At 47.6% G+C, this 143,527-nt stretch overlaps 3 protein-coding genes and 1 long non-coding RNA gene across 5 annotated transcripts; 1 reads left to right on the top strand and 3 right to left on the bottom strand.

The window, feature by feature from the left end:
* Positions 1-3,226: 3,226 nt before the first annotated feature.
* LOC138416893 (thyrotropin-releasing hormone receptor-like) lies at positions 3,227-7,591 on the bottom strand. Its single transcript, XM_069546377.1, has 2 exons — positions 6,860-7,591; positions 3,227-3,625 (listed from the first exon to the last, which is right to left on the bottom strand). The coding sequence occupies exons 1-2, from the start codon at positions 7,589-7,591 to the stop codon at positions 3,227-3,229; spliced, it is 1,131 nt and encodes a 376-aa protein (XP_069402478.1).
* An 11,097-nt stretch (positions 7,592-18,688) lies between these two features.
* Positions 18,689-25,782, bottom strand: OCSTAMP (osteoclast stimulatory transmembrane protein). The gene is made up of 3 exons (XM_069546334.1): positions 25,718-25,782; positions 21,812-22,817; positions 18,689-19,953 (listed from the first exon to the last, which is right to left on the bottom strand). The coding sequence occupies exons 1-3, from the start codon at positions 25,759-25,761 to the stop codon at positions 19,588-19,590; spliced, it is 1,416 nt and encodes a 471-aa protein (XP_069402435.1). The 5' UTR covers positions 25,762-25,782; the 3' UTR covers positions 18,689-19,587.
* Positions 25,783-31,348: 5,566 nt separating this feature from the next.
* Positions 31,349-116,470, bottom strand: SLC13A3 (solute carrier family 13 member 3). 2 transcript variants are annotated; one of them, XM_069548696.1, is made up of 13 exons: positions 116,280-116,470; positions 89,727-89,992; positions 86,679-86,842; positions 68,500-68,566; positions 62,392-62,577; positions 59,010-59,135; positions 54,462-54,557; positions 53,424-53,528; positions 51,668-51,765; positions 47,240-47,352; positions 35,753-35,914; positions 34,499-34,636; positions 31,349-33,046 (listed from the first exon to the last, which is right to left on the bottom strand). In XM_069548696.1, the coding sequence occupies exons 1-13, from the start codon at positions 116,388-116,390 to the stop codon at positions 32,870-32,872; spliced, it is 1,809 nt and encodes a 602-aa protein (XP_069404797.1). In that variant the 5' UTR covers positions 116,391-116,470; the 3' UTR covers positions 31,349-32,869. The 2 variants fall into 2 exon arrangements, with proteins under 2 accessions (XP_069404797.1, XP_069404798.1); XM_069548697.1 differs by lacking the exon at positions 59,010-59,135 and having other exon boundaries at positions 116,280-116,433.
* A 53-nt stretch (positions 116,471-116,523) lies between these two features.
* LOC138417785 (uncharacterized) lies at positions 116,524-118,764 on the top strand. The gene is made up of 3 exons (XR_011248280.1): positions 116,524-116,842; positions 118,014-118,219; positions 118,405-118,764. It is a non-coding gene; the product is annotated as an uncharacterized lncRNA (long non-coding RNA).
* The last annotated feature ends 24,763 nt before the right edge of the window (positions 118,765-143,527 follow it).

Raw genomic sequence — 143,527 nt, forward strand, 5'->3', positions numbered from 1 at the left:
AGTAGGAGACGTAAGAGATGCGGGTTCAATCCCTGTATCCGGAAGATCCCCTGGAGGAGGGCATAGCAGCCCACTTCTGTGTTTTTACCTGGAGAATCCCATGGATTCTAGCCTGGTGGGCTAGCTCAATAGGGTCGCACAGTCAGACAGGCAAAAGCGACTTAGCAGCAGCAGAAACACTAGAGGCTGATAGTCCCTTATTCTTCCTGCTGTTGTTCCCACTCAACATCAGAAAATGCACTGGGGAGTATGCCCACTGAGCATTTCACATGTGAGAAAGCCTTCTGCCATAGCCTGGATCTCATAGGGGAGCAATCAGAAAAAATGTGTGTTGCATGGTTGCCTGGTTTAGTGGCTTGGAAAGAGTAGGATTGAAGCATTGAGTGCAGACAAGAATATTAGAGGAAAAAGAGGGAATTTATCAGTTCAGTTCAGTTCAGTCGCTCAGTAGTGTCCAACTCTTTGCGACCCCATGAATTGCAGCACACCAGGCCTCCCTGTCCATACCAACTCCCGGAGTTTACTCAAACTCATGTCTATCAGTTGGTGATGCCATCCAGCCATCTCATCCTCTGTCATTCCCTTCTCCTCCTGCCCTCAATCCCCCCCTGCATCAGGGTCTTTTCCAATGAGTCAACTCTTCGCATGAGGTGGCCAAAGTATTGGAGTTTCAGCTTTAGCATCAGTCCTTCCAATGAACACCCAGGATTGATCTCCTTTAGAATGGACTGGTTGGATCTCCTTGCAGTCCAAGGGACTCTCAAGAGTCTTCTCCAACACCACAGTTCCAAAGCATCAATTCTTCAACGCTCAGCTTTCTTCACAGTCTAGCTCTCACATCCATACATGACCACTGGAAAAACCATAGCCTTGACTAGATGGACCTTTGTTGGCAAAGTAGGGTCTCTGCTTTTGAATATGCTATCTAGGTTGGTCATAACTTTCCTTCCAAGGAGTAAGCATCTTTTAATTTCATGGCTGCAATCACCATCTGCAGTGATTTTGGAGCCCAAAAATATAAAGTCTGCCACTGTTTCCACTGTTTCCCCATCTATTTCCCATGAAGTGATGGGACCAGATGCCATGATCTTCGTGTTCTGAATGTTGAGCTTTAAGCCAACTTTTTCACTCTCCTCTTTCACTTTCATCCGGAGGCTTTTTAGTTCCTCTTCACTTTCTGCCATAAGGATGGTGTCATCTGCACATCTGAGGTGACTGACATTTCTCCCGGCAGTCTATGGCACTGGGCAAAAACTGTGAAGATCTTTTTGTTTGTATTAGTTTTCTATGACTGTGTAGCAAAGTGTTAATGGCCAGGGTTCTTGGTCTCCTTAATCAATAGAAATCGATAAGAAGCCAGACAAGAAATTCAGGCAAGGCTTTACTGGGGCCTCTGCTGCAGCAGTGGGGAGGCAGAGGACACAGGTTAGATTCCTAGTCGGGGAGCCAGAAGGCCACATTCCTGTCAGCCAAAAAGCCAGCCTATAACAACAAGAGAAATATGGTAACAAATTCAATAAAGACTTTTACCATTGTCCACACATAGTATTTTTTAAAGAAATAAAACATAAGACATCTATTAAGCATAATTCTGTTTTTTTTTTACATATACACGTTTAGATAAAGTTATGTACATAAAATACATATGATTGTGTAAATTTAGATAAAATGTAGAAAGATATTGCAAGAATGAGGGGGAAACAGGGAAAGGGGCTGGGGTCTTGAGTTCTATAGCTTCCTAGATCTCCAACTCCACGCCTCAGGCCTGTCATCACAGAGCTCAGGGACTGGTCCTCGGAGGCGATGATTAGTCCGGGAGTCTAGGGGGAGGGGAGGGGAGAAGTAGGGGAGGGGTGGGAGAGGAGGGTAGATGGCTGGAGGGTAGATGGCTGGAGGGCAGATAGGAAAGAGAAGAAAACAATAAAAAGGCAGACGAGCAAGCAGATATTGGATAATGCAGTTGCCACTGTGGCCACTAGGTGGAGGTATTATCGCAGATCAGCGGCCATTGAGGGCAGGTGAACTTCGTTCCCGGGGCAGAAGGCTCCCGCTCCTGTTAATCTGGGTCGACTCCTCTGTGATGGATATCTATTATTGTTAGTTGTTTCGCTCTTTCATGTGTTGGAGAAGGAAATGGCAACCCACTCCAGTATTCTTGCCTGGAGAATCCCAGGGACGGAGGAGCCTAGTGGGCTGCCGTCTATGGGGTCACACGGAGTCGGACACGACTGAAGCGACTTAGCAGATCGCTTTTGTTTGGTCCTCCTGACATCTATACCACTTTTTCCTGATAACAAGCACTTCCATTTTTCTTTGGGGAACAACCCTATTCCCATTAAGGCCTACCATATACACTCACATAGGCTGTGCACTGCACAACTTCATGGAATCTGTCCATTTTAGACTGCCGGGTGGTGCCCACAGGAACCGAGCAGTACTCAGCCCACATAACCATCAGTGTCAGTCATGGAATGATGGTCCAGTAAGCTACCCATCCTACTTCTGGTCTAGGTGGAGTTGATTCATTCTAACATGGATGCCATGAAGTCACTGCCCACTAACTCCTGCCATGTGGATCCCTGGAGTTATCCTGGTTACAATTCTTTCCAGCTCCAACCAATTCCTTTCTGATTTCATTAGCCAGAGATACTTTCTGTTGCCAACAAAGAACTTAACAACAAGTCACAATCTGCACCTCAGCTCTTCCTCAAACTGGAAGCCAGATCTCAGCAACGGGTCTTGAGTATTAGGATTAAAATTTGTTTTTATTCATTATCTATTCATTTGTGGCTCAGCTGGTAAAGAATCCGCCTTCAATTGGGGAGACCTAGGTTCGATCCCAGGGTTGGGAGGATCCCCTGGAGAAAGGGAAAGGCTACCCACCCCAGTATTCTGGCCTGGAGAATCCCATGTACTGTATAGTCCATGGGGTCATAAAGAGTCACACATGACTGAGCAACTTTCATTTTCATTCATTTATTTATTCATATAATAAATATTTGGGAGCATCTCTTAGATTTGTATATTTATTGAATTTGTATATTTATTTAAATATTTGTATATTTATTGAAACTGTTTTACCAAATACACAAATCTAGGCTGTCTGTGATGTAAATAGAGATTCCTAGGGTTGTGCAGTGCACAGCTCATGCACCTCTCCCGAGCAGCCCTGGACACCACTCTCTTCTCCAATCCCATGTCTCTGATGCATGGAGACCCCTTCACCTCAATAGGGGTAAATGGGGGGGGGGTCTCGCCGTGAAGTGGCAGGATCCCCTTCCTGTATGGACATCACACCCCCTGGTTTCTTCCAAGAGCCCAATCTGTCCTGGGAACAGTCTCCGATGACGCTGTCATAAACAGGGCTGGCCTCCTGGGGCGGGGGCTTGGGCCGGGCCAGGTGGCACTGAAACAGTCCATGGAAGGCCTCCCGGAAACGCTGGGACATGAGGGCATAGACGATGGGGTTGACGGCGCTGTTCACATAGATGCAAAGGCGGCAGAAGAGAAGGAAGCCAAGGTTGAGGTAGGGCGGGCTCAGGAAGGAATTCACCACCACCAGGGCGCGGTAGGGCAGCCACAGCAGAGTGAGAAGGACCACCGCCACAGCCAGCATCTTGGTGACCTGCCGGGTGAGACAGGAAAACAAGAAACGCATGGGTGCCAAGGGAGAATCCTGGCTTCCAGGTCTCTCTGTAACACAAGAGTGTCCGGGCCTGGCCAATCTGTGATTGCACGCATGTCCTCACTTCAACTCCATCCTCACCGAGAAAACCGCTCCGCATCCTTCTCTGCTCTGCTCAGGTCTTCAGAAACCTCCCAGCTCCAATCCACCTCCAAAGCCTTTGAATGGGCGGCTCCCACATACTGGACGCAAATTCACTCATCCACTGAGCTTCAGGCCCTTTCTCTATAGGATGGAGACACGGTACTGCTGTCATCATAGGTGGACACGAGGACTGAAGGAGTTCATGCCAGTAAAGAATGTAGAATAGCGCCAGCCATAGGAGAGATGCTTTTGTGGGGTTATTGTGGGTTTACTGCTGCTGCTGCTGCTGCTAACATAACCTCTACTACCACTATTGCAACTGTGTGAGGTTTAGAGCGGCAACAGCTGGGTTAGAATCCTTGCTCCACTGCAAACCAGCTGTTTGGCCTCGGACTGTCCCTCTCTCCAGCTACATCACTTCTCCCCAACAGACCCAGCCACATGCTTCCTTCCTGCTCTTTCACTCACCCTGCCCCCTCCCTTCTGATTCTCCTTCCTGCCTTTGCTCTTGGCCACCTGTTTGCCCCTCCCTGCTCCCTCCTCTTCACTTCCTAACTCTTCAGATCTCCGCAGCACTTCCCTCAAAGCACAGACTAAATGAAGCCTCCAAGAGGAGTGCACGCTGGAAGGCGTTTCAAAAGATGCAGTTTCTAAATTCTGGAATGAAATCGCCACAAGGGGGCGTCTGTCAAGGGAGCCGGGACATCACTAACACTGCGGAGGCTAGCAGCGCCCACGAGCCCCGGACCCTGGAGTCCTCAGTGACCCCTCCAGAGACCAAACATGGTGGCAAACGTTATGAGCTTCAACTGCTCAAATAGTTCTTGATGAGCTTAATGAGCTGCAACTGCTCAAATAGTCCTGTCACCGGTTCTGTGACCAGCAAACCCTGGATACATTCAATCAGCTCTGGGGAACAGGGGAGAGACAACTTTCTCATCAAGGCAGAAGCTAGCCTGGTTTTCCAGAGTACAATTACTTCTTAGAGTCTGTGAGTTTAGTTCCTCTCCTAAGAGGCTTGGCTCTGGCTGAGTCAATAAGTTCATGTTATATAATATTCTCCAGGAACCATGAAAAATCACAGGAATCCCCTAGAAGGTCTTGACTTCTGACTGTACCAAATTCAGATCCTGTTCCATTCTATTTTACGTTCACTTGGGTGAGAAATACCAGCAGTGTGGTGGGCCCTGGAGCCAGGTTTCCTGGGTTCAAATCTTGGTTCTGTCACTTACCAACTCTGTGACCTTGGGCAGCCTTTCTGTGACCCCGTTTCCTCTGAGATGATGACATGATACATCACGGAGTTGGTGTAAAAACTCAACGTTATAAAAATAAAACATAAATGCCCCAACAAAACAATAGCAATAGGTACCATATATTGAACACTTACTATACATTAGATTTATATTTACTACCATCCACTGGGGTAGATAGACACTATAATTATTTTATTTTCCAGTGGAAGAAATCAAGTCTCAGCAAGGTGAAGTGACTTACCCAAAGCCACACAGCAAGACATTAACAAAGCTAAGGGCCAGAACCTAGGTCTAGAATACTCTTTTTACTTCTGGAAGTTTCACCTACAGCATAGGTCAGGCAGGATTTTGATCCCAGTCCTTCCGGGTTGAGCCTGAGAGCAGAAACAGTAGTAAATAAGTGTGAGGACAGGAGTTGCATTTGTCTGGAACCAAAACTTTCTATTTTAGACTTGTTCAGCCCATGTCCTGCCGCCTTCCCTCTAAAAACTACTTTGATCTAAGTTGTCTGCAAGCAGGATGGGCCAAAGGGGCTTTTGGGGCAGTTGGAAGAGCCCCCTCAACAGTGTGCCCATTCCAAGAGGGAGGGAGATGGCACGGATGGTTCTTGCCTGGCTCAGGAGTGATTCAGCCAGGACGAGGTGCCTCCGCCTCCCACACAAGCTGTGGGTCGGGGTGGCAGGCTGAAGATAAAGACCAGCTGGACCCAGAAAGCGGTCCTCCCACCTCTATTCCTGCAAACCCCTGTGGTATGGTGAAACTGCTGGAACAGGGGTGAAGATACAGGGATGGGCAGTTGGGTTCCTGCTCCCAGGTCCCCTGCCATGTCACCTTGGTCCCTCCCTTGTCCCCTCTGCCTGTTGCCTTTTCCGTAAATTCAGGTAGTAAACCTCCCGAACATGAATGATTTCAGGAACCATCAGATAATCAGGCACACAGCAAGCACTCAGTAAATGCTGGATTCCTCCCCAGGATCCTTTCTCCTCTTGTGCTTTCAGACTGTCCACTGAAGCAGCTTTAGCACCAGAGGATGTGGAATTGTCTTGGAAAGTCACTTCACCTCTCTGAGCTTCACTTTCCTCATCAGTAGAAGAAGGGGAATAATGGCTATGGTGGAGGGACTCACTGAGGAAGTATAATAATAAATCAACATGAATTTAGCCTTTAGCGTCCGACTCTTCGCGACCCCATGGACTGTAGCCCGCCAGGCTCCCCTGTCCATGGGATTTTCCGGGCAAGAATACTGGACTGGGTTGCCATTTCCTTCTCCAGGGGATCTTCCCGACCCAGGGATTGAACTTGGGTCTCCTGCACTGCAGGCAGACTCTTCACCACGTGAGCCACGAGGAAAGCCCAAGTTTGTGACATTGGCTCTAAATGAATTATTCCATTTCTGCTGGCACTCCAAAGTGCTGCAGATTGCCCTTATCTCGTACAACAGGAGAGGAAACAAGCTCAGAAAGACAGAAGTGACCTCTCCCAAAACAAGCCCAATAAGTGTCATGACCCGGATTTGAGCTTGACTCCAGAGGGCTTCCCTGGTGGCTCAGACCGTCAAGAATCTGCGTGCAATGCAGGAAACCTGGGTTCCATCCCTGGGTGGGGAAGCTCCCCGCCCTGCAGAAGGGAATGGCTCCCCACTGCAGTATTCTTGCGTAAAGAATTTGGACAGAGGCGCCTGGTGGGTTACAGTCCACGGGGTCGCAAAGTCGGACACGACTGAGCCACTAACCCTTTCACTACATTTTTGACTGCAGAAGGGCCCAAGGTGCCATCCACACATCTGCTGCAGGCTCAGTACAGGGGTCTGAAAGAGGGGGGAGGAGGGCCCTACCTGCTTCCGGGAGTTGAGGGCACCCCTCCTGCAGCGGGAAGACAAGCGCCCTTGGCCAGCGGGGCCGCCCTGGTGCACAGAGCCCGACCGTCCCGGGTCGCCAGGAGGCAGCGGCCCCGCGAAGAGGACGCGCGCTATGAGCGCGTAGCACACGGTGGCCAAGCCCAGGGGCAGCGCGTAGAAGAGCGCGAAGTCCAGGAAGCAGACAGGCAGGTAGAGGGAGCGCGGCAAGCGGTAGCCGCACTGCACCTGCACGCCGTCGGCGTACGCGGTCTCGCGCGTGTCCACCAGGAAGAGCCAGAGCACGCAGTAGGCGCCGGTGCCCAGCCACACCAACGCCGCGATGCGCTTGGCCTGCGCCGCCGTGCACAGAGCCTGGGCGCTCAGAGGGCGGCAGATGGCGAGGTAGCGCTCCACCGTGAACGCGGTGATGGAGCCCGTGGACGCGTTGATGCCCACGTACTGCAGGCAGGTGATGCCCAGGCAGCCGGCGTGGCCGAAGGTCCAAACCCGGGCGGAGGCCGCCTCGGTCACAGCGGGCACTCCAGCCGCCAGGAGCATCAGCAGGTTCGCAGGGGCCAGGCTCACCAGGTAACAGTTGGTGGACGTGACCATGTGGCGGCTCCGGGCCACCACCAGGACCACCATGGTGTTGCCCGCCACCCCCACGGCGCACACGAGGGGCACCAAGGTCAAGGTCACTGCCTGGACAGTCAGTGGGGGGCGGGGCATGAAGCCCGGGCCCGACGAGTTTGCGAGCTCAGAGTGCTCGGGGGCTTCTCCATGCGCCCCGGTCCGCACTGCCCCGCGAAGGCTGCAGCGAGTTGGGGAATGACTCCAGGTGCAAAGGTGTCCTGGGAGAATCTCCCTGAAGGAAGCTGCGCGTCTCGGGGAGGAGGGGCGGGTCTAGCAGCTGTCTCCAGCTTAACTGGTTTCTCCAACTCCAGGCAGGGTCTCACTGCCCCCACCCGGGACGCTGGGAACTCGGAGGCATCAGGAATTAGGCTTGTGCTGCTCAGTTGGCTCGATCGCTCCCGGGGTGGGGTTGACTGCAGCAGAGCGTTCTGGATTGTAGGGTCGCGCTCCAGCAGGGGGACCGGGCACCCGAATGCCGCGTCCTTCAGGACCAACTGCTGGAGCGCTCTCAGCTCCTACCTTTCCTCTCCAGTTCTGCAGGCTCAGGACTGTAGACTCGGGGATCCAGTCGATGAAGTTCGGTGCGCGGACTGACCGATCCTTTGCCTCTCTAACCTCTTCTCTCGGCTCTGCACAACTCCCCCAGGCAGGCTCCTCTACTGTTGCCTTGTCCTCTCCACTGATGCCACTTGGCTCATTCCGGTTGCCCCAGCTCGGCACCAGTTCTTTCCACCAGCTCCTGGCACCGCACGAGGTCAGATCGGGGACGGTGCGGTGGGGTACGGAAGTTGAAAAAGGAACGGTGAGCCCTGCTCGCGCGCCCCTACCCTGGGCTTTGCGTCCTCCCTTCTTTCTCTACAGGAGCATCTCCTCTGGACCCGGAGGTGGGCGGCGGGATAGGGAGGAGTCGAAGACCCGCTGGCTTTCCAACACAGTTCCGGGATCCTATCCCATTCTCCCTGGCAGAAACCTCAGCCCTGCTCCTGACAAATGGGGAGCAGAGACCTAGAGCTGCGGGAAAGGAAAGCTACTTGCTTCTCTGTACTTGGGTTGCTCCTGTCTCCTCCTAAACCAGTGAAGTTGCTCAATCGTGTCCGACTCTGCGATCCCAACGACTGTAGCCTACCAGGCTCTTCCATTCATGGAATTTTCCAGGCAAGAGTACTGGAGTAGGTTGCCATTTCATTCTCTTGCTTACTTTTCCCAATTTTCTTTCCTTCCTTCTGAAGCTGAGCTGTAAATTCTTGGAGGGTGCCCCGCCCCACAAGAATCTCTCCCTTCCAGATGGTGCCATTCACAGGGCACAAACCTGTTAGGAATCTTAAGTTCTGTTCTTGCTGCTGAAAAGATGCTTAAGGATAGTTGAATGAATGAAAGGACTTGTCTCTTCACTAGAGGAAGCTCTTTGAAGGTGGGACCACACTAAGCTTCATAAGAGGCATAGAGGTTGCTTCCAGGGAGCCTAGCTTCCTGCCTGCCTCTAGCAGATGCTGACAGTTGTTTGCTGCTGAGGATCCGTCGATTATGCTCTCTAAAAATTATTTCTTCATCTGTGAAATAGAACGATAATGATAAAACACATCTCGGAGTGTCCTTGGGAGGCTCACATGATTGATGTGGGGAAAATCCATGTGAAACACTTAGCTGTGCTTGACTGTGGCAAGGGGCGAATATATGGGTAGTTACAGTTCTATCCCTGTCTCTCCATCTCTATCATCCATCTATCTATTGCTGTATCCCTCTCCTCCCCCTTCTTCTTCCCCTTCTTCTCTGAAGAGCTTGCTCTGTCTACAAATCTGATAAATGGACAAAGAGAGAATGAGAGGGAACTTACCAGGGGAGTATTCTGGGGGCACCAGCCAAAATTCCATTGTCCCTGTTGTCAGTCTCTATCACAAATGATGACTAATGTGTATGAACCACCAGGTATTGCCTGGCGACGCTCTGTGTGCTCCCCAAATATGTAATTCTATACTCTCTGTGTCCTATGGGGAAAGTACTATTAGATCCCCACTCTGCCCTGTTCAAAGTTCTGACACACAATCCATGAGCTTTATAACACGGGTGGTTGCCAGATAATGATAACAGGACACAAGTGAACCAAACTGTCCTCAATTATCAGAAAGCAAAGACTATCCAAGTGGGAAGGGAAACCCACTCAATAATTTAACACATGTGCACTGATGGCCTTCTGTTATGTTAGAGCTGGGTTGTTGTTGTGAATAGCCAACTTAGAATTAGGCAAAGTGGGCATGATTGCTCCCCTTTTACAGATGTGGAAACAGGGTTTTAGAGAGATGAAGTGATCTACTTGGTGTTAATTGACAGTAGAGATAAAGTCGGTGTTGGAACCAGATCTAGCTGGTTCTAAACCTTCCACCAGACCCTGCCCTTTTGAAGGCATTTCAGTTAGGGGGCCACTGTGAACACAAAAAAACTTGGTCCCTGGCTTCCTAGCACTTATAGTGTAGTAAGGGAGGAAGGCAGGAAGCAAATAGATAATTACACGTGTCATAAGAGTTTTAAGATGCTACAGCAGTGTGAGTTGGAGAGCCATAGTTTTTTTTTATCTTTTTATTTTAGGTTTTGACCACACCGTGTAGCAAGTGGGATCTCAGTTCCGCAACCAGTGACTGAACCCACACCCCCTGCGTTGGAAGCACAGAGTCCTAGTCGCTAGACCACCAGGGAAGTCATGGTAATGCAATCCCAAGAAAGTGACGTTTAAGCAGAGTTCCTGGTCATTCTGTTTGTCCATCATCAATTCTATCCCAAACAATTTAAGTTACTAGTTTTCTCTTCACCCAGGATCCACAAAAAATAAATTTTATATAGTATCTTAGTATACCTCTCACACTCACATGCACGCAACGAGCTGAAACGATTTTTACAAAATTACACTTGGGCTTACTAGGAGCAATGTGTGCTGGTATTTTCTATTCTATTTTATTTTTTAGAAAGACTGGTTGCCATCTGTTAATTTGGTTCCTGATCCACATTTTGTGGCCCATCCTTTGAAAAACATTTCAGCCAGTCTTGCTAGTCCCATCTCCCCTCCCAGTGATCAGGGTGGAAAGAAGTGAGAGACTAATTCTAGTTAATGAATCATGAAGGATTATTGCTGCAGTGGAGGGGGGTGCTCTGGGGAGGTTATATTCTTATATAACCAGCTCTAGTGGAAGGGAGGGGTGGGGCAGAGAAAGAGAGAGAGAGGGAGAGAGGGGAGGGAAGACTCTAGGAGAGTCACAGGAGGGACACACCGGGCCGTCTGAAGTCCAATGGTTGTGATGGTGCTACAAGAGGGAGCCTTCTTCCTCTCACTCCTGTAAATTGCTGCATGAAGAACCTCTGGTCTGAGACCTGAGCACAGGTGGGTGGTCTTGCTGTTTCACAGACTGCTCCCACCCTCTTTGATCAACAGGGAAGAGACAAGAGCCCCTGAGAGCTGATACTGCAGAGTTGCCCAGTCCTGGACCTGAGATTGGAACCCAGCACTTGAACTCACGTCTAGGATCACCTTGGCATTTCCAGGTGGGCAGTGAGGTGGGGCAGCAGAGTTGTTGGCCTTCTTACCTGGTACCTTTTCTTCCCGGCAGTCATCCCAAGGATGGTCCTGTGGCAGCCAGCAGAGGGCGTCAGCTGCTGCCAGCTTTCCAGGTCCCTGGACCATTCACCGTCTCCGGCTGGAGACCCCAGGGCTCTCTCCCTCACCTCAGTCAAGGGAAATTAGCACCACCTCGCCCATCTGACTTGCTCTGAAGTCAGAGTAGGAGAAAGGTCAACATTCACATTTGTGACTCTGGGAAAAATCACATAATCCTCTCTGAACCTCAGGCTTCTCATCTGTAGACTTTGCTCATGCCAGAGGGCTCTTGGGATAGAAGACAGAAGGAGGTTCCAGCCCCGTGTTTTCCAGTCTCTAGGCCAAAGAGGAAGAGGCTCCTGAGGTAAAGTGTGGGACTGTCAGGAGAGCTGGAACTGGCCTTTACTCTGCTCCGTCCTTCTGGGCCAAGCACCCAGCAGGGAGCCCGGTGGGTGTCCTGAAAGGAGCTAAGCCTCAGACAAGCGATCTGACAACCTCCTCCTCATCATTTCTGTCCTTCATAAACATCAAACTTGTCTCCACTTTAGGGCCTTTGCACTTGCAGCTTTTCCTGTCTGGAATGTTCTTTCCTTTTCTTTTTGCAGGTCTGTCTCCTGCTTATCCTTCAGGCCTCAAATCAAAAGCTATCTCCTTAGAGAGGCTGTCCCTGGCCACCCCATCTAAGATTGCTGACCACCCTCTTTGTCTCCAGGTGAAATTATCTTGCTAACTTATTACCTTGTTTGTTGCCAGTCTTTCATCTAGGATGTAAGTTTCATAAGGAGCTTCATGTGTCCCTTTTACCACTGGATCACCAGACCTCAGCACAGGGCTTAATATACAGAGTTGTCCAATAAGTATTCGTTGAGTAAACGTAAGAAATGTTGGACATCTCAGGTGGTGCTAGTGGTAAAGAACTTGCCTGCCAGTGCAGGAGATGTAAGTCATGTGATTGTGACTTAATCCCTGGGTTGGGCAGATCCCCTGGAGGAGGGCAGGGCAACCCAGTATTCTTGCCTAGAGAATCCCATGAACAGAGGAGCCTGGTGGGCTGCAGTCCATAGGGTCACAAAGAGTCAGACACGACAGAAGCAACTTATCACAGCACAGCACACAGCACGTGAGATGTTGGTGAATTCTGTGCATTTGTAAAGCCTGGGCCAGACGCTTCTTTCCATGTGTATCTCACATGGATAGAGGAAAGCTCTGTTAGCTCCCACTGAAAGGAAGGGAAAACGACATACAGAGAGACTTAGTGATTTGTTCAATGTCACACAACTACTAACTAAGTGGTGGAGTCTGAACTCTGTTGTTTGTTAGCTGTGCGGCTTTGGGGAAAATAGTTAACCCCTCTGAATCTCAATTTCTTTGCCTCTAAACAAAGATGACAATACCATTGATCTCATACACTTCTGTGAGGTTTAAACCAGATGATGTACATGGGGGTTTTATAGAGTTTGGGGCACATCTGATGGCGTGCTGGAGCCAGCTCATGAGAGTCAGTTGCAGGCATCCATTCCTAGGTCCTCTTCCAGTGACAACATGTGGGTTGCTTGAAATCACATGGTAGGAGTATTTACACCATGGAAATCAGCAAACACTATATATGAGGGCTTTTTTTTTTTTTTCTTAAAGAGCCAGTTGTTAAGCATTTACTAGCAAACTCCGCACACCCAGCAAACGCTAGCTATTATTATCTGTAATGCTCTCATTTTTATAGGGGCAAAAGTTCATGTAATACTTGGGAAATTTTTTAAAAATGTGTGGGTGAGTCACTGCCCATGCAAATGACAAGGCAGCTTTGTGAGAGTGGACGTGATGGGGGCTGGGTGTCGGGGAGACTAGCGTGCTCCTCGGGGATGAGGACAAACACCTTTGGGGAGTGGGTGGAAGAGTGGCCGGAGTGCGGCCAGCTCAGTGCAATTGCTGACTCACAGCTGAAAAATACCCCAGAGCTGAGGGCGTAGGGGTGGAGGGGGCAGATGGCAGGATTTCTGTTCTCCATCCTTGTGAAAACCCAACCACTGGGATGTGCCTTTGGATGTCAATTCCATTAAAGGACGGATCAGAGGCGCTGGCTTGAAGCTCCATCTGTGTGTCCTCCCTCTGTAATGACATGTGACTGCAGGGAACCCGACTCACTGGGCTCGCCTTGAGTCCTGGCATTCAGATAAACACTTTGGTAGCAACATAGAGTGAAAGGGAAAGTAATTTTATTTTTAGTGGAGTTTCTGGAGAAAACCCCAAGGGGAGTAATACACCACAAAAATGTTTTTAAAAATCCCCTTTTCTCATCTCTGTGTCTCAGTGTTTCATCCTCCAGGTAGCAACGTTATGAATATTTCCTCTTTCCCTCTTATTTCTAACCTGCCTACCTCCCATCTGAAAAGTATCCATCTCTAGGGCAAATATGATACACAATCCATTCTTCTTCCTAATAGCCAATCAATCCTCCTTTTCAATGGGGTTTTCAATTGGGTAAAACCTTAACCCGTAGCATTCAGTAGAGCAGAGGAGACCAGAATGGAATAGATAGACTGCACTAGAATAGAACAGAACCAGATATGATTACATGGACTGCGGCAGAATAGGACAGGAGAAAAACATCAAAGTGCATTGCACAAGTTAAGACTAAACGCGGGGTCTTCCCTGGGGGTCCAGGTTTGATCCCTGGTCAGGAAACTAAGATCCTATTTGCTGTGGAGCAACCATGCCCACATGGGGCAAATATTGAGGCTGCGAGCTCTGGAGCCTGCGTGAGATGAATGAGTCCACGTGCCACAACCAAAGACCCTGTATGACACAAGGAAGATCCCACATGCCGCAACGAAGACCTGACACAGACAAACAAATGAATAAATAATTTTAAAAAACTTTTTCATTAAAATTTTATTTTAGTTTGTGTGTGCATGTGTGTGTATGTGTGTGTGTGTGCACTTGCATGCTCAGTTGCTTCAGTCATGTTCAACCGTTTGTGACCCCATGGACTGTAGCCTACCAGGCTCCTCTGTGCATGGGATTCTCCAGACAAGAATACCGGAGTGGGTTGCCATTCCCTTCTCCAGGGGGTCTTCCCCACCCAGGGATCGAACCCGGGTCTCCTGCATTGCAGGTGGTTTCTTTACCACGGAGCCCCTGGGAAAGCCCGTGTGTGTGTATGTGTATGTGTGTAGTTGCAAAGAAACAGGTATTTTCTGTGTGGGCTGAGGTCAAAAAAGTTTCAAAGTCATTGTTTTGGCATGTCTTCTCAAAGTATAGTTTTTCAGTCTTTGGAAAACTGAAATCTGTTTCCCAGTCTTACAGATTGGATTCCAGTGTGATTGTGGTTCTCTCGCTAGTGGTAAAGAACCCGCCTGCCAATGCAGGAGATGTAAGAGACACGGGTTTGATCCCTGGGTCAGGAAGATCCTCTGGAGGAGGGAATGGCAACCCACTCCGGTATTCTTGCCTGGAGAATCCCATGCACAGAGGAGCCTGGTGGGTCAGAGTCCATGGGGTCGCACAGAATCAGACACCCCTGAGGCGATACAGCATACACGTGCAATTTGTGAGGTGAAAGTAGAGTTGCAGTTTTGTTGCTTCTATTTCTATTGGTAAGCAGTGTCCTGAAAGCCTGATCACCGTGTACAGCCATGCAAGGCAGGGATGCTCAGCCCTTCACCTGGGGATGCATCATTCATGTGGCCCGTGCTATGGACTGCTTCCCCTACAGGTGCGCCTGTGGTAGCCCTGCTGGAGGTGCAGGGATCTCAGTATTAGGGGACTAGTATTTTGGGAGTCGAAAGGCCAAGCCTGGGCATCCATGTTTTTGGGGGCCAAGTCTCCCACATGCAGCCTGGCTCTGGTTACAGAGGCACCTTTCTCATCTGTCTACACAGCTAAGAGAGTGCATCCTGAGATCCAGCAGTTTGAACCCTGCTTCCTGATTTCTTACCTTCCTGATTTATCCCAGAGCCAAGTTCCTTGGTTAAGGCAGCTCTGGACCCTCATTCCTGGACGTCCTTTCCTCTAGTACTTCCAACCTTTCATAAGGACTCATTCCCTGTGTTAAATATCTCCTGGCTTAAAATATCTAAGGAATTTTCTTTAATCTGTAATCAAACCCTAACTGAGAGGGCACCCAGTTCAGGTCACATTAGTCCTTTTCAAATTAGATCAAATTAGTTTCATATTTCTTTTTTTTTTTCAAACTTCAAACTTTTTATTTTGTATTAGGGTATCAGTTCAATTCAGTCACTCAGTTACATCTGACTCTTTGCGACCCCATGGACTGAAGCACACCAGGCCTCCCTGTCCATCACCAACTCCCAGAGTACACTCAAATTCAGGTCCATCGAGTTGGTGATGCCATCCAACCATCTCTTCCTCTGTGGTCACCTTCTCCTCCTGCCTTCACTCTCTCCCAGCATCAGGGTCTTTTCCAATGAGTCAGTTCTTCACATCAGGTGGCCAAAGTATTGGAGTTTCAGCCTCAGCATCAGTCCTTCCAATGAATATTCAGGACTGATTTATTTTACGATTGACTGGTTTGATCTCCTTGCAGTCCAAGAAACACTCAAGAGTCTTCTCCAACACCACAGTTCAAAACATCAGTTCTTCAAAGTACTTAGCTTTCTTTATGGTCCAACTCTCACATCCATACATGACTACTGGAAAAACCATAGCTTTGACTAGACAGACCTTTGTTGGCAAAGTAATGTCTCTCTCTGCTTTTTAATATGCTGTCTAGGTTGGTCATAGCTTTTCTTCGAAGGAACAAGCGTCTTTTAATTTCATGGCTGCAGTCATCATCTGCAGTGATTTTGGAGCCCAAGAAAATAAAGTCTCTCACTGTTTCCATTGTTTTCCCATCTATTTGCCATGAGGGGATACCATGATCTTAGTTTTTTGAATGTTGAGTTTTAAGCCAGCCTTGAAGTCAGGCGTATACATGTAACCACACCCCACTCCCATCCAGGTTGGCACATAACACTGAATAGAGTTCCATGTGCTACACAGTAGGTTCTAGTTGGTTATCCATTTTGAATACAGGAGTGTGTACGTGACCTTATCTACCCATTACTCAGATTGCACACAAAGGAAGACCTAGAAACTGACTCAGAAGCAAGAAAACTTTTTTTTAGATGTTTAGGAGTGATGATGAACAGTTTGCATCTCCTATTTTGTTTTTTAAATCTGTTGTTATAAACAACAGCAAAAGACAACTCATGGCTTTATTTTATGGTACTTAATCAGGATGTGGGCTGCCGTCTATGGGGTCACAAAGAGTCGGACATGACTGAAGCGACTTAGCAGCAGCAGCAGATCCGCTCTAGCCAGAATCTGGAGGGGAGTGGAGGGCATCAGGGGAGAGAGGAGTGCTTGGCTCTGGGGACCCCACAGCCCCACTTTCTCCTACTCTGCCAGCCTGGGACGACAGGCTGCCCACACTCCTTGGCTCACGGCCCCTCCCTCACAACAAAATCACCCAAACCTCTGCTCTGGCCATCATATCCCCTCTTCCCGACTCTGTCCTTCCTTCTCCCTCTTGTGATGACATTGCCCTCCCCAGCACACATTATATTTCAGGATAATCTCCCCATTTCAAGACACTTGACAGTCACATCTGCAAAACCCCTTTGGCCATGTCAGGTAACATACTCACAGGTTTTGAGGATTAGGGCGTGGACCGCTTTGGGGGGCGTTATTCTGTCCACCACATGCTTGGTCCTGAGGGAGCTGGCCTTGGCACGCAAAGCTGATGGCTGGAGTCTGATGCGATTCTCCCAAACATACTGGCTGTTCAAGTGGAGACACTTGGCTTGGGATGTGCTCTTACCGCTTAGCATCTTCCCGTTTGGCCACAAACTCAGCCTGCTTCCAGTGCCTGACCACCCCCTCCTTCAAGCCCCAGATCTTCAGGAAGGAGCTGAGACCAGAGAGAATGCAATTCTACCTCCTGGGACTTCCCTGGTGGTCCAGTGGCTAAGACTCCGAGCTCCCAAGGTGGGTGGCCAGGCTTCAATCCCTGCAGGGAACTAGCTCCCACATACCTCAACTAAAGATCCCACGTGCAGCTAAGACCCAGTGCAGCCAAATAAGTGAATAAGCAAGTATTTTAAAACATTCTACCACCAGGTATCTGGCTGTGTACATAATCATTACTGAGCCCTTGCTCGGCTTCTGCTTGAGATGCTAGGAAAACTGTGGAAGACCAGACAGATAGCATGGAGTTTGCACGCTTGTGGGCATGTCATGAAACACACCTTCAAGTAAACAAACAAACAAAAGGAGAGAGCTAAATATACAAATGCATACGTAAGACAATAAAGGATATTGGTAGAATTATGTATAAAGATGATGGAACAATTTAATATGAAAGAGCAGGGGTCAGCAACCATTTTATTTAAAGAGCCAGGTGATAAATATTTCAGATTTCCTACACCATGTCTGAACTACTCATATTTCCCATCACAGCAAAGGAAGTCAGAGACTATTAAATAAGTGTATCAAAAGTCCAATAAAACCTATTCATGGAAACAAACCTGATCTGGCCCACAGATTGGAGCTTGCTGACTCCTGCGATAGAGGAGGACTAGGTGGGATGGGACAATTTTAGGTAGAGTAGTCAGGGAAGTCTTCTCTGAGGAGGTGATACTTAAGCTAATGTCCCAGTGATGCAAAGAAGCTGGCCTTGATTGAAGCAAGAGTGTTCTAGGATGTGGGAATAGCAAGAATATCACCTTGAGGTGCAAACCAGCCTCTGGGGAGCTTAAGTCCATGCAAGCGAGGGAGAGGCTGACTCGGTCAAGAATTTGTAACACAGGCAGGAAAGAGATCTCAAAGGGATAACTTAGGAGAGTTTAATGAAGACACAGAGGTGGGGACTTGGTGAAGGGAAGGATGGGGACACCGCCAAAGACCTGTACCTGGTAGATTGGTACCTCTGGAAATGCAGCAGGGATTGCAGCCACGGGGCAGGGGTCACGCAGAGCAGGAACACGGGCCTCTGCCAGGAGGTCTCCCAGACTAACATCCTGACCTCTCTCCCCGCTCCCACGTTAGACCTCCTGCCAGCGCATACTGTTGGCTGAGCCCAACCAGAGGTCAGAGGTCAAGGGAGTGACAGAATCACTAAAGGTCAGATGCCTGGGAAAGAGAGCAGTGAGAGAAGGGCAGAAAATGACCTAGAGGGAAAGACAGGGAGTACCAAGCCCACAGGGTAAGGAGCTGCAACAGTATCATAATTTCGATAGGGATGAAGTGGCCATAAACTACAACTACCCATCAATTTGAATTTCAGATAAACAACAAATATGGGTCTCATGTAAGTATCTTCAGGATGTACTTATACAAAACCTGTATTGGTGTTTATCTGAAACTCAAATTGAACCAGGTATCATGTACATTTATTATTATTTTTTAAATTTTTATTTTTACTTTATTTTACTTTACATTACTGTATTGGTTTTGCCATACATTGACATGAATCCACCACGGGTGTACATGCGATCCCAAACATGAACATTTATTTGCAAAACTTGGCAACCCTAGTTTGGAAACCCCTGAAGGAACTGGAAGGAAAGGAATAACAATCTAATTTAGAATTTAATTAATAAAATATATTTATAAAACCGAGAAAATTTTAATGACTATAAATAAGTCTAGAGGATTCAGGAACACATAGATAAGTTCCAGGGAGAATTTCAGACACAATGAGGGTGCAAAGTCTCCAGCTACGGGGGACAGCAGCCAACGCAGTGGGCAGCCTGGACGGAAGCCCCCCGACTTGCCCAGAGGAAGCCTGTCTGCACCGTGTATCATCCTTTTCTGTTTATCCAGGCCTTTGCTGCCCACCGTCTCACCCCATCCTTACTATGTTTCCATGAGCAAAGGAGGTCACATTAATTGTTGTTGCTGCTGCTGCTAAGTCGCTTCAGACGTGTCCGACTCTGTGTGACCCCATAGATGGCAGCCCACCAGGCTCCCCCGTCCCTGGGATTCTCCAGGCAAGAACACTGGAGTGGGTTGCCATTTCCTTCTCCAATGCATGAAAGTGAAAAGTGAAAGTGAAGTCACTGAGTCATGTCCAACTCTCAGCGACCTCATGGACTGCAGCCCACCAGGCTCCCCCGTCCCTGGGATTCTCCAGGCAAGAACACTGGAGTGGGTTGCCGTTTCCTTCTCCAATGCATGAAAGTAAAAAGTGAAAGTGAAGTCACTGAGTCATGTCCAGCTCTCAGCGACCTCATGGACTGCAGCCTACCAGGCTCCTCCGTCCATGGGATTTTCCAGGCGAGTACTGGAGTGGGGTGCCATTATGCAGTCCTTATTCAGATACAGAAACCAAAGCTCAGAGATGGGAAGCAATCTACCCAAGGTTACACAGGGAGGCAGAAGAGGGACCAAGGTTACAACTCAGGTCTGGGCGACGCCAAAGCTCTTTCCCCTCAGTCTCACTGCTCCGTGTCCTTCTAGGCATCCCGCAGGTCTGTCTACCTGTGCTGGGCGCTTGCTGCCAGCCTAGGGGTCAGGAGCAGGAGGAAGCATCTTGCGGCTGTGCTGGCTGGCCTCGGTGCCTGTCATATCTTCGCTGGAGGCGGGCATGAAGGTGGCGGACCCTCCTGGCCTCCTGGGTCCTGAAGAAGGAGGCAGCGATGCTGTGCCGCAAGCGGCGGGCATAGGTCTCCAGGAGGACCGTGGAGCAAGCCACGAGCTGCAGGGCACCTGCAGCCAGGAGCGCGGCCGTGTGCGGGCGCTGGGCGGGCAGCAGCGGGCAGCCAGGGGCAGTGAAGCGCAGCTCCCACTGGAAAGAGTTGTGGGCAGAGAGGTAAGGGTTCTCTGGAGGCGGCTGGTTGAAGAGGAAGGGGATGAAGCCCAGGACGGTGTACTTAGCCTTCAGAAAGGAGGGAAAGGTCAAGTCAGCAGACACCCCGGCCATTCCCTCCCCGACAAACAGATGCTTCTGGGGCTGGACGGGTCCAACTTTCCCTGCCTGCGTGTCTGCAAACTGGGCGCAGAAGTAACTCCTACTTCCTGGGCTTGAGGAGGGCCCAATGAGATCAGGAATCAGAAACAGGCTTTTTGCCGAATGAAAAGCACCAGACAAATGCTATTTTATTATTATTATTATTCTCTTTGCAGAGAATGCTTTAGAGAAAGCCAATTCATGCCTATGGGCATTTTTCTCTCCTTTGAGCCTTTAGTGCATACTTCAGACATTCTAATCCATCAAATAAACACAGTTGTATGAGGTTGATTCTATCAAGAGCCTCATTTAAAAGATGGGAACCTAAGGTCACACTGAGAGTTACATGCAACCCACCGAGGGATCAGTCCCAGCCAGAGTGGGTCCCAATGTCCTGCTTCTATTACTACGTATGTGTATGCTCAGTCATGTCTGATTCTTGAGTGACCCCATGGACTGTAGACCACCAGGGTCCTCTGTCCATGGAATTTTCCAGGCAAGAATGCTGGAGTGGGTTGCCATGCCCTCCTCCAGGGGATCTTCCCGACCCAGGGATCAAACTTACATCTCTTATGTTTCCTGCATTGGCAGGTGGGTTCTTTACCAGTAGCACCGCCTGGGAAGCCCATACAGAATAAGTATTCAATAAATATTAACTACTAATATTATTAGCTCAGAGTCTGATACTTTGGCATGTTTTACACAGTGGATTTCTGTGCGAGATCTCACCATTAAAAAGAAGATTTGTGGCCAAAGAAGATTAAAAATCACAAAACTAGATGAGATAGTAAATTTTTCCAATAGTAAATAGATGGTATTTTATATATCACTATTAAAATAGTAAATATTTCAGGCTTGGTAGGTCATACAATCCCTCTTGCAAATATTCAGCTTCATAGAACAGGCATAGACAATACATGGACATGGCTAATTTGAGTCCAATAAAACTCAATTTACAAACACAGCAAGCTGGCAGAATTGACCTGTGGCTCTTGTTGGTGGACTCCTGATCTTGACCATTGGTAAGGTCACCTCTAGTCTATTATCTATAGATGTGAGCTATTAATAACAGCCACTATTTATTAAACATCTCCTATGTGGCATGCCTCTAGTCTATTATCTATAGATGTGAGCTATTAATAACAGCCACTATTTATTAAACATCTCCTATGTGGCATGGAGCCTACTAGATACTTCTAGAGACTACCACGTTTTAAGGCTCATGGTCATCTTGTAGGAGGATTGATCCAGTTTGTACACATGAGAAAAATGAGGCTGGGACACGCTGTCACACGTGAAGAGTGACTTTGGGGGGCAAGTTATTGTAAATGTCTCTGGGTATCAGTATCCAGAGTGATAAGGGGTGAAAACAGAACCCACTGCCTTAGTCTGTCCTGAGAATTAAATGCGTTTATCTGCCAAAGCCTCTGGATCTCATGCTTATCCAAGGACGAAGACTTGCAGGCAAGTAAAACTCCATTATGAGTCAAGGGTTTAACAAACCCTATCCTTTCCCTTAGGCTTCCCTGATGGCTCAGACTGTAAAGAGTCTGTCTGCAATGCAGGAGATGCAGGTTCGATCCCTGGGTCAGGAAGATCCCCTGGAGAAGGAAATGGCAACCCACCCCAGTATTCTTGCCTGGAGAATCCCATGGACAGAGGAGCCTGGTGGGCTACAGTCCACAGGGTTGCAAACAGTCTGACACGACTGAACGACTAAACAATACCAGCAATCCTTTGCCTCAAGGAAATGACTCTGTTTACACCTTCCAGGCACAGCACTTACATCGTACTTGATGGTGAGCGTGACGGGCACAGCGGGCAGCTCCCGAGCCCAGCCCACGGCTGCCTGTGCCAGGAGGAAGGCCACGTGGTCCAGGGCCACCGTCACCGCCATGGCCAGCAGGAGCAGGGTGAACAGCCCCAGCCTCACCAGACAGCTCAGCAGTTCCGCCTGGGACAGCCTCGGCCGGGCTGCCCAGAGCAGCCAGGCTGGAGGGGAGGCCGTCAGGTGGGTGGCCCCGACCTCTGCCAGCCGCTGAGTCAGCTGCCGGGTGGCATAGATGTTATCAAACCGCAGGTCGGTCAGGTAGCAGTGGAGGTACCAGGCTGAGTCCAACAGGAGGCCCAGCATAAAGAGCCCAGTGACCACCCTCTGGGTCCCCAGTGCTACCACCCGGGCTGAGGACTCCAGGCTAGAGAAGTCCTCCAGGACCTGCTGGGTGACCCTGAGCACATGGAGCCGGAAAGCAGCGGCGCTGTCACCCTGGGCCTGGAGCGTCAGGCCTTGGCTGCCCGCCTGGCCATCAGGGCCCAGGGCCTGGGATCCTGTCTGCAGCCAGTGAGTGGTGTTGAGCAGACTCTCCAAGGAGCCCTCCGTGACGCACCTCAGCACCTGCCCAGCGGCACGCAGGTTGGCCAGGACATTGGGCACCACGGCGATGGTCAGGGTGGCGGTGCTCCAGGACAGAAGAAGCCGGCGGCCTTGCTCTGTGCCCAGCGTGGGCACACTGAGCGCAAACAGGCAGCGGGCGGGGGGCACCAGGACCAGCCCCAGGAAGGCCAGGAGGCCGCAGACAGTGGCCACTACGGCCGAGGGCCCGAGAGGATAAAGCAGCGAGGACGCCAGCCAGCAGTAGGTCAGACTTGCGGCAGCAAGGGCCAGGGCACCACACAGGAGGACCTGGGTCAGCAGCTGGCCACAGCTGGCTGGGATGGGCTTTGAGTAGGCAATCCAGGTGGCCTGCAGCAGGGCAAGGGCCTTGCGGAGCCCCAGGTACCAGTATCTCCACCTGCACAAAAGTAAATCGGGGGAACCTCTATCAGGAGGGTTGGAGGGTTGCCTGTTTCCCCAGGGGTCCTGTCCTAAAAACTCTTCAACTGTTAACAGGCTCCACCCTCTTAGCTATAGAGGTGGGCACAGCTCCCAATTGGTGGGCCAATCAGAGTAACCCATCCCAAACCCACATGACCCAAGCTGAGCCAATCAGAGCCTTCCCAGGACTATTCTCACTGAGTTAGGAGGAAAAGAACCCAGATTACTGAAGATGTGTGTCTGGGCTGTTTATGTTTTGTGAGGGCAACCGGTACAGGGGACTGAAAGAGTCATGGAGAGAGAAGCACAGATGGAAGAGAAAATGCACAAGAGAGAAAGAGGGAGAGGTGCTGGATGTGTTAGTCACTCAGTCGTGTCCAGTTCTTTGCAACCTCATGGAGTATATAGCCCCACCAGGCTCCTCTGTCTATGGAATTCTCCAGGCAAGAATACTGAAGTGGGGAGCCATTCACTTCTCCAGGGGATCTTCCTGACTAGGGGATCGAACCCAGGTCTCCCACATTGCAGGCAGATTCTTTACCATCTGAGCCATCAAGGGAGTCCCAGGGAGGGGTGCTATTTCACTTGACTTCATAGTTTTGGTCAGCTCACTGTGTGACCCCGGACATTCCTTCTTTATAGACCTCTGTCTCCTCTATAATTTAGGGGATGGAGAGAGTGGACCAGCTGATCTGAGGAAAATTTCTCCTCTATTATACTCTTATTTATTCATTTGACAAACATTTGTTAAGCAGTTGTGCTAGTCATTGGAGAAGCAGGAATGAATAAAACAGAGGAGAATTTCTGACCTCATAGAGCTTCCTTTGAAGCGTGACAGCAGAGGAATAGTAAGGAGAGCTGGGTTCTGGATATGTTTTGTTGGAAAAACCAACATGACTGGCAGACTGATTGATTGGCTGTGGGTGGGAGAGAGAGAATGGAGTCAGCATGACAGGGAGGTTTTGTGCCTGACCAGCTGAAAGCCTTGAGGTGATGTTTCCTGAGATGGGAAACCTGTGGTTGAAAAGCTTGAGTGGAGGGGGCAGAGGGGAAACTGAGACGCCGGTTCAGCCATTTGGCAGAACTGCCGTGTGTGATTAAAAACACAGTCTGGAATTCAGAGGAGAGATCAGGCAGGAGATAGAAAGTTGGGAGTCATGGACTGATAGATGGTCTTTAAAGATGGGGAAGATGAAATTCTTTAAGACCGTGTGTAGCCAGGAAGGAGAGAGCTCCAAGGACAGACCCTCTTGGCACTCCAGAGTTCATGGGCTGGGAGGTGAGGAGGGGATTGGGAGTGAAGGAGACTGAGAACCAGGCCAAGTGGGGCTTGGGAAGCCAGGTCAGTGAAGTGTTTCAAGAAGAAGGGAGTGATCCAATGTGCCAAGTGCTGCTGGTGGGTCAAGAAAGATGAGGGCTGAGCAATGACCATTGGATTTAGCCACCTGGAGGTCACTGGTGACGTGGACAAGGGCAGCTTGGAGGCATGTTGGGCCAAAACCTAGCTAGAGTGGATTCATGGGAGACTGGACAGAGAAGAACGTGAGACATAAGTGTAGACAGCAGTTCCAGGTCATTTGTGCAGTAACGGTGCTGAGAAATTGTATAGTAGCTGATGTGGGAAATGGGACCAAGTTCATTTAAGTTAGAGAAAGTCTAGCATGTTGGTAGATGGAGGATCCAATCAAGAGTGGAGACAGTGATGAAGGGGCGGATCCCTGGAGTAATATCCTTCAGTGGGTGGCAGGGCATGGAAGCTAGGGCTGGTCTTAGAAAGGAGCAGGGGACTTTCATCCTCAGTAGTAGGTAGGATGGCAGAGAAAATGGGTACAGGTGATGATGAATGGACAGGCAAGGTGTAGGTGCATATGTATCAGCATCATCCGATCCACACAGAACAGAGCAATAGTTAAGTGTGTGACCTCCAGACTGCTTGGGTTCAAATCCCCACTTCACCACTCACCATCTGTGTGACCTTGGGCAAGTTTCTTTCTATCAGCCTCAGTTTTCTCATCTGTAAAATGGTACAACAGAAGTGGTACCTCACAGGGTCGTTTTGTATCTGGCACATAGCAAGTACCACGTCAGCCATGATCTATCATGAGAGCATCAATTTCACCAATATAGGGACTTGGTCTCTCTTGATCACTGATATACGCCAAGTACCCAGAATAGTGTCTGATGTATAGTGGGTGCTCCGTAAATATTTGTAGACTGTTACATGTTTGTTTCTGTTTGTTCAGGGTAGCAGGAAGCCAGATCAGCATTGATGGTGAGAATGCTGGAAGAGATGATGGAAATTTGAAGATGGACAAGAAGCTGTAAAATATTTGTCCAGGAGAGTCAGTGAGTAAATGAACTAGGGAAGTTCTATACATGCTGGGCAGCGTTGAGGACCCACTTGAGGATAGGGATGATGAATTACGGTCTTCCCAGCCCCTGATGGCATTTTAATTTGGAACTAAGCTTTCTATTGTATAATTCATATTCAGAACATGATAGCTGTTAAAATGATAGCTAATCATTTAAATGATATTGGAATGGAAAACCAGTTCTAAGTCATATTGTGTACCATGGTGTGCATTGAATGTTGTAAAGGGTAAGGAGTCAGTTGCCATTCACTGGGTGTTTACTCTGAGCCAAGCATGATGGCAAGCAGTAAGTGTGCATTTTCTCATTTAGCTCTCACAACGGTCTCACAGACATTATTATTACTCCCATTTCACAGCTTAGGAAAGTGAGACTTAAAGAGGTGAAGATTTCCCCGAGGTCACACTACCGGGGAACAGCAGAGCTTGAGACCTAGGCTCATACCCATCAGGCTTGTTGACTGTGTTCTTGCCTGTGGCCCCCAGTGTCCAAAGTCCCCAGACCTACCTGGTCCTGATGAGGTGTTCAAGTGTCCCCCTGGGGGGCCTCATGCTTCCTGAACAGCAGCAGATGTGGGCAGGCGGGCTCAGGCAGCGATGGCAGGTGGAGGGGAAGTGGGGGGAATTGCGTCCTCCAGGACTTGGGAAATCCTGTCACTTCTGCTTTTCTGCCCTTAATCAAGTGCTCCTGATGGCCTTGTCCCGCCCTGCTTGGGTCCACCTCCCAGGGGGTTGGGCAAGCTGCTTCATCCTCTTCTGGCCGGCAGGAGCTGCTGGAAGGTATGGGCGGAGGGAAATGGTCTTTTACAAGCAACACGACTAAACCTGATAGCAGGAAGGTAGAATTAGTCCCATTTCACAGAAGAGGAAACTGAGGCTCAGGGGAGCAATGCAGCTCATTGGTGGTGGTGTTGGGGATAGACCTCAGCTCAGCTTTTCCTTTCCCTCCCACTGAACAGTTATGTGCCCCCAGAGGAGCCTGGTCCCTAGCTCTTAGCGGGTGGAAACCCACAGGAGACCACTGGACCTCTGCTATGATTCTTTCTGACCGTCAGTGGCTCTGGACCCTCTCTCAGCTCCCTTCCTGTCTTTATTCCAACGTGGACCTGGCTTTGAATCACAGCTTTGTCCCGCCACCACCCCCCACCCCCACCCAACCAGCTGTGTGACTTTGGGCAAGTGACCTCACCTCTCTGTCTCAGTTTCCTCCTCTTAACAGAGAGTGCTTATAAGAGCAGTTAGCATTTATTGAGCACTTGCTAAGGATGAGGCAAACTCCTAAGTAGCTTCTAATCATGCCCACAGAATTGCTTCTCCCAACAATGCTGTTATTTCCATTCTTCAGTTCAGAAAATTGATCCAGAGATTTAAGTCCCTCAATCCAGCCACTTAGCTAGTAATAGCTAGAGCCACAGTTTATAGTCAGTAGTCTTGCTCCAGAATTTCCTGGTCAGCCCCTGGGCCCTACTGGTGAGGAGGGAAGAATTCACAAGATTCACACTGACCTTGGGATGCATCCGGCCCTGGCAAGAGTAGGCACTCAACATGAATTCCCTGTGCGGGGCTCTACTGCAGTCACTGCCCTGCGGGTACACTTCCAGGCTTTCCTGAAAGCCAATCTCTCCCTGGAAAGCAGACACCCCTCCCCTGCCCCTCACCCGACCCAGGGTCTCTGTGCCCATCACTGCCAGCAGGACCATCTGCCCCAGGAGGCCTCTCCTGAGCCCCCAGCGCCCCACCCTGCAGGACAGACTGGTGCAGGGGGCACACCTAGGTGACATTCCAGACTCCCTGTCATTTCCCTTCTAAGGACATCGGCTGGGTCCCTTGCTCAGGCCTGAGGGAGGGCGTCCCACGGCTCAGATAAGGGAAGTGACATTCTCATAGTCACGCAATTGGGATGAGACACCTGCAGGCCTCAGAGGGCCGAACACCCTGCCCGGATCACAGCCTGGGAAGCCGGGCCACCGTCAAGTCTGCCAAGAGCTGGGGACCCAGAGTAGATCAAGAGCAGGAAATGCAGGCACCTGCAAGGCAAGCAGCAGGGTGAGCCCAATGGAAAGAGCGGTGAGCTGCCACGTGGAGACCCTTCGAGAAGCGTAGCTTCTACTCTGCTCCCTGAACAGTGTTGAAGCCCCTTGAAAATGAGGCCTCACATTACCAGAGTGGCTAGTTTTTCCAAAGAAGCCACTCATTCCCATTTTTATGGAAAGTCCCTCAATTTAAAAGCTAGCTTTTTTTTTAAAAAAAATGCAAGACCATGTGCAGGCCAATCTTGGTAGGTCTGTGGGCCCGTGTGAGGGTCGCTGGATCACAGGCTCTGCAGGAAACCTCAGCAGACCGGTGCAGGGGGCTGTCTTGCTGTTTCTCTGCTGCAGGGGCTCTGGGCTGGAGGCCGCAGACCTGCACTGAGATGCCAGCTGTGCCTTTTAGTGTGCTGTGTGACCTTGGGGAAGACACTGTCCCTCTCTGAACTTTAATATATTCTGCTATGAAGAGAATACTAGTACCTACTTCTTAGGGTTGAGAATTCAATCTGATAATGTATGTACAGGGTCCAGTAAACAATATATAAACTTTCCAGGCCTGTTCCTTTCAACCTGGGCTAACAGCTTGGCCTGAGTGAGCCCCAGGCTTCTCAGATCAGATTGTACAGGCCTCTGCGATGCCCACTGGACCAGAGCCCTGGCCTGGGCCTCATCACAAAGGAAACTTCAGATCCTTGTGGTGGTTGGAAGGGAGAGTCTTGGGAAGACACTGTCATTTGTTTAGTTCTTACACTGGCATCAAGGAGCTGATTGATCAAGAAGCATGTTGGTCATCTTTCCAGGGCCTCTGGTGGATGCATAAAATCTGGGAGGATAGGAGCAAAGGGAGGGAAGGGGCAGAAGATATTTTTGGCTTTTTTCAGCAAATGTAGGCAGTCAATTCTGCCTATATAAGTGCTGGTCTGAGTTCAGGCCCACAACATCCAGAAGGAGTGTCTGAATCATCAAAAATAGAATGAACTTTGTTGAGGGGAATTTCTGGGTAGAGGATTCAGAGCCATAAGACAGAACAGAAAGAGGAAGTGGTAAGCCTTCAGATCTAGAATCATAATCAGAAGTCCATAGACTATCAGAGTCATTGGGTTTTACAGCTTGTGGGTATAGTATGTTGCCACCATCCATCCCATTGGCTTGAGAAGGTAGAGAGGTGGCTAGATTCTTATCAAGTCAGCTGTGCTAGCCAAGAGAAACGATGTGAGTCACATACATAATTAAAAGATTTCTAATAGTCATACAAAACTGAAATTAATAAAATATTTTATCCAACCTACTACCTCCCAAGTATTATCCTTTCAACATGTAATCAATATAAAAAAGTATTGAGGACCTGGATGAGGTCCACCAAAGGATCCCCGTGCATCCTGGCTTCTGTTGGTATGATGGTAAATTTTATGTGTCAACTTGGTTGGGCCACAGTATCCAGATATTTGGTCAAATATTATTCCAGATCTTTCTGTGAAAGTGTTTCCAGATGAGATTTTACATTTAAATCAATGGAGTTTGAATAAAGCAGGTTGCTCTATCTCATGTGGTGGGCCTCATCTAATCAGTTGAAGGCCTGCAAGGAACAAAAGACTGACACCCCCTGACTCCCTTTAGACTTGAACTGAAACTCTTTCCATATATACGCATCTTGTTGGTTCCGGAGAACCCTGAACAATACAGCTGGGTTGGGGAGCCCCAGGAGAACTGAGAGAGAAAGGGGAGGAGGGAGATCCAGGGTGGCTACCTCCCTATGGGGTCACCAAGGACTGGATATGGCCCTGGACTAAAGTTTCCAGCTCCAGGTCAGCATCTGTCCTTGAGCCCCAGGGCTGGAAGGTGCTTCTCCATGGCTGGTCCTATCGCCCGTCACCACCAGGGTCCATGCTTTCTCTTGTGGTTTCCATAAGCGACCATCTGCTCACACCTTGCAACTAGACCTTCTACTAAAATCTCCTCACATGAGCTAGTTTATGTGTAAATCTCTTTTGGAGACCCTGACTATGATGCCCATCTCTCAGAGAGGGAAACCAAAGTCCAAACAGACAAGGATCTGCTTAAGGTCATACAGATGATGTGGGTGGAGCCAGGTGTCCAATGCGGTGCATTGAACTTCTACCCAATGATTTTTATTCCCCTCCCCTCCATTTCCCATCAGGGTTTCCATTCCTCTGCCCACATGACTCTGCTCTTCCATTTGATGCTGAAATCTGTCCATTTCCTCCTCTCTCACTCTGCATCTCATCACTTCCACCTGTGGCCATGTTTCCCCAGTGTGAAATAACCCCCCATTCTCCAGTGATGGCCTCCATCCCCGTGCATGAATATCCTCCCATATTCTTCAGGGATCCAGGCGGTAATTCTGCTGTGATACAAGCCCAAGAATTGGATGGGCCGCAGGGAATGCCAATAGTGGCTCTCCCTGATAACTCCCAAGGTGCTTGCCAGGACGACAATGATAGTTTGCTGTCTTGCCAACAGAACAGGAGGGTTTCTGTGTCTTCCCATTTCACCATCACTCACTGTCTACTTTTCTAGTTTTTGCTAGTCTGATGGGTGCATTGTTGAGTCTTGGTTTAACTCGCACACATCTGGTCACAGGCGATCTGAGCATCTCTTTAGAAACCTGCTGGCCACTTTCACGTCCCTTTTCAGAATGGCATGTTTGTGTCTTTCACTCAATTTTCTCTTGAGTGCCATGACGGAAGGCCTCCAAAGTTGGTGGCCAGCCATGTTCTCCCCTGTTTGTGGGCGACACGCCTTCCATCAAGGAGCAAAGTTATTTCCCTCCCATTGAACCAGGCTAACCCTGTGACCTGCTTTGACCAATAGAATGCAATAAAATTGATGTTTTGGACTCCCAAGCCCAGGCCTTAAGGGGCCTTGTGGCTTCTGCTTTTGCCTTCTGAGAAGTCCGCTGTCATGTACAGCAGTCCAGGCTGAGCTCCTGAGAAGCCACATGACCCTTGAGGTGTCCAAAGCCACCATGGACATTCCAGCTCCAGCAAAACCCCCAGAGGAGTGGCCCCACCCACACCATGTACAGCAGAGAGAAAACCATACTGCTGAACTCTGACTAAATGCAGAAATGTGTTGCATTTTTAGGCCCTGAACTTTGGGCTGATTTGTTATGTAACCACTGGTAAGGGCCTGCTAAGTTTTTGTCTCTTTTGAGTTCTGGGTATTTCTTGTGAGTTACAGATGAGTTACTGGTATATTTCTAATGACTCTGTACCACCTCTGCCATCCCCCTTCCTCCCACAGTAAGGTGAGCACATGGCTGACTCCTCCTGGCCTTGGTCCAGTGCTGCTTCCTCAGAGAAGTCCTCCCTGACCACCCCAGCTAACATAGCCTCGGAGTAGGTTTGTTACACTGGCCAGTTCATTTTCTTCTTAGCCTATGTTATAACCCAGAGTCACCTTATTTGTTTACCTGCCTACTGCCTGTCTCCAGGGATACGTTCTATGTGGCTAGGGACAGTGAACTAGCATAAAATAGGTTCTAAATAAATACTGTTGGATGAATAAAAGGAAGAATAAATGAATAAAGAAATAAGCCAAAAAAACCCTGGGTCAAAGAGTAAGATTGTTTTGTCATAATTTCTAGCATAGATTTATTTATCAAATATTTACTGAGCACCTACCATGTGCCAGAAACTGTTCTAAGTATTGGACGTACAGCACCGAACAAAAGAAAGTTTGCATTCTCATAGGTTTATATTCTAGAGGGTGAGAAAATTAATAAAAAAGAAAATAATACAGCTTCCTGACTAAATACTAAGAAAACTATAGCAGGGCAAGGGGTTAAAAAGTAATGGGGTAATATTTAGACCCGATGGTGAAGGAAGCCTCTCTGGGGAGGTGACATTTGAGCAGAGACCTGAATAAAGTGAGGAAACAGGCATATATTTGGGAGCAAAGTGTTCTAGGCAACGGGAAGAGCATGTGCAAAGGCCCTGAGGCAGGAGAGCTGGAGTGTGTGGCTGGAGTGGAGTGGAGAAGGGAGAGCAGTGAGGACATGAGGTCAATTCTGTGACACCCCAAGTTCCAGAATGTGGGGCTCTGCAGCCATAAAATGGCTACCAAGGCAGATGATTTCCAGGCCCAGGGTTGATTAACATTCTTTATTTTACAGCATTTTAAATCAGAAGTATTTGAAATCACTGTTCATCTGGTGATAAGCCCCTTGGGTTTCTCTGTGAATGAACTTCTCCCCTACCCCTTCCTATGGGAGGGCACCCCCCAGTCCCAGTGGGCTGTAACTGTGACTAAATCCTGAAGGAACCCCGTACAGGAAGGACGGGAGCCTCTTCTTCCTCCTCCCTGCCACTTCCAGGGAAAGGTCCATGACTCACACGTACTGTTCCAAGAACAAGTATAGTCCCCAGGGTACGGCTCCCCAGCGGAGCTGCTCGGGGAACCGCATTCCCCCGGAGGAGGCGTAGGAAGGGGGGCCGTGAGCTTTCTGGGCCCTCAGCTGAGCTGACGACTGGCTGCTGATTGCAGAGAGATTTCCTGAGTGCCTGTCGCGTCCAAATTGCACTTTTCCGGGGGTGGGGGGTGCCGAGATGTTCCCACTTGAAACATGGAAGGAGTACATCCTTCAGGACGGGCCCCACCAGCCCCCAGCTCAGGGGACGTTATCCTTGTCTGTAGAAGAGGATTACGGGGTTTCCCTGCCTAAGACACTGGACGTTTTACAAGGCCTTGATTTCTCTTTTGACTTTTCTCTCTCCCCTGGAAAATGTGGCCCTTGCTAATCACACACGGTTACCACCTGGGATGGGGGCAGGGAGGCAAAAAGAGGCTCTGGGAATAAGAGGGCGGCCCGTGTGGGAGGCGCCTGGCTGGAGGAGCCATGGGCCACCTGTTAGGGGGGAACGGCCCACACTTGGCCTGACCCTGGGACTGCGGCCACACTGATTCAGACTAATCAGGAAAATCTGAAAAAGCTTGGGTAGAAAGGTCTACAATTCCCCCTTGTGTGCTCGGGAGCCCAGAGAAACAGCAAAGAGGCTCTGCTCAGTCTCCATGTCCTCAGGATGTCATCGGTCTCTCCCCCGTCTCCAGGGACTGAAAATAAACCTGGCTTCTAGGTATCAGCAAGGTCGATATTCAAACAACTGGTACAGAAAGGGCCCCCACCAAACAGAGCACACACCAGCTGGGAACAGCTGGAACAGCTGGACGGGGACATGGCAGCCCCAGCCTCTGGAAGGAAGGTGACCCCTAAAGGCAGGATGCTCTCTCCAGATGAACCTTGCGTCGTCAGTGAGGGATGCTAGTGGTATCTCCTGCCCCTGCTGTTCAAGCTAAATGCCATTCCGGATTGGCTTACTGTTGCTGAAACTGGGCTTTCCTGCATCCTAACCACAGATCAACTCAGAGATAAAGGAGCTTGTTTCTCAGGCAGCAGAACTGGGAGGAAGTGGCTCCCTGAACTGTGTGGGAGACGAGTAGGTATCCTAGATAACAAGACTGTGGACCCAAGTAGACCACTGGAAGTCACCCTTGCTTGCTGTGCACTGGATCACAGAGAAGAATTGCTTGATCTGCCTGTGGGGTCCCAGCAGCAGAGGATGGCAAAACCCCTGGGAGGGCCCAGCCCGAAGAGAGTTCCTGAGGGGGGCTCAGAGGGTCCGATATGTGCCGTTAGCCAAGCTGGATGGCAGTGCTGTGACGTTGGCTAAGTGGAGGTCGGCCCAGTCTGGGAAGGTGCCCAGCTGGAAGATGGTCTGTGCCCAAGTATTCATGGCCAAGCTGAGCAGCAGGACGCCCATCAGGTTCATCAGGAGTCCCGTCCGCACCTGCAAGGGAGCCCAAAGTGAGGCAGGGTTCTACTGGAGGCCCATTATACAGATGGGGAAACTGAGAGTCAGAAAGTCTTTCACCCAATATGGAACACCTGGGAGAGATGGAGGGGGAGCACAAACCCAGGACGGTTGATACCCAAGACCCTTCCATCTTTACACGCCCTAGGCTGACCCTCAAGGAGCTGAAAATGTCCCCTTTCGTTCAGTGGTTTCTAGGTGGCAGGCATTGTGACATGCAATTGTCATAGAGCAATGTCATTTACCCCAAAAGCAACCCTTTTAGGGTTGTTCTTATTATTATTCCCATTTTATAGAAGAGGAAAATGAGGCCCAGAGCAGTTGGCTCACCCAGCATCACACAACTTGAAAACAACCTTCTTTGATCATTAAACATCCCCCTTGCTTCGCATTTCCTGTCTCCTTGGAGGCAGGCCTGTGTCTCCCCTACCTGGTACCACCCCCGCGCCTGGAACACGGAATGTGCTCAGCAAACACTTGTAAGGTGAATGAACCAAGGAAGGAATGAATGTCTGTCTCCCCAGGTCCCTGCTGCCTCTCTGCTCTGTCAGCTCTTCCTGCCGCTCACTCTTGTTTTCTCTCCCTTTGTCCTGCTGGGGTCTCCGTGCCTGGAGACCCTACATCGGCTAAGAACATTGAGCAGATCCCTCTCTCTGCAGCCCCTGAACTGCGCGGTGCAATCATCCGAGGCAGCCAGTGGAGGGAGAAGGGCAGTAGGAAGCAGGCCGAGGAAGAGGCTCAGCTTGGAGGAGAGCCTTGCTAAAAACTGGGATTCCGCCCACCACCGTTCTTGGCTTCTGTCTCCTCTCCAGGTGACCGGGCAATGACGTGCACCCCTATGTCCCTGGTGTGGTCAGCTGCTCCGTCTCCCCTAGAGATGCTGCCCGGCCCGGAGCGCTTGGCCAAACAAGTCAGAAGACGGTGGGGGTTGGGGGGGGGGTGGCCCAGAGAGAGGGGAAGGCCCTCATCTCCGAGGCAAACTTTGGAAAGCAGCAGCTGAGTCAGCACTTCCTGAAATCACCTAAGCAATCATCCCACAGTGTTTGCTAGAAGTATCAATTCTGGTCCCACTCAGAATGACCTGTTCTGGAATTGGGGAGCGGGGGAGAGTGGGAGTTCTGCCTCGGTTACTTGCCTGCTCCTGGTCCGCCCACTCCTTGGGGCCTCTGCTGGAATACGCCTGCGGGGGAGAGCAGGAATCCTGCCCCAGTCCCTTGCCCGCCCCTGGTCCACCCACTGCTCAGGGCCTCTGCTGGAATACGCCTGCGGGAGAGAGGGGGAGTCCTGCCCCGGTCCCTTGCCCGCCCCTGGTCCATCCGCTGCTCGGGGCCTCTGCTGGAATACGCCTGTGGGGGAGAGCAGGAGTCCTGCCCCGGTCCCTTGCCCGCCCACTACTCGGGGCCTCTGCTGGAATACGCCTGCACTCACCATGTCTTTGACCAGCAAGTGTCCAGAGGCGAAGGCGATTGAGTTGGGGGGCGTCGACACTGGGAGCATGAAGGCGTAGGAGCAGCCGACGGTGCCAGGGATCATCAGGTACAGGGGGTGCACCCGCAGACGGATGGCCTGGGCCCGGCAGTCAGGGACGAGACCGAAACAGAGGCAGCCAGAGAAACCACACGCGAGGTGGAGACGGGAGGAGAGTGAGGGACACGGCGAGAGACGGGGGGACGGGAGGAGAGCCAGAGATGTCCGGAGAGGGATGCGCGGAGGGACAGAGAACAAGCGAGACAAACGAGAAGGTGAATTTAAAGGCACACGGAGAGAAGTGCAGCCAGAAATACAGACACGCAGGCCGAAGGAGAGACACACAGACAAGAAGAGGACCATACAGAGGGAGACAGGAGAACGTTCCTAGGTCAGCAACCTTCCAAGGTCCTGCGCAGGTTTATCAGGGAGGACGGGCAGGGGAAATTATTCTAGAACTCTCCCTCTCCACCTTGAGTGCGTATCAGAGTCACCTGGAGGGCTGGTGGCCCCATCTCTCACAGAGTTGCTGAGTCAGCATGTGTGGGGTTTGTTTTGGCTGGGGGCGGGTGGGAGGCTGGTGGTGGCAAGAATTTGCATTTCTGACAAGATCCCAGATGATGCTGACGCTGCTGGTCCACATTTTGAGAATTTTGAAAATGTGCTGGGATCACATATTGAGAATCACAATTCTAAAACCTCATGCCCTCTGCCTGGTCCTTCTCAAATGGTCCAAACAACTAGGTAGAGAGCAGGGATGCTGCTGAACATCCTACAGTGCAGAGCTTCACATAGCAGAATTATCTGGCCCCAACTGTCCATGGTGCTGAGAACCTCTGCTTTAAAGGGAAGCTAGAGCTTTGCCTACCGTTAGAATTTCTGGTATCGTTATCTGTCTACTCAGATTTTCTACTTCTTCTTAGTCCATATTTGGTCATTTCTGTTTTCCTAGAAAACTCTTTATGTCACCACGGGTTGCTTTTCCCAAAGGAGGCCCTCTGGTGTGCTTTGAAAATATTTACTGTTTATGCATTTCTTAGAGAAAAAAAAAGTATTAAAAAAATCATGGTTCCGACACTTTTATGCATTTTGGACAAGAATGATGACAATTGTGGCCCCCGTGGAGCTCCCAGGATCAAGGAAGAGACGGGTGAACCTGTGTTGGGGGGGGGGGGATGTTGCCCTCCCATCCCAGGACCCTGTAAGGACCCTCACCAGCTCTGCCAGGACGGGCAGAAAGATGATGATCGTGGCTGTGTTGCTGGCAAACTCGGTGAAGAAGGCGACCACCACGGTGATAAGCAGTACAGCCAGCACCGGGGGCACGTTCTCCAGGGGGTGCAGCTGCCCGCCGATCCACGCCGACAGCCCCGACTCCTGCGGAGGCAGGAAGCAAGAGCACCTCTTTACACCCAGCCTGCTGCCGCCTGCCACCCCCGAGCCTGGGCCACGTGGGAGGGGGTCAGGACTGGCTAAGAGTGATAACTACACTCTTTCACATACAGGTTGACTGAGGTTCAGAGAGGGTAGATCAGCTGCCCAAGGTCACATATTCAATCAGCCTCTCTGCTTCCCGAGCTGCCCTCTACTCCATACTCCGCAGGCCCAGGGCCCAAACCCCCGGATCCTTCAAATAATCCATGTGGTTCTCCCAATAGTTCATTTGGTTTGGGTAGCCCTCATTTGAGTGGGAGAGGGAACCACTGGAACCTCCATGTTAAATCTTCTCATTCCTCCAATGATAGCTATCACTTCCAAAAATATTAACTTATTTATACAAAATATTCATTATTAAATTTTATAATTATTATGTATCAGTACATATTAAATATATAATATATATGATATATATAATATATATGATATATTTATCATATATAATAGAAAACATGCATCAGCTAGAGGTCAAATACAACACAATTAATGTGTGAGTGCTCACTTGCTAAGTCATGTCTGACTCTTTGCAACCCCAGACTATAGCCCACCAGGCTCCTCTGTCCATGGGACTCTCCAGGCATGAAAACTGGAGCAGGTTGCCATTTTCTTCTCCAGGGCACCTCCCCAACTCAGGGATCGAACCCATGTCTCCTGCACTGCTGGCACATTCTTTACCACCAAGCCACCAGGGAAGCCCAGCACAATGAACAGGATTACCAACAATAAAGATATTTATGATAATTATTACAATGATGGTACACAAACACTACCATTATTATTTGTATCATTATTCATTAGCATAAGAATCATTAACCGTTCAGCAAAATAAATATTCCTTCCTGTGTTACAGAGAAGGAATCCTAACTTGGCGAAGTTTTTGTGACTTGCTCAGTGTCCCCAAAATACTAAGATGCGTTTTGCACTCAGGGCCACGGAGTCAGTATACTAACATTCTCCCGCAAAGTGCCCTGTCACCACGTACTCTCCAGTGGACACACCAGACTGTCACTGCGCCTCTTAATGAAGGGCAGTGCCCAGAGCTGACCACAGCTCTCCAGGGCAGTAAAGACAAGGTCGATTGTCGTCTCTCTGACTCCAAACTCCACCTGCCATCAATGCTGCGGAATTATCTCCAAGCTCTCTCTCTCTGCTGACTTCTCCAGGAACTACTCTACTTGCGGGTATTTCATAATGATACTCTCCCGCTTCCGCCCTCTAGGCTTCAAATGTATCCTTAATAACCCAGAATCCAATGCACCTTTGTTAAGTCCCCAAAGCAAGAAAACGGATGTAAAATTGTGCTCGATGCTGCCCCCTGGTGGTGCCACGCGGCAATATAGCGATAAGGCTACAGCGGCGCCACCTGTAGGTCGTTTTGTTGACAAAGATAAAGCAGCTGGTGGCTCAGATGGTAAAGCGTCTGCCTGCAATGAGGGAGAACTGGGTTCGATCCCTGGGTTGGGAAGATCTCCTGGAGAAGGAAACGGCGACCCACTCCAGTACTCTTGCCTGGAAAATCCCACGGACTGAGGAGCCTGGTAGGCTACAGTCCCTGGGGTCGCAAAGAGTTGGACACGACTGAGTGACTTCACTTTCAGACTTAGGAGCGGATCAAGGCCAGGGTTGGGTTAGACCCCTAACACTTAGCCAAGCATATATCTCAGTTCAGTTCAGTCAGTTCAGTCGCTCAGTCGTGTCCGACTCTTTGCAACCCCATGAATTGCAGCACGCCAGGCCTCCCTGTCCATCACCAACTCCCGGAGTTCACTCAGACTCACATCCATCGACTCAGTGATGCCATCCAGCCACCTCATCCTCTGTCGTCCCCTTCTCCTCCTGCCCCCAATCCCTCTCAGCATCAGAGTCTTTTCCAATGAGTCAACTCTTCGCATGAGGTGACCAAAGTATTGGAGTTTCAGCTTTAGCATCATTCCTTCCAAAGAAATCCCAGGGCTGATCTCCTTCAAAATGGACTGGTTGGATCTCCTTGTAGTCCAAGGGACTCGCAAGAGTCTTCTCCAACACCACAGTTCAAAAGCATCAATTCTTCGGTGCTCAGCCTTCTTCACAGTCCAACTCTCACATCCATACATGACCACAGGAAAAACCATAGCCTTGACTAGACGGACCTTAGTCGCCAAAGTAATGTCTCTGCTTTTGAATATGCTATCTAGGTTAGTCATAACTTTCCTTCCAAGGAGTAAGCGTCTTTCAATTTCATGGCTGCAATCACCATCTGCAGTGATTCTGGAGCCCCCCAAAATAAAGTCTGACACTGTTTCCACTGTTTCCCCATCTATTTCCCATGAAGCGATGGGACCAAATGCCATGATCTTCATTTTCTGAATGCTGAGCTTTAAGCCAACTTTTTCACTCTCCTCTTTCACTTTCATCAAGAGGCTTTTTAGCTCCTCTTCACTTTCTGTCTTAAGGGTGGTGTCATCTGCATATCTGAGGTTATTGATATTTCTCCCGGCAATCTTGATTCCAGCTTGTGCTTCTTCCAGTCCAGCGTTTCTCATGATGTACTCTGCATATAAGTTAAATAGGCAGGGTGACAATATACAGCCTTGACGTACTCCTTTTCCTATTTGGAACCAGTCTGTTGTTCCATGTCCAGTTCTAACTGTTGCTTCCTGACCTGCACACAGATTTCTCAAGAGGCAGGTCAGGTGGTCTGGTATTCCCATCTCTTGAAGAATTTTCCACAGTTTATTGTGATCCACACCATCAAAGGATTTGACATAGTCAATAAAGCAGAAATAGATGTTTTTCTGGAACTCTCTTGCTTTTTCGATGATCCAGCAGATGTTGGCAATTTGATCTCTGGTTCCTCTGCCTTTTCTAAAACAAGCTTGAACATCAGGAAGTTCATAGTTCACATATTATTGAAGCCTGGCTTGGAGAATTTTGAGCATTACTTTACTAGCGTGTGAAATGAGTGCAATTGTTCGGTAGTTTGAGCATTCTTTGACATTGCCTTTCTTTGGGATTGGAATGAAAACTGACCTTTTCCAGTCCTGTGGCCACTGCTGAGTTTTCCAAATTCGCTGGCATATTGAGTGCAGCACTTTCACAGCATCATCTTTCAGGATTTGAAATAGCTCCACTGGAATTCCATCACCTCCACTAGCTTTGCTCGCAGTGATGCTTTCTAAGGCCCACTTGACTTCACATTCCAGGATGTCTGGCTCTAGATGAGTGATCACACCATCGTGATTATCCGGGTCGTGAAGCTCTTTTTTGTACAGTTCTTCTGTGTATTCTTGCCACTCCACCTGCCATCAATGCTGCGGAATTATCTCCAAGCTCTCTCTCTGCTGACTTCTCCAGGAATTACTCTACTTGCGGGTATTTCATAATGATACTCTCCCGCTTCCACCCTCCAGGCTTCAAATGTATCCTTAATAACCCAGAATCCAATGCACCTTCGTTAAGTCCCCAAAGCAGGAAAACGGATGTAAAATTGTGCTCGATGCTGCCCCCTGGTGGTGCCACGCGGCAATATCCAATAAGGCTACAGCGGCGCCACTTGTAGGTCGTTTTGTTGACAAAGATAAAGCAGTTGCAGGCTTAGGAGGGGATCAAGGCCAGGGTTGAGTTAGACCCCTAACACTTAGCCAAGTGTACATCTACCACAGCCGTTTTGTCAGTGCAATATCTTTTGGAAATAACACACTTCGCTTTATCAGAGAACAGGTATGCATTTCTTTTGTGTTGAATAGAAAATTTGCTGTTTATCCAAAACTAAGCTTTCACCGTGGATTCTAGAATATAGTTTACTATTTTGATAGAAATAAAATAAATTATTTTATTTGTCCCTACACCATGACTTAAAAGTTATCTTCAAGGAATGAATAATAAATGCTTAAAGATAATTCCCTAGAAGAGACCTTATAAAAAGTAAGGTTCTTCTTTCACACCAGCACTGTTTGATAACCTAGAAATTATAGTGTATGGCAGAGTCCAGACCCTGGCTGCTCCTCTGGTGCAGGGAACCCTGCAGGGAAAAATGGGGCCACTAGTTTTTCTCAGAGGCCACGGCTCTGGCAAAGAGACCGACAGCAGTGTGTGTAATTAAATGGAGAAGGGCTGGGGAGAGGGAATATTAATGACTTGGATGAATGAGGAGCCAAGAGCTTCCCTGTAGCTGGGCCTCTGGGTGCCAGGCTTCCAGCCAACCTCCCCACAGCCACTCAGGGGCCTTGGCTCAGTTTCCGTAGCCGGAGGGAGGTCTGGCAGCTTCGCGAGAGAGGAGACTCCCCCCAACCAGGGGCTCTCGGGGGGACTCAAGGGGCTTCACCTGCCCTTTCCTGTTCCCTTAGGAATCCATGGAAACACACAACCACAAGGTTTTCCCAGGGACTCTAGGACCAGCAACTTGCAAGGGCAGAGGCGGCATGCCCAGGAGGTGAGGAGAAAGGGCTCTGGAATCAGATTAGACTTGTTCCCCCACCTTCATCCATTCTGCTGCGTCTTCCTCGGCAAGTAACTAAACCTTTCTGTGCCTCAGGCCCTTATCTGTAAACTGAGATGTGGTATTGCTTGTCCTCGGGGTTACAGACTCTCCCGGCTAGTTCAGCTGGTAGAGCGTGGAAGTCCTCATCCCAGCGTTGTGGGTTCGAGCCGCACATTGGGCAGCTGTTCTTCAACATTTGGGCTTCCCTTGTGGCTCAGTTGGTAAAGAATCTGCCTGCAATGTGGGAGACCTGGGTTTGATTCCTGGGTTGGGAAAGATCCCCTGGAGAAGGGAAAGGCTACCCACTTCAGTATTCTGGCCTGGAGAATTCCATGAACTGTACAGTCCATGGGGTCACAAAGAGTCGGACACGACTGAACAACTTTCACTTTAGGGGGTTATGGTTGGGAGAAAAGGAACTAATCTCTAAAGTTCTTATAAAAATGCTTGGGTACCAGGTAAGTGCCCCAAACATGCCATTGGCCATTAGTGGCATCCAGTCACGAGATACCAGCAGTGGTGGGACACTCAAGAAACTGCCTTGAGTAGTGGTTGTCAAACTGTTCCTTACAGCCCCCAGGGTGCCAAGAGGTGCCTCAGGCCACTGATGCAGCATGAGAGGGGAAGGCGGAGCTGGCAGGACGGTGACCCTTCTTTCTCCTCCTTTCTCACTTCTATGAGGTCCTTTCTTCCTGATTTCACTGATATACAGAAGGAGCAGATCTTAAAGGAGGATATTATGGTAGAAATGAAATGTTTCAGGTTGAAATGTCCATAAAAAACCCTTGAAAAATCTCTTTAAAGGCCTCATAAAGACAGTAGGCTCAGCCGTGTGTGCACAACTCGACGTAAGAATTCTCAGGTAGGGACTTCCCTGCTGGTCCTGCGGTTAAGATGCAACTAAAGACCCTGCATGCCACAACCAAAACCCAGTGCGGCCAAATGAAATAAATCAATAAAGTAATAAATATTTTACAGAAGACTGATACTAAAAAAATAGAATTCTTAAGTGGAGAGAGCCAGTGAACTTGATTAAAGGAAAAGAAGAAAAGACTCCACGCACATGCCTGAGCCTTCAGACCACTGTACTGCTACTGGCTGTGTGGCATTGGGCAACCTAATGAATGTCTCTGCTCCTTGCTTTCTTCAAAGTACAGGTAAAAACAATTCCTATATATAAAAGTACCAAACAGGGCTTATATTGCTTATTTAATTTAATAAACACTTAATACAGTGCTTATTCTATGCTGAGAACTCTCCTCAGTACTTTGCTAACATTAACTTATTAATCCTCAGAACAGCTCCACGAAGGAGCGGTGATGTGGGTGTCTGTTGTTCCAACTGTTTGTGACCCCATGGACTGTAGCCCGCCAGCCTCTTCTGTCCATGGGATTCTCCAGGCAAGAATACTGGAGTGGCTGCCGTGCCCTTCTCCAGGGAACAAACCTGTCTCTTCTGCATCTCCTACGTTGGCAGGCAGATTCTTTACCACTGTGCCACCCGGCAGGGATGTAGTAGTACAGTCATCCATATCTTATGGTTGAAGAAACTGAGGCACAAAGAGGTCGTGATATGCTCAAATAAGTGAAATGAGTTTGGAATTTTGCGCTCAGAATCTGGCTCTTACTTCATAAGGCTACCTCTCCAATAAAATGATAAAAACAGTAAGAACAGCAATAATAACAACTCTCCCGCAGAAAATGGGGGATTCAGGAGAATACACATGTTGCTACTTGCCTATAGGGTCTAACTCAGCAGTGGCCACAGGACTGGAAAAGGTCAGTTTTCATTCCAATCCCAAAGAAAGGCAATGCCAAAGAATGCTCAAACTACCACACAATTGCACTCATCTCACACGCTAGTGAAGTAATGCTCAAAATTCTCCAAGCCAGGCTTCAGCAATACATGAACTGTGAAATTCCAGATGTTCAAGCTGGTTTTAGAAAAGGCAGAGGAACCAGAGATCAAATTGCCAACATCTGCTGGATCATCGAAAAAGCAAGAGAGTTCCAGAAAAACATCTATTTCTGCTTTATTGACTATGTCAGGGCCTTTGACTGTGTGGATCACAATAAACTGTGGAAAATTCTTCAAGAGATGGGACTACCAGACCACCTTACCTGCCTCTTGAGAAACCTGTATGCAGGTCAGGAAGCAACAGTTAGAACTGGACATGGAACAACAGACTGGTTCCAAATAGGAAAAGGAGTACGTCAAGGCTGTATATTGTCACCTTGCCTATTTAACTTATATGCAGAGTACATCATGAGAAACGCTGTGCTGGAAGAAGCACAAGCTGGAATCAAGATTGCCGGGAGAAATATCAATAACCTCAGATATGCAGATGACACCACCCTTATGGCAGAAAGTGAAGAACTAAAGAGCCTCTTGATGAAAGTGAAAGAGGAGAGTGAAAAAGTTGGCTTAAAGCTCAACATTCAGAAAACGAAGATCATGGCATTTGGTCCCATCACTTCAAGGCAAATAGATGGGGAAACAATGGAAAAAGTGGCTGAGTTTATTTTTTTGGGCTCCAAAATCACTGCAGATGGTGATTGCAGCCATGAAATTAGAAGACGCTTACTCCTTGGAAGGAAAGTTATGACTAACCTAGACAGCATATTCAAAAGCAGAGACATTACTTTGTCAACAAAGGTCCGTGTAGTCAAGGCTATGGTTTTTCCAGTGGTCATGTATGGATGTGAGAGTTGGACTATAAAGAAAGCTGAGTGCCGAAGAACTGATGCTTTTGAACTGTGGTGTTGGAGAAGTCTCTTGAGAGTCCCTTGGACTTCAGGGAGATCCAACCAGTCCATCCTAAAGGAGATCAGTCCTGGGTGTTCACTGGAAGGACTGATGTTGAAGCTGAAACTCCAGTACTTTGGCCACCTGATGAGAAGAGCTGACTCATTTGAAAAGACCGTGATGCTGGGAAAGATTGAGGGTAGGAGGAGAAGGGGACGACAGAGGATGAGATGGTTGGATGGCATCACCAACACAATGGACATGGGTTTGGGTGGACTCCAGGAGTTGGTGATGGACAGGGAGGCCTGGCGTGTTGCAGTTCATGGGGTTGCAAAGAGTTGGACATGACTGAGCGACTGAACTGAACTGATGATAGGGTCTGTTCCGCCCTGATTTAATACCAACTTGTATCACCTGAATATATTTGTAGATTGTTGTAGATAGAGATTAAACGAGATATGCATGAAGGTGCCAGAATTAGACCAATTTTTAATTCATGAGACAGTAAAACTATAACAACAATAAAAGTGGTGAGCCCTCTGCATTAGCCACCTGCCAGGTACTTGCCATCCATCATGTCATCCGTCCTCAGAACATCCCATTTTACAGGTCATGGCATGCTTACTGAGAGAGCATGTTAAGTACCAGGACTTTTCCAGATGCCTAGAAGAGCGATGGAGAAGACAGATATGGTCCTTGCCCTCATGGAGCTTACATTCTAGTAAGAGAGACACCAATAAACAAATGAACAGGATTTCCTGCAGGGAGTGTGGGGGGGGCGAGTTGTTGTTTGCTGTGTTTAGTTGCTCTTTTGTGACCCCTGTGAACTGTAGTTGGCCAGGCTCCACTGTCAGTGGGATTTCCCAGGCAAGAATCCTGGAGTGGGTTGCCATTTCCTTCTCCAGGGTGGGGGGTGGTCTTCCCAACCCAGGGAGTGAACCTGCACCTCCTGCATTGGCAGCCAGATCGTTTACCACTGAGCCACCAGGGAAGCCCACAGCCTGAGGGGTAGCTATGGCTACAGGAAGTACTCAGGGTGATGAGAGAGGGGGGTGCTGTGTGTCGGGTGGAGGCTACCTTAGACATGGTGCCAGAGAGGGTTTCTCCGAGGATGTGACCTTGAAGCTGAGACCTGAGGGTAAGGACTCAGAGATCTCAGGGGAGAGCATTCGGCAGACAGGAAGCAGGTGCAAAGGTCCTGGGGGTGCAAATGAGTTTAGTGTGGCCGAGGAGCAGGCCAGTGGGGCTGGAGAGGAGCCCCGAGGGGACAGAGATAAGAGCTGATGTCGGGGTGATGGGCGGGGGCTGTTCTCTGGAGGTCCAGGCTAACTTTCAGACTAGAGTCTAACTAGGTGGGGGAGGAATGGACAGGGGGCTGGGAGCAGGGCTGTTGTCTGGAGGTCCAGGCAAACCTTCAGACTAGAGTCTAACTACGTAGGGGAGGCACGGACAGCTTTGCAGCAGGAGGAGACTGGCGAGAGCATCAGGCAGGTTTAAGCAAGTTACTCAAGCTCAGCGCAAGCACTGGGGTCTGCTTCTAGCCCCTCAGAACCAGCAGGTGGGCATCTACACATCCAGGCTCCCTGTGGGCCTGGTCTGAGGGCCTCCAAGCCCCGGGAGGCCTGGCGGTGACCTGGCGAGGGCACTGGGCCAGGGCTGGGAAATAGGACGTGCCATGAGCACTCTGGTCCCTCCTGGGACAGGCCGCTTGGGGAGGGGATGGTGTGAGCAGGGGTTGGGGGAGGGGGCTGCTGTCACACAAAGTCTTTATTGCACAGAAACCCCGGCTGGCTGCCCAAGGCTGGGCCGGGAGCCAGACTGGCCTCCCCAGCATGCTCAGCGGTCCTGCAGCCCAGCCCCCACTGCGAGCCGTGCTTTGTCCACCACTCCGAGCACAGAGAAGTCTCTGGGGTGCGGGTCAGGCTCAGGGTGAGGCAAGGGCCATGTCCTCTCATTAAATGGCACCATTTCTACGAGTTGCTCAGGGCAAGAACCTCCACTTTTCCAATCCACTTAGTAATTGTCACAACTCTATGCGATGGGCACCATTACTGTGCCCATTTTACAGATTAGGAAATGGAGGCGCACAGCTCAGAGGTGGAGGACTGACTCCAACCCAGGTAGTCTGAGTCCACTGCCCATGCTTTCCACTTTTGCCCTGCACGGCCTCCTAAGACCTGGCTAACATGCCACTTCCTCCTAGAAGCCTTCCCTGCTATGTCCCAAGCAAGAGGCAGTAGTGAGAGGAGTCTGACAAGCTCGAATCCCAGCTCTGCCCCGTGAGCTGTGTTCCCTCATGCTCTGGAGCCTGTGTGCCACATTTGGAGAATTGGTGTGCTGCCACGGAAGATCCTGTGTGACACAGCTAAGGCCGGTGGCTCAGATGGTAAAGTGTCTGCCTGCAGTGCAGGAGACCTAAGTTCGATCCCTGGGTTGGGAATATCCCCTGGAGAAGGAAATAGCAACCCACTCCAGTACCCTTGCCTGGAAAATCCAATGGACAGAGGAGCCTGGTAGGCTACAGTCCATGTGGTTGCAAAGAGTTGGACATGACTGAATGACTTAAAAAAGACCCAACACAGCCAAATAAAAATAAATAAATAATATTTTTAAAATCCTGAATTTTAAAAAGTCAGCAATCTGAGAAGTAATTTCAGCTTTCTTTTACCTTAATTTCCGATTGACCCTTAACCGGCTGTGGTTTTGAAATCTGGGGGTAGGGTGCGGCCCAACTTCATGAGCTGTGGGTTCAAATACAACTCTGCCAGCTTTTGGTTGCACAAACATGGGCAACTTATTCAGCCTTGAGTTGCCTCTGTTTCATCTTTGAAAGGAGAATGACCACAACATCTACTTCAGCGGTGCCTTTGAAGATTAGCGGAGTCAATATTTGCATAGCGCTTCCCGCGGTGCCTGGCCCTTGGGAAGTTCTCAAGAGTGAGTGTTAGGAGGCTGGACTCTGAAATCAGATGGACTAGAGTTCGAACCTCAGCGCCCAAGCAGAGGGCAACTGCATGACATTAAGAGAGCTGCTTAATTTTCCCAGGCCTCAGTTTTCCTACCTGTAAAATGGGGATAAAAATATTCCCTAGCCCTGAGGGTCAGTGTGGCGATTTCATGAGCTAATAGGTTACTACATGTTGGACACTGAGGCTGCACTTCCACTGAGCAGGTCTGGCTGTGCTGAAAACGTGTGCCTCCCAAAATTCTTCTCTGTCAGTGCCTCGCTCACCTCAGTCTAGTCCTGGCTCTGCCTCCGTGCTCACAGAGCCCTTTCGGTTCAGTTCAGTTCAGTCGCTCAGTCGTGTCTGACTCTTTGTGACCCCATGAATCGCAGCACACCAGGCCTCCCTGTCCATCACCAACTCCCAGAGTTTACCTAATCTCATGTCCATCGAGTTGGTGATGCCATCCGGCCATCTCATCCTCTGTCATCCCCTTCTCCTCCTGCCCCTGATCCCTCCCAGCATCAGGGTCTTTCCCAATGAGTCAACTCTTCGCATGAGGTGGCCAAAGTATTGGAGTTTCACACAGCCCTTTAGAACCGCATTAATAGTAACACTAAGTAGTTAATATTCATAATATCTGGGCTCTAGAGCCAAACTACCTGGCCTCTAATCCTGAGGACATAGCTGTGTGGCCTTAGGCAGGTTACTTTACCTCTCTGTGCCTCAGTTTCCTAATCTACAGAATGGGGATAATGGTGGCATCTACCTTGCAGGCTTGCTGGGAGGTTTAAATCCACTAATATGTGTAGAGCATGATGAACAGTGCCTGTGGCAGGGTCAGCCAGCTAGGGTCGTCCTCTGTTCGCACAGGACCCTCGGGTCATGATATTAGTATTAGCAGTACTGGCACAATGCTCATTGCCAGCTCCTCGAGGTCCCACACTGTACCATTTTCCTCTCTCTCTGGGCAGCACCAGGCACGGCAGGGAGCTGTGATCATCCCCACGTGGGAGATGGGGCGTCTGTGCGGCCGGTGGGGCTCGCTCTGTCCCACGCCTGCAGCTGCCCCAGAACGGGCGCTTACCTCCCCGAGCTGCCGCATGCCCCTCTTACCTCGCAGCCTTTGGCCATGGCAAAGCCCCCTCCCAGGAGAAGGATGATGTTCCAGGGCACCGTGTCCTGGGCCCTCTTCCACGTCAGCAAGGGTACTGTCTCTGTGTTGGGAGCTGGGCAGAGAGAAGGCACTCAGCTTGGGAGGGGATATCCAGCTCCTCCCACCATCCCACTACCCCGGGCAGGGGAGGGACCCAACACACTCTCAGGACCCTCAACCGGAGGAGGGAACATCAGCCCCTGGAGCCCCATCTCCGTGGGGACACACAGGGGTCTCCAGGAAGCCACAGTCTGGCTTCAGCATCCCATTTAGGAGTTTCAGGGAAAAAAGACAGAAGCATCATGTTGGGGCATTTGCTCTACTCAGAATCTTCTGGAATTGCATAGTTCACATCCAGAACATCCTTTCAGTTCCTAACAGCCCTTCTGGGTAAGCGTTACTTTCACCCTCGTTTACACGAGAAAAGGTCCTCTTTGTAACTGAAATGAGGCAAATTGTATTTCTTCAAAAGCAGAGATGTCTGCAGTGGATGGAACAAGGGGCTGGTGAACGTCTGCTGAAAAGGGCTGGAGAGGCACTAATTCAGGCTCTGCAGGTTTCTGTTGTGGTCAGGCTGCCACAGAAGCACGGAAGCAGCCACAGCGATGGCAGACACACGTGGATGGGGCAGCGTTTCCACGAAATTCTATTTTCAAAGCGGGTGGCAGCCAGATTTGGCCCCCGGGTGGTAGTTTGTCATCCCTGCACTGAGAGCACCCTCCTGGACCTTGGTTTGCTGCAGGTCCCTGGAACATGACCTTGCCTCTCAGAGCCCCCATATCCTCAGCTGACCCCTGACACAATAATGGAAGCTGGTAGGTCCTTGTGGGCACTGATGAGGCAGTGATGGAGCTGTGGGCAGAGGGACATTTCGGTTCAGTTCACAGCTGCCTGGCACCTGGAAGTCACTCCATAAACACTTGTCAGATGATATATACAACACACGGAGCCCAGTGCCTGGCACCAAGTAAGCTCCCTGGAACTGGGCCTTCTCACTGCGGGCTGCCAGCAGCCTCCCTGGAGGAGGATGGGTCTGACCCATTCAAGGTTCCCCCGCTGCCAGGACAGTCCCTGGTTAAACACTTTTTGATATTTTTGTTTCCCCTTTTTGCTGTTTTTCAAAATTTTATAGCATGGTTATCTAAAACAAAAGTTTCTAACTGGATAATAAAGGCAATCCAAAGCTGCTTAATAAAGCTCCTCTACTTAACAGTCCATGGGGTCGCAAAGAGTTGGACATGACTGAAGCGACTTAGCACATATGAGATGCACGCAGCCCATGGGTGAATACATGTGGTCCTGATGTCACACACCACCAGTGGATTCACGGGCCAAACCCAAGTATGAGTAAGCCCAGAGCTGGAAGAGGCAGCTGGAGACATCTGGTGGCCCAGCCCCTGGCCTTTAGGTGATAAAACAGTATTTCACTAAAGGCAATGGCAACCCACTCCAGAACTTTTGCCTGGAAAACCCCATGGGCAGAGGAGCCTGGTAGGCTGCAGTCCATGGAGTCGCTATGAGTCGGACGCAGCTGAACGACTTCACTTTCACTTTTCACTTTCTGCATTGGAGAAGGAAATGGCAATCCACTCCAGTGTTCTTGCCTGGAGAATCCCAGGGACAGAGGAGCCTGGTGGGCTGCCGTCTATGGGGTCGCACAGAGTCGGACACGACTGAAGCGACTTAGCAGTAGCAGCAAAGAGGCACCCAAGGTCTGAAAAAGTGACCCACCTAGAAGGTAAGGGTTGTACAAGCAGAAGGAGGAGGCCCTGAGGATGAGTTTAAGGGAGTTAAGATAATGAGGTTAAGTGAGTTAAGTGGTGAGAGTTTATAAAACTGCTCGCCATATGGTGAAATTAATTAATGTCAGCTGTTATGGCCTTTATTATCTTCCCACCCAACCATGCCCTTGGCACCATTTCTTATAAACGCAGCCTTTGACTGAATTTCTCACTTCCGGCTCTACATTATACTCTCTGCCTTCTAGAGCAGGAGCTGAAGGCACAGACTTTGAGGTTGAACTAGAATTCACTCCCGGCTCTGCCATTAAGCTGTGTGACTGGAGCCAAGTGCCTCTACCTTTCTGAGCTTCAGAGTTCTCATCTGCCAAAGGGAGCAGTAATACCTCCCCGGAGACCAATTCGGACGATGACCTGGGCCGTGTGTGCAACGGGCTCAGCACGGGGTGTGGGCCGGAGTGAGTCCTTGGTCATTTCATTAGCAAGTGTATACTGGGGACCTACCCTAGCCCCTGAGGATATGGAAGTGGCCAAAACAGGAAAAAAAAAAAAAAAAAAAAAACCCTCCTGTTGGAAAACTTACATGTTGGGAAATTTTATGCGCTATGGAAAGAAAAAAGAAAATATAGGAAAGAGACTGAGAGTGCAGAGGAGGAGCGCTTTTCTAGATGGTGCAGTCAGAGAAGGCTTCTTCTCTGGAAAGGTGACCTTAGGACAGAGTTTGGAGAGAGTGATGGAGTGAGCCATTCGGATGTCTGGAGGAAGAGCCTGTTGGGCAGAGAGGGAGCAGAAGCGATCATCATCACCCACATCACGGTCATCCTCTTTCTCCACTTCAACAACACCATCCACAGCAGCCTCCTCCTCGCCTTCCTCCGCCTCTTCATCGTCACCCACATCACCGTCGCCAGCCACAAGTGCAGTGCGCAGCACCCAGTAGGCGGAGCCTCAGTGCTTGGGGAGCAGTCATAGAGGGAGCCGCAAGTACCACTGAGACCCGCAGAGGAATGGGAGCCAGTGGGCAAGATGAAGAAAGTCAAGCTTGGCTTGGATGTCTGGGGTCCACCTCCCGTCTCTTTTTGACTGGCGGTGTGACCTTAATCAAGTCACTTTCTCTCCATGAGCAGTGACGGACCACTCTCTAAGGCGGTGTGGAAGGCATGGGTGTCGAGTCCTGGAGTCAACGCTTTAGGAGAGTAGCAGAAAGTGTGTGGGACTCGATGCTTCGAGGGACAGAAACCGGGGGCAGGAAGTAGGAGGAGCAGCGGGAGTAGGTATTGTGTGGGAGTGGGTGTTCTCAGGGGGACCACTCTACCAGGGAACAGAAGCTAGAATTAGGCAGGAGCGCTAATGAGGTAGAAGTTACACAGATGCCAAAGCTCAGAAACAGGAGAAACTCTGAAAAAAAAAAGTTAAAAAAAGTGAAAGTGTTAGACAATCAGTCGTGTCGAACTCTTTGGGACCCCATGGACTGTAGCCTACCAGGCTCCTCTGTCCATGGAATTCTCCAGGCAAGAATACTGGAGTGGGTTGCCATCCCCTTTTTTTCCAGGGGATCTTCCCAATCCAGGGATCGAACCTGGGTCTCCTGAACTGTAGACGGATTCTCTACCATCTGAGCTACCAAGAAACTCTGAACAGATCAAGAAATGATACAGGGAGTGGATGGTGAGGAAAGCCAGCTGGAAGCAAGACAGAGAAGCAGGGATGAAGAGAACAGTGGCAGAGCCTCAAAGCCCACAGTCTAAGCCACCTGACCCCAGGCTTGGGGTCCACCTCTGCCAGAGTAAACTCCACACATGCAGACCTCCACTCCTCCTGGAAACAGGAGCTGCCACTGGAATACGTGTTTCTTCCCCCAACAATAGGGGTTAGATCACAACCTCTATTTCCTGACCTCTGGCCTGGAGCTCATCCCACAGCCTCGGAGGGTGACCGGCCAGCAGCGGCCTCTGTCACCGGGAGCAGATGTTAGCACCTTCTTCTGCAGACACCAACTGAAACCCCAGTGGGGTCCTAATCTGGAGGTCTGAAGGCCAGCCTACAGACGCTTTGGTTTGGGTGCTCAGTGATTTCCTGAGGCTGGAATTGAACTCCTGGGTCTAGGTTTGTCGCAGTCCCCTGCTTCCTGCCTATCTAGAACCCAGCAGGAGATTTCCATCTCCGGCTCCTTAGGCTCTTGCTTTGGGCCCAGAGTTTTTCTGGGCAGAGCCGAGGCTACTATAGAGGCACTTACATGACTAAAGAAAATAAATGTCCACGAATTTCTTCTTCAAGAAATAAAGATTTTATTTGTGGACACTGAAATTTGAATTTCATGTCATGTTCACGAGTCAGAAATATATATATATATATATATTTATTTATTTATTCTTTTCAACCATTTAAAAAATGTGAAAGCCATTATTCTGAGTTCAGGGACTGTACAGAAAGAGCCACCAGCTGGGTTTGACCCAGAGACTCTAATTGCTAACCCTTGCCCTGGACTATCACCTCTGTACCCAGACCTGGTAAAAGCTCAGACAGGGAGAAGGAAGCAGTGGGATCGTGCGTTTGTACAATGAGGCTGTCAGTCTCAGGAGGGTCCCGCCTTCAGGCCACTGATCACCACGCTCCAGGCCACCAATGCCCTGGCCTTGCCCACCTTACCTTTAAAGTCAAACCACCACTTGAGGGACGGCTTTTGTGACGGGAAGAAGAACAAGATGGTGACAACGGACACGCCGGTGACAGCGTCAGAAATAAACCTGCAAGGACAAGGCATCTCAGAAGGCCAAGGCTTGGCAGCTTTGCAGCTGAGGATCTGTGGCAGGGGCTTAGGCCCACTGGGACGGGACGCTGTTGGAGGCCAACGATTGTTCTGCACTGCGCTCGGCAAGCGAGCCGCCTGTGGATGCAAAAGCTCTTTATCCACAGCTCCCTGGGACGTTTAGACTCTGCTGCAGCCAAACCAATATTTATCCTCCCACTTCAAGGACCCTAGGAAGAGGGATTTGATCAAGGAGGGGAGAATCTGAGAGCCGCCAAAGGCTGGAGTCTGTGGAACCCCTATGCATCACTATAACTGGGGCTCCTGTGAAGCCCTGAGTGTATTTGTTCAGTTCCTGTTTGCACTCCTCCTGGGGTGGGCAGCTTAGCACACAAAGATGCAACCCACAGATGAAGCTCACACCAGCAGAGCCCACCTCACAGCCCCTTGAAACCTCCCTGCCACCTTCCAAGAATCCACAATGTGTCCGGGGGGGATATCAACCCCACCGAAGTCTCAGAGACAGTCCTCAGGGGCAGGTATCTTCCCTTTCAAATAAGGAATCTGAGTCTCAGAGAACAGCAGCCATTGCTCAGGGCCAGACCATGGTCTGTAGAAGAGATGACTTTGAACGCAGATATTTCTGGCTCTGAGTTCAATAAAGCACAGAGCCAAATACCAACAAAGGCGCTTTCAGCCCACACATTTGGGAAGAAGAGTATTCAAATTGCCAAGAAACTGGGAAAGATGGTCAGTATCAATGTAACAGAGAAACACAGATGAAAACACGTGCTAACAGACAAGTAAAACGTGAAAAGGCTGACAATATCTAATGGGGATGTTGAGAAACACAGGCTATTGGTGGAAAAATAAACTTTCTGAAGGGGGAGTGGGGGAGCTGGCAGTACGTTTCAAAACTTTACGTGTGAATACCCCTTGATCCAGTTCTTGTACGTCTAGGAATTTATCTTCAGGGAATAACTGGGCTCTTGTACACAGATTATGTACCAGGATGTTCATTACTGATAAGAACAAAAAAAAAGGGGGGGGGATTTTTAGTAGGGACATGTTTAAATAAACTGTGTATTATCATATGTATAATGAAGTACCCCTTGCTTGTTTTAAAAAAAGATAAAAAATAACATCAACTGTTATGTTTGACACGGAAATTCAACTGAGATACCTTGTAAACTAAAAAAAAAAAAAAAAGCAAGTTTTTGGCACTTTCCTGGTGGTCCAGTGGTTAAGAATCCACCTGCAGGGGACATGTGTTCCATTGCAGTCCAGGAATATCCCACGTGCCGCGGGGCAACTGAGCACCTAACAGGTGCTCAATAAAAGTTGACTGATTGAATAATGGCATGAATGAATGAGCCACGTGCTCAGGGCTGCACAGTTTGTAGTGGCGGAACTGGCATTCGAACCCAGTTTTGTCTGATTCCAAAGGCAGAGCTCTTATCACACGAGAACCCAGATATTTTATCATCCAAACCTAAGCTCTTTTGAGAGGAAAAGAAGGAACTAGTAATAACCACAGGGGATGAGAGGCAGAAGCCTAGCCCAGCTCTCCCCAGCGGCTCTGCCTCCTTAGCTCCGGGGGTCCCAGCCCTTAGGCTCCCCTATTGGACTCCATCCCACGGGTCCCCAGAGTCTCACCCAGGGGTGAAGAGGCTGGCCCAGCCAGGGATGAACTTCGGGTCCCGGGAGAAGAGGAGGATGGCGAACACGCAGAAAAGGATGAACACGGCCTGTTCGGCAAACCTGCGACGCAGAGATGTGAACACCGTGGTGACCCTGGGCTTTGGCCTGACAGCAGCAAGGGAAGGCCTGGGGCGGGGGCCCACTGGGTGCGGGTGTGGCTACGCCCAGGCCCTGCCTCTGAGAGCCGGAAGCAGTGGTTCACTGCCTCGGCCGGGCAGTCCGAGAGTGAGGGGCGTGGAGTGCCGGGTGTAACCGGTTTCTTTCCTGGGGCTTCCATGTGCCCCCAGCATCCTTCCTAAGCATCAGGCCCGCATCCCTGCAAACATGTTATATCGTTCCCAGGGTCCTAGGGACAATCCAGAGAGAGAAAGAAAGCGAGACACGGACAGAGTCAGAAAACCAGAGAGAAAGGCAACTGACGGGAACAGAGAGGTAGGCGAAAGAGGGGAACAGTCAGATATCCAGAGTGGGGCAGATACAGAGAGCGACAAACACGGAGAGAGGGGCAGACAGAGGCAAAAGAGAGACCCCCCCAAATGTTGGAGTAAATATCTACCCAGTGTGCCCATTTCACAGCTCAGGAAGCAGCACCCAGAGAGGGTTAGTGCTTTGCCCAAGGCCACACAGGAAGTTAGTAGCAGAGTCAGACCTGTGTGTGGGCCTGCTGACTCTTGGTTATTTTCACGTTAACATGCACTGAATGAGGTGCTGGGAGCCACCTGAGGCAGGGATCAGGAGGGAAAGCGGGCACTAGGCAGGGAGGTGACATGTCCCCACTCCAAGCCTGAGAGGTTTGCTGGTCCTCGGGGTATCGACCCCAGTGCCAGGGCAAGAGGCTGACTGTGTTAAGTCATCTCCCTACCCTCCGTCTCCAGGCTCCCAGGCTTTTGGTCTCGAAATTCCCTCTGGACTCAGTCCCCAAGAGGTAGCTCTCCTGAAAGTCTAGCGCCCAGTTCTCTTCCCACCCCAAGCGAGGATCTCTGCGCCACATACTTGATGGGCCCCAGGCTCTGGAATTCCTCCCGAATCGTGTCTCGAGCCCTATTTTCTGCATCAGTTCTGAGCTCAGATTTCTTCTTCCTCCAGCCCCTGAAACAGAAAGCGGGGAAGTTAGCAGTGGCCAGTGCAGTCTAAAACACCTCAGCGACCCACCTCCATCTAGCCAGGCCTCTTTGCCTCTGTTTTGGAGACTCTGTGACAGCCTGCTGGGTGGTCACCCTGCCTTCTTGTTCCCTTTCTAAAACCTGTTCTGCCCACCTATAGCCTGGATGGTCTTTTAAAAATGTGAATCTGATCATTTGGCTCCCAGGCTTAAAATCTTTTTTGGGGTCAAACAGACTCAGGAATAAACCATACACACCAGGGAAATAAAATACAAAGTCCAGAAATAGACCTCACCATAAATGGGGATTTAGTCTATGATAAAGTTGGTGCCCCAGCTTGTTGTAGGAAAGATGACCTATTCAGTCAATGATGTAAGTCATACAGATCAATGGAATCTAATAGAGCGTCCAGAAATAAACCCACAGTTCTACGGTCAATTGATTTCTGATAAAGGTACCAACACCATTCAACGGGGAAAGAACAGTCTTTCATCAAACGGTCTTAAGACGACTGGATGCGTGTGTGCGAGCTCAGTTGCTCGGTCCTGTCTGACTCTTTAGAGACCCCATGGACTACAGCCCACCAGGCTCCTCTGTCCAAGGGATTCTCCAGGCAAGAATACTGGAGTGGGTTACCATTTCCTCCTCCAGGGAATCTTCCTGACCCAGGGATCGAACCCTCATCTCCTGTCTTGGCAGGCAGATTCTTTACCACTGAGCCACCTGGGAAGGCCCAAGACAACTGGATAGCCACATGCAAAAGGATGAATGTGGAGCCCCCTACCTCTTGGTACACACAAAATTTAACTCAAAATGGTTCAAAGACCTAAACATAAGAAGAGCGAGACCTATAAAATTTTTAGAAGAAAACAGAGATAAATTCTCATGGCCTCAGATTAGGCACATATTTCTTAGATATGACATGAAAAGCACAAGCAAACAAAAATAAATTGACTTCATTAAAATTAAAAACATTTGTGTGTCAGGAAGAGGTATCGAGACAACTCGATGGTTATCTGGAACAACAAAAAATGCTGACTCCAAACCTGTAGCCCAAAGTTGCATCCTTACACTGCACCCTAAAGGACAAGCTCCAAATAGATGAAAAGATGTAAACATACAAAATACAAAAATACTAGAAGAAAACATGGGACTGTTCTTTCATAACTCTATAATGGGAAGGAAGACCTTTCTAACTGCAATTGAAAATTTAGAAGCCACATGAGAAAAAATCGATAATTTCACCTCATAAAATGTTTCTAAAAATTTATGCACAGAAGAAAGCATGATAAGCAAAGTGAAAAATCAGGAAAAAAAGTTGTAACTCATACTCAAAATAAGCACTAATGTTTCAATAAAGAGAAAATACTAGAAATCAATAAAACCAAGACCAGCAATCAAGTTTTTAAATGTACAAAGTGTATAAACACACAGTTAAACAATTCACAGGAGAGGAAATACCAGGGTCTCATATGAATATATGAGGGTTTCATATGAATATATGAAAAGTTTTCATCTTACCCCTTAGTATGAAAAATTCTTCAAAATTACTCCTAAAGTAAATGCAAATTATTTTTCTCTTATCAGATTGGCAAAAATCCACCTTGCTGCATGGAAACAGATGCTCTCAAATATTGTATTTATTTTTTATTTTTTTGGCCGCACCTTAGAGGATGCAGGATGATAGTTCCCTGATCTGAGATTGAACCCAGGCCTCCTGTATTGGGAGCACAGAGTCTTAACCACTGAATCACCAGAGAAGTCCCTTATATATTATAAGTAGGGGAATGTGTGTGCTTAGTTGCTCAGTTGTGTCTGACTCTTTGCGACCCCATGGACTGCAGCCCACCAGGCTCCTCTGTCCATGGGGATTGCCCAGACGAGAATAATGGAGTGGGTTGCGTCCTGTTGGTTGGTTCCTCCTCCAGGTAATCTTCCCAACCCAGGGATCAAACCCCTGTCTCCTACTTGGCAGGCAGATTCTTTTCCACTGAAAGTGAAAGTTGCTCAATTGTGTCCGACTCTTGCCACCCTATGGACTATACAGTCTATGGAATTCTCCAGGTCAGAATACTGGAGTGGGTAGCCTTTCCCTTCTCCAGGGTATCTTCCCAACCCTGGGATCAAACCCATGTCTCCCACATTGCAGGCAGATTCTTTACCAGCTGAGCCACAAGGAAAGCCCAAGAATACTGGAGTGGGTAGCCTACCCTTCTCTAGCAGATCTTCCTGACACTGGAATCAAACTGGGGTTTCCTGCATTGCAAGTGGATTCTTTACCAACTGAGTTATCAGGGAAGCTGTATTCCACTGAACCACCCAGGAAACCCAGACTTCATTTTTATCCCCTATCTACAAGTGAAAATTGTAGAAATTAAAGAGGTAAAGCCTCAGGGAGGGGACAGAGTTGCTCAAAGTCACGCAGAACCATGGTGTGAAATCTGGTTTATCTGAGTCCAATGTCTGGGCTTGCTTCTCTGGACTAAGCCGGGCTTTGAACCCCAAGTTTCTGCTCTGACAGGTCAAGAAACACCACAGTCAGAGCTTTTCTATTCTCAAGGGGTTTTCATATCTCTTTGATCTTGAATAGCTCTTACTGGTCCCATTTTACAGATGAGAAAAATTAAGGCCCAGAGAGGTGAGGAAACTGAGTCAGAGAATGACTTTATGACATGCCTTCTACTCCAGCCCTGAGCTGAAGCTCCTATGTGAGTATTTTCCCAGACCCACACATTCATAAAGGAAATCAGTCCTGGAAGGATTCATTGGAAGGATTGATGCTGAAGTTGAAACTCCAATACTTTGGCCACCTGATGTGAAGAACTGACTCCTTGGAAAAGACCCTGATGCTGGGGAAGATTGAAGGCAGGAGGAGAAGGGCACAACAGAGGATGAGATGGTTGGATGGCATCACTGACTCAATGGACATGAGTTTGAGTAAACTCCGGAAGTTGGTGACAGACAGGGAGGCCTGGTGTGCTGCAGTCCATGGGGTCGCAAAGAGTCGGACACGACTGAGCAACTGAACTGAAGTGAACTGACACATTTGTAACTCCCTTCACAAATGTTCCTATGTTCATGTGCCATGGGCTCCAACTAGATTTAGCATTTTAATTAAAGGCGGATATTTAAATAGAAAGCTTTCTATCACTGCCATAAATAGCAAACAAGAATCACCTGTCAACCCATAAAAAGAAAGAAAGTACCCATAAAAATAAAGACATGAAAGCAAAGCAACATTATTACATCTGGCTGGATACCACTGCTGGCTTAAGTCTCTGGGCCTGAGACTTGCTCTTCCTGTTTTAAAAGGATGATTTGGAAATGTTCAGTTCAGTTCAGTTCAATTGCTCAGTCGTGTCCGACTCTTTGCGACCCCATGAATCGCAGCATGCCAGGCCTCCCTGTCCATCACCAACTCCCGGAGTTCACTCAGACTCACGTCCATCGAGTCAGTGATGCCATCCAGCCATCTCATCCTCTGTCATCCCCTTCTCCTCCTGCTCTCAATCCCTCCCAGCATTAGAGTCTTTTCCAAGGAGTCAGTTCTTCACATCAGGTGGCCAAAGTATTGGAGTTTCAGCTTTAGCATCATTCCTTCCAAAGAAATCCCAGGGCTGATCTCCTTCAGAATGGACAGGTTGGATCTCCTTGTAGTCCAAGGGACTCACAAGAGTCTTCTCCAACACCACAGTTCAAAGGCATCAATTCTTTGGCACTCAGCTTTCTTCACAGTCCAACTCTCGCATCCATACATGACCACTGGAAAAACCATAGCCTTGACTAGACGGACCTTTGTTGGCTAAGTAACATCTCTGCTTTTGAATATACTATCTAGGTTGGTCATAACTTTTCTTCCAAGGAGTAAGTGTCTTTTAATTTCATGGCTGCAGTCACCATCTGCAGTGATTTTGGAGCCCCCCAAAATAAAATCTGACACTGTTTCCACTGTTTCCCCATCTATTTCCCATGAACTGATGGGACCAGATGCCTAGAGAGATGTTAAAGTTTTTCCCCACCTTACTGAGACTTTCTCCCCAGCATAAGCAGCGTTGATAAAGGAATATTTTTCTCACTATCAGAGTCAGTGTTATTTGATACCTTGTCCTCAGGCTGCCCCAAATTACCTCCTGTACTGAGGCCCCGTGAAATGAGAAACACTGAACAGCGTTTCCTGTGGTGTGAGTGTGGACCTGACTTAAGGAATAATACAATTCGTGATTATTGATGGTGGGTGGCATTCACCCAGGGCCTGAGCTCAGCAGGCAAGATCCCACACCACCTGTAATCCCCACCCCCTGGGAGGCCAGGATGACTACGGGCACTGTATCCGACTGGAAACTGGAAGGACTTAGGAGGGTCACTCGCAAGGGAGCGGGAAGCTGGGACCCCAGCCCGGTTCCATCTGCTGCAAAGCTCAAGTTAAGTGCCCGGGTACCTCAGGGTTATCCCTCCATAGAGGAAGGAGATCCAGAGCCAGCCCACCAACAGGAACAGCAGCATGAGAGGAAAGGCGAAGATGAACCAGGAGCCGAAGTTCACCACGTCGCACTGTGGGAAGAAACTGGAGAAAAGAGAGAGGTGAGAGCCCGCCAGCGTCAGCCAGACGGATGGATGGACACATCCCTACAGAGGAAAACTGAAGGAAGTATGCTCGGTATTCACAGGGGCGCTGAAGCGCTTCAGATTTTTCCCCACTGTATTTTCTGAGTAATATATTGTGTTGCCCAAAAAGTTCATTCCATTTTTTCATGGTCTGGAAAAAACAACCCCAAACAAACTTTTTGGCCAACCCAATATAAAGTTCCTATATCAGGTGTGATCAGAATAAACCAATACAATGTACTTGGGGAGCGAAGACCAAGGTGAACACTCAGGGCAGCCATTTCCCTGTCTCACCACAGGCCCTGCTGGAAAATCAGAACCTCATATAAACCCCACATTCCTTTCAAATACCTCCCTTCCCGATGAGAAGGCCCAGGCTGATGCAATTAAACGTTGTATACGTTTTGCATGTAATTTGCATGCCCTTTACTTAAAACCCTTCATGTTGGATATTTTTACTTAAATTTCCAGCATTTTCTCCCTAATCTCTTTTCAAGGCTTGCTCACATCAGAGTGAATAGGCAGCCTGAAAACCCTCTGACAGCAAATGCCCTCCCATGTCCCCCGTCTCTCAACTCTGGACCAGCCCCTGAGGGCCTCAGTACTCCCATCTTTCCTGTCCATCCCTGTGGACAGCCTCCAGCAAGAACTAACACTGAACACCCTGCTTTGTCCTCCTAGCTGACTGACCCTTTGCTGGCACTTCCTGCTAACCGAGGAGACAAATGGGTCATCCTGGATGGTCCCCATATCTGAAGCAGAACCATCTTGGCTTCTGGTTTTCAGTCTCACAGCCAGGCTTTGCTCAAAGAATGGAGATGAAAAGACACCAAAGGTTTGCAATGGGGGCTGGAATCAACTGGGAAAAGACCAATGCCTGGCCCCCATGCCCAACCTCTGAAATCAGCATCTCTGCAGCTGAGACCCAAGCATATGTTTTTTCACCTTTCCTGGAGACTCTAAACACACCCATGGCTGAGAATCACTGTTTTTTACAGACCTGCCTCTTGAGAAACCTATATGCAGGTCAGGAAGAAACAGAACTGGACATGGAAAAACAGATTGGTTCCAAATAGGAAAAGGAGTATGTCAAGGCTGTATATTGTCACCCTGCTTATTTAACTTATATGCAGAGTACATCATGAGAAACGCTGGGCTGGAAGAAGCACAAGCTGGTATCAAGATTGCCGGGAGAAATATCAATAACCTCAGATATGCAGATGACACCACCCTTATGGCAGAAAGTGAAGAGGAGCTAAAAAGCCTCTTGATGAAAGTGAAAGAGGAGAGTGAAAATGTTGGTTTGAAGCTCAACATTCAGAAAACTAAGATCATGGCACCCGGTCCCATCACTTCATGGGAAATAGATGGGGAAACAGTGGAAACAGTGGCAGACTTTATTTTGGGGGGGCTCCAAAATCACTGCAGATGGTGATTGCAGCCATGAAATTAAAGGACGCTTACTCCTTGGAAGGAAAGTTATGACCAACCTAGATAGCATATTAAAAAGCAGAGATATTACTTTGCCAACAAAGGTCCATCTAGTCAAGGCTATGGTTTTTCCTGTGGTCATGTATGGATATGAGAGTTGGACTGTGAAGAAAGCTGAGCGCTGAAGAATTGATGTTTTTGAACTGTGGTGTTGGAGAAGACTCTTGCGAGTCCCTTGGACTGCAGGGAGATCCAACCAGTCCATCCTAAAGGAGACCACCCCTGGGTGTTCATTGGAAGGACTGATGCTGATTCTGAAACTCCAATACTTTGGCCACCTCATGCGAAGAGTTGACTCATTGGAAAAGACCCTGATGCTGGGAGGGATTGGGGGCAGAAGGAGAAGGGGATGACAGAGGATGAGATGGCTGGATGGCATCACCGACTTGATGAACATGAGTTTGGGTGAACTCTGGGAGTTGGTGATGGACAGGGAGGCCTGGTGTGCTGTGATTCATGGGGTTGCAAAGAGTTGAATATGACTGAGTGACTGAACTGAACTGAAAATCAAAGGATTTGAGAACCTGAGAATATGGTAGAGAGTTAAGGTTTTAAAATCAGCTTGTGAGGTAAGACATGGGTGCACTTAAGTTTTCTCATGAAAATAACTTTGAATACCCACAAGTATAGAACTGACTTACGTACATCAAACCCACTCTCAGGAAGACCAATGCAGTTAGCTTTTCCTCCATCATCCCTATAAATCCTTGATTCTTTGGCTGAATACCAGATAAAGACATCAGCCAGCACATGGAGCCATGTTGAATATCATGTTGTTCTGTTGTTTTGTTAAATGCTTACATTTGGATTCACATGGATTAATTTAATATATGAAACATTTCCACAGTAACAAAACCTTAGAAACCCCACCTCTCAGAATCTTGGAATCTGAAAGTACTTAGAATCTTGAAATACAAGGATTTTTAACATCTTCAGACGAAGAGGTTTGGAAAAAATGGAATTGATGTCAAACCATCAGAGAATCCATCTCTTTGATTCTCACACCCTGACAAATGGCCACTCAACCTCTGTCTGAACAGGTTCGGTGATGGGGAGATTTTACTTGGCAGAGTCCACTCCACTGCTGGCCCATGTGCCTGGCTGCATGGCTTCTCAGAGGACATCACAGCCACACACCAGTACCTCCTACTGGGGTTGGTTTTAGAAGGAGATGTCACGTCATGTCACCCCTCTGCTCTCAGCTCTCCTCTGACTCTCCTGACAGTGCCTGCCCTGGTCTTCTTACCTTAGCCCCTTCTGCACCCCAGCCCGGCCAGTCTTTGGGCTGCTTCCCACCTTTGTACAGGCTATTCCTTCTGTCTGAGGTGCTCTTCCCTCCTGCGTCCACAAAGTTCACCCCATCACTTCTGGGTCTCTGCTCAAATGTCACCATATTAGAGGGATGGCACAATACTGACCAACCTAGATAAAACAGCGCCCACTCCTCTTACCTCTGCCCCCTTCTTCTGCTCGATTTTATTTCATAACGGATCACGCCAACATATTATATATTCCCTTGCTTTTCCCTTTATTGTTTGTCTCTCCCACCAGAATGGAAGTTCCCCAGAGCAGGTATTTTGCTGGGCTTTGGGCATCGCTGGGTCCCCAGAGCCTGGACAATGGTAGACACCCAAGACACATCCCTGGATGTTGGGTGAAGGAGGAGGAGAGGAGTAGAACAGGCAGAAGCCCCAGTGCCGGGGACGGGGAGCACTCGCTCTTACCTCTTGAGCTGGCCGAGCAGGATGAGGTTGGGGGCTGTGCCCGTGAGGGTGGCGGTGCCCCCGATGCTGGCCGAGTAGGGGATGGAGATGAGGAAGCCCTTCCAGATGTTCCTGCGATATTCCTCCTCCTTCTTGGAGGTAGGGTGGAGATCCGTTGGAGCCTCTGCCTCCTCAGGGCAGTCTTTGCTTTAAACAAACCCAAAGAGAAGCCATTCAGAATTCCTGGCCTTGTGGAGAAACACACTGCCCGGGATGGGAGAGCTAGAAGGCAATTGGCATGGGAATCAAACACTTCTAAAAATGTGCAACCCTTCAGCTTAAGCGTTCTACTCTAAGAAGTTGTCCTAAACTAATACTTGGTATTAAATATAACTTAAATGGAAAACTTCATTTAAATATCCATCAAAAAAGGATTGGCTAGATTAAGACGATCCTGTTTCTAGATGGAATACCAAAGCAGTTAATAAAAATGGTGATTTAGATGGGTATTTATTCAGATGAAAGATGCCCATTATATAAAGTGAAAAGGTAGGTAACAGCACTACTTACTTCTTTTATTTTAAAAATATACACATATTTCATGAATATATGAGTATTAAGAAAAGTCTAGAATGATATACACAAAGTTGCTTTGGGGACTTTCGCGGGGATGGAATTACATATTCCCCCCCCCCCCCCTTTTACTTTTTATTTGTATTTTCTGGGTTATTTTCCTGGTACCTTTGTGGAGTTGGGGAAATAATATAGTCAAAAATTGTTAATTATATAATTAAAAGATAATGATGCTGACACAAATTTATTGAGGTGAAAAGACATCCACTACACTCAGTTAGCTGAGGTAATAGGTTGTAAAATGCATGTATAGCATGGTCAGTGATTTTGTTAAAAATACACACACACACACACACACACATAGATAAATGGTCTAGAATAGTATTCACTTAACTCTTCTAGTCTATCTTTGGGAGTGAGGTGCTGAGTACATTTTTGTTTTTGTTTAAGAGTTCTTTTTCTTTTATCTGTGCAACTATAAAATGTTTATTAGTGGATGAAATTAAGAATTATCTTTGTGTAAAAATCAATTTTTTTTTAAGAATGTAAGACACTTCAACTATCTTGGGGCTTTAATCACTAACATGAAGGGCCATTTCTCCAGTGGGTGGTGAGGATGTGATCTGGGGTCTAAAAGGAAGACAAGGGCTGGAAGCAGCTGGAGACAGATGCCATGCTTGGTTATCCAGGGTGAGAGGCCCAGTCAGGGACCTGTGGGCTCCTTCGGACCTGGGGCTCCAACCAGACTGAGCCTCACAGGAGACTAAGAGCAGAAAGTGTTCTTCTCGTGCACCCCCTTCCTAGTTTGGATGGAAAACTGAGGCCCAGAGTGGGGCTTGAGGAACGTAGGGAAAACCATTAGACCATTCAGGTATGACCTAAGTCAAATCCCTTCCGATTATACAGTGGAAGTGACAGATAGATTCAAAGGGATTAGATATGACAGATAGAGTGCCCAATGAACTATGGATGGAGATTCGTGACATTGTACAGGCGGCAGTGATCAAGACCATCCCCAAGAAAAAGAAATTCGAAAGGCAAAATCATTGCCTGAGGATAGCTGTGAAAAGAAGACAGTTCAGTTCAGTTCAGTTCATTTCAGTCGCTCAGTCGTGTCCGATGCTTTGTGACCCCATGAATTGCAGCATGCAGGCCTCCCTGTCCATCACCATCTCCCGGAGTTCACTCAAACTCATGTCCATCGAGTCGGTGATGCCATCCAGCCATCTCATCCTCTGTCATCCCCTTCTCCTCCTACCCCCAATCCCTCCCAGCATCAGAGTCTTTTCCAATGAGTCAACTCTTCGCATGAGGTAGCCAAAGTATTGGAGTTTCAGCTTTAGCGTCATTCCTTCCAAAGAACACCCAGGACTGATCTCCTTTAGAATGGACTGGTTGGATCTCCTTGCAGTCCAAGGGACTCTTAAGAGGCTTCTCCAACACCACAGTTCAGTTTGATTCCTGGGAGGGGTGGCGGCTGAGAGGAGCAACCCTATGTCCAAGGAGCGGTGACTGCGTGGGTGCAGGAGGGCCAAGAGGAGCTACTCCATGTTCAAGGTCAGGAGGGGCGGCCATGAGGACATACCCCTTGTCCAAGGTAAGGAGCAGCAGCTGCGCTTTGCTGGAGCAGCCATGAAGAGATACTCCATGTCCAAGGTAAGAGAAACCTAAGTAAGATGGTAGGTGTTGCGAAAAGGCATCAGAGGGCAGACACACTGAAACCATAATCACAGAAAAGAAGACAAGCTAAAGGCAAATGAAAAAAGGAAAGATATAAGCATCTGAATCCAGAGTTCCAAAGAATAGCAAGGAGAGATAAGAAAGCCTTCCTCAGTGATCAATGCAAAGAAACAGAGGAAAATAATAGGATGGGAAAGACTAGATCTCTTCAAGAAAATTAGAGATGCCAAGGGAACATTTCATGCAAAGATGGACACAATAAAGGACAGAAATATTATGGACCTAACCTTGTAAGAAAAGTTATGATCAACCTAGATAGCATATTCAAAAGCAGAGACATTACTTTGCTGACTAAGGTCCGTCTAGTCAAGGCTATGGTTTTTCCAGTGGTCATGTATGGATGTGAGAGTTGGACTGTGAAGAAGGCTGAGCACTGAAGAATTGATGCTTTTGAACTGTGGTGTTGGAGAAGACTCTTGCAAGTCCCTTGGACTGCAAGGAGATCCAACCAGTCCATTCTGAAGGAGATCAGCCCTGGGTGTTCTTTGGAAGGAATGATGCTAAAGCTGAAACTCCAGTACCTCATGTGAAGAGTTGACTAATTGGAAAAGACTCTGATGCTGGGAGGGATTGGGGGCAGGAGGAGAAGGGGATGACAGAGGATGAGATGGCTGGATGGCATCACGGACTCGATGGATGTGAGTCTGAGTGAACTCCGGGAGTTGGTGATGGACAGGGAGGCCTGGCGTGCTGCGATTCATGGGGTTGCAAAGAGTTGGACACAACTGAGCGACTGAACTGAATTGAACTGAACTGAACAGAAGCAGAAGATATTAAGAAGAGGTGGCAAGAATACACATAAGAACTATATAGAAAAGATCTTCATGACCCAGATAACCACGATGGTGTGATCACTCACCTGGAGTCAGACATCCTAGAGTCCGAAGTCAAGTGGACCTTAGGAAGTATCACTACAAACCAAGCTAGTGGAGGTGATGGAACTCCAGCTGAGCTATTTCAAATTCTAAAAGGTAATGCTGTGAAAGTGCTGTACTCAATATGCCTGCAAATTTGGAAAACTCAGCAGTGGCCATAGGACTGGAAAAGGTCAGTTTTCATTCCAATCCCTAAGAAAGGCAATGCCAAAGAATGCTCAAACTACTGCACAATTGCACTAATCTCACACGCTAGTAAAGTAATGCTCAAAATTCTCCAAGACAGGCTTCAACAATACATGAACCATGAAATTGCAGATGTTCAAGCTGGATTTAGAAAAGGCAGGGGCACCAGAGATCAAATTGCCAACATCCATTGGATCATAGAAAAAGCAAGAGAGTTCCAGAAAAACATCTATTTCTGCTTTATTGACTATGCCAAAGCCTTTGACTGTGTGGATCACAGCAAACTGGAAAATTCTTCAACAGATGGGAATACCAGACCACCTTACGTGCCTCCTGAGAAATCTGTATGCAGGTCAAGAAGCAACGGTTAAACTGCAACAACGGACTGGTTCCAAATTGGGAAAGGAATACATCAAGGCTGTATGTTGTCACCCTGCTTATTTAACATCTATGCAGAGTATAGCATGTGAAATGCAGGGCCGGGTGAAGCATGAGCTGGAATCAAGATTGCTGGGAGAAATAGCAATAACCTCATATATGCAAATGATACCACCTTTATAGCAGAAAGTGAAGAAGAACTAAAGAGCCTCTTGATGAAAGTGAAAGAGGAGAGTGAAAAAGTTGGCTTAAAGCTCAACATTCCAAAAACTAAGATCATGGCACCTGGTCCCATCATTTCATGGCAAATAGATGGGGAAGCAATGGAAACAGTGTCAGACTTTATTTTGGGGGCTCCAAAATCACTGTAGGTGGTGATTGCAGCCATGAAATTAAAAGATGCTTACTCCTTGGAAGGAAAGCTATGACCAACCTAGATAGCATATTAAAAAGCAGAGACATTACTTTGCAAACAAAGGTCCGTCTGGTCAAGGCTATGGTTTTTCCAGTGGTCATGTATGAATGTGAGTTGGACTATAAAGAAAGCTGAGTCCTGAAGGATTAATGCTTTTGTACTGTGGTGTTGAAGACTCTTGAGAGTACCTTGGACTGCAGGGAGATCCAATCAGTCCATCCTAAAGGAAATCAGTCCTGGATATTCTTTGGAAGAACTGATGCTGAAGCTGAAACTCCAATACTTTGGCCAATTGATGCAAAGAACTAACTCATTTGAAAAGACCCTAATGCTGGGAAAGATTGAAGGCAGGAGGAGAAGGGGACGACAGAGGATGCAATGGTTGGATGGCATCACCAACTCGATGGACATGAGTTTTAGCAAGCTCTAAGAGTTGGTGATGGACAGGGAAGCCTGGTAATCTGCAGTCCATGGGGTCTCAAAGAGTCAGACATGATTGAGCAACTGAACTGAACTGAACTGACAGTGGGGCTGGGGTCTGCAACCAATGGACACAGAGTTCCAGAGGGTAGGGATCAGTGCTTTTCCAACAGACTCAGCACAAGCTCTGCCTGGGTAGATGGTTAAAACAGATACCCAGGTTGCAAGGTGGTGAGTGGTGGGGCCAACTACAGAACCGTATCTCAAAGGTGGACTCAAAGCCCCCAAACATGGTGCCAGGGAGGAGCACAGGCCTCAGGATAAGACAAACTGATGTAAAATCATGCCCCTATCTGCTAGACCCTTCATCCGTTCCCATCTCATTCAAAGTAAAAACTACATCAATGGCCTGTGGGGTCCCACAGGCTCTGTCCCCAGCCAGTGCCCTCCTGCCACACAAGCAATCTCTGTGACCCCATCTCCAGCCACACTAGCATCCCAGCTGCCTTGAACTCTCAGGGCTTTGTACCTCTGGCCCCTCTGCTAAGAATACTCTTCTCACAGATTCCCCAAGACCCTTCACCTTCCCCCGGTGTTTGCCTAAGAATGACCTTCTTAGTGAGGTCTTCCCTGACACACATTTAAATACTGCCCTTTCCCTCCCCCAGCCCCCTCCCTAGCCTGCTTTCCAATGCTTTGTTCTCCTGTTCATTGCCATGTGCCTGACAGTACCTGGCTCATGGGAAGTTCTCTATAAATTTGCTGAATGAAGGAAACAGACCTGACTGATGCCCAGCAATGATGCCTTGAGCAAGTCACTTTACTCCCTGCTGTTTGCTTCATTATCATGAAATTGAGATAACGATACCATTAATAACAAGCATTACCATCTGTGCACGGAAGGCCTAACAACCGGCTTTATCTACATGATCTCATTTAATCTCAAAAACAACCCTCAAAAAGAACACAGATGGGTTCTGACATCATGTCCAGCTGGTAGGTGAAACTGAGTTTCAGAGAGGGGGAGTGATGTGTGCAAACCAACAGAGCTGGTAAGTGGCAAAGCCAGGGTGCAAAGTCAAGTCTGCTTGACCCCAAGCACCCAGGTCTTATATCCTCGCTGCTGTATACAAAAAAACACCAAGACTAACTGTGCCATCAGTGTCCAGATGCTTCCTGAGTCACACAGGTGTGAAGGGCTGCTACTGTCTCGGGATCTTTTGTCTTCAGACAAAGCTTTAGCTTGGCCCGGTACACCCTCTCCTCCTTGACGATCGTGTGGTTTGCGCCTCCTGCTCTTCTGGTCCTTCCTTCCAGACCCTTCACCTCAGCAGACCTTTAGGGGCTTACTGTACTCCCCTGCCCATCCCATGTTTTCTTTTTTCAAGGAGGCTGGAGCTCAGGGAGAAGTGGTGGTAACTTGGGCATTGGGTCATTGGGAGAAGAATGGGGGGTGGGGATTGCCTGCAGCATGGAATTCTTGTTCATCCTCTCCTTGGATCAAGCATGGGCTCCTCTATGAATTTCACCAGGAGAACTCACTCTTCTGTGCCAGCAATGAATTGCATCTCCGTGGGCACAGTGTGCAAGCCGTTTTTCCGCACAGCAGCTAGGAGAAAAGAGCATGAGGTCTTTAGTGGGATGTAGCAGGTGGGACAGAAGCGTCCCCTTCTGGTGCAGTCAATCAAGAGTACTTCCTCAGGTCCCAGCCTATACTAGTCATTGGACTAAAAAAAAAGACACTCAAAATTCCATCCTTCTACCCAACTTGTTCCTATTAGGAGAGGGCTTCAGGCCTGGGGGCAGGAAGTTAGCTGCAAGGCAGCTGGATAAGCCATAACTCAAGCCTAGGCTAACCTCGACTGTTATTGTCAAGGGGATGTTTGGGAAAGACCGGCTACGAGTGGTAATGGATCAGCAATGGGATGGGTGACCCCAATCTGCCACTCATTCAAAACACATCTATTGAGCACCTACTGTGTACTATTGACCATCAGCTTGGGGTACACAGTGAATAATATAGGTCAATGTCCTTGCTCCCACGAAAGCACTGTTCTAGAGAGGATGACTGACAATAATCAAGAACGAAAACTTCGGGTGTCAGGGAACGTTTAATTTTAAGGAATCCTATATGTTGTTTTCTGTTTCTCGGGGGCCTTCTGTTCCTTATCAGTTCCTGGAAAACAGGAATGAGCAGAGCTGCACGCAGTTCTCAGGACTGAGGTCATGACCTTTCAGTAACCTTTTACTTTTCTATAAAACTACTTAGTCATGTTCCTATTTCCGATACACGGGTTGTCTTCTGGCGCTGTGATGATTGTTATTCCCCTAGTTACTGTTGTTACGGCCCCATGACGATTGGCATTCCCTTGGTTACTGTTGTCATGCATCTGCTTTCCATGGTTTTGCTCAACTTTATATTTTTCTGCCTAAAGCTTCCGTGTATAACAATATATATGCACACGCCACCATGATTAAAGCACCCTTGTTCCACTAGAGACTTGGGTCCCCCAAGTCCTTCTTTTCTTCGTCTTCTTTTCATCGACTCCTGTCCCCAGGTTCTGGTCTGTCAAGACCAAAACAAGTGGCGCCCGAACAGGGACCTGGAGTACTCCCTTGGCAAGCTGTGACTGTGGACCCACTGAGGTCGGTAAGTGTGGGGTAACGGGACAAACGGCTGGACAGCCCCACCGCTTTTCAACTTTGCTTCATCATTTATTTAAAGTTCAAGGACTCTCAGTTTCGTGTCGGTGAACAGAGGCTTGTCTCCAAATGGTAACTGAACATAATCCCTGGTTCCCTGATGAAGGTAGTTTTGATTTAGAGATTTGGAACCAGGTTAAACAGAATGTTGAATGAGCTGCAAGATGGGGAAAAAATATTCCAATAAATTTCTGGCCGTTATGGGCCCTCATTAAAGCTGTAATTTTGCCATTTCAAGGAAATTCTAGCCCCACCCCCCAATATTTGACAACAGAACACTTGTTACATGAATATGAATTAGATGATGAAACTTTACAAAAGGCCCAATTAGAACAACATAAAATATTTCAGAATTTTCCCACAGCACTGCTCTGGTTGCCCCAAGTGCTCCTCCTCCTCTTGCAACGGGCACCAAACCGAAAGTCCTCTCAACTCAAGGACAAGATGACTCTGATAATGACTCTTCCGAGGATGACAATACTTTCCTTGATGATAATGATAAGCCTTTAACTTGTACTCGTATTTATGAGAAAACACTATCTACTCATTCTCCTTCACGACGAAGGCTTTCTGGATTGCTGGCTTTACAATCTCGAATCTCTGAGGCTGATGACTTTTCTGCGTTTCCTGTTTTAAAAAATCCTTATGCTCAAGGCCAAATTATACCTCAACATCAATACATTGATTTTTCTCACATGCAACAAATGAAAAAAGTTGTAACTATGTACAGCCCTCATTCTTCCTTTACTAAGGAACTTTTAAATGCTATGGCATCTTCTGTCGGAAATTTTGTTCCTTATGATTGGCGACTTTTGATAAAGGCTCTTCTTAAGCCAGGAGAATATCTTCAAAGGACAATGTGGTTTCAGGATGTAGCCCGAGATCATGCCAATTCTAATGCTCGAGCTGGCGCTCCCCAAAACCAAATTACTTTTGAAATGTTAACCAGTACAAGGCAGTTTGATGCGGTGAAAGCCCAAATACAATGCCCTCCCTTATTACATGAGCAATTGAAAGAAGTTGCCCTTGAAGCTTGGGATCAAATTACTCCTCAGGGAGAACCTAAAGGCAGCTACACAAAAATATTTCAAGGACCTAATGAAGCCTATGCTGTTTTTTTTTTTTTTAACTAGATTGGAAGTTGCTATTTCCCATAGTGTTATTGGAGAAGAAGCCAAAAGGCAACTAGGAAAACTGCTTGCTTATGAGAATGCAAATCAGAAATGTCAAAGAGCTATCTCTCCAATCCGTGAGACTGGGGCTATTATCGACTATTTGAAGGCTTGTCGCAATTTAGGACCAGAAACTCAAAAAATGCAAATGCTAGCTGAAACAATGGCTTCTGCCTTTAAGAAGGAGAATGAAAGATGTTTTGCATGTGGAGATAAAACACATTTAAAAAAGGATTGTCCTAAAAAGCACACACAAAAAATTAAAACTGTTGAAAAACCCCCCGAAATTTGCCCTCGTTGCCCTAAGGGGATACATTGGGCCAGGGAATGTCAGTCTAAATATGATGTTGAAGGAAAGCCTATTTTGGGAAACTCCAAGCTGGGGACTCCTCAGGTCCCCATCAACAAAAACCAGGGGCAAACTTCATCTTTTCCCTCAAACCCTCAACATCTGGCAGTGCTGCCATTGATATACCAGGCCTAAATGATTTTCTCCTTTTTCCTCAAGCAGTCCCTTTTAGAATACCTACCAGACTTTTTGGACCCCTATCCCCACAAACCTTCAGTCTTTTACTTGGCCAATCTAGTCTGACTTCTAAAGGAATTACTGTTCACCCTGGAGTAATTGATTCAGATTATAAGGGAGAAATTCAAATTATGATGTCATCTCAGATATTATGGCAATTTAAAAAGGGAGATAAAATTGCTCAATTACTTCTTTTACCTTACATTTCTATTAACTCCTCTGATGGTATGTGGACAGATGGATTTGGCAGTACAGATCAAAAATTATCCTTATGGACATCAATTATATCTGAATATACCTGACCAAATATAAATATCAAAATTAATGGCAAAAAATTTTCTGGTCTTCTTGATACTGGATCTGATATTACTATTATCTCCAAACATTTATGGTCCAAATCTCGGCCTATCCAGAGAATTTCTTGCCAGATTGCAGGAGTTTCTCAAACCAAAGTACAAGAGGTTTATCAAAGTGTCCAAATACATCCATGTGAGGGACCAGAAGGCCAGCCCACAACATGATGACCTTATGTGAAAGATGCACCCCTTAATTTAATAGGAAGAGATTTACTTATGCAATGACAAGCTCAAACATGTATTCCACATTTTTCCTAGGGGCCACTGCTCACTTAACAAACAATGCAATTATTAAAATTACTTGAAAAGTGACAAGCCTATTTGGGCAGAGCAGTGGCCCCTTATAAAAGAGAAACTAGAGGCTGCTGAGGAACTTATCTATACACAATTGAAATAGAAACATATTGAGGAATCTTGTTCTCCTTGGAATTCTCCCATTTTTGTAATAAAAAAGAAATCTAGCAAATGGCATCTCTTAACAGACCTTAGAAAAGTTAATGCATCTATGAAACCTATGGGTACATTACAACCAGGAATTCCATCACCTACCATTATTCCTCAAACTGGCATATTATTATTATAGATTTACAGGATTGCTTTTTTACTATACCTTTACACACTCTAGACTGAGAAAGATTTGCCTTCTCTTTTCCTTTTCCTAATCACATTGGGCCTCATAAATGATATCAATGGACTGTATTGCCTCAAGAAATGATTAATTCTCCCACCATGTGTTAATATTATGTAGCCAAAGCCCTTGAACCTGTGGGAAAACAATTTCCTGACTTTCCTATTATTCATTATATGGATGATATATTGTTTTTGGCTCCATCTGTTTTAGAGACTCAACATATGTTTGATATAGCTCAACGATGCTTAAAAGACTCTGGATTAATTATTGCCCCTGAAAAAATTCAAACCTCTACACCTTACCATTACTTAGGATCTATTGTTAATAGACAACATATTACTCCCCAACTAACACAAATTCGTATTGATAAATTATCAACCTTGAATGATTTTCAAAAACTTTTAGGTGATATAAACTGGATTAGACCCTCTTTGGGCATTGCAAATTATCAACTGACTAATTTATTTAATACTTTGAAAGGAGATCCTGATTTAAATAGCCCTCATTCACTTTCACAAGAGACACGAGAGGAATTCTGTTTAGTACAAAATAAATTACAAAAATAATTTCTTACTCATATTAGGCTTGAATTGCCTTTAAAGTTATTTAAACTCCCCTCTCTCCGTTCTCCCACCAGACTTCTTGCCCAACAAGAACACCCAGTATAATGGATCTATATGGCAAAACCAATACAATATTGTAAAGTAAAAAAAATAAATAAATAAATAAAATCTGAAAAAAAAATAACCAATCTATACCCATTTTAGAGGGACAAAGTCATGCCCTATCTTTATTTAATCACTCTAATAATTATCAATGGGAGAAATAGAACTAAGACTTTGATTGGCTCCAATCCCCATAAAATTGTATTACCTATTAATGAAACTCAATTTGAAAATGCATTACAAACTTCTACCAATTTCCAAATAGCCTTCTTAGACTATTTCATTTCATTATCCTTCTAATAAATTTGAAATTTCTTCAAAAATACTGAATTTATTATCTCTCACATTGTTACATCCCAACCTATACCTCAAGCTGATGTTTTCTATATAGATGGGACTAAAAACTCTAAAGCTTCATTTGGGTGTCTCAAAAAATATAAGGTCTTTTATACTAAATTTCATTCTGCTCAACAAAATGAATTATATGCTCTTATTCAGGTTATTCACCTACATCCTTACCCTATTAATATAGTTTCTGATTCTTCATATTCAGTTTTTGTATTAAAAATTATAGAAACTTCTACCATAAATTCTAATCAATCTATTATTCAACAACTTTTTCTTGAATCACAATCCATTATTATATATTACTCATATTCGAGCACATTCTGGCCTTCTCGGTCCAATGACTCATGGTAATGAACAAACTGATAAACTTGTTTCTTTTCTACTCCCAAAGAACAACATGCTCTATTCCATAATAATGCTGGCTCCTCATACCAGATTTGGAAAATTCCATACTGCCATGCTAAAGAAATCATTAATAATTGCTCTATTTGTAGACCCCAACACCTTCGACCCATTTCACAAGGTATCAACCCTCGAGAATTACAACCCAATGAATTATGGCAAATGGATGTGACTCAATGCCCTGAGCTTTCTCCATCTTCTTTTTTACATGTCTGTATTGATACAAATCTTCTTCTATATGGGCCACACCTTTTTGAGGCAAAGCTACACAACTTGTTATAACCCACCTGTTAGCTTGCTTTGCAGTAATGGGAACACCTAGTTCCCTAAAAACAGACAATGGTCCTGCTTATATCTCTAACCAATTCAAAAAAATTTTACAATCTTTTTTTAATCAAACATATTATAGGCATTCCTTATAATCCACAAGCATAAGACATAGTTGAACAGCACATCACACACTGAAACTACAAATAAAAAAATTTAAAAAGGGGGAATACACAGGAACAATTCTATCTTCCCTATCCAGAGCAGACTTTACTAGATTCCAACAAAAAGACTCTGATGCTGGGAGAGATTGGGGGCAGGAGGAGAAGAGGATGACAGAGGACGAGATGGCTGGATGGCATCACCGACTCGATGGACGTGAGTTTGAGTGAACTCTGGGAGTTGGTGATAGACAGGGAGGCCTGGCATGCTGCAATTCATGGGGTCACAAAGAATTGGACACGACTGAGCGAGTGAACTGAACTGAACACAAGATATTCTTTAATCCTATAACTATTGTTAATAGAGCTTTATTTGTTTTAAACTTTTTAAACTTACCACAAGGAGATATCTTGACAAGAGCGGAAAAACATTTTGAGGAATTGAAGGACACTTCTCTTCCTCTGCCCATTTGGTATGAAGACGGGCTAACTAAACAATGGAAATCTGGGAAATTAATCTTACAGGAAAAGGGGTATGCTTGTATTTCTCCAGATGGATCCAACGAACTCACCTGGCTCCCTCTTCAGAAGATCTGCCCCAAGGGAGGCTCTGGCATTCAAAATAAAGATGAAACCAAAAAACCCGCAGAGGGAAGAAATTCCAATACAGGCCATGGCGGCTCTGAAAATCTCCAAGAAGACCAAAACATTCTGGTTGCGATGAAAGTGGTGGAGAAAGTAAAACTGGGCGAAGCAATGGAAGTGACTGCAGAGTGGGGAGGAGGAGCAGGTAGACTCGTGATCAGGTCAACAGACGAGACAGATGAGCTGATGGCATGTGAGCTGAGACCTCAAGGATTAAAAGGAGTCAATCATACGAAGAGATGTGGGAAGAGGGACTGGGGCAACAGGAACAGCAAACGCAAAGGCCCTGAGGTGAGCCTGTGTCTGGTATGTTGAGAAGCAGAAGGAAGACCAGTGGGGCTGGAGGGGCCTGATGGAGAGGGAGATTAGGAGGAGGTGGGAGATGGGGCAGGGGCTGGGGTAGTAGAAAGTGGTCTGGATCACACAGAGGTCTTGGGGCTCACCGTAAGAATTTTAGCTTCTCCTCTGAGCCAGTTGGGAGTGGAGGCAGGGGAGAGTTTGAGCAGAGGAGAGTCAGAAAAGGATATGACTTCATTTCTAAAGAATCCCTTGCTTGACAGGTCAGCCTCCCCACAGGAGAAAACTGAAGAGATTAAAATTTCCTGCAGCTGAAACCATCACCAAGAGCAAAAGATCCATCCCTGGGCATTGGAAGTGTGATTAATAACTGAACACATGGGTTCAGGGGTCAAGTCTCCATCAGTTGCTTTGTGACATTAGGTCAGTGTGGTTCTCAGCTAGGGTTGATGCTGCTTCCAAGGGATACTGGACAATGTCTGGAGAAATTTTTGATTGTAGCAACGGGGATGAAGGTGGTGGGGGTGCTACTGGTACCTAATGGTCAGAGGTCGGGGATGCTGCTAAACATCTTGTAGTACATAAGTCACCTCCACAAGAAAGAATTTTCCCATCTAAGATGTCAAATAGTGCCAAAGTTAAGAAACTGGCTTAGATAAATCCCTTAATCTCCTTGAACTTCTTTAATCCATAAAAGTAATAATTCCCCTGGGGTTATCAAGAGAATTAAAGAATTGATTTATTTGCTATAGACAGAATATTTTCATTCCTTCCCACCCCCTTCCAAATTCAAATGTTGAACCCAAATCCCCAGTCTGAGGGTGGTGTTAAGAGGTAGTGCTTTGGGAGGTGACTAGGTCATGAGGGTGGAGCCCTCATCAATGGGATTAGTGCCCTTATAAAAGACCTCACAGAACTCCCTGCCACTTCTACGACGTGACTACACAGCCAGATGATAGCCAGGCGGTCTGTGAACCAGGAAACAGGCCCCCAACAGATGCTGGATCTGCTGGTGCCTTGATCTTGGACTTTGCAGCCTCCAGAATAGGGAGACATAAGTACTCAGCCTGTGGTATTTTTGTTGTAGCAGCATGAACAACTGAAACACCATTTAAAGCAAGGACCAGCAAACTTCTTCTGCAGAAGGCCAGGCAGTAAATATTTTCGGCTTTGGGGGCCATATGATGTCTGTTGTAACTACTCAAATCTGCCATGGTATCATGAAAGCAGCCCTAGATAATACGGAAATGAATAAGTGTGACTAAACCTTTATTTTTGGACACTGAAGATTTCACATACTCTTCACATGTCATAAAATCTTCTGCTTGATTTATACAACTATTTAAAAACATAAGAGCTATGCTTAGCTCACAGGCTAGATGAAAAACAAGTGGCAGGCTAGATTTGGTACACCCAAGTTTGCCAGCCCCTGAGTTTAAAAATTTAACAGGAATCTGAGCACTAGTGAGGATTCAGGAAATGTGGGTTACTATTACGAAAGTACAAGAAAATGGCCCCTGGAGTCTGGAACTGGTCTGACCCAGCTACGACACAGCATCCTCTTGTTGGACCTAGATAATCTTACACATCACTGACTCCAGTTACTCTGAGACTGATAAAATGAGCCAGAGTGAGAACACTGTGATCTTGTTTAAGCACAAAGCCACTTGCCACCCACAAAATACCAAGCATCCCCTTCTCTTGCTAAAGAAATGGCTACTTCTTACCTAATCACAGAATTGTCCACAGGTTTGTTTTCCTTTTACTGTTCGCTTTGTTTTCGGCTGAGCTGGGTCATCCTTGCAGTGCGTGGGCTTATTTGCCCTGCGACATGGGGGATCTTCGTTTCTGACCAGGGATCGAACCCATATCTCCAGTATTGCAAGGTGGATTCTTAGCCACTGGACCACCAGTTTCTGACAGCACCCAACCTAAAGCAAACCCTGCTTCCTTAGGTCCCCATCCCCACCCAATGCTTCAACCAAAGTCTGAATAGTGGGAGGTTCTTTCTAATATCTCTGAGTTCTTTGTCATTGCCCACGGTGTGTATGTTTCCTCACTGCAGCAATGATAACAAACTCAGCCTGTTTAACTACAAATGCGCTTTGGCCACTTTGGACAAAGGAGGAAGGGTCTAGATTGCAGCTCTGGCCCTTTCCCTGTCTGACCTCAGGGGCTTGGGGAAGTCTCTTCCCTTCTCCACTCTGGGCTGTTCTTTTCCTGCTGGTACGAGGGAGCAGGGTTCCACCGTGGCCGACTGTCGTTTTTACTGTGCCTAAGGCTGGGGTCTGAAGGGTAAATTCAGATCGTCTCACCCTGGGCCATGGGGAAAGGGCCTCAGGGCTCCCATGGTGGGAGCTCACATTCAAATGCAATGCCTGAGGCTGGAGGCCAGGGCACTAAAGCAGGAAGTGAAAGGTTGTTCATAGGACACTGATGTTGGGGTGGTGGTGGGATGCAGAGTCACTCCCTGGGGGCTGACCAGACAGGGAGAACTCTGACCCAGTGACTCCCAGCCGCCACCCATCCCTCACTCACTCTGTACTCTTCTTAACTTGGTCAGGAACAGCTGTCCTGCAGCATCAGATACTTGCAAAGCTCACCAGCATCTCAGGTATAACCACAGCCCGTCCTCCTCAGCCCTGGATGAACATTAGAATGTCCTGAGAAAGCCCAGGTCCCACTCCGGAGGTTCTGGTTTAGAGGCTCTGGGACCTCAGTATTTTTTGAAAGCTCTACAGCTGGTTCTGTTGTGCAGCCAGGATTGAGAAAGCGTCCTTGAATTTAGAGATGTGGAACTGATGTCTCCAGTGGCTGTCCATGACCCTAAGGGGTAGGGGGTTGTGTGTGCTCACTAGTTTGCCACAGTCCCTACCTGGCCCCTTTCTCATCCCTGGAACCTGGTCGTTGCCAGCATCAGATCTGGAGAGCCGGATATAAAACCCTAGGGCTGCAGACAAGGCATGCATGCATGCTAAGTCGCTTCAGTCTTGCAAAGTTGACTCTTTGCAACCCCATAGACTGTAGCCCGCCAGGCTCCTCTGTCCATGGGATTCTCCAGGCAAGAACATCGGAGCAGGTTGCCATTCCCTCCTCCAGGGGATTTTCCTGACCCAGGGATCGAAACTGGGTCTCCTGCATTGTGGGCAGATTCTTTGCCGTCTGTGCCACCAGGGAAGCCCACAGACAAAGCAGAGGAGGATATTCACACAGACACACAGACACACACACATGACTGTAAACAGTAGTTATTGGTAGCAATTAAGATTAGGAAGGAGAGACTTTACTTTTTCTTTATGCAAATTAGTTCCATTCCATTAGTAATGTGAAACAGTTTGATACCAAGTATTATTTCCCTCTAATAACGATGCCTTTAACACAGCTATTGACTGTGCGGATCACAATCAACTTTGGAAAATTCTGAAAGAGATGGGAATACCAGACCAGCTGACCTGCCTGTATGCAGGTCAGGAAGCAACAGTTAGAACTGAACATGGAACAATAGACTGGTTCCAAATAGGAAAAGGAGTACGTCAAGGCTGTATATTGTTACCCTGCTTATTTAACTTTTATGCAGAGTACATTATGAGAAACGCTGGACTGGAAGAAGCACAAGCTGGAATCAAGATTGCCGGGAGAAATATCAATAACCTCAGATATGCAGATGACACCACCCTTATGGCAGAAAGTGAAGAGGAACTAAAGAGCCTCTTGATGAAAGTGAAATTGGAGAGTGAAAAAGTTGGCTTAAAGCTCAACATTCAGAAAATGAAGATCATGGCATCTGGTCCCATCTCTTTATGGCAAATAGACAGGGAAACAGTGGAAACAGTGGCCAACTTTATTTTGGGGGCTCCAAAATCACTGCAGATGGTGACTGCAGCCTTGAAAGTAGAAGATGCTTGCTCCTTGGAAGGAAAGTTATGAGCAACCTAGATAGCATATGAAAAAGCAGAGACATTACTTTGTCAACAAAGGTCCATCTAGTCAAGGCTATGGTTTTTCCTGTGGTCATGTATGGATGTGAGAGTTGGACTGTGAAGAAAGCTGAGCACCGAAGAATTGATGCTTCTGAACTGTGGTTTTGGAGAAGACTTGAGAGTCCCCTGGACTGCAAGGAGATCCAACCAGTCCATCCTAAAGGAGATCAGTCCTGGGTGTTGATTGGTAGGACTGATGTTGAAGCTGAAACTCCAATACTTTGGCTACATGATGCAAAGAGCTGACTCATTTGAAAAGACCCTGATGCTGGGAAAGATTGAAGGAGGAGGAGAAGGGGACGACAGAGGATGAGATGGCTGGATGGCATCACCGACTCAATGGACATGGGTTTGGGGGGACTCTGGGAGTTGGTGATGGGCAGGGAGGCCTGGCATGCTGCAGTTCATGGGGTCGCAAAGAGTTGGACATGACTGAGCGACTGAACTGAATAACGATGATGATAAGGTCAATGAAGATGAAGTAGAAAAAAAAAATTGGAAAACCAAGGTGCTACTCAGCCCTTCATCCCTTTGCTTCCTGTGACCACGGTGACTCACATGACCACATGAAAACAGGCCAAAGTCTCCAAAGATTGTAACTTCCCTGGGTCCAGAAATCACTGGCTGGTTAGGAGCTTGGTGCTTATGTAAGGTCTTATTCAAATAATAACAATCCCGGAGCTGGTATCAGGAAGGGGGAGCTGAACATTCACATTTGTAATCTTACAGCAGTTGGGAACAACCTGGGAGAGCTGGGCAGGGTTATTACCTTCTTCTTTACACCTAGGGAAACAGGCCTCGACAGATAGGGTAAGGTCGGGATTGAGATGACCCATTGGGTCATCATAATGACCCAATTGAATTTTGGGGGCAGAGTTTTTAATGGCAAAGTCGGGCTTGTTCCCAGGACTGTTGATTTGCCACCCCTGAGTCTTGCCCCATCTCCAAAGGCATCTACCTGGCTCGAACCTAGAACATCTAACTATAATGTAACCTCCCCAGCATGACTGAAATATTCTTGAAGTGGAAGGCTCTTAGGAAAGAGTTCTTGTGTCAAATTTGGAAAAGAGCACCCCAGGGAGAACAAAGACCCCCAGGGTAGGTAGGTTTACACCTGTTCATTTATTTAACACTCACAACCACTTGGGCAGTAAGGATTTATATCTCCATTTTATATATTAGGAAACTGAGGCTTAGAGCAATTCAGTAACTGGTTTGTTTATTAATTGATAGATTCCACACATTTATTGATCACCTACTACATGCCAAACAGTGTTCTAGGTGAACAATACTATAGTTCACAGCAAGGAAAAGGATGGACAGAAGCTCCCTTGGAACTTGGAGTCCATGGAGATGGGTAATCAACAAATAAATCCTTCTCACTTAGGAGTCATGGGAAACTTCAATCTGAATCAAGGTGTAAGGTCTTATTACCCACTCTTTCTGATTCTTGGAACCCTTATATGGGTTTTTATATAATGGCAACTGTGTAACTGCCACGTATTACCTACGTCTGTGTGCCAGGATCTCAATTCTCATGTACGCTTCACAATGATATACACAAAATGGGAGGTTTTGTCCTCATTTTATAGATGAGGACAGAGCCTTGGGAAGAGGCCCCTCTCCCAGCCTCATGAATGAAGAGGGAAGGAGAGGGCAGTGCTTAGCTCAGCTGACAAGACTGCTTTTGAAATGATGGCATCTTTGTCATTCCTAAAGGAAAGACATAGGTGGCAAGCCAGCTTTTTTTCTTTCTTTTTAGTTAATTTATTTGGCTGTGCTGGGTCTTAGTTGTGGCTCGAGGGATCTTTAATTGCAGCATGTGGGATCTAGCTCCCTGACCAAGGATTGAACCCAGGATCGAACTGCATTGGGAGCATAGTCTTAGCTACTGAACTACCAGGGAGGTCCCGAGCCAGCCTTCTCTGGGCAGAAAAAAGGAGAGGAAAGCATTGTAGAGTCTAGGTTCAAAAGCCTGGTGGTCCCCTTATTGGCTGAGGGGCTTTGGGCAAATACTTCACCATTCTGTGCATCAGTTTCGCCCTCTGTGAAATGGGCCACCCCTTCAGGGATGAAGTGCAGGATCTAATCAGAGCATGCATTGTAGCAGGATGCTGGAGAAACCACCACCCATGCGGCCCTGATCCCCCAGGCAGTGCAAGGAGCCAAGTGTGTAACAGAACTTCAGAGAAGCAGCGGGGCTGCCCTCCAAGACTGAGGACCCCCAGGGTCTTGTCCAGCGAGCCCTGCCCTGCCCCAGGTCTATCTCATCCTGGCACGTGCCTGTAAGCACAGATTCCAGATTCAGACAAAACTCGGCAACTAACGCACCATGTTGCTTTGGGCAAATCATTTTGCCTCTCTGACCCTCAGTCTCTTCATCTTTAAAATGGGGATGATCTTCTTCATAGTACGGTTATGAAGATTAAATGAGGGAATGGGTCTGAAAAATTTAGCCCAGGCACAGGGCGTCTTTAGAAAATGGCAGCTCACATCACCCTCACTGTTGCTGCTCTGGGTTCCCCTCAGGGACCTCGAGCATCCAGGAGCCTCCACCCTGGCCTGGCCCCTGACCAGAGTCTCCACTCCGTCTACCCCTGCCCTCTCCTCCTGCCACCGGGACAGAACACAGAAAGTGGATGAAAGGGAATGAATGTCTCTTTGCCCTGGAATTACCTGGTTTAGGTCTGAGGGCTGATCATTAACCAGTCCCTGCTCTCTGATCCCACCGCCTATGAAAGCAGGTGTCTGCTCCCGCCCCCCGCCGGGTCTCCTGCCTCCCGACATTCTGCAGAGTAGGGGAAGAGACTCTGGATCTGACACTGTGTGTGACCTTGGGCAAGCCCCTTCCCCTTCCTGAGTCTCAGGTTTTGCTTCTTCTTTCACATAACTGACTTTCACACTTTTTTCCCCCTTTGCCACTAAACTCTTGGGGGAGGGGGGAAGACTTCTGTGGGAGGCAGATTAACAGAAGAGGACAGACTGTAAAGTCGAGCAGACTGGATTCAAAATACCGGAGCTGCTGTTTTGAAACCACGTGACCTTGGGGACTACAATCAACCACTTTTTCAGTTTCTCCCTCCTTTTCCACTCTTCTAAATGAGGTCAATGCTAGTTCCATGTCATTCAAGGGTAAGGCCCTAAGATGAGACCTATTTAGCACGAAGTAAGTGCTCAACAAACATCAGAGACAGTTACTTGGAAGCTCAGGGTATAACGTATTATAAAGAGGGAGCAGCTGGTTTGAAATGAGAGAAGGAGCAGAGTTAACTACTTGCTGTCACCCCACAGTGACTATGAGGCAGTCTCTTGGAGCCCCAGGACTCAGAGGAAACAGTTTGAAAACTGACAAAGCCAATACTGAAAAGTGAAAGCGTTAGTTGCTCAGTTGTGGCCGACTCTTTGTGACCCCACAGACTGTAACTTGTCAAGCTCCTCTGTCCATGGGATTCTCCGGGCAATAATACTGGAGAGGGTAGCCATGCACTTCTCCAGGGGATCTTCCCAACCCAGGGATCGAACCTGGTCTCCTGCATTGCAGGCAGATTCTTTACTGTCTGAGCCATTACTAGGCATCTGCTAGGGAATACTCAAGATCTGCACACTGTGGTCCACAGGCTGAATCCTGCCTGTTGCCTGCCAGCTATGGTTTTAAGTGGATGGAAAAAAAATCGGTAGAAGAATAATATTTTGTGATGTAAAAATTATACAAGGTTTTAATTTCAGCACCCACAAGCAAAATTTCATTGGACCACAGCCACACCCACTCATTTACATATCATCTATGGATGGTTTCTCCCTGCAAGGGCAGAGTTTGAGTGGTTGTGACAGAGTGGCCAGCAATGGGTTAAATATGTTACCGTCTTGTCATTTACAGAAAGAGTTTGCTGACCCCTGCCATAGAACATCTCTTCCTGCCCACATGGAAGACTTTGACCTTGTATAGATCACGGCTTTGCCACTTCATCAACAATGTGATTGATTCTGGACATACCATGTCACCTCTCTGAACCTCCCCTGTAAAGGACATAACTATTTCTAGCATTCAGGGCTGTCGTGAAAAGAAAATAAGCAAGACCCTTGATTGCATGACGGAGAAATGCCCGTATCACAGTAAGTGAGATGAACTCAGATGGTGTGTGCCTGTGTACTCAGTCACTCAGTCGTGTCCAACTCTGCAACCACAGAGACTGTAGCCCCCAGTCTCCTGGAATTTTCCAGGCAAGAATACTGGTGTGGGTTGCCATGCCCTCCAGGGATCGAATCTATGTCTCCTGCGGCTTCTGCATTGGCAGGCAGATTCTTTACCACTCAGCCTCCCGGGAAGCCAACTTAGATGGTACATGAATCAGAGTTTAGATTTTTAACAGATAGGTAATTATTTTCATGCATATTCGAAAAAATAGCACACACAAGGGTTACGGTTTCATAGATAAGTCTTGTTGTGTTTGTTGGGGTAAATGATCGAAAGGTACTGCGGCAGACCCACCATCTCAGCTCTCAACACACACCTTCCATCTTTGGGTCCCAGGTAGCATCTGTCATCTGCAGCATCCTATTCACATCTCAGCCAGACAGAGTAGGAAGCAGGCAGGGAAGGACCAGAAGCTGCACACACCATTCCTACTCATACCCCATTGGCTAATCGTGATCACATGACCATATCTAACTGCGAGGGAAGCTGAGACATTCAGCCTTTTCTCTGCACAGTCATGTGCCAAGGTGGGGGTTCTATTATTAAAACTGCAAAGGAAGAATTGAGATTGCAATCTCTGCCCTCTTATATATCAATTTAAAAACCTCCTTGAAACACATCTGCATAAACATCTGAGTTAAATCTGAGTTAAATTCACCCATTCCAGTCCATCTTAGTTCACTGATTCCTAGAGTGTTGATGTTCACTCTTGTCATCTCCTGATAAACGGGGAAACAGTGAAAACGGTGGCTGACTTTATTTTTCTGGGCTCCAAAATCACTGCAGATGCTGACTGCAGCCATGAAATAAAAAGACACTTACTCCTTGGAAGGAAAGTTATGACCAACCTAGACAGCATATTAAAAAGCAGAGGCATTACTTTGCCAACAAAGGTCCATCTAATAAAGGCTATGGTTTTTCCAGTGGTCATGTATGGATGTGAGAGTTGGACTATAAAGAAAGCTGAGTGCCGAAAAATTGATGCTTTTGAACTGTGGTGTTGGAGAAGACTCTTGAGAGTCCCCTGGACTGCAAGGAGATCCAACCAGTTCATCCTAAAGGAGATCAGTCCTGGATGTTCATTGGACTGATGCTAAAGCTGAAACTCCAATACTTTGGCCACCTGATGTGAAAAGCTGACTCATTTGAAAAGACTCTGATGCTGGGAAAGATTGAGGGCAGGAGGAGAAGGGGACGACAGAGGATGAGATGGTTGGATGGCATCACTGACTCAATGGACATGGGTTTGTGAGGACTCTGGGACTTGGTGATGGACAGGGAGGCCTGGCGTGCTGCAGTTCATGGGGTCACAAAGAGTTGGACACGACTGAGCAACTAAACTGAACTGTGTAAACAAAAAGAAAGACGTTTTAAAGCAGACAGGATATGGCAGCCATTTTGAAATTAGGAAGGGAAGACCAAGGGAATCACAGAGAAGCCAGTGAACAGTCTTGACATCCCTGTGTCTGTGAAATGACCTGGCACTGCCCTTCTCTGACAAGGAAGATAACCCTTTGTTCTTTAAGTCACTTGCAGACAGGCATCCTCTTATCTGCAACCAAAAGAATTCTCACTGATGCTGCTGATTCCACGGGGAAGGGAGTGGGCTCTGTAGCCAGGCTGCCTGGGTGCAAAGCTGTGCTCTGCCATTTGCATGCTGTGTGACTCAGAGAAGTCAGTTCTCCTCTCTGAGCCCTCATTTAGTCATTTAAAGATACGGCAGCCACTTGTGTTTTGTCACCTTTAGAACACAATTTCTGAGATTTAACTGAGTCTAATTCCTCAGCTCACAGTAGGTTCTCATTCTGTGTTGCACGAGGCCACTCTTATTTATTTATTAATTTGGTCCCTTTTATCCCCATTTCCCAATTCTGTCCTTTTCAAAGCAACCCCTCTGATGCATTGAATGTGTAGCTTTTCCTTTGTTTATGTTCTTGCAAAATGTTCTGTCTTTTCTAAGTATTTTTAATTTACATAATGGTGTTGTGTTCTCTTGGGTCAGCCCAAACATTTGTTTGCGTTTTTCCATGAGGTGTTACAGGTTTCCCTGATAGTTCAGTTGGTAAAGAATCTGCCTGCAATGCAGGAGACCCCGGTTCAGTTGCTGTGTCGGGAAGATACCCTAGAGAAGGGATAGGCTACCCACTCCAGGATCCTTGAGTTTTGATGTGGCTCAGCTGGTGAAGAATCCGCCTGCAATGTGGGAGACATGGGTTCGATCCCTGGGTTGGAAAGATCCCCTGGAGAAGGGAAAGGCTACCAACTCCAGTATGCTGGCCTGGAGAATTCCATGGACTGTATAGTCATGGGGTCGCAAAGAGTCGGACACGACAGAGCGACTTTCACTTTCACTTTCATAAGGTGTTACAGAAAGCCCAGCGAACTTTTGGGCCAAACCAATATCACTCATTCTGGCTTTCCCAATCACAGCTAGGTTTTACAAGATTTATATAAATATGCGTGAATGCTAAGTTGCTTCGGTCGTGTCCGACTCTTTGTAACCCTTTGGACTGTAGCCCGCCAGGCTCCTCTGTCCATGGGATTCTCTAGGCAAGAGTATTGGAGTGGGTTGCCATGCACTCTTCCAGGGGATCTTCTCAACCCAGAGATCAAACCCACATTCCCTGTGGTTCCTGCATTTCAAGCGTATTCTTGATTGTTGAGCCAATGGAGAAGGCTTATATAACTTTATATGCCTCTGAATCTTTCCTCCAGAAAGCAGTTTGGTGCTCAGTGAGGGTGCTCTCCACAACCTACCTCCTCCATTACTGGCGGTGGTGGCTGTATCTGAACCCTGGCCTTGACCCAGCATACCATAGGGATTGCTGCGCCAAAGATGGTCACATGACATGAGTCTCCTTCTGGACTTTTGGTACTTGCATTCAGGGTTAAATTTCTGCATTCCAGGGTATATGAACCCTTAATTTTATTAAATATTTGCAGAATGCCCTTAGGAAAGGCTGATTGTTCACACTCTGTAGCAGCAAAGAGAGTTCCAGCGGCCCCCATTCCTGCCAACATTGGGCACTCTCCAGCCTTCTTATTTTTGCCAATCTCACTGAAGTACATTTCGTTGTTGTTTCAGTTTACATAGTACCTACTTCATAAGGGTGTTTTGAGAGGCCAAGGAGGTAATGTACGTAAAGTGTTTAACTCATTGCTTAGTACATAGTAAATGCTCAATAAATGCACTTTTACAAACGGTACCGTGGTTTGATTTAGCTAATCCTCAGTTATTCTCATTATTAAACTTGGCACATAGTAGGTGCTCAATAAGTGCATCCCCTCTGCCTTCCCCGACATGGCTTGATCATTCCCACTCCCACTCTCCTACCCTGGTGGAGTTGCTCCCAGTCCCTTCCCACAGACTTACCCGCAGTCTCTTCACTCTCCCAGCTGAGGTCCTTATGAGAATCCCTGTGGCCGAAGAGACTCTTCAAGATGGCATTGGCGATGGGCAGCATCATGGCGGTAGAGGCAGTGTTGCTCAACCACATGGACAGAAACGAGGTGGTCGCCATCATCCCCAGGATGAGCCTGGGAACAGAGGGAGTTAGGGGCAGATCTAGAACCGGGGCCCCTGGTCCCAGTTTGCATCCCACTTGTCTACAGATGGAAAGTCAAGGCCCAGCGAAGATGAGCCAGTGACCAGTGGAAACCAAATCTGCTCAGCATGCTTATTCTAGCTCTTAAGGAAATTGACTAGCTGTAGGTAAGTGAACTGACCTCAGGTACCCAAGGTAAAATAGTTCCAGAGGGGAACCAACCTTAAATTTTCTCTCCTTTGCCCCCAAATCCTCAATAGCACCCATCGCAGAAAAAAAGATGCCTTGACACCAAGATTTTTCACTATTTTACCCTCAACAGTCTTTCCAGCCTCCTCTCCTTCATCCCTTCTTCCCAGGCACCCCTCTCAGGCTCTGCTGAATTTCTCATCAGCCCCCAAACATGCCTACTGATGCCCGGACTGCCTGCCATCACTTGGTCCTTCCCACCAATAGGAATCCAAATTTAGTGGGGTTTTTTCCTTTACATTGAACTCTTAATCCACCTGGAATTTATTTAGATGTATAGACAGCATATTAAAAAGCAGAGACATTACTTTGTCAACAAAGGTCCGTGTGGTCAAGGCTATGGTTTTTCCAGTGGTCATGTATGGATGTGAGAGTTGGACTATAAAGAAAGCTGAGTGCCGAAGAACTGATGCTTTTGAACTGTGGTGTTGGAGAAGACTCTTGAGAGTCCCTTGGACTGCAAGGAGATCCAACCAGTCCATCCTAAAGGAGATCAGTCCTGGGTATTCACTGGAAGGACTGATGTTGAAGCTGAAACTCCAATACTTTGGCCACCTGATGCAAAGAGCTGACTCATTTGAAAAGACCCCATTGCTGGGAAAAATTGAGGGCAGGAGGAGAAGGAGACAATAGAGGATGAGATGGTTGGATGACATCACCGACTCAATGGACATGAGTTTGGGTAAACTCTGGGAGTTGGTGATGGACAGGGAGGCCTGGTGTGCTGGTTCATGGGGTCGCAAAGAGTCGGACACGACTGAGCGACTAAACTAAACTGATAAAGCAAAGTCAGATCTAAGAAGATTTTTTCTAATGAATCAATTATACCAATATCTACCATTTATTGAATCCTTCCCTTCCCCACAGATCTAGATTTCTTCCAGATTATTTATTATGTGTTTTAAAAATCTGCTTCTGAACTAGTGTCATACTGTTTTCATTGTTATAACTTTAAAACCCTGAATATTCATTGGAAGGACTGTTACTGAAGCTCCAATACTTTGGCCACCTGATATGAGGAGCCGACTCATTGGAAAAGACCCTGATGCTGGGAGAGACTGAGGGCAGGAGGAGAAAGGACGACAGAGCTTGAGATAGTTGGATGGCATCACCAGTTCAATGAACATGAGTTTGGGCAAACTTGGGAGATAGTAAAGGACAAGAGAGCCTGGCGTGCAGCAGTCCATGGGGTCTCAAAGAGCTGGGCAAAACTTAGTGACTGAACAACAACAAACTCTAAAATGCATTTGATAGTAGCCTCAGCCTCTCTTCAGTGTCAGATATAACCTCCTCTAGGAGGAAGTCACCTGGGCGGCATCCAGCTTCTCAGCCTCATTTGCTCCCCACGTGGCAGCCAAGAGGAATTTTTTAAAAATGCCAATCTAGTCATGTCAATCCCCAGCTTAGAATTCTTTAAAGCAGAGATTCATAGACAGAGGGGCCATGGATATAATTCAGGACGGAAATGATGGGAGTAAATGAAGCTCTACTTTACTAAGATCTAATATTCCCTCATAGGTTAGTTGGTAAAGAGTCCGCCTGCAATGCAGGAGACCTGGGTCCAATTCCTGGGTTGGGAAGATCCCCTGGAGAAGGGAAAGGCTACCCATTCCAGTATTCTGGCCTGGAGAATTCCATGGGCTATATAGTCCATGGGGTCCCAAAAAGTCAGACACGACTGAGCAACTTTCACTTTCACTTTCACTTCAATAGAAATTGAATATTTCCTTCAGTGATTAATGAAAACAATAAAGTTCAGTATTATTAGAAGGGACTTGGTTACAGCCTCAAAACTACAATTACTAGGTTGTCACTAGATCTCATCGTTTATTGTGTTAATAAAGAAGTTCATATGGTATTCTCTCAGAAATTTTTTTCTATCACGAATTTGTGTGGTTTTAAAACATTATTTGGATAAGTTCATTTTGCTGTGATTGTTGTTGTTTTAAGTCCTACATGTGCTTTATGCATTTAAATAACATTACTGGGAAGGACGCCTTAAGATGCAGCAAACTGCAAAAAAAAAAAAAAAAGAACAACAACTTCATTTTAAAGGCCATTCAGTTCTCTTAAAATGAAAGCCTGAATCCTATCCAAGAGTCCCGAGGCCCCGTACGAATGGACCCTATCTCCTTGTCTCTCCAAGGCCATCTTTCCATCCACTTCCCACCCACTGGGTCACCTTGGCAGGTAAATAGAAAATCAGGATGACAGAGCCAGTACTTACTGTGCAGACTCTCATATCATTATTTTATAGGCAGAGAGAGGTCACTCCCAGAGCAGGAAAGGTAGGATTCAGCCCCAAGTCACCTGAGTCAAACTGCTAACACGGCCCCTCTCTAAACCTACTGGACACGAATCCCTGGGGTGAGGTCTGCGAACCAATGTTTCAACTGACTCCCAAGTGATTCTTATGTAATTTTGAGAACTGCCCAAGAGCCTAGCACTGTGTCTGGCACACAGAGCGGGGCTCACTAAATATTTGGGGAATGAATGAACAAGTGGATGGTGGGACATGATGAGTTTGTCACTCTGGATGATCAGAGCAGGAAGGGTGGGGCTGGGCTCTGAGAATGGGGTCCCTCTGCCTCCCCACCCCTGGGCTGGACCCCATTACCTGGCCTTACCTGGCTGGCTGGACCCCGGTGAGCATCAGGACCTTGAGGGCAATTCTCCGGTGCAGGTTCCACTCCTCGATGGCGCTGGCCATGATCAGACCGCTGAGGAAGAGGAAGTTGGTGTCCAGGAAGTACTGGGCGCAGACCTTGTTGGAGGGCAGGATGCCCAAGAAGGGGAAGAGGACGATGGGCAGCAGGGCCGTCACCGAGAGGGGCAGGGCCTCGGTGCACCAGTACACCGCCATGAGCAGGATGACGAACAGGCAGCGACCTTCCTGCAGCGGGGAGATGCAAGCTTAGGAGGGTCAGCAGAGCTTGGGGTGGCGGGGACAGAGGAGGTCCTGGTGCAAGGCCCATCCCTGAGGCACATTCCTTGGGGAGGCAGTGGAGAGGGTACGCGCCCAAAGCTCAGACCTTGACCAGGTGGTGTCACCGATCTGAGCCTCATTTTACTCAACTATAAAGTGGGGGAGCCATACCTGTCATTTTATAGGACTGTGCGAAGGTCACTTGAAATACCCCCATTGTCTTTGAAGCAGTCCCTGAGATGAGCACGAGAGTGAAAGTGGTTTGGGGGACTTCCCTGGCGGTCCAGTGGTTAAGACTCAGTGTTTCCACCACAGGGGGCACAGGTTTGATCCCTGGTGGGGGAGCTAAGGTCTTTCACGCCACATGGCACAGCCAAAAAGAGAGAGTGTGTGAAAGTGAAAGTAGTTTGCTTGATGGGCAATCCTAGAGAGCTCTGAAAGGGCACTGAGGAAGTGAAATAGAGAAGGAAGCCAAGATGCCGTCTTAACGAGACGGTTACCACTGTGGGCAGGTGGGGTGCGATCTTGATCAGGACCCCTGAAGAAAGGGTAGATCAGGCCTCAGTCCCCCCGGGAGGCAAGGAAGCTGCCAACTCTTGGTCATCATTGGTTGAGGGTTGCTTGTGGGAGCGTTAACTCCCCAGCACTCGGGCCTGCCCTGTGCAGCAGCCGGAGAACATGCTCCTGCCGAGCATCCTGGGTTCAGTAAGAAGCTGCTGGCCTGTGCAGGATGGTGAGTGCCAAAGGGGATGCAGAGAGAGCAGCAGAGGCTACTGCTGCACCCATACACGGCATTTAGCACCATGTCCAATACCTGGTACACACTCTATGAAGAGTGACAATAGTTACTGATATTTATTGGGTTATTGGTCTTCCCAGGTGGCTCAGTGGTAAAGAATCCACCTGCCAGTGTAGGAGATGCAGGTTCGATTCCTGGGTGGGGAAGATCCACTGGAGGAGGAAACAGCAACCCACTCCAGTATTCTTGCCTGGAGAATCCCATGGACAGAGGAGCCTGGTGGACTATAGTCCACGGTATTGCAAAGCAGTCAGACATGATTTAGTGACTAAACAATAGTAACAACCTTGGGTTATTAAGTACCAGGTGTTGTTTATTCCTCACAAAATCCCAGTGAAGTAGGTGCAATTAATATGACCATTTGATGGATTGGCAATTTAAGATGCAAGGAGGTCACTAGCGAGGCAATGACTGTGAACCAAAGCAGTCTGCCTCCAGAGCCAACTCTCTTAACCAAATTGTCAGCTGATTACTAGAATCTAGGACAGCCTGACAATGCAATTTCAAAGATCCAAAGCAAAACAGATTGAGGCTGATTCAAACGCAGTCTATTCCAGAGACATCCTCACAGACACTCGGAAATAATGTTTCACCAACAAGTTAGGCATCTCTTAGCACGGTCAAGTTGACTGATGAAATTAACCTGAAAGCAGATGTTTATACCTTACTGGTTTTCTCGTCCACTAGAATGTAAACTCTAGGAGGGCTGGGATTGTGTCCCTGAAGCCAAGAGCAGTGTCTGGAACTTTTAGTAGGAACCCAAAATATTTCTTGACGTGACTAATACTTGTAACTCAGAGACAATGCTTACAATACTTACAACTCACTGTCTTCCATTCCGCAAACATTACTCCTGACCAGACTGGGAGTTGAGACTAGGAAAATGACTGAGATATTGTCATGCACTTTTACCAGCAAATCTGTGCCAATCATAGGACCATTTTCAATAGTTCTTCTCAAGCTCAAGTGACCTTATCAGACTCTACCCACCCAGTATTCCTCAAGTGGTGTGCTGGGAAATGTTTAACAACTGACTCTCTGAAAAACTGCAGCTATGTGTGTGTAAAAGTTCTTAATTACTATTCAATTCAGCTAAGAATTCACTCAAGTCATCGATCAATGAGTTTAGTTCCACTATGAATGTGTGTGTGCTAAGTTGTGTCTAGCTGTTTGCAACTCCATGGATTATAGCCCACCAGGCTCCTCTGTCTAGGAATTTTCCAGGCAAGAAGACTGGAGAGGGTTGCCATTTCCTACCAGGGCATCTTCCAGACCCAGGGATTGAACCCGTATCTCCTGCATTGGCAGACAAATTCTTTACCACTAGTGCCACCTGGAATGTTAGTTATATTTTCCTTTATATTAATTATTAAGACAAAATGGACTCAATGACTAGTCCATTTATCAATGGTGTGTCTTCTTTATTGAATCAAATGATGGTTTTCAAATACTGGAGGAGGGGACTTCCCTGACGGTTCAGTGGTTACAACTTTGCCTTCCAATGCAGGGGGGTGCAGGTTTGTTCCCTGGTTGGAGAGCCAAGATCCCACGTGCTTCATGGTCAAAAAACCAAATCATAAGGCAGAAGCAATATTGTAATAAACTCAATAAAGACTTTAAAAAAATGATCCACATGAAAAAACGTTGGACCAAAAGTTCCTCATTTTTTGTGCTATTCATAATGTCACAGCTATAGACAATACATTTTAAGTGTGATCTGCATTATTAAATTTTCCCATCACCTTAAGACTAGACAAGCACCCAAACAATAAGCCAAGCCCTGATTTGTAGTGTTTAGTGATTTCTGTGAGATGAGTGCAATTGTGCAGTAGTTTGAGCATTCTTTTGCATTGCCTTTCTTTGGAATTGGAATGAAAACTGACCTTTTCCAGTCCTGTGGCCACTGCTGAGTTGGAAGGAATGATGCTAAAGCTGAAGCTCCAGTACTTTGGCCACCTCATGCGAAGAGCTGACTCATTGGAAAAGACTCTGATGCTGGGAGGGATTGGGGGCAGGAGGAGAAGGGGACGACCGAGGATGAGATGGCTGGATGGCATCATGGACTTGATGGACGTGAGTCTGAGTGAACTCTGGGAGTTGGTGATGGACAGGGAGGCCTGGAGTGCTGTGATTCATGGGGTCGCAAAGAGTTGAACACGACTGAGCGACTGAACTGAACTGAACTGAACTGATTTCTGTGGTGTGGATACCTCCACATGGCTGATTTCAAGCCACCAAGTTACATCACTGGGCACAGAATGCTCAGAGATGGACAGTATAACAACACTATACAGTATTTCCACTGCACATTTAGAGGTGAATGATAGTAGAAGTAGATAACCATAGGTGTGAATAACATCAAGACCTTACAAAATAGTAACACAACTAAGAAGTAATGAGCTTTGACTATATACTACCTTTGTTTTGATACATTTTATTTAATACCAGTTCATAAAATTTCACCTTAAATAGGTCAACAACTACGTTCAACAACCAGCTAGCAAAATTCATGAAAATCTAGCCATTGGGTCTCGTGAGCCAGAAGTACACAGGCTCCAGTCACTGTTGTGGGCCTCCAAGCAGAAGAACAAACATGGAAAGCCCCCAAGGAGTCAAGGTCATTCTGGTGCAAACTTGATATTCTTCAACCCATGTGTGGTATCATGCTCCATCATGCATCCATCGTTTAAAAATAATACAACTGTTTGCTGTCAAAGCTTGCTGCTGGCTTTGGAAGATACGCCGCATCTATCCTGATTTATATACCACCTGACAGGCCAATAGGTATTTCAGTTTGAAAAAGATATGTGTGTCTAATCAAGCAAATACCATAGGCTGGGTGGCTTAAACAGTAGACAATTATTTTTCACAGTTCTGGAGACCAGAAGCTCTGAGGTCCAGGTGTCAGCAGATTTGGGGAGAACTCTGTTTGTGACTTATAGATGGCTGTCTTCTCCTTACGTCCTTACTTGGTCCTTCTTTGGTGCCAGGCATAGAGAAACATGCTTTCTTCTAATAAGAGCTATAATTTCATTCCCAGGCTTCCCAGGTGGCGCTAGTGGATAAAGAACCCACGGGCCAAGGCAGGAGACATAAGAGTTTTGGGTTCGATCCCTGGGTCAGGAAGATCCCCTGGAGGAGGAAATGGCAACCCACTCCAGTATTCTTGCCTGGGAAATCCCATGGACAGAGGAGCCTGGCAGGCTATGGCCCATAGGGTCGCAAAGAGACAGACACGACTGAAGTGACTTAGCACATAGCACAATTCCATCCCCACCCTCATGAACTGATCTAATCTTACAGCTTCAAAAGGATACTAAATAGATAGTATGAACCACTTGATACCAATAAATTTGATAACTTGGAGGAAATAGAAAACTTCTTGGAGAACATAACTTATTCAATTATTAGAGAAAGAAATAGAAAAACTATTTCATTGACTTTGAAAGAAATGGAATCAATCATTAAAAATCCCCCTGCAAAAAAACAAAAAATAATTCTAAGCCCTGCTGGCTTCAATGGTAATTCTACCAAATGTTTAAGGACTAAATAATGTCTATCTTACCCAAATCCTTCCAGAGAATAGAGGGGAAAAAGGAGCACCTCTCAATCCATTTTGTGAGGCCAGAGTAACCCTGTTACCTGGGTTATCCTGACAAAGGTATGAAGCAAAAGGAAAAGAATATTATAATAGTTGAGGTCACCTGGAAAATTTGAGCTCTGAGAAGCTCTGTTTAGAACTGCCTTCTCAATCCTGCCTCCCATCAGTATGCAGCAGAATAATTATAGTAATAATGACAACCACCAACATGTTTTGAGTATTTATTAAATTCCAGGCATTTGACATGTATTAATTCATTTAACGAGAGGCCTTATTATTTTTCAGAGGGGATTACAGAAGACATTGGTTTAGTCATGCGTGTGAAGCTATGACCCAGATAATTCGGTCCCATGGTGGTGTTGCAATTCGTGAACGGCACATCTAAACAGAAATTCTAATTTTTAAACTCTTTTCCCTTAAACATTTAAAGGACTCCGAGTATAATGAGAGCTAACAAGTGCTTACAACTGGCCAGGTACTTTTCCTAGTAATTTACATGCATTAGCTTTTTCCATTCCATAGCTCCTTTTGGAGGCAGGTATTATTAATATCCATTTTACTGATGGGACAACTGAGGCAAAGGGGGTAAGCCAGGTATCTTGCCCTAAGTTACTGAGGCAGACCCAGGATTTGAACTCAAGGTGGCCTGACTCCAGAGTTTGCGCTCTGTACCGCTCCACATCTCTGCATGATCCACGGCTGCCCTTGCCAGATTCCTGCTCTAGATCTCTAGCATCCGTGGAATCTCTCAAATTCCTAGATCAAAAGAACCCCTCTGAAGCTCACTGGCCTGGCCTTGCCATCTGTGTCCCTCCATCACGTCTCATCCGTGCTCCCACTGTCCCCAGAGAAGACGCTTTTAATGACTATCAGGTCCCCTCCCAATTTCCCCATTCCAGAAGCCTCACCCTTCCATTTTGTCTTCTCTAGAGCATGATCTAACTGGAAGCTATCATCCTTTATATGAGAGCAACCACCACCAGCACCATAGTAAGGCTACTAAGAACTAACATTTACTGAGAATGTACTACGGGCCAGACACCATTCCGACTACTGTCCCTGCATGATCTCAGTTTAGTTGTGACTGTCACAACCGCCTTATGAAGTAGGCCCCAGGCTTATCTCCGTTTTACAGATAAGGAAACTGAAGCACAGGGTGGTTAAGTAACCTGACCAGCATTACAAAGGCTCCCAGGTGGCACTAGCGGTAAAGAACCTGCCTGCCAATGTAGCAGGCATAAGAGACGCAGGTTCGATCCCTGGGTTGGAAAGATCTCCTGGAGAAGGGCATGGTGAAAACTGACCATTCTACCTTCTATGCAGAGATCATGCATGTGCATTCAAGTAGCTGGAGGATTTTAATTATTAATACTTCTCAAGAGTGATGGGGAAAGTCGTGGTCTTCAGGACCACGTGGGTTATAGGGGAAGAACGTCCCCTATACATTTTTAGAGCAACAACTGGCGAGAAAAACAAACATGACTTTTAAAATATTAGCTTTATGAGCTACAGTTAACACACAATAAAATGTATCTATTGTAAGTGTACAGTCTGTGTTTCAACAAATATATGAACCCACGCAACCACCATCCCAATCAAGACACAGAACATTTCCAGTAAAGAAATGTGGAAAATATGTACAATGGAATACGACTCAGCAGCAATATGTATGGACCTAGACATGAGCATACTAAGTGAAATAAGTCAGAAAGGCAAATATCATATAACTTATATGCAGAATCTAAAAATATGATACAAATGAACTTATGAAACAGAAACAGACTCACAGACATGGACCACAAACTACCATAAATGAAAACAGAGGGCCTTCTATACAGCACAGGGAACTATAGTCAGTATTTTATAATAAATTATAATGGGAATGAACCTGAAAAAGAATATATATATATATACAATTGAATCACTTCGATGTACACCAGAAACTTGCAAAACATTGTAAATCAACTATAGCTCAAAAAAAAGAGACACAGAACATTTCCATCCCCCCAGAGAGTGCCCCTCAGCCCCTTTCAGGTCAGTCCTCAGGACCCCTTCAAAACATGGCTATGATTTCCATCACTATACCTTTTTTCCTCCTCTTCTGGGAATTTACTTAAATGCTCAGTGTAGTGCCTGTGGTTCATCCATGAGGCTGCGTGTGTTTGCAGTTTGCTCTTTTTCATAGCTGCATAGTATTCAATTCTGTAAATATACCACTCTTTCTCTGAGATCTTCTTGCTTATGGAAACTGGAGTGTTTCTAATTTGGGATTATTGTAAATAGACCTGCTGTAAATATTTGAGCACTTCTGCTTCAGGAGTGACATCTTCCCAGTCCTTTAGTGCAATAAATTCTGCACATTATATGATGGGAGGGGGTGTTGGTAAATTCTGGGATTCCTGGGTGGCCTTTCAAAGGCTTTTGAGTCCCAGGCCTGGATTCTCTCTCTCCCTTTCCCCTCTTTTCTCCCTCCCTCTGTTTCTCTAGCTCTGTCCCACTTTCTCTTCCCTCTCTGGGTGCTCTTGCCAGGAGGTCAACATCCATCTTTTGTGGAGAAATGACTCCAGATCCAGCACGTGTCAGCCATGGGGGGTAACCCAAGGGAAATGGCAGGAACCGGGAAGTCGATCGTTGGCCCTCACGGGGCTTGGGCAGTAAGTGGGTCAACAGTGTTTTATTGCCTCGCTGATTAGGAATTGGAGCAGGGCCGAGGTGACCCCAAGTAGCTCCCCTGCCTGGGCTGAGCTTCCTGTGGGCAAACTGGATTCAGAACTGCCAGCTGAGTGCCAGGCATCTGGTGAGGAATTAATAAGTACTGCTGCCCCTCACCCCCACCCCTCCACCCCTGCAGTCCTCTAGGCCAGAGCTGAGTTCCAGAGAGCAAAAGTCTGCCAGGAGGCCTGGAGATAGGACCAGAGAGCTGGTCTGTAGACGCTAAGCTGTGGGCTCTCAGCGATTCAGCCAGCCAAGCCGGTTCCCACCTCCAGGGCTTTGCACCTGCTGCCTCCTCTGCCTGGCCTTCAGCCTTGATATCTGCCTACCTCACTCCTCCTTGTTCAGCCTCATCTCAAAGGTCACCTCTTCATGGACCACGCTACTGTCCACGATCTGATCCCCACAACCCAGCCTCATTCTTGTCAAGCACTTTCCAATGACTGAAGAATTTATTCATTCACTTATCTTTAGCTCTCTTCCCACCAGACCTCAAACTCCACGCAAACAGCGTTCTTGTCTGTTTGCTCACCTCTCTCTTCAGGGCCTCAGTGGACATTTGTTAAATGAATGATTGTGTGTGTGTGTGTGTGTGTGTGTGTGTTTAGTCAATCAGTTGCGTCCGACTCTTTGGACTGTAGCCTGCCAGGCTGCTCTGTCCATGGGATTTCCCAGGCAAGGATACTGGAGTGATTGCCATTTCCTCCTTCAGGGGATCTTCCCGACCCAGGGATCGAACCCATGTCTCCTGGTCTCCTGCGCTGCAGGCAGATTTTTTACCCACTGAGCCACTGGGGAAGCCCAAATGAATGACTAAATGCTCTAAATCAGGCATCACAAACTCAAGTGCAAGGAATGATTTGATGAGTGAAGTGGGCTAGCCTAAGAAAAATCACTTCATTTTCTGGAGTCTGATTTGCACTTCTGACAGCGCTGTGGGTACAGGCAACTGATCTTTCAACACAGGGGAAAAATCACCAAGTTTGCTGATAAATTACAGCTGGCACTGGGCTTTCGTGTCATGGGTACAACAGGGAGAAGTGGGGACTCTGGTGAAGTGGGGCGTATAGGCCCCTTGAAAACAGCAACTGCCGCTCAGCTCCTGACTGTTGCCATGGGGTCCAGGATGCCAGCTCTGGTTTTTCAAGAGAGGCTTTAAATTGTGCTTTTATGTGACATTTCATAGTTTTAAATTATTTGCTCATTAAAATGAAAGTACGGGCCAAAATAACCCCCCAAATAACCTATGTCTGTAAAAGGCATCAGACCCATGGTCACCAATGTATGACGTCTCGTCTAAATGGTCTTAATGGGTGGAAAGTCCCAGAAAAGTGCTCACATGCACACAATCCTGATCTAATGTCAAGTTGTTCATGGATTACTAGGAATCACAGGATGCTCTGTGAGAAGTCCCTGTTCTGTTTAAAAAGCCTCATTTTACAGGGACAGAGACTGAGGTCACAGGAGAAGCCACACGGAGCACAAGAGCAGATCTCACGGTTCCTGGCCCAAATAGTGGATCAGGGAGCGGGGTCCAGTGGGGTTGGTTTTACTCCGGCACACAGCACATCTGAGCCACCTCTACCTCTGGGCCCCCTGTTCAGTGAACTCAGACCAGCCACCTAGCCACAGGGAGAGTCAGTCTGCGTGTCTGCCAAATGGAATCTTCCTTTGGTTCCCTCAAGGGCAGGTTTGGGTAACAGCTAGTGTCACATGAGCCCAAGGCTCTGTTCCTTTGAATTTTAACCTCTGGAGTCCAGAGGTAGGGGGAGGTGTCTGCTCTTGCAAGCTCACTTTCTGGGTCATCTCAAGAGTCATCAGTATGCCCCTTGGGCACCCTGTTCAGTCTGGATGTTCTGCTTCAGGAAGGGGAATTTGCTGAGACGGCACGGGGTAGACGGAGGTGTAGCTCAAGGTGAAACATTGCTCACAGCCCCAGCCTGTGCCCTCTGCCAGCAGAAGCTGCCGTGACTCAGCTAAAACTCTCAGGGGGGATTACCCGAAGGAGACTGCAGTCCGAGAAGACTAGGGTGAGAAGCCAGAAGGCTGGTCCTAACTATGAAAGCTGATTGACCCCAGAGGCCAGCATCTGGAAGGACTTGATGCGGATGTGGTTGGGGGATGGATGAAATGGAAAGTGGTCAGATTTCTTTTTCAGAAGGGAAAAGAATGCCAAGGAAATCTCTAGAACTGTCCAAATATACCCGCTCTGGGCCACTGGTGGCTGTGTAAGTTTGAATTCATTAAAATTAAGTGAAATTTAGAATTCCAGGTTCTCGGTCACACGAGCCACATGCCAAGTGCTCCACAGTTACATAAGACAAGTGTCTACCATTCTGGACAGAGCAGATCTAGAACATTCCCATCACTGCAGAAGTTCTCCTGGACAGAGTCATTCTAGAGGTTCAGGTCCGAGGGCCAGGAAACCTAGGTGTAGTGCTTTTGCCCCTGGATTCTTGTGTCACGTCACTGAGTTCATCCATCTGCAAACTGGGAATAATAATAACGGTGCGATACCTACATCCTAGAGGATCCCATGAGAAAGAATGCACGTAAACGCATTCTGAAATGCGTACTTAACAGGTAGAGCAGGAGTGAGATTACAAATGAATTTCTTCATTTTTCCAAATTTCAACTATATATGTACATTTTTTTAAAATAGACATTCCCTGAATACATATGTAATGTATCTACAAAATGCTGACGTTGCATCCTCTTTTCTGAGAATTAGGAAATACTTCATTGTGCAGAAATTTGAGGCCAGCCTGATTTCTTCCCCCTTACAACTCATCAAATTTTTTGCCTGAATATCCATAACATTATTTGGTTTAATCCTCAATTCATTCATGTTGCCATGGCATAGCTCAGAGTTGATGAGTCTCTATACATTTTTTTTTAACTTGGAGACAGAAAATTTGCATATGTTTTAAATTAATTTGACTTCAGAGTCATTTAATTAATTAATCCTCTAGAATTAGAGGTAAATTAATTTCTACTATTAAAGATTCCAATATTGTTTTCTGCTTTATTTGATTTCTTTTTCTTCTTCAGCAACACCAATTACGCAAAAGTTGGATTTCCTTTGTCTTCCGTATTGACCACTTTTCTTTCGTCCTTTCTTACTCTTTCTTACTTAATTTTGTTCAATCTTCTTTAGCCTGTGTAACAAGTTCTTGATTTTGTTTGTAATAGTTTACATTTTGCTGTTTCCAGTAAAGCTTGTATAACAGTGTGGCTTCACTTTTCTCTGTCACCCACTTTCATTTCTCTTCTGACACTGCTTTTCTCAACTCCATCTACTTTTTATTCTCTTCTTTGAGCCTTTTATTTCTTATCTTGAGATTTATTTTAGGAAGGTCATCATTTCTTTATTTTTTGTGTGTGTATTTTACAGAGAAATGTCAGTTCAGTAGTTTCTCTGACTTCATAACACAACTCTTCCAGTATTTTTCTTTATTTTTCATTTGATGTTCTCTTTCCTCTTATTTCTCACACAACCTTTTTGTAGGTCCCATGCTGGCTGCTTATCACAGATATTTGTTAAAGGAAAGTGTGTGGACAGGAGCTGGAAGGAAGCTGGGGGGGGCGGCAGGTAACCCTGTGGATTATCTTAGATCCTTTGTCACCAGCGCTGCCCTGAAATATATTAATATCTCTACTCTAAGCAATAGACTTGGAGTGGAGATTAAGTATAAAGACCTAAGAATATCACAGTTCTTCAGTGTCTCCTTGAGTAAGTCTCTGACTCACTGAGAGAGAAAATGAGAACCCTTAGAACCAAACGGCTGATTGCTATCTATCCTTTCTCTCACCTGCCGCTTTAACACCCTACTTCTTGCCAAGGGTCTTCAAGTCTCTTCATCCGGTTCATCCGAGCTCTGAACTGTCACATACATCTCAGTGACTCTCCCTTCCCCTGTGCATGCTTCAGGCTTTGCCAGGATTAGGAAGGGTTCATAGAGTTGAAAAATTCTCCTGAGGACTTCTACCTCCTGTTCAGGAGCTGCAGAAGCACATGCCACTCTTGGTTCCCTTCTGCACTTTGGTCCAAATCCCACAATCCTTGTCACCTTCACAAACAGGGTGGGATTGTGGTCTGCCCTTCTTTTATCAGATATGGCAATTTCTTCTCCTTTGTTGCTTTTTGTTACTTTTTCCAGACTGCTTTAGAAAGGTGAATGGAATAGAAAAGTCTGGACTCCACCATCGTAGTAATTTTGTCCTCAGAAAGTACTATATCTCCTTTTGCTGATCTGTCTTTTCTAATCTTCCTATAATAAACATGCATAGTAGAAACAGTACTGGGCTTCTCAGGTAACACTAGTGGTAAAGAACCTGCCTGCCAATGCAGGAGACGTAGGAGACACAGGTTCCATCCCTGGGTTGGGAAGATCCCCTGGAGGAGGGCATGGCAACCCACTCTGGGATTCTTGCTTGGAGAATCCCATAGGCAGGGGAGCCTGGGGTCACAAAGAGTCGGACATGACTGAAGTGACTTAGCATGCACGCACAGAAATAGTATTGGCTTTGGAATCAGACAAGCCGGAACACTAAATGCAATCCTTCCACACTCTAGCTGTGTGATCTAGTTATTTAACTGCCCTCACCATCAGTTTCCTTTTGTGCTATAGGCACATAATAATGGTCTCTACCTTGGAGAGTGATTTATTTCATATGAAATGACCACTGACATGGGAATGCTCAGTAAATTTGAGCTATTGTTACACTGCAATAACAATACAAGCGTAGGGGTTTTCCTGGTGGCTCAGGTAAAGAATCCATCTACCAATACAGGAGACACAGGTTCGATCCCTGATCTGGAAGATCCCACATGCCGTGGAGCAAAGAAGCCTGTGCACCACAACTATTGAGCCTGTGCTCTAGAGCCTGGGAGCCGCAGCTACGGAGCCCATGTGCCGCAACTACATAAGCCTGGGTGTCCTGGAGCCCCCGTTCCATAAAAAGAGAAGCCACCACAATGAGAAGCCCATGCACTGCAGCTAGAGAGTGGCCCCCACTTGCTACAACTAGATAAAAGCCCACGCAGCGAGGAACACCCAGCAGAGCCAAAAATAAATAAAGTTATTTAAAAAATAATAGTACAAGTTTAATTTCTTAAAGTGAAAGTGAAAAATTGCTCAGCTGTGTCTGACTCTTTGCAACCCCATGGACTATACAGTCCATGGAATTCTCCAGGCCAGAATACTGGAGTGGTTAGCCATTCCCTTCTCCAGGGGATCTTCCCAATGCAGGGATCAAACCCAGATCTCCCACATTGCAGGCAGATTCTTTTACCAGCTGAGCCACAAGGGAAGCCCAAATTTCTTAAAGCTGAGTTTCAAATAAACTATTTTTAAATCTTTAAATAAATCCTAAAATGTCCGAGCTAGAATTAACTTGAGATTACTTAATCTAGCGGTTCTCAATAGGAGATGACTCTGACCTCCAGGGGACAAAGGGAACATTTTTGGGTGATTGGAGGGGATGATGCCAGTGGCATCTAGTGGGCAGAGGCTGTTAAACATCCTGCAGTGCCAAGGACAGCCCCCCACAGCAGAAAATGACTTGTTTCCAATAGGAGCAAAGTCACCATTGCTGAGGCTGAGAAACTCTGGTCTAATTTAACCCTTAGTACAATGACTGCCCAGAGAAGGACAGTGTCTCGCCTGAGGTCACACAGCGAGGCAGATGTAAGGACTTGTTTTACCCCGTTTCGTGGAAAGATCATTGCACTCTGAGGTCAATCAGGCAGCAGCAGTTGGGAGCTGGGCTGGAATGACGGTGAGGCGGGTACATGACCCTGACAGTGAGTCCCTCCTGAAACTTTTTTCCCGGGGTGCTTCACCTGGCTCTCCCTAGTCCTGACCCCGGCTGGGAGCAACAGTTGGGCCGGGGTCCTCATAGTCCCTCACCAGCCCAATTCATGCCAGCCTGACCCAGACATTTCCGACAGAAAGGCTTGTAATCCGCCCACTGAAGAAATCCCAGCTTCTCAGGCTCAGCTGGTCTGTAAGTACGGGGATTAAAGTCTGCAGGCGAAACACGCAGAGGTGACAACGAGAAGGAAGAAAGTGCCAGGTCAGGCAGTTAATTTTTGAGCTGGGGGAATGATTTCCAGACAGACACAAGGCAACTTGTCCCCCATTGCCCCCAAGCCTGCCCCCCTCACCCAGGAAAAGAAAGAAAGAGCACTGGGTTCTCTGAGTCCGGGGCGGGAGCTGTTCGGAAACCGCGTCCACCCCACCACCCCCTCCCCTGCCCCACATCCAGCTTCCTGCTGGGTTGCGTTTTTGTCAAGGCGCTGGGCTGTGAGCGAGGCGCCGGGCTGTGAGCGAGGCGCCATGCCAGGCCCTTTGGGAAGCAGGATCAGGACCAGGTGTTCACAGTGGTGCCCTCCTGCTGCCTACTAGAAGCCCATTCCACAGGAATGTCCAGGGCCAGGGCTGTGCGAAGCCCTCAACTCTAGAATGGTGGTCAAAACCTGAGGCCACTCGGGGCTGGAAACATTGGCTCAGGCACCCACGGCTGGTGTGAGGGACCTTGGGCAGGTTCGGACCTCAGCTTGCTCATAGATAACATAGGAACTATAGCATCACAGTGCACCTAGAAAATGATCAGCCCCTGAGAAGCAGGAGCCATCGGGATCAACAGAAAGAACAGTGGACAGGGAATTAGTTAGGAGATGGGGGTGCTGAAATCAGAGCCCAACGTCAAGAAGCAGAGGCACTTGAGCTGCGAGCTTGGCATCTAGCGGTAGAGGGCCTGGGTTTGAATCCTGCCTCTACAGCTTCCTAGAACAAGTGACTTGTTGTGCCTCAGTTTCCTCATCTGTAAAATGGGGATGATGATAATGATAATAAGAATTTCAACCTCACAGAGTTACTGTTACAAGGATTAAATGCAGGGAATGTAGGTTGAGTGCTGGGAGCAGTGAGTGGCAGATTAAGTTATAAAACGTTACCTCCTACTGACGGAATCTGTTACTTCTACCCATTTCTTGCTTTCTATGCTAGTGGTTTCATCCCAATGATCCCCAAGGCACTTCCAGTCTGCACTTCATGTGCGGATGAAGGCAATGGATGCTGGGTAGATATTAACCCCAAAAGGAAGGGAGTTTGGAGCACACACAGCAGACCCAGGCAAAGGACCCAGCAAGACGAGAGACAATACAAGAGGAACTCTCTCTGCTGAGGCCAAGAGGCATGAGCCTCCACCTGAAAAGAGGGAATTACGTAAGGCAGCTGGGGCTCAGGGTGACGAGGCCCAAAGGGGTCCCAGACTCCCAGGTGCAAATACTGGTTCACCACCTCCAAGCTTTGACCTTTGGGCTGATCAGTGGCCTTTCTGAGCCTCCGCATCCCCATCCATAAATCAGGGTGCTTGTTCGCCATCCTGACAGAGCTGGGCAGGAAGTCAAAGGGAACGCGGGTGGACGTGGCATGTTTGGAAGCCCTGCCAGGCTGGCTGCATCTCTCCCTGCGATCTCCTGAGCAGCTGCCCCTGTGACCTCAGAGCACCAGCACTTTTATTTGAGATGGCTGCCCGCACTGGGCACTTAAGACGTGCCAGGCATGGTGCCCGTGGACTCTCTCATTCAACCTATCCACAGCCCCACGAGGCAGTAATGACCGCTGTCCCCGGGTTACGTGTGGCTCAGTGAGCTTGAGCAACTGGCCCAAGTTCACACTGCCTCCATTGTGAGTGGTAGGTGATAGTAATGAAGCTACCGCTCACTGAGGGCTCACGGAGGGCTCACTGTGACCTGGGCTGAGCCTTGCCCTGGACACGCTGAGCTCCCCTGCTCGGCTCACGGCCCTGCTTAGAAAGCAGAAGTTGGAGGCTCAGGGAGGTTCGGCCACTTCTTCACCCACGTGTATGTCTCTAGCAAGGGGCGGAGCGTGATTTCAGCGTGGTGGTCTGAGCCCAGGGCCCTGGGCTCAGGGAAGAGAATTACTGTAATGATGGTAACCGTCAGCGTTTACTGACTCACTGTGTGAAGGTGCTGGGTTAAGCCCTTGAAACTTAACGTGAATGTTGCTCCTCCCACATTTGGGTAGGTTTTATGAAGGAAAACGGAAGGACAGATATTCAACAGAAAAGCACTTCAGAGGTCCTTTCACATCCTTTCTGGGTTTGTTCAGTCCTGAGGATAAGCCTGGCTGATCTCAGAGTTATCTACCTTCTGGAGGAGACTGAGGCCTGGAGGGTGAAGCCTGAAACTGGCTCAGGGTGACTCAGCAGGAAATATGTAAGACAGCCCAGATTTCCAGCTAAGGCTCCCTCCTAACTTCTCCTCAGCCCCCAGACAATCCGAGACAGCAGTTAGAAGCTCCCTGTGTCCATTTGGGCCTAAGACTCAACGGGGGAAACAGGAGAAATGGGAGGGAGAGACTTGCCCCAGAAGACCTCCAAGGCTAGCCACCCCATCCTTCCACTCCTCCACTTGAACGGACTGTGTTAGCCCCTGGACTTATTAGCAGACGTCACGAGTTCAGGTTCTTCAAACCATTCATGAGAAGTGTTCAAGGGACAGCTCACACCCCACTGCCCCCTCCAAGCCTCACTAATCATTCATGAGCCAGGCAGGCGGGTGGGGGCGGGGTAGCAGCTGCCCAGTGACCCTCTGCTGCCCGTGGTCCCTCACTTCTTAGGGCTCAGGGGCTATGGGCTTCGGTGTTAGAAGGAGAATGGCAAGGGAACTTTCACCGGGATTTTTCTTTGAATAAGCACTATCTCATTTAAAATCCCAGCAACTCCTAGGAGATCAGTTTTTCCCCATTTTATAGGGAGGAGCCCTCCAAAGAACTCCCCCAGCAGCCTGACTCAGCCAGACGACTGAGAACTCTTGGAACAAGTTCTTCCCAAAAAGAGGCCAAGTGACTGTGTGACCTCAGGCAGCGTCTTCCTCTCTGTGGGCCTCAGTCTCCCCATGTGTCCCAAGGGCCCTTCAGTCCCCAACACAGGTGGTGGGTGTATCAAAGGCCCCCTCAGGGCTTCTCCACCTCCCCCTGCTCCTGGCAGCTGTCCCACACCTTCGGAGGCCTGTACTAACAGGAGGCCTCTCTTGGGCTGAAATGAAACCCAGCCTGAAGGCATTATGGTGGGATCTGCCTTTAAATGCCACCTATGCCCTTCACCCGAGTTTCTCTGTGATCAAGGGGTCAGTGGTCAGATTCCTGGACGGGCTGCCATGAGGACCCAGGAAGACCATTTGCTATTTCTGAACATCCCCCATGCCCTCACCTCAGGATCTTTGCACTTACTATCTCCTCATCTGGAATGCTCTTCCTTTATGTGTACTCAGGGCGTGTTCCTTCACCTCCTTCAACTCTTTGCTCCAGTGTCTTCTCCTTCAGGTACTTGTTCAAATGTTCCCTTTTCTGAATCTTTCTGACTCTAAAATTGCACTTACCCCATTCCTGGCTCCCTGCCTTCTGTGATTTTATTCTCCATAGTACTGATCATCATTTGACATACTATAGATCTTACCTTGGAGAAGGGAATGGCAACCCATTCCAGGATTCTTGCTTGGAGAATCCCATGGACAGAGGAGCCTGGCGGGCTCTTTGAACTCCATGGGGTTGCAAAGGGTCAGATAAGACCGAGTGACTAACACACACACACAGACACATAGATCTTATCTATTTATGTGTTTGCTTTTTAAAAAAAAATGTCTACCCCTCTAGAATGTCAGCTCCACAAGTAAACGGATTTGTGACTATTTGGTTCATTGCCGTGTTCTCCTAGACTAGTAGCTGGTATACAGTAGGTGCTCAATTAATACTTTTAAATGTAAGGATCACTCGTGGACAGCGCCTGGCACACAAGAAACACTAAAGAAATATTTGCACTGATTCCATATTCATTCTACACATATTTATTAAGCACCTTGTTTGCCAAGCGCTGGGGATATACTGGTTAACCAGACAGGAAGGACCCTTATTTGTACCTTACCATTTGCAGGTACTTATTTCACTCTTTACAAAGTGCTTAGTTTCCCTGGTCCTCAGCATGGCCCCATGAGGCGAGTGGATGCACAAGACAGATGGGGAGACCAAGGATGGCAGGGGAAGTGCCTTGTTCCACCCACCCCCCACCCCACGAGCAAGTTCTTGGCAGGGATCCATCCTGGATCAGCTATGGGCCCACCACTTAGCCTAACTTCTCTCAGGCACTGAGGTCTTCCTGCCCCTGACATTTTAAGTCTCTACCATTTACCATTGTCCCACCTCCTCTCTGGTCCAGCTCGCTCTGCCCCAGGCCTCCTGGGAGTCAATGCAGGGGATGATGGGAAAGCTGACCCCTGCTGCTGAGGCCTGAGCTATGACGTTCACAAGCCCCTCTTGACAATGACTCTCCGCTGCCCATAATCCTTCACTTCTTAGGCCTCTGGGGCCCTAGGCTTCAGAGTTAGAGTAAGAATGGCAAGGGAACTTTCACTGGGATTTTTTTTTTCTGAATAAGCACTATCTCATTTAAAATTCCAGAAGCTCCTAGGAGATCGGCTTTCCCCCATTTTATAGTGGAGGAATTGGAGGCTCAGAGAACCCAACAACCTACACAGAGAGTAAAGGGAAGAAGCCAAGAGGATGCAGAAGCAAGTCTCATCCTCTATAAAGTACTTCCAGACCCCTAGATCCACAGGCTCATTTGTAATATAAATAACAATACTACTACTATTACTGTTATACCTGAGGCAAATAGCCAACTCATTGGAAAAGACCCTGATGCTGGGAAAGATTGAAGGCAGGAGGAGAAGGGGATGACAGAGGACGAGATGGTTGGATGGCATCACCCATGCAATGGACATGAACTTGGGCAAACTCCGGGAGGTGGTGAGGGGGGAAACCTGGCATGCTGCAGTCCACGGGGTCAGAAAAGAACTGGACACGACTTGGCGACTGAATAACAATGACAACAACAGTTCTTTAACTAGTGCCTCTTATGAGCAGGAGCAGCCCAGAGTATTTCAGGTATCAAAACCAATCTTCACAACCCCCCTCTGAGGTAGATCCTATTGGTGTCCTCATACAGAGGAGGAAACTGAGGCACAGAGAGGCTAAGTAACTTACCCAAGGTCACACAGGAAGTGGGGGAGCCAGCGTGGAGTCCGGGAGATCTGGTGCTACAGTTCATACTCTTATGATGTTGCCCCCTCCCCTTCAGAGTGATTCTGGACAAATCAGCCCAGTGACTCTGGGCAGACCCTTTGTTCAGGGGAGGAAAGTCAAGGTCTGAAGGAGGTCCAGATCCCATAGAAAAAACAGATCAGGAGCAGGAAACTAAGCCAGGTATCCCGGATTGATGGGTAGTTTAGTGGGGGTAGGAAGGGCCTCTCAGGACTGCCTCAGTTTCCCCAAGAAGTGAGAGCTGGGCTGCAGGCAGGGCCATGCATTAGGCCTCTGCTGGCTCCCCCAGGCCTGGACATCCCACGTTCTGGTCTCAGATGTCAACACAGCAGAGCCCATTTCCAAGACTCGTGTCTCAGGAAACTGCTCACACTTCTGTTTCTCGGACTCCATGCTGTCAAACGCTAGGCTCAGGCACCAGGAGAAGTTTTGTTGAGTCCCAGCCCTTTTGAGAGGAATCCAAGGGGGCTCCAGATGGGGCAGAAAATGGCTTAAAGGAGCAGGGAGCTGTTTCCTCCCTTTTCCCGCACTCCAGGCTGCCGGGGGCCAGCCAGCAAAGCGGCTCGTCATGCGAGAAAGGTGGACTGTCATGTGGAGCCGAGGGGACAATCGGGGCTGTGGGTGGCAGCGAACAAGGGCCGCTCTTGTTATTTCTCCCGATCACGGGAAAGGAGGCTGGTCCCGCCCGCTGAGAGCCAGGAGGGCAAAGGGGACCATCAGCTGCACGCAGCAGAGCCTGGAGCAGGGTTCACAGGCCCTGGAAGGCCCTTCTTGCCTGGAAGGCCCTCCATCTCCAAGGGGGCTCCACCCTGGGAGGCCTTCTGCAGTCAGGCTGTGAGTCCACAGGCAAGCCCTTCCCCTCTTCGGCCCTCAGTGTTCCTGACAGAAAATGGGACCTGATCACACCCGCCTCATGGGCCTGCTGGGAGAGGATGCCAAGCAGATGCACTGGGCAGGGGCTTCTAGCCTTGGCACCATTGACGTTTGGGGCCTGAGAGCTCTTCGTTGTGGGGGCAATCCTGTGCACTGTAGGGCGTTTAGCAGTATCCCTAGATGCCGGTAGCATCTCCATCGAGCTGTGACAATCAAAAATGTTTCCAGGCCTTGCCGAATGTCTCCTGGAGAACAAAATGCTTCAGAACCCTGCTTTAAAGGACTCCCCAGAGCCCAGGACACAGGAGGTGGTTTAGCCATGAAGCCAGCCAGCATTTGTTGAGCCCTTTACAACTATCATCACCTGTTATCGTACCCATTTATGGATGAGGAACTTGAGCACAGAGAAGTTATGCAACTGGCCTGAGGTCACACATCATATTAAAAAACTAGAATTTGCACCCAAGCACCCAAACCCAAGCTCCTACATATCATATTTGACAATTCATGTTAGTTCCTATCTTCAGGGCTCCCAAGACCCCAAAACCTCCAAACTCCCACTCCAGTGTCAGGATGACAGGTCTCTCCACTGGGAAGCCTTTTTACTGTATTCCTTGCCCCTTTCCCCTTGCCTCCACTGAACCAAGAAGGAATGTGGGCTTTCAACAGGCAGACGTAGGCTCGAATGGCAGCCTGACTACTCATTCAGTGAGTGTGAGGTGCTAGGCAAGTGTCTTCATCTCTCTGAGCCTCAGGCTTCTTGTCTGTAAAATGGGTCCATCTCCCTTGTGTCACACAGCGGCTAAAAGCATAGACTCTGGAGCTAGAATGCCAGGTCAGAATCCCAGCTGTGCCACTTCCAAACCATGGGAGCTAGGGCAAGTGACTGAACAATTCTGTGACTCAGTTTCCCCATCTGTGAATGTGGACAATAATAGCACCTGTGCCACAGAGCCGGGATGAGCATACATGAGCTAGCCTGTCTCAAGTGCGTTGAACCATGCCTGACACTTCATAAATGCTAGACAGGTGTTGGCTATGGCTCTCAAGGGGCCTCCTGGGGGACAGAGGAGAGGGCATGAATAAGGCATGTGCCCTGGGACATCAGCAACCTTACATTCACATCCTGAGCCTTCCAGGGACCGGCACATTCCTGCTGGAGAGCTTAACATGGCTGAAATCAAATCCCTCTCTCTAGTCCAGACCAAGAGAGGGCTTCGCAGGAGAGGAAAGGAAAAGGAACTGGGCAGAGTAGCCACTGGGCTACCAGAAGGGGCACGCTGGCCTCGCCAGCCTTTTTCCAATGTCTTTATTGAGCTGGGCATCACTGTTCTGTCCTGTGTATCAGTCCTCCTGACTCCCCTTGCCCCCAGCACAGGCTCCTTTCCACTGGCTGCCCCTCCCCTTGTGAATTTCATGAACAAATAGATAGAGTCAAGCGCCTAGTACCCCTATTTTGCAGATAATAGCAATAGCCACAATTCTTTACCAAGTATCTATGTTGCATCAGGCACTGCCAAGCCTTCCGAGCAGGTGGGTGTCGTTATGCCCACTTATCAGATGAGGAAATTGAGGCTTGCCAGAGATAGCTTGGCCTTGTGCATCTCTCTCATCCCTGGTGCATCTCAGCTGGAGGGAGCCGTTGGGACACACCTGTGTCATTTGTTTCAGGTCTGGTCTAGCTAGGGTGCTCACTCTGCATCCTCAAGGTCTGGGGGTGTGGTGTCTCACAATCCTGCTCATCAGTCCAGAGGGCACTGCCCAGCTGAGTCAGGTCAGGAAACACAATCTTGCTCCCCATCCCCTCATCAGGAATTGTGTCGGTCTGTTTACACACCTGGCAGGATCTCCAGGAAAGTGGAAAGTTGGCTAGGCCTCAGAGGAGCGGTTCCAAGGCCAAGGGGTCTGTGTGGGCAACGGGTCAAACCTGGCAGGAGAGCATGGAGGGGGCACAGATGAGGGTTCTGGGACCACCTGGCTGGGAGGGGTGGGAAGGTCCTTCCTTGTGCCCTCTGGGCCTCAGTTTTCCCCGCTGAAAAAGGAAAGGGCTGGAAACACTGATTTAAGCTTAGCTCTTCTACAAATTAGTAGCAGTCTAGGAGTTTAGCAAGTACAAGTGTTCAGAAATCAGAGCTACCTGGCTCAAATGCAAATTCATTCATTGGCTAGTTTACTGAGTACCTACTATGTGTCAGACTCTGTTCTAGCCGCTGGGAATGCTGAGGGAACCAGAAAGACACAGGCCTTGCCCTTATATCACTCATAGTCTCGTGGAGGAGGCAGGTGGTGAACAAATAATGAACACTGCAGGTTGGAATGAATGCCACGAAGGAAATAAAACAGGACACTGTTTTAGAGAGTGTTTTGTACAGTGAGGAGGGCAAGTGTTATTGAGAAGAGGTAATCAAGGAGGTCTTCTTGGAGGAAGTGCCTTTGGAGCTAAGACCTGAATGACCAGACAGATCCACCTGTGGAAGATCAGGGGCAAGGGTGTCCCAGGCAGCGAGAACAAGTGCAAATGTCCTGAGGCAGGAACAAGTTTAGCAGGTTTAAAGAACCAAAGGAAGGCCTATAAGGCTGGACCACAAGTGAGAGAAGAGAAGAATATGGGAGATTGTAACAACCATGTTTTCCAGTTTCTGAATGTGATGCTCTGGCATCTTGGGACCTTGCTAACACTGGAGAGTCTGCTCCTCCCATTCCTAGAGATAGTAAACAACTCACCTGTGTGTCGGCTCTTCAAATGTAAACCAGACAATCCCAGGCCCACACTCCCAGCCATCTCCTTTCTTGGACTCTCTCACTCCAGGCCACTATCTGCCTGTCCTCATCACCCAGGGCCAGGGACCAGACAACCAGGGGACAGCCTCTCTGTCCCAGAGCCCACTGAAATCATTTGAACCAGCCAACTCTAAGCCTGCTTACTCTGACCTGCCCGTTCCTTAAATACATAACACATTGCCAGATAGTGACGAAGACCATGAAGCAAAATAAGGCAGGGAAGAGAGTGTAAAGGGATTTTTATTTTCTATGTTAGATAGGGTGGCCAGGGAAGGCCTTTGAGGAGGTTCATCTTTGAACTAAGATGAATGAAGTGTGGGAGCAAGGCTTGCAGACACATCTGGGGGAAGAGCAGTTCATAGCGGAAGGAACAGTAGATGCAAAGGCCCCGCAGGCAGGTGTGCACGTGTTTAGTTGCTCAGTCGTGTCCGACTCTTAGTGACCCTCCAGTACTTTGGCCGCCTGATGCAAAGAACTGACTCATTTGAAAAGTCCCTGATGCCGGGAAAGATTGAAGGCAGGAGGAGAAGGGGACGACAGAGGATGAGATGGTTGGATGGCATCAGCGGCTCAACGGACATGAGTTTGAGCAAACTCTGGGAGTTGGTGATGGACAGAGAGGCCTGGCGTGCTGCAGGCCATGGGGCTGCAGAGTCGACACGACTGAGCAACTGAACAACAACGAAAGATCTCCCGACAAGCCAGACCTGCCGCCTGGGAGGAGGCCCTGCCCGGAGTCCCCCCACTCCTACATGCCGCCGCCTCCTCCTCAAAGCATCCTTAGAAAGAGCCACCTGTGAGTACCCACTGGAAGCACTCTTGATGGCCAGATGGTCAGTCCAGCAAGATTTGCTTTTAGTAAGTTGGGAAAGGAGGTGAGATTCTCTGCAAATACATGGGGCTGGTGCTTATTTACAGGCTTGATTTAATACTCTCCTCTGTCTCCCCTAGCCGCCCAAGGCCAGTCCTCTAACACCCAGCTCCCAGGATGGTCATTCTTAGAAAACTGTGAGGCAGTCCCTCTGGCAGCATCCTGACTTCCTCAGTCTCTGGCACTCTTTGGGGTAAGAGCCATGATCCCCGTGGCCCTGGAAATTGCAGCCACTGCATTCCAGAAGGGCATCCCACTCCTTTTCACCCCTGCTGACAGTGTTCCAAGCCAGGAGGACATAATGTAAGAATTGTTCCCATCCCCCGCCCCCAGCCCCTGGCTCTACCCCTCAGATTAACCCCAGCCTCCCTGCAGCCTCCCTCACCAGTCGCCAGGGGACAGGTGCGTGATAAGCAACCCTTACAATCATACAGACTTCTGGAACATCAGAGCAGTGATGCTGGATACCTTATCAAGCTGGAAAAGCAGGGCCCAGTGAGGGGCAAATGGCCAACGCCAAGGATCTCAAACTTCTTCCCTGATATCAACAACTTTGCAAAAGTTTTTGGGATACGAACCCTATAACGGGCACTGGCGGTTCCAGAATTTCTAGGCGAGGGAGGCCTAGAAGCAGCAGCCTGATGTTAGGGGTGAGGGTGGACACCGAGCACGCTTGCCTTGAAGCTTCATTTGCACAGAAAGCACACTGTTTTATACTGCCAGCCTTTGTCTGGAGAGGTTATCACAGGGTTAAACTGGTGAAGATTACAGGAATTGCTTTGAAACCATGTGTGCATAGCAAACCCACTCTGTTTGCTTTATGTGTATGTCATAGACCAACAAACGCCACAAATTTCTCTGCTCACTATTCTCTAAGGATGCTTTTATTCACCTTCTACACTAGATTAAGAAACATGTCACTTATTAACATCCAAGAATATGATAATAATACAATGTGATAAACGTATACATATAACATGGAGGAAGAGAGGGCTTTGAGTGTGCTGATAGAGACTTCAGGGAGGCTAAGATCTCCCAAGAAGCCAGAGCTGCCTCCTGGGAGGAGGGCCTGATTTATTAGCCAGTTAAAAAGACAGTGAGATCTAGAGCCACACAGGGTCCCCACTGGGGATCTGGAGGGAACCAGGAGAGGTTCTCACTCAATTAGAACTAAAGAAAGAGTATAAAGTGAAGTGGTCAGACACAGACAATGCATGCTGGCTTTGTACAGGTTGTGTGACTTTGGACAAGTCACCTAACCTTGCTGAGCTTCCATTTCTTCACCTGTTCCATGCTAATAGCAGTTGGCTCCCTGCTGATGTGGATATTACATAGGACAACACCTGACAATCTCAGCACAGAAGAGTGAAGCACTCAGTGAAACACCTCATCAATCAGACATGCGCTGTTATCTATCCACACTGGGGATCATATGGAAGTGGGTTCACCGTGAAGCTAATGAAGTTTTTAAAACTTCAAAGCCACTCCCAAGCCGTGTACTAAATTCTGTACTTGTAAATCTGTATGCTTTTTCTTAAAGAAAGCCCCTCAATTAGTACAAGTTTCCAGCCCCATAAACACTTGGACCTGCTCCTGGGTTCATTGCAGAGCGGAGCTTTCAGAACCCTCTGCAGAGGAGAGAAATCCTGTGTGTTTCATCACTTCTTCCTCAGAACTCCGCCTGGGACCCCCCAGACCCATCCTGCCTTCCACCAGCGATGCTTCACAAAGTGAGGCAACGTCTTTGCTCAGACCCTCACAGCAAGTGTTGGAAGCTAGCATGGCAATCCTCCACCTTATAGACAAGCAAAAGGAGACCCAAAGAGGAAAGGAGATTGGTGCAAGGTCCTGAAGTTAGCAAGTGGCCAGGGATGGGACAGCTTTTAAATAAGCAACCTAATCCTTACACCAGCATTTACTGTTTTTCTCTCGCATGTCAAGAAAGTCTAATTGCTAGGATAATTCCACACCAAAGCATTTGTCCTGGATCTTTCGACACCATCTTCTTAGTATCACTTCCTCACCCCTTCCTCCAGGCAGCCCTCTCTGAACACTTCTCCCGGCTCCCCTGGTCTCACAAAATTATACCCTCTCTTTACTTTTATTTTTATGAACACTTAATGTTTCATTGACAGCAATTAAATACCTTATTGTTGGACGGTATCACCAACTCAATGCATGTGTTTGAGCAAACTCAGCGAGACAGTAAAGGACAAGGGGAGCCTGGTGTGCTGCAGTCTACGGGGTTGCAAAGAGACAGACACGACTGAGCAACTGAACAGTATCTCATTGAGGGACAGTGAAACAACTTCATGGAGGTAGAAGCCTTGTCTAACGGGCCTCATAGCTAACCTTGATGCCCTGAATGTGCTGGGCACAGGTGAGGGACCCACTGGGGAACCTGCAATACCATCTCCTTTTCCCACTGGTGATGAATTTTGTCGTGACACTTCTGACCTCAATCTGCAGCCTTTGATCTTCTACGGATTACTTTCTTTGAGAGTCTAGAAACAACCTAGGTTCTGGATTCTGATAAGCCAGGGATTGATCCCACTCAGCTGCCTGTTGTGTGACTGTGAGTGAGACACTTCTCTCCCAGCCTCACTTTTCTCCTCTGGAAAATAAGGCAAATAACCCTCCCCACTCAGAGGGGCATTTTCAGCCTGGATTAAGTCAGATGCTGCACATAGGCAAAGTTTAGCGCTGCCCCTTGCCCCTGGTGCTCAGATGGTAAAGAATCTGACTGCACTGCAGGAAATGTGGGTTTGGTCCCTGGGTCGGGAAGATCCCCTGGAGGAGGGCATGGCAACCCACTCCAGTATTCTTGCCTGGAGAATTTGATGGACAGAGGAGGCTGGTGGGCTGCAGTCCATGGGGTTGCAGAGTAGGACACGACTGTGTGACTTTCACTTCACACTTGCTCCCAGTAAGCATTTCTTAAATCTTGGCTGTCTCCGATGGAGACAGTGCAGTGCAGTCTTCAGCACTTACTGGGTACCAGGCTCAGTTTAAAGAGATTAACATATATTGCCTCTTTTTAATATTCACCACTGTCCAATGGATCCGTATGATCATTTCCCCTGAGTTTACAAATGAACAAGCTGAAGTTCAGAGAGGCTAAGCCCCAGGTGACACAGCTTGCCACTCGTTAAGCTTGAAGCTTGCCAAGCATCAAGTTTCTTGTGATTATCAAGTGAAATGAGCACACAGTCAGAGCTCGATAGAGAGGATCATTCCTGCAGAAATGACCAGATCCAGAGGGCTACTGGGACCCGGGCTCCCAGGAGCAACAGCAGCTGGGAAGGGGGAATTGTGTCCACAGCAGCGCAAGGCAGGGAAAGCGAGGGAACGCAGGGGGTGGGGTCTGGTGAAATCTAGACTGGGACCTCTGCGGTATTCCGTCTCCGAGGGAGGACAGGGTCCTGACTGTGGCGCGGCCGCCCAGGGCGGGCGGAATGGGGGGAGCCGCCCAGGAGAGGCGGCGTTACCTTGGGCGGGAGGGCGAAGACCACCGGCAGCAGCACGAGCGGTGTGAACAGCAGCACCAGCAACCGCCGCGCGCTCCACACCTTCTTGGCCACTGTCGCCAGCGCCGCCATCTGTGCGATCGCCCCGCAGAGCGGGCCAGCCCGGGACTGCCGGCGCCGGCCTCGGCTCCGGGTTTATAGCCTGGGGGGAGGGTCTGGGGAGGGGACTGCGCTCGGGGACCCGCCCCCCGGCCCTACGCGCGCCTTCCGGGGTAAAGGGTGGTGCCTGCGCCCCTGGGACTGGGCGAAAGAGGCCCGGAAAAGTTAGGAAAAGTTGGACCCAAGGACCAGGGAAGCGCACTCCAGCCCAGAAGACCGCGTAGCCGCCTGACTTTCCAGCTATGTGGCCCGAGGCTTCACGATTCCGTACTTGCCTGTGAAAAGGGCCACAGCAGACAATCTGAAGACTGAATCACTTACTAGCCTTAACTGGATTCGTACACCGTCTCTGCCGCGTACTAGTTGCGTGGGCTTGACGTTGGCCTCTGGGGGTGATGATAGTATCAGTCGGAACTACACAAGAGGTCTGTTGGGAGTTCTTGCAGTTGATACTGTTTCACTTATTTTTCTTCCGGTGTGGGTCAGTCATCTGTAGGTCGGAGTCTGTGTGTTTGTATCACTTGTCGAGTCTGACTCTTTGGGACCCGACGGACTGTAGTCCGACCGTCAGGCTCCTCTGTCCATAGAATTCTCCAGGCAAGAATACTGGAGTGGGTAGCCATTCCCTCCTCCAGGGGATCTTCCTGACCCAGGGATTGAACCAGTGTCTCCTACTTTACAGGTTGCCTGGAGGAGTCTTTTTGTTCCTTCAGGATAAGTGGAGGGGAAGACAGTCCTGGGTTGTACGGCAGTTGCATTCTTCATTGTTTTTTTTTTTTTTTTTAAGACACTGCCAAATTTCCAAACTGTTAGCACTATATTACATTTCTGTTAGCAATGGATGAGTGATCCAGTTTCTCCATGTCCTTGCCAACACTGGACTTGTATTTTTTTTTTTTTATTTTAGCCACACTGATGGGGGTGTAGAGAAATCTTGTGGTTTTAATTTGCATTTTCTTAATGGCTAATGATATTTAACATCTTTTCATGTGCTTATTTGTCATTTGTATATCTTCTTTGGGGAAAACTATCTCTTCCTGTTGTTTGCCATTTTCTCACTGGACTGTTTTTTCTGCTGTTGAGTTTTGAGAGTGCTTTATATAGCCTAAATACTGGTCTTATGTTAGATATGTTGTTTGCAAAAATTTTCTCCCAATCTATAGCCTGGCTTTTCATTCTTGCTACCAGATCTTTCACAGAGCAAACACTTGTAATTTTGGTGGAGTCAAAATGATGAAATTTTCCCTTTTTTGTATCATGCCTTCAGTGTCAAACTCTTTGCATAGCCCTAAATCCTGAAGATTTTCTCAGATTTTTTTCTACATGTTTGATAAGTTATAGTTTTATGTTTTATATTTAAGACCATGAGTTAATTTTTATATCAGGCACAAGGCTTAGGTTGAGGTTTTTATTTGATTAATTTTTGCCTATCGTTGACCAATTTGCTGCAGCACCATTTGTTTAAAAAGTTATCTTTATTCCATTGAATTCCCTTTACACTTTTGTCAAAACTCAATCGGGCATATTTGGTGGATCTATCTCTGGGGTCCCTATTCTGTTCCATTGATCTAATTGTCTATCCCTTTACCAATGCAGGTTTCCCCAACGGCTCAAGGGGGAAAGAATCCACCTGCAATGCAAGAGACCCAGGAGACTTGGGTTTGATCCCTGGGTTAGGAAGATCCCCTGGAGGAGGAAATGGCAACCCACTCCAGTATTCTTGCCTGGGAAATTCTTTGGACAGAGGAGCCTAGACATGACTTAGTGACTAAACAACAACAACATCTGCAGTTTTGAGCAAAGTAAGTGGTATTCTAATTTTTTCAGGATCCATATGCTCACTGATAGTATATTGAAATAAAGTTGAATTTTGAATGTTTATACCCTAAATCTTGTTCAATTCATTTATTAGTTTTAGAAGTGGTTTTTTTTGGTCACATCTTTGAGACTTTCTATATAGACAATCATGTCATCTACAAATTGTAAGGCCGGACCCCGGGGCCATGATAGGCCGCCCCTCCTCTCTCCCACCGGAGGGGGACGTCCCTAACGGAAGGAGCCTCCCAGATCCCGGGAACCAATGACAGCACACTTCACCAGCTAAAGCCGCCCCATCCCAGCCACTTAGAAGGACCTGTCAGCCCGTGACGCCTTGGCCTTGGCAACCTATCCGAACCCCCATTCACTAACTGTACCTTTTTTGGGCGATCTAGCCTGACCACCCCCCACAACGAACGTATGTAACCCACTCCCCAGCACAGTCCAGGCACGGACTTCCTCGACCTGCCTCGCTCCGGTCCGGGAACCCTGCCCAGGAGTGCTTCCCATTAAAGCCTGTTAGACACTCTTTTGGTGTCCTGGTCGTCTTTTACCTAACATTTGGCTCCCAACATGGGGCCCGAGGCGAGGGCCCATCCCACGACGAGTGGAATTTGCGGCCCCCGTCGGGTCTGGCCCGCGCCGGACCAGGTGACCCTGTCACCCCTCCGGGACCATTCAACTGTCTGGCAGGATACAGGGTAAGTTCCATGGGTCAGGTTTGAGGGGCTGTTGTTCCCATGGCAATTATTCCTAGCATGTCTCATACCTTTAAATCGCAGCCACGTCCGGACCCCTCCTCCGCAGGCCAGGCCTGCTATTCCTCGGCGCCAGTCAACTCGGAGACGTCCGTCTTGGCTGAGTGGCCTTCTCCTCACCTCGCTGGGTTGACGGCTGTTCAGGGACGCCTGACTGGACTGCTCCCAGCCCCACTAACCATTGGTCCAGGACCTACGTTTCATATTCGCCATGGGGGCGGCTGCCTCCAGGGCCGACCAACCCTGGTCCACACCGCTAGAATGTTTACTCGCCAACCTCAGAACTCTACATATCTCTGGAGAAATTTGCTCCAAACGCTTAACCTTCCTCTGTTCTGAGGCATGGCCCCAATATTCTTTAGATAATGGCTCACAATGACCGCCAACCAGAACTTTCGATTTTAACATCCTCCGTGACTTAGATAATCACTGCTGGAGGATCGGAAAATGGTCTGGGGTACCCTACGTACAGGCTTTCTGGCTGTTGCGCTCCCGTCCCACCCTATATACCCACTGTTCCCCTTCTGAAATTCTCCTAACCATGGCCCTTCCTAGCCCTACACCAACTCCCCCTGTATCGCCCTCACCAACTTCCTCCATATCCACTCCTCCCCTCATCGTCCTCACAGCCCAGCCCTCCTGTGACTAAGCCGCCTCTATATCCACCCCTTCCTTTGTGCCCTACCTCACCAACCTCCCCCACGCCAACTTCCCCTCTATCGCCCTCACCAACTCGCTCCATATCCTGCCCTCCCTCATCGTCCTCACAGCCCAGCTCTCCTGTGACTACGCCTCTCACCGCTCCCTTGGCTCCGCGTCAATATCCACCCCTTCCTCCGTGCCCACCCCTTTCAGCTCACACACAAGGTCCCAAACCGCTCCCAATCTGCCGCCAGCTCCCCTGCTCCCTCTCCGCCAGGTGGCCGGCACAAAGGGTCTCGCCCATGCCCACGTGCCCTTTTCACTCCATCTTGCCCACATTTAACAACAGCTAGGCTCCTACTCGGCCAACCCCTCTAACTACATCAATAACTTCACCCAGCTGCCTCGGTCTTACGCCCTCACCTGGCAGGACGTATTCATCATTCTGGGGTCCACCACTACCCCAAAGGAGAGAAAGGCCATTTGGGCCGCGGCAAAAGTGGTGGCTGACCAAAAACATCTAGCTAACCCAGCAGACCCAGCCTGGCCGCCTGGAGCGGCTGCTGTTCCAGATGTAGACCCAGACTGGGACTATCAGGAGGGACAGAGAGGAAGAGCCAACATTTGGTGCATGGTAAAATGCCTATTGGAGGAAATGGAGACCACCTCCCTCAAGGTAGTAAACCTACTTAAGCTAGATGAAGTAACCCAGGGCCCCGATGAGAACCCGGCAGCCTTTCTTAACAGACTGACAGAGGCTCTCACCGCCTATACCCGGATTGCCCCAGATTCTCCGGCGGGGGTCACCACCCTAGCCAACCGTTTTATATCCCAATCAGCTTCAGACATTTAAAAAAAAAAAAAAAACTCTCCAAGGCTGAGGATGGGCCTCAGACCCCCCTCCAAGACCTGGTAAAAATGGCCTTTAAGGTTTATAACACCCGAGAGGAAGCTGCCGAAGCTAGCCGCAAGGCAAGGCTTAAACAAAAAGCCAAACTCCAGGCTAACCTCCTTGAGAGACACACCCAGGCACTGATAGCAGCCCTGCGGCCAGCCACGGGACAGAAGGTGGGTCCCCAGAAGCCACCGCCGGGAGCCTGCTTCAAATGCGGTCATGAGGGCCGCTGGGCCCACCAATGCCCAAACCCCCGGCTCCCGACAAAGTCCTGCCCTCGTTGCAAACAGCCAGGACATTGGGCGAGTGATTGTCCCCGGGCGACTCAGGCCCCGGCCTTACCGGGCCGAGGTCTGGGCTCCCAAAAGGACATTTCCTCCCCACACCCCGCCTTGGAACTTCTCTCCTTTGATGAAGATTGACGGCGCCCAGACTCGGGGACCCCCATAACCCAAGTAGAGCCCAGAGTAATGCTTCAAGTGGTGGGTAAGTCTATCAATTTCTTGATAGATACGGGGGGCTACTTACTCGGTCCTTCCCTCCTTTGGGGGCACCTTGCCTCCTTCCCAGGTCTCGGTGGTGGGTACAGATGGCACGTCTTCACGACCCCGGCAGACTGGGCCACAGCCCTGTCAGCTTGATCACTTCTTGTTTGCACACTCTTTTCTGATAATCCCGACATGCCCCACTCTCCTGCTGGGGCGGGACATTTTAGCTAAGCTTAGGGCCACCATTCACCTACCTCTCTCACTTTCCCAATCTCTCACCTTTCCCCTTCTCCTCCTCTGCTCCCCTGAGGCTCCAGTTGTTGACCCTAGCATCTGGGACACCGAAATCCTTCTGGTAGCAACTCATCACACCCCCGTCCTGATTAAACTACGTGATCCTTCCCGCTTCCCAAGCCGCCCTCAATTCCCCATCTCTCAGACTCACCTACGTGGTCTTAAACCAATCATAGACCATCTCTTAGGCCAGGGCCTCCTAGTCCCCACAGCCTCGCCCTACAATACCCTCATTCTCCCGGTACGGAAAGCTGCTAGCGGCTACCGACTGGTCCAGGACCTTTGACTGATAAACGAGGCCATGATCCCTGCCCATCCGATTGTCCCCAATCCTTATACCTTGCTTTCTGACATCCCTAGCAGTACGACTCACTTTACTGTCATAGACCTCAAAGATGCCTTTTTCACTATCCCCTTACATCCAGACTGCCAGTTCCTCTTTGCTTTCACATGGACCGACCCAGAAACCCGACAGTCCTCCCAGCTAACGTGGACAGTCCTCCCTCAAGGGTTTAGAGACAGCCCCCATTTTTTTGGCCAGGCTCTAGCTGGGGATCTGGCTACGTGCCCTTTGGCCCCTACTGTCCTCTTACACTATGTGGATGACCTTCTGTTCTGCAGCCCCTCACAAGCTCTTTCTCAGACACATACCACTATTCTTCTTACTTCCTTAGCTCTAAAGGATACTGAGCATCTCAACAAAAGGCCCAACTCACCCAGACCTCTGTAACTTACCTAGGTCTAAAGACTACCCCGATAACCAAGGCTCTAACTGCTGACAGACTCAGCCTTCTCCGAGACCTCTGCCCCTCTTCCACTGGAGAACAAATCTTGTCCTTTTGGGGGTTAACAGGATTCTTCCGGCACTGGGTCCCCAACTATGCTTCGCTGGCTAAACCCCTCTAAGCAGCCGCAAAAGACACCCCTACTGGACCACTCTCTTCAGAGACAGAAGTCCAGAAGGCTTTCTACAACCTTCACTCAGCTTTGCTGTCCTCTTCCCCGCTCTTCCTGCCCAATCCCAACCTCCCCTATCACCTGTACACTGATTTAAAAAAAGGGGGCATAGCCTTTGGAGCCCTCATACACCCTGCGGGCCCTGAAATGCTGCCAGTGACATTTATCTCCGAACAGTTAGACCCCACCGCCTGGGGATGGTTCCCTTGCCTACGTGCCCTGGCAGCAGCAGCTTCTCTATACGCAGATGCAAAAAAGCTAATTCTAGATCAACCCCTAACTATATTCTCACCACACTGCCTGGCTGACCTCCTGGCTTCCAAATTCCTGTCAGACCTTAGCGACTCTCGGCTCCAACAATTCCGCCTGGTCTTTCTGGATAACCCCCAGGTTACTTTGGGCTGCAGCTCCCAGCTAAACCCTCTATCTTCTCTCCCCTCACTTCCAACCTGTCCTTCAGGCAAAGACACAGGACCTCACTCATGCATAGAGGTCCTGGACACTCTTACCCAACCGCCCCCAAACCTTTTTGCTACTCCGCTACAAAACCCAGACTTGACGCTATTTGTAGATGGCAGTTCCAAACAAGACCCTAACGGTCATTGGGCTGCTGTGTATGCAGTTGTGACCACCAATGACATCCTCGAGGCTCGCCCGCTGCCAGAGGGAACCACCTCCCAAAAGGCAGAACTAACAGCGCTCACTAGAGCCTTACACCTGGCAACAGGAAAACGGGTTAACATCTGTACTGACTCCAAATATGCCTTTCTGATTGCACATTCTCATTCAGCTATTTGGAGAGAGAGGTGATTCCCCACCACCAAGGGATCACCCATCTCTAATGCCCCCTAATCACCAAGCTCCTGGAGGCCATCTCACAGCCCACCCAGGTAGCCATCCTTCACTGCAAAGGACATCAGACGACTCACGCCACGGTTTCCCTAGGCAACAATAAGGCTGACCAGGTGGCCCGACAGATAGCCTTACAACAGGGGCCTCTGCCCATACTATTTCTCAGGACCTCCCTTACACCTAACTACTCAAAGGCCAAACCTATACTATTTCTCAGGACCTCCCTTACACCTAACTACTCAAAGGCCAAAATGGAGGCCCTCCTCTCACAGGAGGGCACTTCCAAACACCCCTCGGGATGGATCACGCTCCACGACAAACTAATCCTACCCAAAAAACAGGCAATGTCCATTATCACCCAGATCTATGACTCTTTACACATTGGGCCCCACGCACTCTTGACCTTCCTTAGCCCTCTCTTTTCCCCGTTACATCTCCGACCTACCATTCAGGCAGTCCATCGTCGCTGCCTAATCTGTGCCAAGACCTCTCCTCAAGGAGGACTCAGGCCGCCCCAGAAACTCACCAGTTGAGGGGACACCTGCCGGGAGAGGATTGGCAGATAGACTTTACCCACATGCCTAGATATCGGACCTTCCGGTATATGCTGGTCTGTGTTGACACTTTTTCTGGATAGGTGGAAGCATTCCTCACTGCCCGAGAGACAACCGATACCGTCGCCCACACTCTCTTAACACACCTCATTCCACAGTTTGGGTTCCCCAACTCCATCCAGTCTGATAACGGGCCCGCCTTTGTTTCTCAAATCACTCAGCAAATAGGCGAGGGTTTAAACATTTCTTGGCACTGACATGTCCCATACAGGCCTCAGTCATTAGGCTAGGTAGAACGGGCTAACGGCATCCTCAAGGCTCATCTGACCAGATTAACGGCAGAACTTCGTCTCTCCTGGGTCGATCTCCTGCCAGAAGCCCTGACCCGCATACGGACAACTCCTTATGCTAAGACGGGTTTGACACCTTTTGAACTGCTGTACGGTAGGCCATATCTGCTGATTAAGCTTCCGGATTCCCCAGCCCCGCTTCTGGGGACTTACTTGCCCTATTTCACCCTCCTGAGGTCCCTACTTAGAGAACATGCTGACCGTGTCCTCCCACAACCTGTCAGAGATCACGCCCAGGCGATCTCGTCCCCCGCTTTGGCACCAGGAGATCACGTTCTCCTAAAGACGCTGACCCCTCAACCCCTCCAGCCCCAGTGGAATAAAGCAGCCAGACTGTGGGGACATGAGCCGTGGTATCACATCACATGGCTCAATCGGGCTCCACTACATGGCCTGCCTTCGCCCAAACCCCTGGAGACTTACACCTCTAAAATCTCGGGACCTACCAAGATCACCATTACTAAGACGCCCTTGCCTCCTGCCAGTGAGTGACACGCCCCGTCCAATGCTTGTCTGGCCTCATTCACTGTGGCTGTTGCCAATCACAACTCTGGCCATACTCTTCGCCATTGGACTGGCTGTCACGGCCCCCCAGGACTGGCCTCTCACACTTCGACTTTCACTGGCCCTTGCTTACCTTATTATCTGTTCACTACTCCTGGGGTGCTATTCCTTTGGGGCAGCCTGACCTGGCCATATGTCTCTCACCCTAGCCTGCCTTGAGGACTTTATCCTGACCCTATTACAGGACCTTTAGCTGGCTACCCCGATTATTGACTGTGACTCTTTCTTTCAGGCAATTTCTGATCTACACTTACAGGGAACCTTCCTCCTTTTTACAGAATCACCCCAATCTTCCTTACTCCCTACCTGACCATTCTGCCACCGCAGGCAGTGGAAGACCAGATCCAACCAACCCGCCACCACCGGAGGGCACTGGCTGCAGCTCCCCTGCTCCTCGGGGGAGGTTTATCCATGGCCTTAGGACTGCAGGAGGGAGGACTGGGATCAGCCACGCACTTCTACTATAAGCTGTCCACAGACCTCAATCGAGACCTGGACAAGGTAGCAAATTCCCTAATGGCATAACAAACCCAGATAACCTCTCTGGCAGCAGTGGCTCTCCAAAATCGAAGGGCCCTAGACCTGCTAGAAGAAGCTGAAGTTGAACGGTTCTGTGAAGACCTACAAGACCTTTTAGAACTAACACCCAAAAAAGATGTCCTTTTCATTATAGGGGACTGGAATGCAAAAGTAGGAAGTCGAGAAACACCTGGAGTAACAGGCAAATTTGGCCTTGGAATACGGAATAAAGCAGGGCAAAGACTAATAGAGTTTTGCCAAGTAAATGCACTGGTCATAGCAAACACCCTCTTCCAACAACACAAGAGAAGACTCTACACATGGACATCACCAGATGGTCAACACCGAAATCAGATTGATTATATTCTCTGCAGCAAAAGATGGAGAAGCTCTATACAGTCAACAAAAACAATACCAGGAGCTGACTGTGGCTCAGGTCATGAACTCCTTATTACCAAATTCAGACTTAAATTGAAGAAAGCAGGGAAAAAAGCTAGACCATTCAGGTATGACCTAAATCAAATCCCTTATGATTATACAGTGGAAGTGAGAGATAGATTTAAGGGCCTAGATCTGATAGAGTGCCTGATGAACTATGGAATGAGGTTTGTGACATTGTACAAGAGATAGGGATCAAGACCATCCCCATGGAAAAGAAATGCAAAAAAGCAAAATGGCTCTCTGGGGAAGCCTTACAAATAGCTGTGAAAAGAAGAGAAGCGAAAAGCCAAAGAGAAAAGGAAAGATATAAGCATCTGAATGCAGAGTTCAGAGGCCTTCTTCAGCAATCAATGCAAAGAAATAAAGGAAAAGAACAGAATGGGAAATACTAGAGATCTCTTCAAGAAAATTAGAGATCCCAAGGGAACATTTCATGCAAAGATGGGCTCGATAAAGGACAGAAATGGTATGGACCTAACAGACGCAGAAGATATTAAGAAGAGATGGCAAGAATACACAGAAGAACTGTACAAAAAAGATCTTCAGGACCCAGATAATCACAATGGTGTGATCACTCATCTAGAGCCAGACATCCTGGAATGTGAATCAAGTGGGCCTTAGAAAGCATCACTACGAACAAAGCTAGTGGAGGTAATGGAATTCCAGTTGAGCTATTTCAAATCCTGACAGATGATGCTGTGAAAGTGCTGCACTCAGTATGCCAGCAAATTTGGAAAACTCAGCAGTGGCCACAGGACTGGAAAAGGTCAGTTTTCATTCTAATCCCAAAGAAAGGCAATGCAAAAGAATGCTCAAACTACCGCACAATTGCACTCATCTCACATGCTAGCAAAGTGATGCTCAAAATTCTCCAAGCCAGGCTTCAGCAATACATGAACTGTGAACTTCCTGATGTTCAAGCTGGTTTTAGAAAAGGCAGAGGAACCAGAGATCAAATTGCCAACATCCACTGGATCATGGAAAAAGCAAGCGAGTTCCAGAAGAACATCTATTTCTGCTTTATTGACTATGCCAAAGCCTTTGACTGTGTGGATCACAATAAACTGTGGAAAATTCTGAAAGAGATGGGAATACCAGACCACCTGACCTGCCTCTTGAGAAACCTGTATGCAGGTCAGGAAGCAACAGTTAGAACTGGACATGGAACAATAGACTGCTTCCAAATAGGAAAAGGAGTACGTCAAGGCTGTATATTGTCACCCTGCTTATTTAACTTCTATGCAGAGTACATCATGAGAAACGCTGGACTGGAAGAAACACAAGCTGGAATCAAGATTGCCGGGAGAAATAGCAATAACTTCAGATATGCAGATGACACCACCCTTATGGCAGAAAGTGAAGAGGAACTAAAAAGCCTCTTGATGAAAGTGAAAGAGGAGAGCAAAAAAGTTGGCTTAAAGCTCAACATTCAGAAAACTAAGATCATGGCATCCGGTCCCATCACTTCATGGGGAATAGATGGGGAAACAGTGGAAACAGTGTCAGTCTTTATTTTGGGGGGCTCCAAAATCACTGCAGATGGTGATTGCAGCCATGAAATTAAAAGACGCTTACTCTTTGGAAGGAAAGTTATGACCAACCTAGATAGCATATTCAAAAGCAAAGACATTACTTTGTCAACAAAGGTCCGTCTAGTCAAGGCTATGGTTTTCCAGTAATCATGTATGGATGTGAGAGTTGGACTGTGAAGAAGGCTGAGCGCCGAAGAATTGATGCTTTTGAACTGTGGTTTTGGAGAAGACTCTTGAGAGTCCCTTGGACAGCAAGGAGATCCAACCAGTCCATTCTGAAGGAGATCAGCCCTGGGGTTTCTTTGGAAGGAATGATGCTATAGCTGAAACTTCAGTACTTTGGCCACCTCATGCGAAGAGTTGACTCATTGGAAAAGACTCTGATGCTGGGAGGGGTTGGGGGCAGGAGGAGAAGGGGATGACAGAGGATGAGATGGCTGGATGGCATCACTGACTCGATGGACATGAGTCTTGAGTGAACTCTGGGAGTTGGTGATGGACAGGGAGGCCTGGCGTGCTGCGATTCATGGGGTCACAAAGAGTCGGACACGACTGAGCAACTGAACTGAACTGAACTAGACCTGCTAACAGCTGAAAAAGGGGGAACCTGTCAGTTCCTAAGGAAAGACTGTTGTTTTTTCAGTAATGCCTCGGGGATAGTTCAGAACAAGGTCCGAGAGCTGAGAGAGAGCATCAGACTTGGACAGGCCGAGTCAGACGGTTTCAATTCCTCGGGATGGTGGAGGTCGTCTTGGGCAAGACGGCTTCTCCCGCTTCTTGGACCCCTCACAGCCTTGCTCCTCATCCCGTCGATAGGACCTTGTATTTTTCAGATCATCCTCCAGAAGGTCAGGGAGCTGACCCCGACGGCTACTGGACAGATGTTGATGGTGGCCGCATACTCCAGACTCCCGTCCAGAGACCCTGAGGCCCCCTAAAGGTCACCGGGATCCGGCCACGACCCTCAGCCCCAGTGACGCCCCAGTTCAGCAGGAAGTAGCCAGAAGTGATAATGGCACCCCTTATCCTATCAAAAGGGACAGAATGTAAGGCCAGACCCCAGGCCATGATGGGCCGCCCCTTCTCTCGCCCGCCGGAGGGGGACGTCCCTAACGGAAGGAGCCTCCCAGATCCTGGGGACCAATGACAGCACACTTTGCCAGCTAAAGCGGCTGGGCCCCAGCCATGTAGAAGGACCTGTCAGCCCACGACGCCTCAGCCTTGGCAACCTATCTGAACCCCCGTTCACTAACCGTACCTTTTTTGGGCAATCTAGCCTGATCACCCCCCACAACCAACATATATAACCCACTCCCCAGCACAGTCCGGGCGCGGACTTCCTTGACCTGCCTCATTCGGGTCCAGGAACCCCGCCCGGGAGCGCTTCCTATTAAAGCCTGTTAGACACTCTTTTGGTGTCCTGGTCGTCTTTTACCTAACACAAATAAGAACTGGTTTATTTTTTCCTTTCAAATCTGTAAGAAACAGGGCTATTTCAATTATCTACTTTATACTGAGTGCACTGCGATAGTTTATATTGAGTTGGCCAGAAAGTTCTTTAGGGTTTTTCTGTAAGACGTCATGGAATTTTCTGAGGAGGTGTTCTATTTCTTGTAAATTGTTAAATGTTTGCATGTGGAGTTTTGAGTACTCCGTTTTGATATCTGCAGGTTCTATAGTGATATCCTTGATTCCTCCATCCGTTCCTGATTAATTCATTTGGTAACTTGCATCTTTTCTCTCTCTTTTTATCAGCCTTACTTGAGATTTTTCAATTTAATCCTCTTTTTAAAGAACTAATTCTGTGAGGCTGTTTTTTCTGTTTTCAGTTTCATTGATTTCAGGTCTTACATTTCTTTTTCCCATCCTTCTGCTCATTCTTCTTTTTCTAGGCCGTTGAAGTGTGGGAGCTTAGATTATAGAGATTTTTTTCCTCTTTTCAAAAGTATAAAATTTAATGATAAACATTCCCCCTCTCTACACTGGTTTAGCTATATCCCACAAATTTTATGTGATGTATTTTCATTCAATTCAATGTATATTTTATTTTCCATTGCAATATCTTTTTTGACCCATGGATTATTCAGAAGTGAGGAATTAGTTTCTAAGTGTTTGGAGATTTTTGTACTATCTTTCTGTTCAGTTCAGTCGTTCAGTCTTGTCTGACTCTTCGTAACCCCATGGACCACAGCATGTCAAGCCTTCCTGTCCATCACCAACTCCCGGAGTCTGCTCAAACTCATATCCATTGAGTCAGTGATGCCATCCAACCATCCCATCCATTGTTGTCCCCTTCTCCTCCTGCCTTCAATCTTTCCCTGCATCAGGGTCTTTTCAAATGAGTCAGCCCTTCACATCAGGTGGCCAAAGTATTGGAGTTTCAGCTAAACATCAGTCCTTTCAATGAACACTCAGGACCAATCTCCCTTATGGTTGGATCTCCTTACAGTCCAAGAGACTCTCAAGAGTCTTCTCTCAACATCACAGTTCAAAAGCATCAATTCTTCAGTACTCAGCTTTCTTTATAGTCCAACTCTCACATCCATACACAACTACTGGAAAAACCATAGCCTTCACAAGATGGACCTTTGTCGGCAAAGTAATGCCTCTGCTTTTTAATATGCTGTCTAGGCTGGTCATAACTTTCCTTCCAAAGAGTAAGCATCTCTTAATTTCATGGCTGCAGTCACCATCTGCAGTGATTTTGGAGCCCCCCAAAATAAAGTCAGCCACTGTTTCCCCATCTATTTGCCATGAAGTGATGGGACTGGATGCCATGATCTTAGTTTTCTGAATGTTGAGTTTTAAATCAACTTTTTGACTCTCCTCTTTCACTTTCATCAAGAGGCTTTTTAGTTCCTCTTCACTTTCTGCCATAAGGGTGGTGTCATCTGCATATCTGAGGTTATTGATATTTCTCCCAGCAATCTTGATTCCAGCTTGTGCTTCATCCAGTCCAGCATTTCTCATGATGTACTCTGCATAGAAGTTAAATAAGCAGGGTGACAATATACAGCCTTGACGCACTCCTTTTCCTATTTGGAGCCAGCCTGTTATTTCACGTCCAGTTCTAACTGTTGCTTCCTGACCTGCATACAGGTTTCTCAAGAGGCAGGTCAGGTGGTCTGGTATTTCCATCTCTTTCAGAATTTTCCACAGTTTATTGTGATCCACACAGTCAAAGGCTTTGACATAGTCAATAAAGCAGAAATAGATGTTCTTCTGGAACTCTCTTGCTTTTTCCATGATCCAGTGGATGCTGGCAATTTGATCTCTGGTGCCTCTGCCTTTTCTAAAACCAGCTTGAACATCTGGAAGTTTATGGTTCACATATTGCTGAAGCCTGGCTTGGAGAATTTTGAGCATTACTTTACTAGTGTATGAGATGAGTGCAATTGTGCAGTAGTCTGGGCATTCTTTTGCATTGCCTTTCTTTGGGATTGGAATGAAAACTGACCTTTTCCAGTCCTGTGGCCACTGCTGAGTTTTCCAAATTTGCTGGCATACTGAGTGCAGCACTTTCACAGCATCAACTTTTAGGAATTGAAATAGCTCAACTGGAATTCCATCACTTCTACTAGCTTTGTTTGTAGTGATGCTTCCTAAGGTCCACTTGACTTCACATTCCAGGATGTCTGGCTCTAGGTGAGTGATCACACCATCATGATTATCTGGGTCTTGATGTGGTCCACTAGAGAAGGGAATGGCAAACCACTTCAGTATTCTTGTCTTGAGAACCCCACGAACAGTATGAAAAGGCAAAAAGATAGGACACTGAAAGATGAACTCTCCAGGTCGGTAGGTGCCCAATATACTACTGGAGATCAGTGGAGAAATAACTCCAGAAAGAATGAAGAAACGGAGCCAAAGCAAAAACAATACCCAGTTGTGGATGTGACTGTTGATAGAAGCAAGGTCCAATGCTGTAAAGAACAATATCGCATAGGAACCTGGAATGTTAGGTCTGTGAATCAAGGCAAATTGGAAATGGTCAAACAAGAGATGACAAGAGTGAACGTTGAATCAGCAAACTAAAATGGACTGGAATGGGTGAATTTAACTCAGATGACCATTATATTTACTACGGTGGGGAATAATCCCTTAGAAGAAATGGAGTAGCCATGATAGTCAACAAAAGAGTCCGAAATGCAGTACTTGGATGCAATCTCAAAAAGAAAGAATGATCGCTGATCATTTCCAAGGCAAACCATTCAATATCACGGTAATCCAAGTCTATGCTCTAACCAGTAATGCTGAAGAAGCTGAAGCTGAACGGTTCTATGAAGAGCTACAAGACCTTTTAGAACTAACACCCAAAAAAGATGTCCTTTTCATTACAGAGTACTGGAATGCAAAAGTAGGAAGTTAAGAAACACCTGGAGTAACAGGCAAATTTGGCCTTGGACTACAGAATGAAGCAGGGCAAAGGCTAATAGAGTTTTGCCAGGAGAATGCACTGGTCATAGCAAACACCCTCTTCCAACAACAGAAGAGAAGACTCTACACATGGACATCACCAGATGGCCAACACTGAAATCAGATTGATTATATTCTTTGCAGCCAAAGATGGAGAAGCTCTATATAGTCAGTAAAAACAAGACCAGGAGCAGACTATGGCTCAGATCATGAACTCCTTATTGCCAAATTCAGACTTAAGTTGAACAAAGTAGGGAAAACCACTAGACCATTCAGGTATGACCTAAATCAAATCCCTTATGATTATACAGTGGATGTAAGAAATAGATTTAAGGGACTGGATCTGATAGAGAGAGTGCCTGATGAACTATGGACGGAGGTTTGTGATGCTTTAGAACTGTGGTGTTGGAGAAGACTCTTGAGAGTCCCTTGGACTGCGAGGAGATCCAACCAGTCCATCCTAAAGGAGATCAGTCCTGGGTGTTCATTGGAAGCACAGATGTTGAAGAAGAAACTCCAATACTTTGGCCACTTGATGCGAAGAGCTGACTCATTGGAAAATACCCTGATGCTGGGAAAGATTGAGGACAGGAGGAGAAGGGGACGACAGAGGATGAGATGGTTGAATGGCATCACTGACTCAATGGACATGGGTTTGAGTGGACTCTGGGAGCTGGTGATGGACAGGGAGGCCTGGTGTGCTGCAGTTCATGGGGTTGCAAAGAGTGGGACACAACAGAGTGACTGAAGTGAACTTTCAATATGCATATATCATTATATTTGAAATGAACTTCTTATAGACAACATACAGTTGGGTCAAGCTTTAAAAACACCTACTCCACTAGGGCCTGTCTTTTAATTAGTGTTTTTAGGCCATTTACATTTAACATAATCATTGATATATTAGGATTTAAATCTGCCACTCTGTTTTCTATATGTTCTCTATTTCTCTATCTTTTTTATTTCTCTATTTCTTATTTCCTCTGCCTTTTGGTGGATTATTTGAACATTTTTTAGAATTCCATTTTGATTTTTATATAGTGATTTTGAGTGCATTTATTAGTATAGGTTGTTTAGTGTTCATTCTAGGTATTACATTGTACATACATAACTTAGCACAGACTCAGTTCAGTTCAGTTCAGTCGCTCAGTCATGTCTGACTCTTTGTGAGCCCATGAACACCAGGCTTCCCTGTCCATAACCAACTCCCGGAGTTTACTCAAATCCATGTCCATTGAGTCGGTGATGCCATCCAACCATCTCATCTTCTGTCGTCCCCTTCTCCTCCTGCCTCCAGTCTTTCCAAGCATCAGGGTCTTTTCCAACGAGTCAGTTCTTTGCATCAGGCAGCCAAAGTATTGGAGTTTCAGCTTCAGCATCAGTCCTTCCAATGAATATTCAGGACATGAACAGTATGAAAAGGCAAAAAAGAATCATATCAGGCAATGCCATAATTTTGGCTTCAACCATTAAACATAACTTAGAAAAGCCAAGAAGAAAAAGAGCTTATTGCAGTTACCTATATTTTTTGTTTGCTGTGTACTTTCTCCTTCCTGATATTCAAATATTCCTTTGTTTATCATTTCCTTTTGGTTTTGAGAACTTTTAGTCATTCTTTTAGAGTAGGCAACAAACCCTCTTAGTTTTTCTTCATCTGAGAAGCTTGTGACTTCCCCTTTATTCCTAAAATATTTTCACTGGATATAGGATTTTGAATTGACAGCCCTTTTCTTTCAGCACTTGAAAAATGTTATGCCCCTTTTTTCTGGACTTCATGAATGTTGGTGAGAAATTTGCTGTCATCTGAATTGTTTTTCCTCTAGAGGTGAAATGTCATTTCTCTCTCACTGCTTTCAAGATATTTGTCTTTAGTTTTCAGAAGTTTGACTTCTGAAGAGTTAAACTTTCATGCATTGGTGTAAGTTTCTTTTGGACTTCCCTGGTAGTTCAGACGGTAAAGAATCCACTTGGGATGTGGGAGACCCGGGTTCTATCCCTGGGTTGGGAAGATCCCCTGGAGGAGGGCATAGCAATCCAGTATTTTTGCCTAGCGAAAAGTTTCTTTCAGTTATTTTGTCTGACATTAACTCAGCCTCTGGACTCTGTAGATTTATTCTTTTACCAAAGTTGAGAAGTTTTCAGCTATTATCTCTTTGAACACTTTTATACTCCTTACTGTTTTTTCTCTCTTTTCAGAACTCCAATGACACAGATGTTAGACTGTTTGTTACAATCCCACAGATTCTTAAGGCTCTGTTCATTTTCAGTCTATTTTCTCTCTGCTGTTCAGATAATGTAATTTCTATAGTTCTATCTAATAAGAGTTTTTAAAAAGCATGATGTTCTAAAAATATGAATAAGAATTAAAGTAAACTCCATGGGATCAGGACTTCTGTAATGATCTTGGTGTAAAAGTTTTCATAAGTTTCATCCACAATGAATTTGTATCTACTTTGTCTACTGTTTAATATGCTTGAACCATTCAAAAGAATCAGACTTACTGACATTTACAATTGCAGTTTATTTTGTTCAAGAGAATTTAATAAAATTAGTGATCTATGTCAAATGTGCAAGGGATATTGGCTTTCTTATTTATCAATGAATAACAGCCAGCATTCACTGGTACTTACTCTGTGCCAGGCCCTATTCTAAAAGATTTATATGATTTAACTCATTAAACACAAAATGACTTTATGCGACAGATCCTAACATATTCCCATTTTGCAGAGGAAGAAACTGTGGTACACAGAGCTTGAGCAACTTATCAAACAACACACGGTTATTAAGGGGGACTCAAATCCCAGTAGTCTCCATGCCTAAGCACAACATAGTAATGACTCAAGTGTATGTTTTATTAGCTACGTTTCATCATACGTGTTCATTAGATATGAGACATATGACTTCTACACTGAACACTGAAGTAAAATAGCACCCAATCCCCTCAAATATTGTAAGACCTGTCAACAATTTGAGTATATTTAGTCACGAAGTGGTTTCTCAGTACTCAGTACCACCCGGTAACAAGGACCACCGACACTCTTATAACCTAAAATCTGACACAGTGGTTCTCAACCCTGGCTGCAGAGTGAATCACCTGGGAAACTTAAAATGCTGATGCCAGGCCCTGCCCTTAGAGACTCTGACTTAATTGTCTGGGATGTGGCCCGAACACCAGAATTTTTAAGAGCTCCCAGCAGATTCTAATATGCAGTTAGGGTTGAGAGGCACTTTTGGAACAACTCCGCTGCTTTCCAGCTCCCCACATCCCTAAAAGCTAGTCCCTCTTTGCTCAGATTCTGGTAGAATCATTTCCCTGATGCAAAATCTCAGTTGGTATCTGTCACTTCATGTCTAGAGACTTCAATCCAGTTCTCATGGCCCTCCTAAAAGAAAGAAAGTCAAGTCACTCAGTCATGTCTGACTCTTCGTGACCCCATGGACTGTAGCCTGTCAGGCTCCTCCATACATGGGACTTTCCAGGCAAGAATACTGGAGTGGGTTGCCATTTCTTTCTCCAGGGGATCTTCCTGACCCAGGGATGGAACTCAGGTCTTCTTCATTGCAGGTAGACTCTTTACCATCTGAGCCACCAGGGAATCAGGTATGGCTCACCAAGGAATGGCCCTCCTGAGTTCTACTGAATTTTGCATTTTTACATCTCCAGGGCCCAGGCACGGTCTGTGGTAGACATTCTGTTAATGTTTACTAAATTAATATTTGAATACCAGACTTGGTTTTCCTCATCAGCAAACTTGGCATCCAAGCCTTTCATTATTCCTTTTATTCAAGAAATATCACATATACTAGGCTATGAATACAGCAATGAATAAGACCAACATTTTTAAATCTCTGCATACACAGAACTTATATTTGGTTGAGGGGAGGGGAGGTGGAGTTGGAGGGGACACATAATAAACAAATGAGTAGAACGTATGATAGCCAAAAGAAGAGGAGACAACCAGGGCTACGGAGGAAAACGAAGCCAGAGAGAGAGATGGAGAGTGATGGAGTGGGGTGCCATTTTGGATAAGGTGGTCAGGGAAGCCCTGGATGATTAGGTGACCAAGCGCCCTAAGTTAAGCAGAGACCCAAGGAACATAAGCAACTGGGACCCTCTGGGAATGTGAAGGAAGGATTCCAAGAGGAAGGAAAAACCAAGAGCAATGGCTCCAAGGCAGGAACAAGCAAGACCTGGCTTAGAGCCATCAGGGAACTGGGGTGCAGAGCCAGTGACAAGACCACAGAGCATCTTGAAAGACTGAAGGAGGACTTTGCATTCTACACTGAATGACAAGGGGGGGCCATTGCAGGGACTTGAGCAGAGTAACAGATTCTGCTTTCATTATGTTAACAACAGATTTAGTTGGATATAACTGACATAGCATACAATCCATCCGTTTAAAGCCAACAGGTCAATAGGTTTTAGTATACTCACAAAGGTGTGCAATCATTACTACAACCGATTTTAGAACTTTCTCATCATCCTAAAAAGAAACCCCATGCCCATTAATAGTCTCAATCACCCCCCAACCTCCAAAGCCCTAGATAACCATAACCACTGATCTACTTACTTTCTGTCTTTCTAGACTTGCCTGTTCTGGACACTCTGCATAAATGGAATCATACAATATGCGGTTCTCTGTGCCTGACTTCTTTCACTTAGCATGATTTTGTTCAAGGTTCTCCCCCATTGTAGCATGCATCAGTACTTCTCCCCTTTTTGCAACCAAATAATGTTCCGTTGTATGAATATACCACATTCTATTTATCCATGCATCAGTTGATGGATACTTTGGGGCTAGTATGAATAACACTGCTAAGAACATTTGTGTACAGGTTTTTATGTGGCTCTGTCTTCAGATCTCTGAAGATGAGACAGAAAGGAGCTGTTGTTGAGACCAAATGAGGTGGTGGAATGTTTCTCAACAGGAGAGAGGCAGACCCATGAGGAAACACAGATCATTTTATGTTGCACTAGATAGCTCTGCTGGTAAAGAACCTGCCTGCCAAAGCAGGAGATGCAAGAGATGCAGGTTCGATCCCTGTGTTGGGAAGATCCCCTGGAGGAGAGCATGGCAACCCACTCCAGTATTCTCGCCTGGAAAATCCCACAGACAGAGGAACCTGGTGGGCTACAGTCCATGGGATCAGACACGATTGAGCATGCACACACACAGATGGTATTTAAATAACATTTAATCCCACAGAGTGAAAGTTATTTCCTGTGTCAACTTTCTTTAACTCTTCATTACCCCACAGAGAGGGTCTCCGCTGGGTGTTAGTCTCCCATTAACTCCTCATCACTTGGTAACTCCCTTTCTAACAGCCTGAGAAGACTTCAGGACCAGGGACTTTGACATCTTGCTGCACTTTGACAGCATTGGTTTCTTTTTATTTTATTCTTCTAATTACTTTTGACTTAAAGCAAGTGACTGTTTTTTAATTAAGGCCAACGATTTCTTTTTGATGAAGACCATTCTTAAAGTTTTATTGAATTTATTACAATATTGCTTCTGTTTTATATTTTGTGTTTTTGGCCCTGAGGCCCACTGGACCACCGGGGAAGTCCCTAAAGCCCATGACTTTAAAATATTCCTCCTTTTAAGCTACATCTATTGAAGTTTACAATGTGAAGCAATTCAAAGAAAAATACTAAGTAATTCTGGAGACTGCATGGTTATGGCAAAATTCCAAAAATTAGATGCAAACATCTGAAATTTTGGAAGCCAAGACAAGACATGAGAAAGGCCCAGATAGAGGTGCAGTGTTCACTTCCTACCCAGGTCATTCTGCCATGATTCCCATAAACCCTAGGCCAAGTTATTTCCCAATGGACCCTTGCAGGCTGTGATGAAACCTTCTCCCGTGTCCTTTCAGGTTGGAGACCTGACCTTGAGCCAGTCCAATAGTCGGCTTCATCAAAGGTGCTAGCCAGGTTAGCATCAGATGGTCTTGGATGGACTGCAAAGCCCTACAGGGAGCACTTTGGACATTTGAGGACTGGATGTGGGAGGATGGGGTGCTCCAAACTGGAAAAACTAGTCCTAGGGATTTGGACCAGCTGACTTCATAGAAACTCAGGTCCATTCCCCAAACCCTGGGTGGAAGCTGTTGGGACAGGGTATACTGGACCCAGTGTCCCTGGACAGGCTCCCTTATTCTGAAACCAGCTAAGGGATTAAGAGTACAAATATTTTGTATTAGAGCAGATGTTTCAATCTGGTGGCTCAAATGTATTAATAATAGCATACAGTCCATGGAATTCTCCAGGTCAGAATACTGGAGTGGGTAGCCTTTCCCTTCTCCAGGGGATCTTCCCAACCCAGGGAACAAACCCAGGTCTCCCACATTGCAGGTGGATTTTTTACCAGCTGAGCCACAAGGGATAATACCAGATACATATCCTGCACTTACTATGTGCAGGGCACAGTTTGCAGCACTTTATATGTATTTACTTTTTTTTTTTAATCTCTGTAGTTTCTTTTTTTTTTTTACTTTATAATATTGTATTGGTTTTGCCATACATTGACATGAATCCGCCATAGGTGTACATGTGTTCCCCATCCTGAACCCCCCTCCCTCCTCCCTCCCCATACCATCCCTGGGTCATCCCAGTGCACCAGCCCTGAGCATCCTGTATCATGCATCGAACCTGGACTAGAGATTCGTTTCACATGTTAATATACCTGTTTCAATGCCATTCTCCCAAATCATCCCACCTTCGTCCTCTCCCACAGAGTCCACAAGACTGTTCTATACATCTGTGTCTCTTTTGCTGTCTCACATACAGGGTTATCGTTACCATCTTTCTAATCCATATATATGCATTATTATACTGTATTGGTATTTTTCTTTCTGGCTTACTTCACTCTGTATAATATGTATTTACTTTCTAAAAATCCTTACAATAATCTGTTTCCATTACCTTATTGAGTCTGTGGGCTTCCCTGGTGGCTCAAACGGTAAAGCGCCTGCCTGCAGTGCAGGAGACCTGGGTTCAATCCCTGGGTTGGGAAGATCCCCTGGAGAAGGAAATGACAACCCACTCCAGTACTCTTGCCTGGAAAATTCCATGGACTGAGGAGCCTGGTGGGCTATACAGTCCATGGGGTCGCACAGAGTCAGACACGACTGAGCGACTTCACTTTCTTTCTTTTCTTTGAGTCTGTGACCTTGCATTAGATAAAGCTACATTCAAATTCTGGCTATTCCACTTGCTGGTTGTGCAACCCTGGGCAAGACATTTAATTCCATGGGGCTTCGGTTTCCTCCTCTGAAATGAGAACAAAAATTGTATATAACTCATAAGGATGTGGAGAGAATTATTAGGCGAGTGTATAGCACAGAACTTGCACATAGGCAGATAACAACCTCTGTAGCAAATAAATATATATGTAAACACACTGTTATAGTCATCAGGTGAGTTACTAAGGGGCCTGCTGTGTGCCAAGCACTGTGCTGGGCACTCACACGAATGACTGAGTCCTGCTGAGTACTTCAACTCCATGTCCTACCCGCCTTCCCTTCAACCACTAGGTGCCACCCTCTTTCTGACCTTCTTCCTCCTCCTTGAGCATGCCAAGTCCTTGCACTGACTGCTCCCTCTGACTGCATGTCTCTTCCCCCACTCCTTCCTACCATCCCTCATAGTGGCCGCTTCCTTCTCCTCACTCAGGTCTCAATTCAGACGTCACCTTCTCAGTGGGGCCTCCGTGACTACCTAATTTAGTGAAACACAGCATTCCTCAACTTGCCAACACTTCCTCTGTATAAAATCCTCTGTGCTGTTTCCCTCACAGCATGACTCACCATTTGAAATTCTTCCTAGATGAAGCCCCGTGAGAACAAGGAGTCCAGATCGCATCCTGCCACAGTCCCCGCGCCTGGGACACAGCAGAGACTCAGTCAACTGCTGAATAGTTGAACATGCTTTAAATCACTGTATTGTATTACTGTGAACATCAACCAAAATCACGCCTATCATTCATTCAACAAATATGAATCGAGTGCATCCTATGTACCAGGCATCACTCTGGGTGCTGGGACAATAGCAGGGATCAAATGAAACAAAAGTGTCTGCTCTCACAGAGCATTTGTTTTGGCAGCTCTGTAGCAAGATGCATGCGTGAAATACGCAGAATTATGTTCAGCATCACGTGATGTTTAGCACTATGAAGAAATATAAAGTGGGAGAGGGGAGAGTCTTCTGAGGGGCGTATGGGCACCAGTCTCCCACTTTGCCCGCACAGAAGGGCCTCTCAGTGCACCCCCCATTCCCCTCATTGAGCCCCGTGGTACCATGGTCAGCATCTCAGTGGGACATCTTGATCGAAGCCTCTGCATCTCCAAGAGCAATATTGGCTTTGAAGCTAGGCCCAGCAGGTGGGGTCGAGGCTGGGGTTGGGATAAGTCAGCCCTTGAGATGCCCTGGAGGGAGGGGGTCACGCGGCTTGATCTCTCAGGGCCTTTCCTCACTGTGGGGAAAGTGGCAGGCGATGGACTCCCCTGGCCTGGAGCTGCAACCAACCCTGGATTCTGGGCCATCCCTTGACCCCCTCTATCTCAGGCAGAGAGCCAAGGTTTACAAACATCCAGAGGCCTTTGATCGGCACCAAACCCCCCGAGGGTTCTGACTGTTTTTTGTTCTAAGCCACAGGCCAGGACCCTACTCTGCTTTGCATCCAGCAGGGAAGACTGTGGGTAGTTGGTGTGTGTGTGTGTGTGTGTGTGTGTGTTTGACATAGTGGTAGGCAAGTGCACATGGCTCCTTGATTTTTTTTTCTCCAACATCTAGGCTGGGCTTGTATGAGGGAATTCAATTCAGTAAATGTTTACTGAGCACCCACTACCTTCCATGCACCATTGCAAAAACCAGGGCTGAAGCAACAAAGCAAACACCACCTTGGCCCCCAGGGTGGCCAAGAGGCAAACGAGCAAGTGAATGGAAATGGGAGCAGGTGCTTGTGAATGGGCTGGAGACAAAGCTGGGGAGGCAATGGGGTACCTTCTGCACAGGATCCTCCCGGAAGACCAAGTGGAGTCTGGGAGAGATTGGAAGGAAGCGAAGGCGGTGGCCACGTGAGGATGTATGAGGAACAGTGTGGCAGGCAAAGGGAAAAGCAAGTACAGTGGCCCCGAGTCATTGGAAGACAGTTCCAATTGGATGAACTCCGTGACTGACCCAAAGTGAGAAGAGGGGGTCAGAAAGGTAAGAGGGTGAGGGTGGGGGCAGGTGGGTCTCTGGCCCTGAGGAAGGTGGCAACCCTGGAGTGTTTTGGACAGTAGAATGAATGACATGATAGGGATCAGTCTTGAACAGGATTCCCTAGGCTGCTGTGTGGGAACAAGACCAAAGGGGATGAGGCAGAAGCAGGGAGTGTGGTGAGGAGACGGCCAGAGTGGTTCAAACGAAAGAGCAGAAGGTCCAAGTAATAGGATGTAGGTTTTGTGGTGGGGGTGGGGTGCGCTGGGTGGGGTGGAGGAGCTAACTTCTGTGTTCTCATGAACAGGACTTACTTTTGCTAGTCATTGTATATTCATAATTTCTGGCAGATCCCCTGAAGAAGTGAATGGCTACCCACTTAATACCCTTGCCTGGAGAATTTCATGGACAGAGGAGCCTGGCGGGCTACTCTGGGATTGGGCTACTCTGCAAACCATAGGATTGCAAGGAGTTGGACACAACTGAGTGACTAACACTTTCACTTTTTTTTTCCCCAAGAGAAAGATTCATTTATTGTAAGTGTGCATGCAGTTGGATGAAGTTTTACAACAAATCCACCCAAGTAACCAGAGTCAAGATGGCGAAATGGAACTTACCCCTCCCCCCGAGAAGGCCCCAGAAGCCTGTTCCATGTCTCTGCCCCTCCTCCAAGGGGAGCCACTCTCCCAGCTTCCTGATTATATTCTGGAAGTAAAGCTAAGAGGATTCACTGCTGGGTTGGGGAACGGGGTGTGAGGGTGAGAGAGAGGTGTCAAGGGGAGTCATTTCCTATGATGGGGAAGCTGGGTGGGAGCAGAGACCAAGGGCTGGAACCAGGAGTTTGTTTTTGAACAGACTGCATTTGGAGCTGCTTGTGCAATCCCTGCAAAAAGACAGAGACCGGCTTATCTGGGGGCTTCAAATTCAGTACTTACAGGAATGAGCAGCACGAGGGGGAGAAGGTCTGCGAGTAAGAAATGTTTCACTCTCTTCTTAACTGCATCGTGAGAAGAGCAAGATGAGCATGGGGCTAAATCGTGACCAGCAGCCAGCCTCAGAGCCAAGGGGCAACAGGGCAGGGTGGGGACTGGGGTAAGCTGGGAAGCACAAGCCCTCCCCCCCTCACAAGGGGAAGTGCTGGAATGCGGGTCCAGTGTGGCTGGATCTCCTGACGATGTTTCCAGAGAAGTCAGATATCTGGATGTTGCTATGAAACCATCCTAATCATTTAACACTGGCAACCAAAAAAAAAACAGATACTCCACGGACCCATCAAACATGTCTACAGGTACAACAACCAGTCTGATCCAGATGAGAACCTTCATTTTACAGATGGGGAAACGGAGGGCCAGAGAAGTCTGGGATTTTTTCCTAAATTCAGAGAGGAAGTTAGTGGAGAGATAGGCCAGGCGCTGAGTGGGCCGGATCTCAGGCCACTGGTTTAACCTCGTTCACCACTGCATTTAAAAGCAGGCATTGTTCACACAGCGGGCAGCTGCACAGGCACCCATGCCAGGCTGCGCAACATGGCTGGGCTGCTGCGCTGCTGAGTGTTGTGGGCAAAGCAAGTGCCCAGGTCCAGTCTTGTACCACCTGCCTCCTGGGCACCACTGCCCCTTTCGGGAACTGCCATGGCCACCAGGAGCCGAGCAAAGGCACTGAGACAACAGGAGGCAACATCAACAGTACAGAGGAGAAAAGGCAAAGCAAGTCGCAGCAGCTGAAAAAGACTTTCCAAAAATATGGTGCTCTTGGCGTGTCACTGCACACTGGAATCTCATTAATCTCCTTGGGCATGTTTTACATGGTTGTTTCAAGTAGTGCGGGCATGTCGGCTGTCCTGCTTAAACTTGGATTTAAAGAGTCACTGGTCCAGTCAAGCACGAGTGCCTTCGTGGTAGTGTAGGCCATCCACTCACACACATCCAGGATCAGCATTACCTTAGTTTCCTGGCCCTTGACTGTCAGATATTTTCAAAAAGTGAGAATTTTTAAATTCCCTCCAGCTGCAAAGCCTTGATGAACTCTTCATTTGCAGAGCTACTTCTTTTAAATAACACATTTTGGATTGGCTTTATTCATAGGATGTACGTTTTGCGGTGGGTGGGGGGGCAAGGGCTAATTGTTGTGTTCTTGTGAACAGGATTTACTTTTGCTAGTAAAAATTCAGGGTTTCATTGTAATTTGGGGGGGGAGGGCTTTATTATTTTTGGTAATGCTCTTCATCACAGGGCTTGTCTGCATAATTGAAAATGTCAGCAAAACACCACCAATGAGTTGTCATCTCAAACAAAACTGTCACCTAGGAAATGTTCTTCCGGAAGACCATCGCTGAGGGTCTGCCTGCAAAAGCCTTGGGGTTTTAGTCTTTGCTCAAGGTCTTAATGGACAATGGTTCATCAAGCTGGTTTTTAAAATTCTCTTTCCTCCAGTATTTGTTGTCAGGTTGCCTGCAGCTTAGCGTGCAATATTGTGCAAAATAGCTACCAGTGCTCCAATTAATGAAGCAGAATTTAAGGATTCACAATATGTAATCAGGATCTCAATTAGCATCAACACTTTGACATTCATTACACTTGTTTTGGGGGAAAGAAAAATATTTCTGGTATGTTTCATTAATCCCCCAAACACCTTCAAATCTGGACATGATGGGGCCTGCCTCAGCTGTTTTTTCCCAAATTTCATTAAAGTAGGTCAGAATCATTTGTCTCTGTTCAGGTAAAATAGGAAACTTAGTCCAATACTAATGGCATCAGTTGGCTTTGGACACCTGAGTCCTCAGAGCAATCTGGACACCGCACTTACATGGAAAGCTGAGGCAACCTTGG

The sequence above is a fragment of the Ovis canadensis genome, chromosome 13 (genome assembly GCF_042477335.2).
Source record: "Ovis canadensis isolate MfBH-ARS-UI-01 breed Bighorn chromosome 13, ARS-UI_OviCan_v2, whole genome shotgun sequence".
In the NCBI taxonomy this organism is placed as follows: domain Eukaryota; kingdom Metazoa; phylum Chordata; class Mammalia; order Artiodactyla; family Bovidae; genus Ovis; species Ovis canadensis.

Coding starts and splice junctions, on each gene's coding strand:
- LOC138416893 (XM_069546377.1), bottom strand. CDS start 7,591: ATGCCCCGCCCCCCACTGACTGTCCAGGCAGTGACCTTGACCTTGGTG. Junction 3,626..6,859: donor CCCTCAACTCCCGGAAGCAG/GTAGGGCCCTCC, acceptor CTCACCCGGCAG/GTCACCAAGATGCTGGCTGT.
- OCSTAMP (XM_069546334.1), bottom strand. CDS start 25,761: ATGAGGCCCCCCAGGGGGACACTTGAACACCTCATCAGGACCAG. Junction 22,818..25,717: donor GAACACCTCATCAGGACCAG/GTAGGTCTGGGG, acceptor ACTTTTGTGCAG/GTGGAGATACTGGTACCTGG. Junction 19,954..21,811: donor CGCTCACCATCAAGTACGAT/GTAAGTGCTGTG, acceptor TCCTTTCTGAAG/GCTAAGTACACCGTCCTGGG.
- SLC13A3 (XM_069548696.1), bottom strand. CDS start 116,390: ATGGCGGCGCTGGCGACAGTGGCCAAGAAGGTGTGGAGCGCGCGGCGG. Junction 86,843..89,726: donor ACCGGGGTCCAGCCAGCCAG/GTAAGGCCAGGT, acceptor CTCTGTTCCCAG/GCTCATCCTGGGGATGATGG. Junction 62,578..68,499: donor TTCATTGCTGGCACAGAAGA/GTGAGTTCTCCT, acceptor GTTTGTTTAAAG/CAAAGACTGCCCTGAGGAGG.